This window comes from Pongo abelii, chromosome 5, assembly GCF_028885655.2.
Source record: "Pongo abelii isolate AG06213 chromosome 5, NHGRI_mPonAbe1-v2.0_pri, whole genome shotgun sequence".
Lineage (NCBI taxonomy): Eukaryota > Metazoa > Chordata > Mammalia > Primates > Hominidae > Pongo > Pongo abelii.
The window spans coordinates 50,225,684-50,369,862 of NC_071990.2; the positions used below are offsets into that span (position 1 = coordinate 50,225,684).

At 35.5% G+C, this 144,179-nt stretch overlaps 1 protein-coding gene across 3 annotated transcripts; it reads right to left on the reverse strand.

Moving 5' to 3' along the window:
• Window positions 1-18,453: 18,453 nt before the first annotated feature.
• Window positions 18,454-62,634, reverse strand: CRISP1 (cysteine rich secretory protein 1). Of its 3 annotated transcripts, none has more exons than XM_024248759.3 (8): window positions 62,547-62,634; window positions 43,337-43,404; window positions 37,999-38,127; window positions 34,395-34,485; window positions 32,687-32,835; window positions 27,483-27,580; window positions 22,271-22,359; window positions 18,454-19,630 (listed from the first exon to the last, which is right to left on the reverse strand). In XM_024248759.3, exons 2-8 carry the CDS (start codon window positions 43,400-43,402, stop codon window positions 19,503-19,505), a joined length of 750 nt encoding a protein of 249 aa, XP_024104527.1. In that variant the 5' UTR covers window positions 43,403-43,404; window positions 62,547-62,634; the 3' UTR covers window positions 18,454-19,502. The 3 variants fall into 3 exon arrangements, with proteins under 3 accessions (XP_024104527.1, XP_009240223.1, XP_002817026.1); XM_009241948.4 differs by lacking the exon at window positions 62,547-62,634 and adding an exon at window positions 51,963-52,069; XM_002816980.5 differs by lacking the exons at window positions 22,271-22,359; window positions 62,547-62,634 and adding an exon at window positions 51,963-52,069.
• Window positions 62,635-144,179: the final 81,545 nt, after the last annotated feature.

The window sequence follows — 144,179 nt, forward strand, 5'->3', positions numbered from 1 at the left end:
ATTTTATGAAGCAATGGTCTTCATTTTGAAACTACCCATGAACTACAAAGTTTGTATTGTAAAAAATTTCCATGAAATTTTAGGATTGTTCTTAAAGGTAAAAAAGTGTCAGTGCAATTCTGTTTACTCATTATTCAATGCAGAACAACTTTTTTTTAAATTAAGAGATTCTTATTCTATCACATTGTGGAAAGATAAGTAATGCATACATTTTAACATACCTCTTTATTATTATATTGGTTTCTACATCTATTTAGCTAGTCTTTTCTCTAATATATTACTATTACATAAATATTAAGATAATTTAGTTTTATTGAATTTTCATTTCTCCAGTATGGACATTTGTTGTTTCCTAAGTGAATGCAAAGTGCATTAGATAATCATAGGGACAAAGTAAAATGGCTAAGCCACTCAAATCACAAGGACATATTTTCTGTAGGTACTGTGCATACTGAATACCTCCTTATTTCTGTTATTAGTTATTATTTCAGGTAAGCACAGAATAGGACAAACCCATGATGTGAGGTCCTACATGGAAATTTTAATTTTATTAAATTGAAGTAAATAAGAATCGTTACAAAATAAACAAGGCAAATCATCTCTATCTCAAACTAATCCTAGAAGAGGACTGATATGTTGCTGAGATTCAATTGTGTTTCATATTCTCTTAGAATCCAAATTGTAGCTGCAATTAGCTTGCATAACAAAAAATTATGTTCTAAATTTTTTTGTTTTTCATGAAGTGCTTCAAAAATGATCCTTCAATAGAATTTTAAAATAATGATTAGGAGCTAGAGATTTCAAATTCACAATAACAAAGTTGATTTTCTAATGATGCTTCATTACTAAGATTTTCTTAATTTTAGTCTTAGGGAGATTTTTTTAAATCATTAAATAATGTAATGAATTTGTTAATAAAAACTGGAATACAACTTCTACATGCCTGCATAATTATCTTCTAATACACACATGCAGGAGCCTCATTTTCCTTTATGAATTTTGATCACTGCAGAATTTATACCTTCCAAAAGGAAATAGAAGAATGTGACTAAAACAAATTCGATTTTCATAAAACACACCTTTCTTTATTCATCACAGTTATGCTATATCCTCTAGAGGTCTGTGTAATGTAAAATAGATTTTCTCATTAAATAACTGCACATGATTGAAAAATGTTTAATGTCTTTAAAATGTACCCTCTGTAATACATCATGCGATATCTTTTACTGCCATACAGGATACAGGCCGGGGAGGAGAGACTTGTAGTCTGTATAGGGTCTAGCTCTAGCAAAGAAAAGGAAATACAATATGTGTTTTTAGTTCCAGCATTAAGTAGGGGAACTGAGGAAAGTTAGACAGAACTAAGGAAGATAGAACTGAGGAGAGTTAGATAGAGATTAGATAGAACTGTGTAAAGGGACATGGATCATTGATTCTCATAACCTTAATAGAAATGTCCCTTAAGAATATACACATTCCAGAAAATGGCCAGACATCACTAATTTCCTTATAAGGTGGAAACTTAAGTGAGACATACTAATTTTCTCAACTTCCTCTACCCCTAGAGATGACAGAAATTAGACCTGAATTTTAATACAGGCTTTTTTTCAATTATAAAAATTGATGTGCCTAAGGGTGGTTAATTATTTTGTTTTCTTGAGGGGCACAAATAAATAGCCTCATTAGGAGATGTCCAAAGTTCATGGGGAAAAAATAGGCTGCTGTACAGGATTTTTGTTGAACTATCTATCTTGCACTGATCCCTGTTGAGATCAAGCCAGTGATTGAGATTAGGATGGATGTAACTGGGGTAGCAGTGGCGAGGGGAATGAACTTTGATGAAATAAGTGCTGGCCAGGTCTGGAATTTAGGTCTAAGAAGTCCTAAATTCTTAGGCAATTGTAGAGTAATTTTAGAACACTGCTGGAGGCATGCTGAAGTGGGCAGCCAAAAACTAGAACAACAAATATATTTAAGTCTGGCAGCCTCTATCCCATGACAATTAATATAGATGTAGCAGAGAAGGAAGAAATTATGAGTACAGCAGCAGAGAGGTTACCCTGTGAGAAGCAATTGTCCATTTGTGGGAAAAGAGGATAGGGAGGAAGAGACCATTAACTGCAACATAAAACATCTCAATGTCTTGTGACTTTCTTCAACTCAACCTAAAGCAGAAAAAATAAATAAATAAATAAAGTGAGAAGTCTTGTCTGATGTCTTCAGATATACCCACAAAGCCAACAAATATATTGATTCCAAAATATTTGATCTTATGAGAGGAAGATAACAGTGGAACATCATATACTAAAAGAAACTGAACTACTTAAAAAATCAATACAAATTGTAAAAAGCACAAAAGTTTTCAAAGAAGTAAGCATAATGGAAATCTAAATGGTGATCAAGCTACTATAAAACATAACTGCTTAGCGATATTGGAAATGAAATAAAAAATAGTTAAAATAAAAACTCGATAGGTTGCATAGTTCATCAGTTATATAAATAGGTAAAGAAAGAATGAGTGGTTGAAGCAAGGGGGTGCAATGCTTTCAGAATGCATTGAAAAGGGACAAAGGTAGAGAATGATAACAAAGTCAAGATATGTGAAAACTAAAAGAAATTATCAAGATCCACCAGTGATAGTCATAAAAAGAGAGAAAGTATAAATAAATATGATGAAATATTTGAAAAAATGATTATGTATCATGAAAAATAACATAAGATCTCACATAAAAGGAGGATTATGCCAAGAATGATGGCACACTCCTGTAGTCCCAGCTACTCAGGAGGCTGAGGCAGGAGTTCAAGGCTCTAGTGCACTATGATTGTGCCTGTAAGTAGTCACTACACTCCGGCCTGGGTAACATAGCAAGACCCTCACCTCTGAAAAATAGAGAGGGAGAGAGAGAGAGAAAGAGAGAGAGAGAGAGGATCATGCATTATGCAAAACAGCTAAGATTTAAGACACATACCTAGAAACAGCACAATGAATTTAAACAACACAGCAAGAAGGAAAATTATTTAACTTTTTCAGAAAGGAAAAATAAATCACATATAAGAGAAAAGACCTAGATGGATGTCTAGTTTTCAAAATACTCCTGAGTATTTTAAACAACTTTGTTAAGTAATTGCAGCTATATTTTATATTTTGAACAATTGCAGTCATGACAGGCATGTTATAACGGCTTCTTTGTACATAATATATGTTACTTTTTATATTAGTTTAGCAGCTCTTTTTATCAGGTTTAATAATTTCACTTCCATTCTTAATATATTATGAAATATCAAGAGATTAGTCCAGTTAAAATTTATTAGCCACTATGAATGAAGAACACGTTAAAACTCTATTAAACAGATTTTTTAAAAATCTGGAAAAATAACTGATATACATGTTCATGGGTGAGATTGGCAATGAAAGAAGCGAATTTTTCTCAAACAATCTATAAATAAATACAAAGACAATCATAATCCATAGGATTTTTAGAGGGTGGATAGATGAACATATTGTAAGTTTTAAATGGGAAAATAAGAACTTTTTAATAGGAAAATTTAAGAAAGATAATAATAGAGCCCCTCACCCTATCAGATATTAAGACAAATATGAAGCTTAAATATTGAAATCACAGAGAAAAAGGCATAGAATGATTTAAATAGATCAATAGGATAAAAAAGAAAATTTAGGAATAGACCCTGTACATTCAGACACTAGTTTCAATAGACGATTGGATAAAGAAAATGTGGTACATAAACACAATGGAGTACTACTCAGTCATAAAAGAGAATGAGATTCAGTCATTTGCAAAAACATGGATAGAACTAGAGATTATTATGTTAAGTGAAATAATCCAGGCACAGAAAGACAAACATCACGTGTTCTCACATTTGTGGGATCTAAAAATCATAACAATTGAACTCATGGACATAGAGAATAGAAGGATGGTTACCAGAGGCTGCGTAGGGTAGTGGGGCCTTGGGGAGGAGGTGGGGGTGGTTAATGGGTACAAAATTAGAAAGAATGAATAAGTCCTACTATTTGATAGCACAATAGAGTGACTATAGTCAATAATAATTGTACATTTTAAAATAATTTAAAAGAGCGTAATAGGATTATTTGTAACTCAAAGGATAAATGCTTGAAGAGATGGACACCCCATTCTCCATGATGTGCTTATTTGACATTGCATGTCTGTATCAAAACATCTTATGTACCCCATAAATATAGACACCTACTATGTATACACAAAACATAAAAATCAAATAAATAAATAAATGAAAAGAGAAAATAGTTTATAAGGTAAATAATATTTGATAAATTGTCTTACTGTAAGGGAAAAAGTAGCAAAATAGATCCTCAGCTAACTTAAATTATTTTTAAAAATATTATAATACATGAAATATGTTGTAGGAAAGAATTCAGGAACAAATAAAACTGCAGGTACAGGAGTTTCTAAGAGTACATACTCATGTAAAGGGGTTTATGGAAGAAGAGTTAAGACATTTTTCACAAACGGGTGAAAACTACTAAAGGAGGTGAAAACCTGAAAGATGAATATTAATATACAATTAATAGCAAATGGGTAACTTATGACCATATTTTTAAAAACTCAAATTACTTATATTTGTTCAAAACAAAATGGTGAGTGTGAGCGACACAGAAGATGGGTGATTTCTGCATTTCCATCTGAGGTACCGGGTTCATCTCACTAGGGAGTGCCAGACAGTGGGCGCAGGTCAGTGGGTGCACGCACCATGCGCGAGCTGAAGAAGGGCGAGGCATTGTTTCACTTGGGAAGCGCAAGGGGTCAGGAAATTCCCTTTCCTAGTCAAAGAAAGGGGTGACAGACAGCACCTGGAAAATTGGGTCACTCCCACCCGAATACTGTGCTTTTCCGACGGGCTTAAAAAACGGCGCACCAGAAGATTATATCCCGCACCTGGCTCAGAGGGTCCTACGCCCACGGAGTCTCGCTGATTGCTAGCACAGCAGTCTGAGATCAAACAGCAAGGCAGCAGCGAGGCTGGGGGAGGGGCGCCCGCCATTGCCCAGGCTTGCTTAGGTAAACAAAGCAGCCAGGAAGCTCGAACTGAGTGGAGCCCACCACAGCTCAAGGAAGCCTGCCTGCCTCTGTAGGCTCCACCTCTGGGGGCAGGGCACAGACAAACAAAAAGACAGCAGTAACCTCTGTAGACTTAAATGTCCCTGTCTGACAGCTTTGAAGAGAGCAGTGGTTCTCCCAGCACGCAGCTGGAGATGTGAGAACGGGCAGACTGCCTCCTCAAGTGGGTCCCTGACCCCTGACCCCCGAGCAGCCTAACTGGGAGGCACCCCCCAGCAGGGGCAGACTGACACCTCACACAGCCGGCCAGGTACTCCAACAGACCTGCAGCTGAGGGTCCTGTCTGTTAGAAGGAAAACTAACAAACAGAAAGGACATCCACACCAAAAACCCATCTGTACATCACCATCACTTTTGTACAAAGACCAAAAGTAGATAAAACCACAAAGATGGGGAAAAAACAGAGCAGAAAAACTGGAAACTCTAAAAAGCAGAGCGCCTCTCCTCCTCCAAAGGAACGCAGTTCCTCACCAGCAACGGAACAAAGATGGACGGAGAATGACTTTGACGAGCTGAGAGAAGAAGGCTTCAGACGATCAAATTACTCCGAGCTATGGGAGGAGAGTCAAACCAAAGGCAAAGAAGTTGAAAACTTTGAAAAAAATTTAGAAGAATGTATAACTGGAATAACCAATACAGAGAAGTGCTTAAAGGAGCTGATGGAGCTGAAAACCAAGGCTCGAGAACTACATGAAGAATGCAGAAGCCTCAGGAGCTGATGCGATCAACTGGCAGAAAAGGTATCAGCGATGGAAGATGAAATGAATGAAATGAAGTGATAAGGGAAGTTTAGAGAAAAAAGAATAAAAAGAAACGATGAAAGCCTCCAAGAAATATGGGAATACGTGAAAAGACCAAATCTACGTCTGATTGGTGTACCTGAAAGTGATGGGGAGAATGGAAACAAGTTGGAAAACTGCAGGATATTATCCAGGAGAACTTCTCCAATCTAGCAAGGCAGGCCAACATTCAGATTCAGGAAATACAGAGAACGCCACAAAGATACTCCTTGAGAAGAGCAACTCCAAGACACATAAGTGTCAGATTCACCAAAGTTGAAATGAAGGAAAAAATGTTAAGGGCAATCAGAGAGAAAGGTCGGGTTACCCTCAAAGGGAAGCCCATCAGACTAACAGTGGATCTCTCGGCAGAAACTCTACAAGCCAGAAGAGAGTGGGGGCCAATATTCAACATTCTTAAAGAAAAGAATTTTCAACCCAGAATTTCATATCCAGCCAAACTAAGCTTCATAAGTGAAGGAGAAATAAAATCCTTTACAGATAAGCAAATGCTGAGAGATTTTGTCACCACCAGGCCTGCCCTAAAAGAGCTTCTGAAGGAAGCACTAAACATGGAAAGCAACAACCAGTATCAGCCACTGCAAAAACATGCCAAAATGTAAAAATCATCGAGACTAGGAAGAGACTGCATCAACTAATGAGCAAAATAACCAGCTAACGTCATCATGACAGGATCAAATTTACACATAACAATATTAACTTTAAATGTAAATGGACTAAATGCTCCAATTAAAAGACACAGACTGGCAAATTTGATAAAGAGTCAAGACCCATCAGTGCGCTGTATTCAGGAAACCCATCTCACGTGCAGAGACACACATAGGCGGAAAATAAAAGGATGGAGGAAGATCTACCAAGCAAATGGAAAACAAAAAAAGGCAGGGGTTGCAATCCTAGTCTCTGATAAAACAGACTTTAAACCAACAAAGATCAAAAGAGACAAAGAAGGCCATTACATAATGGTAAAGGGATCAATTCAACAAGAAGAGCTAAGTATCCTAAATATATATGCACCCAATACAGGAGCACCCGTATTCATAAAGCAAGTCCTTAGTGACCTATAAAGAGACTTAGACTCCCACACATTAATAATGGGAGACTTTAACACCCCACTGTCAACATTAGACAGATCAACGAGACAGAAAGTCAACAAGGATACCCAGGAATTGAACTCAGCTCTGCACCAAGCGGACCTAATAGACATCTACAGAACTCTCCACCACAAATCAACAGAATATACATTCTTTTCAGCACCACACCACACCTATTCCAAAACTGACCACATAGTTGGAAGTAAAGCTCTCCTCAGCAAACGTAAAAGAACAGAAACTATAACAAACTATCTCTCAGATCACAGTGCAATCAAGCTAGAACTCTGGATTAAGAATCTCACTCAAAACCGCTCAACTACATGGAAACAGAACAACCTGCTCCTGAATGACTACTGGGTACGTAACGAAATGAAGGCAGAAATAAAGATGTTCTTTGAAGCCAACGAGAACCAAGACACAACATACCAGAATCTCTGGGATGCATTCAAAGCAGTGTGTAGAGGTAAATTTATAGCACTAAATGCCCACAAGAGAAAGCAGGAAAGATCCAAAATTGACACCCTAACATCACAATTAAAAGAACTAGCAAAGCAAGAGCAAACACATTCAAAAGCTAGCAGAAGGCAAGAAATAACTAAAATCAGAGCAGAACTGAAGGAAATAGAGACACAAAAAACCCTTCAAAAAATCAATGAATCCAGGAGCTGGTTTTTTGAAAGGATCAACAAAATTGATAGACCGCTAGCAAGATTAATAAAGAAAAAAAGAGAGAAGAATCAAATAGATGCAATAAAAAATGATAAAGGGGATATCACCACCGATCCCACAGAAATACAAACTACCATCAGAGAATATTACAAACACCTCTATGCAAATAAACTAGAAAATCTAGAAGAAATGGATAAATTCCTCAACACATACACCCTCCCAAGACTAAACCAGGAAGAAGTTAAATCTCTGAATAGACCAATAACAGGATCTGAAATTGTGGCAATAATCAATAGCTTACCAATCAAAAAGAGTCCAGGACCAGATGGATTCACAGCCGAATTCTACCTGAGGTATAAGGAGGAACTGGTACCATTCCTTCTGAAACTATTCCAGTCAATAGAAAAAGAGGGAATCCTCCCCAACTCATTTTATGAGGCCAGCATCATCCTGATACCAAAGCCAGGCAGAGACACAACCAAAAAAGAGAAGTTTAGATCAATATCCTTGATGAACATAGATGCAAAAATTCTCAATAAAATACTGGCAAACCAAATCCAGCAGCACATCAAAAAGCTTATCCACCATGATCAAGTGGGCTTCATCCCTGGGATACAAGGCTGGTTCAATATACGTAAATCAATAAATGTAATCCAGCATATAAACAGAACCAAAGACAAAAACCACATGATTTTCTCAATAGATGCAGAAAAGGCCTTTGACAAAATTCAACAACCCTTCATGCTAAAAACTCTCAATAAATTAGGTATTGATGGACTGTATCTCAAAATAATAAGAGCTATCTATGAGAAACCCACAGCCAATATCATACTGAATGGGCAAAAACTGGAAGCATTCCCTTTGAAAACTGGCACAAGACAGGGGTGCCTTCTCTGACCACTCCTATTCAACATAGTGTTGGAAGTTCTGGCCAGGGCAATTAGGCAGGAGAAGGAAATAATGGGTATTCAATTAGGAAAAGAGGAAATCAAATTGTCCCTGTTTGCAGATGAAATGATTGTATATCTAGAAAACCCCATTTTCTCAGCCCAAAATCTCCTTAAGCTGATAAGCAACTTCAGCAAAGTCTCAGGATACAAAGTCTTAGGTTACAAAATGTATAAAAATCACAAGCATTCTTGTACACCAACAACAGACAAACAGAGAGCCAAATCATGAGTGAACTCCCATTCACAATTGCTTCAAAGAGAATAAAATACCTAGGAATCCAAATTACAAGGGATGCGAAGGACCTCTTCAAGGAGAACTACAAACCACTGCTCAATGAAATAAAAGAGGATACAAACAAATGGAAGAACATTCCATGCTCATGGGTAGGAAGAATCAATATCGTGAAAATGGCCATATTGCTCAAGGTAATTTAATGGCATCCCCAACAAGCTACCAATGACTTTCTTCACAGAATTGGAAAAAACTACTTTAAAGTTCATATGGAACAAAAAAAGAGCCCTTATCGCCAAGTCAATCCTAAGCCAAAAGAACAAAGCTGGAGGCATCACACTACCTGACTTCAAACTATACTACAAGGCTACAGTAACCAAAACAGCATGGTACTGATACCAAAACAGAGATATAGATCAATGGAACAGAACAGAGCCCTCAGAAATAACACCGCATATCTACAACTATTTGATCTTTGACAAACCTGAGAAAAACAAGCAATGGGGAAAGGATTCCCTATTTAATAAATGGTGCTGGGAAAACCGGCTAGCCATATGTAGAAAGCTGAAACTGGATCCCTTCCTTACACCTTATACAAAAATTAATTCAAGATGGTTTAAAGACTTAAATGTTAGACCTAAAACCATAAAAACCCTAGAAGAAAACCTAGGCATTACCATTCAGGACATAGGCATGGGCAAGGGCTTCATGTCTAAAACACCAAAAGCAATGGCAACAAAAGCCAAAATTGACAAATGGGATCTAATTAAACTAAAGAGCTTCTGCACAGCAAAAGAAACTACCATCAGAGTGAACATGCAACCTACAAAATGGGAGAAAATTTTCGCAATCTACTCATCTAACAAAGGGCTAATATCCAGAATCTACAATGAACTCAAACAAATTTACAAGAAAAAAACAAACAACCCCAACAAAAAGTGGGCAAAGGACATGAGCAGACACTTCTCAAAAGAAGACATTTATGCAGCCAAAAAACACATGAAAAAATGCTCATCATCACTGGCCAGCAGAGAAATGCAAATCAAAACCACAATGAGATATCATCTCACACCAGTTAGAATGGCAATCATTAAAAAGTCAGGAAACAACAGGTGCTGGAGAGGATGTGGAGAAATAGGAACACTTTTACATTATTGGTGGGACAGTAAACTAGTTCAACCATTGTGGAAGTCAGTGTGGCGATTCCTCAGGGATCTAGAACTAGAAATACCATTTGACCCAGCCATCCCATTACTGGGTATATACCCAAAGGACTATAAATCATGCTGCTATAAAGACACATGCACACGTATGTTTATTGCAGCACTATTCACAATAGCAAAGACTTGGAACCAACCCAAATGTCCAACAAGGATAGACTGGATTAAGAAAATGTGGCACATATACACCATGGAATACTATGCAGCCATAAAAAATGATGAGTTCATGTCCTTTGTAGGGACATGGATGAAACTGGAAATCATCATTCTCAGTAAACTATCGCAAGGACAGAAAACCAAACACCGCATGTTCTCACTCACAGGTGGGAATTGAACAATGAGAACACTTGGACACAGGAAGGGGAACATCACACTCTGGGGACTGTTGTGGGGTGGGGGGAGGGGGAAGGGATAGCATTGAGAGATATACCTAATGCTAGAGGACGAGTTAGTGGGTGCAGCACACCAGCATGGCACATGTATACATATGTAACTAACCTGCACATTGCGCACATGTACCCTAAAACCTAAAGTGTAATAATAATAAATTTAAAAAAAATGGTTTGTGCATTAAACAGATATTATTAGATATTGCTTGTTGAAAATATTACCATGGTTCAGATTATTCTGGAGAAATCCTTTGTTGTTTCTTTGTGGCATCCTTTTATCTTTTATCTTTTCCAATAGACTGTGTCCATATTTATATTAGTGGTACCATCAATAAATTTGCTACCTTGAGCGTTTTAGAATTTTCTGAAGGCAATTGAAAAGCAGGAGCTTGACTTGCCAATGATCACATACTGTAGGAGCTTCTTCTTCGTATATTTGCAATTTTTATACAGTATCAATGCTGAGCTGTAACATTCCATGTAAGTAGTTTGCAAATGGGCTTGACAGAATAAGAATTTTTTTAAAGAAAATAACAAAGATTCATAATAAATAGAGATAGACAATACTAATAAAAGGATGCCTCAGACATTTATTTCTTTATTGTTCAGTTGAGAGCAACTTCTTGCCAGAATTTTTTGTATCGAGAGAGTTTACACATACCATAATGATTTGTCACTTTACAAATATGTTTCATAGTCCCGAACCACAGTGAAGAAATTTTTACCCAGATTTTAAAGCCCTACCAATTAGAAGAACTGCTTGCTATATGTACAGCAGGTCAGGAAACCTCTGTTTTCTTGCACTGTAGATAATTGACCTGCTACATGGCAAACTTAGGCAAAATCTTAATTCATTCGTGCAAAAAAATGCAGGTTCACTTAGTGGTAGGGCAATGGCCAAGATAGAGGAGCCACATTCTCTCAGGTCCTCCTTCTTAAAACTGAAAAACTTGAGCATACATAACAAACAAGCATAGGAAGACTCTAGAAGTGAAACTAAGAAAGCAGACTGCATAAGGACCTTGGACTTGAGTTTCAGCATGAAAATGACTTGTATGAGTTTCCTTTTTGCTTCCCATGTATACTAGACAGAGCACTGCAGAAGTCTCAACCTCAGAACCACTAACAAGATCAGATAAAAATTAAAACAAACAAACCAAAACAGAACAAGGAAAGCCTGCTCAACTCAGCCAAAGGGTTAAGAAGGGTGAAATAATAAAAAGGAAAAAAAATTTTAGCAATAACTGTCTGACTCCAGACAGACAATGAAAAGACTGTCCACAAAATGCTTGGAATGGCTTCAGTAGAACTCAGCAGAGGGGCCATAACACCTTACAAACTTCTGAAAAATTAAAGCCAATGAAAAAATTTAATAGGCAGAGAGAAAAAATATATACCTATGGAAGAATAACAATTTTAGTGACAGTAGACTTCTCTTCTGAAACCACAGAGTTCAGAAGAGAGTGGCATGCTTTACAAGTGCTTAAAAAAATAATGATTAATCCTGAATCCTATATCTGGTGAAAGTATACTTCAGGAATAAAGGGAAAATAAAGGCATTCTCACATAAAGAAGAGTCAGATAATTTATTTGTAAGCCTACTCTTAAAGAATGGCTAAAGAATGTTCTCTAGAGAAAAATTAAAAGAGATAAGAGAAGTTTTAAAAATTCAGAAAAAGAATATCAGAATGGATAAAAATGAGAATTAAATACAAGAGACTTTTCTCTTCACGATTTTCTTAAAATATTTGTTGGTTGAAGCAAACATTGTTACACCACGCATGGTGATGTTTAGTATATGTAAAGTTAGTACTTAGTATAAATATATTATTAAAGTGGGAGGGAAAGGTACCTAAATAAAAGTGAGGTTTCTACCCTTCCCTCTAAGTGACAAAATATCAATACAAGTAGACAGATATATATATAGTACATACATATATGTAGAGTAACCACTAGAAGAAACTATACAAAGTGATACACACATTAAAATTAAAACACATTTAAAATGTGCAAATAACTCACAGGAAGGCAAGAAAAGAGAAACAGAGGAACAACAAACAGAGAAACAAATGAAAATAAATAATATAAGGCCAACTTGAGCCTAAATATACTAATAATTTTAAAAAGCACAAAGAGAGAAAATGGTGGAGAGTATCAAGATGGATCATGATATAGTTCAGTAAAAAATTGAATTAAAAGCTTGGCCAAATTGAGAATTCTGCTATGACAACATCATTTAATACATTATATTTAGATATGCACATGGATACATTTTCAGTGACAGTCATCACAAGAACATCGGGCACGGGAAATTTCTATGATACTTGAGTCTTCCTGAATACCTCTGCGAGGCATGATGGAGCAGTGGGAATGGTATTAGACCCAGTCCAAAGGAATGCTTAAAATGTGATAAGAACCTCATCGAAGCTTTCACATAGTTTCAGACACAAAGAGAGGTATCGGGGCTAGGACTCCATACTAGGTCTGTTCTCTAAATTGAAACCTGTCTCACTTAGAAGCTCATTCTTTATCATGGTTCTAACATTCTATTTATTATTTGACAGCTCTATGCAATGCTTAGTTTAACAAGTATTTAAAAATCCTGTTCATAAAATGGTTGGAATGGATGAGAAAGAAAAGAACATTTTGAAAAACCTACATTTCATGTGTACACTTTCCACATTAACCTTCTAATAACTTCCTGTTATAGCTCTACATGGTGATATACTATTTTATGGCATCTAAATTTTGGAAGGAGCTATTCTTCGTGTAGGATCTCTCTGTTACTTTCAAGCTATTTAACCATGAAGAAGTCATGTAAAATTTTGGAGCCTTAGTGTCTAAATACGTAAAATTGTAATAATAAATCCCACCACAAAAGGCTATATGTAGTTGAAGTGATACCATATAAATAACATAATGTATTATTAACATTCAGCATAATTCTAAACACCTGAATATAGTTACTATTTGAAAAAATGATTTGACATTTACAACCTCAAGCTAGAAACCTAAATGCAGTTGAGATTTGCAGAAACGAAACAATTATCATGCCTCTTGAGAGATAATTTAGCTTTATTTAAAGAACATATATTTTTGATAAGTCTTTTACTAAATAAAATTCTCAAGTTTTTTGTAATATAATTCATTTATATGCTTAAAGAAGCTCCAATATTCACAAAATTTTACCAACAAATGACACTCTTCCCCCGAAGTTTTTCATACACTACGGGTATTTACATTAATAATTCATCAAAGTATTATAGGGTGTTGTACAAATTAAGTAAAAGACGAGACATGGTATTTATGGTCCTTTTGTGCCCAAATGCTTCATTCCAAAAGGGTTACTAAATGCAGTGTATATTGCTGTGAATGCCATAAATACCACCTCATGGTCTTGTTTTGGAAGTAGTTTTCTGGAAGGTTTTTGCGTTTAAGTGGTAATGAATTCTGAACTTCAAGTTCTGTGAAGCCGGATAAAAACATTTCTATTCCATTTTTACATGAGGCCATTGGTTTCACAGTAGGAAAATTTTTATATTGCTTCATGATTTTTCTTCCCATAAAAACATGCAGTAACTACAGGCTAATATAAGTGTAAGGAGCATACCACATCCCTATTATGATACAATGGTTTGTTGTATATGATTCCAGAACTGTTCTGATATCACCATTCCTTTAGCAGTGTCCTTCCTTGTAAAGGAAAACATAGTATTTACCATGATGTCCCAACTATTTAGGCTTTGAGCACATTTCAAAAGTCCACTATTATCTTGCATGGCAATTATCAGTCTGGACACTTTGAAAGATTTTATTTTCTTTGAAAGATTTTCTTTTTATTTTAGTCTCCATACAAATCTATATAGAATATAGTATATGTTGTAGTGTTCTTATAATGGAGAGTCAAGAATGTGCTTCCTTTGTTTGGGGCCTCATTTAGGCTTTCTTTTCAAGTTACCCAGTAATCTAGATCTATTTTGTGCTGCCCTGCCCTCCACTGCCACCTGACAACCTAATCAGATTTTTGTTCTGAATGGTGACCTTTTCTACCTTTGCTTCACAGATCATCCTGACTTCTTTCATTCCTACATGTAAACACACACACACACACACACACACACACACACACACAAAGAGAGAAAGAGAAACACATATCTGTTTTGGGCTCCTGAGTCTGTGACACTCCTCCCCAGACAGTGACCTTGAAATATACCATGAGTTTTCATACTATGAGTAAGTGTGCTACTCTGTCCATAAACACTGTTGATAAGCTATGGACATGAGGGTGATGTTGAAGACCATTCCGAAAAATTACACCGTTTTTTGCCATACATTTTCTTGGAGATAGCCTATGAAGCTATTCAAGTCACTTAACCAATATTCATCTTTGAAGTAAACATGGTTTCTACTCCCTCCTGCAAGTGATGTGACACATGGTGGAAACCTAGGGAACTTTCTTTTATATCAACTTTCAGGAGAAAAGAATGGATTCTGGGGAAAATAAAACACACTGAAACTAAAAACAAATACCAGGTATCGGGCTTTGTTTGTAGCTACACTATTGGCCATATTTCTTTTTTTTTTTGAGACGGAGTCTCGCTCTGTCGCCCAGGCTGTAGTGCAGTGGCACAATCTGGGCTCACTGCAAGCTCCGCCTCCCGGGTTCACGCCATTCTCCTGCCTCAGCCTCCAGAGTAGCTGGGACTTAAGGTGCCCGCCACCACGCCCAGCTAATTTTTTGTATTTTTAGTAGAGACGGGGTTTCACCGTGTTAGCCAGGATGGTCTCGATCTCCTGAACCTCATGATCCGCCTGCCTCGGCCTCCCAAAGTGCTGGGATTACAGGCATGAGCCACCGCGCCTGGCCCCATATTTCTTTAATGTTCAAATTTACCAATGTTTATGTCCTCATTTGAAACAGGCAAAGATTTGTGCTTCTTGATCACTGAATATATTAATATTTTACAACACTAAGGACTCACTGTTTAATATTTCGTTTTCACTTTCATTCCTCTACTTACTTAAAACGTGTGTCTAAAAAGGTTTATCAGCATTTTTTTCAAATTATGTAATTTAATAAAATGAAATCAAAGAATTAGATATTTCAAATAACTCATAGCGGCATAAAGTGTTTCCAGTTATGATGTTAGAAATGTAAAAAATCAGAAAATGCTTGAGTGAAAGGAGGAATGAGAGCAACAGAGGACGTAGATGGGGGAGGGAAAGACTAGATCATGTCATATGTATTAGATTCTATAATTTTGACTTTTAGAAAACTGCATCTCTCATCAAAAGAATATAAAAACTTTAATCGTTTTTCTAACTACCTGCATAGTATTTCATATCATGGATCATTCCTAATTTACTTAACCATTTATTGCACTTACGTGTATTTTTATAGCGTTTGGTTTTCCTTTATTATAAATAATGCTTAAGTGAAAATCTTTTTATAGAGATACATTTTTGCATGTGAGTATTTCAGTATAATACATTCCTTCATGAGAAACTAACAAACCAAAAACCATGTTATTTTTAATATCACTTGGTATCTTTAAATAGCAGTCTTTCTACAAATTTTAGTTCCCACTAATGATGTATTGAAATGGTTGCCTCTTCCCACTTCTCTGATGGGTAGATTTTAGCATATAATTAATTTATTCTTAGCTGGACAGAAAGATAATCCTAACTATATTTACAATACACTCTTTTGCATTATGAAAGAGGTAACTTTTCTGTTTAATGGCATGTGCATTTCTGTATCTATTTAGTGGTTTTTCTCTCCTTTTTTTCTAATGTAACACTTTTCATTATTATTAATCTATAGATTCATTTTCTATATTTATGTAAACATACATAAGTCACACAGATCAACTATGTATTGACCTTTTAAAATAAAAGATTTAAAAATTAATCTTAACCTTTCACTCGCTCTACTTCTGCCTCTATACATGTTTTTTTTAAAGTTTTCCAGTGAAATTACCATCTTCAAATAAATACTTTCAAGATTTCATGTCATGATTTTGTTCAAATTTCCTGCCCTAGTATTTTAATAGTTTTTCAAAAATTATCTTTCTCATATGTAAATATCTTTATCAAAACACACATCTTTAATTTAATTTTAATTTTGGTGGTCTCTACTGAATAATTATTTTCCAAATGAATTTAGGATAAACATGTAAATTCTATAAAAGCTCTTCTTGATATTTCCATTCTGATTGCATTGAATTACTAAATAATGTGATGAAATCAGATATTTCTACTAAATTGAATGTCTTCTTTAATCAAAGGTAGTTTTATACTATAGATTTCTGTGAAAGCTCCTTTATTGTATTAATAAATTATTCCATACTTGTTATGTTATTTGGGTTGGGGCAGAGACTGTTCATTTATCACCATAACACGTGTTCACTGCTGAGTTCACAAAAGGGAGGAGTCCAGAGCATGCCGCTCAACTATGTCTGAAAGGCAGAGCTCAGGGACTGGAGTTTGAAGAGAATGAATAATAATGCCAGCTAACAGTTATCGAGCACACTTTAAGCACAAGATACCTTTCTAAGGATTTTACATACGAACTCATTCAATCCTTAAAACAAACTTATGAAGTAGGTTCTATCTCTTACTATAACTTATGGATGAGGACAAAGAAAAAAAATCTTTTTCAAAGTCACAGAGCAAGCACATGTTGTGTCCTGAATTCAAACCAGCTGGGTGACACCTCTGCTCATGCTCTTAATCTTTGTATTACACACTTATAACTATTTTTTTTTTTTTTTACTACTGTGAAAGTACAGACTGCCACTGGATATTGTTTCTGCTTCAGAATTACTTGTTATTTATTCTATATTCAATAACATTTGGAAAGAGGTGTAAGACTGTTTCCATTTTTTAGAAAGGTGTTGCATGGTGAATAAGAGTTCTTTCTCTGTCATCTAAAATAGCTTTTTAAATGATTTTCCAAACAATATGTGTGATTCTGAAAACTTTTGAGATAATAGAAGAATGGTGTACATGAGGTCATCCACCGCACCCAACCTTCTTCATTACAGGGTACTTTTCACATAGTCAGTGTGCTCTGAGATATTTTGGGGGGGAATACTTTTTATATTTAACAAACACAATTTATTGTGAAATAAGCCAACATATTATTTAAATTTGGGTAATGTAGACAAATGACGTCAAAGTTTTGTTACTTGCTTATTTGATTTTCCTTAGACATAGACATACCCTTCCTCCTCCTTCCCCAACCCTTAAGAAATATTTGAATATGCTTACTCTTATGCAAAGTGGGAAGAGATGTAATTGGAATGCAAATTTTGAGAAGTATCATGTTAATTTCTAGAAAGAGCATATTGTAGTGTAAGAATATAGTAACACTGCCTGCCAATATGTTACAGTAGACTGCAGGATTAGTTGGTTATCCAGCATGCAAAATTCAGAACTCAGGGCTCTAATTTAATCACTCTAAAATCTAATGCTACCTTGGTGAGGTAAGAGAAATCATAATACCCGGTAATGCAAAAATGAGTAAAGATTTTCTACAGCACACACATTTAATTTTCTTAGGATAAATTATTATTACTTTGATTTTTGTAATGAGTTCCATTTATTAAATATTTCAGCTATAAAGTACCATCCTGCTTACTGTGTCCCAGGATGAGTCACTGTTCTCCTGATGTTAATATGTCCATGATTGTGCTAATGACAGTTACTCAAAAGATAGATACAATCAAGTGGCTAGATCTAACATATGTAGTTGAAGTAAAAAGTGAGAAAGGGTCTGAAGGATTTACATGGGAGAAATGCCCAAGATCTGGATGGAAAGACATGGGTCATGTCAAGAGGGCATCATTCTCAAATTGTCCTCTTTTCTTGCAGCCACACAGAATTTTTGTACCTGTGACGAGAACTTCTGTATGATGCAGAATGGGTTTGAGGCATGGCTTACCTTTTTACTTTTGGAAAGTGGGTGATGTCTTTTTTTTTTTTTCCAAACACTTTATTGAAATGAGTAAAGAAATATACAAGTAGGTAGAACTGGGTATAACTTTGGTATAATGTTAAAATTTGACTAAATATTTCTAGCCTTCCCTTTCCCCATGTCAGGCCCTTCAGTATTCCCTAAGGCTTCAGTGCATTTTACATTAGTTGGCCTTAACTGTGCTCTTCCACTGTGTTGAAATAATCATAACCTTTGCAATCCTGTTTACTCAGAAGATGTTCCTCATTCCACCTTAAGGCTTTCCTGAATCTCCAAACAGAAGCTATTTATACTCATCTGGCAATAATAATATGTGACCCATATGTCTTTAGGGACTTATTAATTTCTCATATTATGCTATTTTATATACCTTTTATACTGCCTTTGCAATGAAATGAAACTATATTCTTTCCATATATATAAACATGCATCTTGTATGCAATCAGTACTGAATACATTTTTTGTTAAATTAATGGCACACGAAGCTTTTTTATTGTTTCTTGCTTCACAAATGTATATATAGATGTGTCAATAAAACAATGAGACATTTAGACTACTTCCAATTAAGTAATATTTACCTTGCAAGATGAGACTGAACTCTGTTTGCTTTGTGGATTCCTTTAATGATTGATTTAAAGTAGAAGTAAAATTTTAAAAGTGAAGAATTATTACTGGATGTTAGTTGTGCAGGGAAGATAATCAGAGTGGCTGAAAATACGGGAAAGGCAGGGGTGGGAGTTCAACCATGTAAGACCTACTTTAGCCCAGGTTACTGTTGAGGGACCCAGTTATACCAAAAGTTGAATTATGCCAACTTAAGAACTATAAATCACATGATTTAAATTTAAGGCAGGTGTTGGACTTGACCTTTTACTCCAGCACTAAGAAAGTTTAAAACAGTGTTACTTCAGGATGTATCAGGACGGGAGTTAAGGTCTCCAGCATGATTAAAATCAAATGAAATTTAGCAGAAGCTACTGAACTATAGCAAAAGACATGAATCCAACAGACATCTCCTCCTCATCATCACAGCACAGAACAGTTGAAAATAACAAAGACCTATTTTATCTCAGTGTCACACAGACAAGTGGCTTTACAGAATAGGATAGTTGTTGAGTGGTTGCATCCAAGATAATGGACTTGTATGTCACAGTCGAAGTATTCATCATAGTAGATGCAGGGGTTAGCTGAAAGAAAATGGTATGGTTTTACAACACAGTCTTTTAAAAATCGCATTTGCTGAAGAAAGAGACCATCTTATTAAAGACAAAAAGAGAAATTTTTATTAACAATAGCTAACTAAATTTAATTAGCACAAGCTAACTAAATCTGAATGTAAAATAGGCGATAAGATCATGTATGAAAAGAAAAAGGTAAAATTTTTGTCTTTGTGTAAAACAGGTTTTTATCACAATTTTTTAAATCCAATATAAACAGATTGGAGAGGAATCATCTTTTTAATTACACTGTCATTTTGAAAGTATTAACTATGCCACTGCAATATAAAATACTCATAATTTTTTGTCTAATCATCTAATGCTGCATTATTTAATGGTTAAAGATTTGCTTTGGATTATTAAAAGTAATGTATAGCCAATGGAAAATGGAGTTAAAAAGCACATATAGGATGACATATATAATCTCTCCATCCACCCAGAGGTTATCTCAATTAACATTCTAGTAATTTTTCTCACCTTCCTCTATCCCATGGATGTGCACACACCTACATCCTGGTACGTACAGAGGCAGAAATGCACACAAAATTCTCCAATCAGTATGAAGATACCCAAAATTTTAAATTTGTGGCAATAGCACCAAAAAGCTTACCAAAATATTTTTTAACCTGAATTCTCTATCACAATTAACAAATGGATCTATTTGTCTCTATATAAAGGCAAGAATAACAATAATTTAATTCCCTCTCTCTTTTAAGATTTTCTGACCTTTATGCAGTCTTGAATTTGAATCTTGATAATGGAAAAATTTAAATTTTTCCATTATATCTCTTCTCCTTCAATTATAAAGTTTGATCATTGCATGAAATTTACAACAATCATAAATTTTAAATTTACATTTATGCCTTACTGTTTATTATTTTAGTGAATATCCTTCTATGCTATATACATTTTCCTCTTCCTAAATTTTTAAACTGATTCACCTTCCAGGAACTTGGAGAATAACTATAGTAGATTTATCAAGGTGCAACAAGGAGATGAAATGTGGATGTCATATTACTGCCTGAGCAATTGTATATTTGATAGTGTATCTCTGCTTAGTTTTCCTACAATCAGTAATTTGCCAAAGTCTTTACTCATTTTTTTTTAAATCAATTACCTATCTTTATCCTACTTTATTCTCTTATGTAGTATTCTGGTGAAATATGATTATCAGTGGATTTTTTTTCTTTACGGTAACAGATTTTTTTCTTTGAATCTGTAAAGTGTTGTAATCCATTGTTTTCTTTTATCTGTTGTTCTTAATTTATATGCTTTCCTAATATTATAAGTAAGAATTATTTTTATAAATTTTATTTGAATTACATTAAATGAATTATATCTGCATATCTGGGTCTTATATTTTTAGCATTGTTTGTGCCCAATATGTTCAATTCTTAAGTTCATATATTTCTTTAATAGCTCTCACTTTCTCAAACACTTACAGGTGAAGAAAGGGCTTATGATATACATCATCTATGTGATAGAGTCAATCTTCTTGAGTAACATTTCTCTTTCCTACTCTTCTTTTACCTCTGTTAAATTGTTATACCACCACAGACATCGCTTTTCTCACCTAGATTCTAAAAATCTACTCAATTGCCATCCCTTCTCCCGCTAAGGCATAGATTTTTTTTTTTTTCCCGGTGGGGAGGAATCTCTCTCCAACTACATTTTTTTCCAGAAACGGGGTGTAAAAAGCGAAGTGGATACAGAGAAAGAGAGAGGGAGACAGATAGAGAAGTAAATAAAAAAAGAGTAAAAGAGAAGAGAAATGAGAGAAAGGTAAAAGGAGGAAGAAGAATCCATTTTCTTTCTTACTTTAAAAGCAAATAAAGTAACCAGGTTAGGTGAAGAAAAATAAGTGGCCTTTCAAGTCAGAGGTCACAGGATATTTTTCTTAGGTTTATTTTTTTCTCCACAGACTTATTACTAGTATAATTTATCTTAATCAAGATTATTCCTAGAAATTAAGAAATTATGTTTGCAGGTAGGCTTCAAAAAGTGAAATTTGGCTATCTAAGGGAATAAACAGAAATGGCACCCATTTGGCTAAAACTTCACCTTAGGTAAGATTTACTCAAGAAATTTAAAAAAAAAAAGAGGCTGTAAGGAATAATGTGAGCATCAGCTAACTTTTTAGATGGTTCACAGGAACCAAAGAAGAATAAGGATCACTCAGTAAAAATTGCATGCCACAATAAGTGGTCAGGCAACCTGGGTAGTCATGGAGGGGCAAGCAATTGGAGAACACCGGTAAACTGAAAGCAACGGGCCTAAATTATGGGCTGCAGTAAGGGGGTCCAAGAACTTTTTAGAGAGCAGAGAAAAATCTACACTTACCTCAATATTTTATCTAGGTTGACCCTAATTAAATATTTTAATCTATTGGGTGGGAACTCAAGACCTAGACTTTCTAATTTCCTTTGTCATAGGTTAAATCAATGGTCTTCAGTCACTCTGGCAATTGGGGATGGGTAAGCAGAAATAATTTGTATATGAATGAGATGAAAGCTGTAGAAAAGTGCAATGTTTTTCAATGCTTAATTTAAAGGATGTATGGTTCCCAGATCAATGGGTTAACTGTAAACAAACAGAATGTATAAAACTTACTGCAAAGTTTGTCTTCACAATTACTTGGGCAGGCTTCACATGGGACGCCCGTCTTATAAGGTTCATTCTTTGTGTCAGGATCATTTCCCCTTGAATAAAAAAAAGTGATTTCATAAAACACATCTTTGAAAAATGCACATAAAATTTTACTCACAGTGTACAACCAATTTTAGAAACAAATTGTGTAAACATTCTTGTAAAGAAGAGTGATAATTTTTAAGATGGGTGTGAGATTTCCAATCTTACAGCTATAATATTTTTTAGCACATAGAACCAATAAATGTGAGTCACATGAAAATATTTTTCAGGCAATGTGCACATCTCATTGGACAGTCAAGTCCTAACAGTACTTGGGAACTTTGGGTAATCCCAAGTACAAGCAAGGGGACTCACAAGCAAGAGGGCTTTAGAGCCAATTACAATAGAACATTCTTCATTAATACCTATAAGGACTTGGTAAACTATCACTTAAAAGGGCATGATTCTTACCAATGTTAAGAAGAAGTGGATAAATTCCTCGACACATACACCCTCCCAAGACTAAACCAGGAAGAAGTTGAATCTCTGAATAGACCAATAACAGGATCTGAAATTGTGGCAATAATAGCTTACCAACCAAAAAGAGTCCAGGACCAGATGGATTCACAGCCGAATTCTACCAGAGGTACAAGGAGGAACTGGTACCATTCCTTCTGAAACTATTCCAATCAATAGAAAAAGAGGGAATCCTCCCTAACTCATTTTATGAGGCCAGCATCATCCTGATACCAAAGCCGGGCAGAGACACAACCAAAAAAGAGAAGTTTAGACCAATATCCTTGATGAACATTGATGCAAAAATCCTCAATAAAATACTGGCAAACCGAATCCAGCAGCACATCTAAAAGCTTATCCACCATGATCAAGTGGGCTTCATCCCTGGGATGCAAGGCTGGTTCAATATACGCAAATCAATAAATGTAATCCAGCATATAAACAGAACCAAAGACAAAAACCACATGATTATCTCAATAGATGCAGAAAAGGCCTTTGACAAAATTCAACAACCTTCATGCTAAAAACTCTCAATAAATTAGGTATTGATGGGACGTATCTCAAAATCATAAGAGCTATCTATGAGAAACCCATAGCCAATATCATACTGAATGGGCAAAAACTGGAAGCATTCCCTTTGAAAACTGGCATAAGACAGGGATGCCTTCTCTGACCACTCCTATTTAACATAGTGTTGGAAGTTCTGGCCAGGGCAATTAGGCAGGAGAAGGAAATAAAGGGTATTCAATTAGGAAAAGAGGAAGTCAAATTGTCCCTGTTTGCAGATGACATGATTGTATATCTAGAAAACCCCATTGTCTCAGCCCAAAATCTCCTTAAGCTGATAAGCAACTTCAGCAAAGTCTCAGGATACAAAACCAATGTACAAAAATCACAAGCATTCTTATACACCAACAACAGACAAACAGAGAGCCAAATCATGAGTGAACTCCCATTCACAATTGCTTCAAAGAGAATAAAATACTTAGGAATCCAACTTACAAGGGACGCAAAGGACCTCTTCAAGGAGAACTACAAACCACTGCTCAAGGAAATAAAAGAGGATACAAACAAATGGAAAAACATTCCATGCTCATGGATAGGAAGAATCAATATCGTGAAAATGGCCATAATGCCAAAGGTAATTTATAGATTCAATGCCATCTCCATCAAGCTACCAATGACTTTCTTCACAGAATTGGAAAAAACTACTTTAAAGTTCATATGGAACGAAAAAAGAGCCCACATCGCCAAGTCAATCCTAAACCAAAAGAACAAAGCTGGAGGCATCACACTACCTGACTTCAAACTATACTACAAGGCTACAGTAACCAAAACAGTATGGTACTGATACCAAAACAGAGATATAGATCAATGGAACAGAACAGAGCCCTCAGACGTAATGCCGCATATCTACAACTATTTGATCTTTGACAAACCTGAGAAAAACAAGCAATGGGGAAAGGATTCCCTATTTAATCAATGGTGCTGGGAAAACTGGCTAGCCATATGGAGAAAGCTGAAACTGGATCCCTTCCTTACACCTTATACAAAAATTAATTCAAGATGGATTAAAGACTTAAACGTTAGACCTAAAACCATAAAAACCCTAGAAGAAAACCTAGGCATTACCATTCAGGACATAGGCATGGGCAAGGGCTTCATGTCTAAAACACCAAAAGCAATGGCAATAAAAGCCAAAATTGACAAATGGGATCTAATTAAACTAAAGAGCTTCTGCACAGCAAAAGAAACTACCATCAGAGTGAACAGGCAACCTACAAAATGGGAGAAAATTTTTGCAACCTACTCATCTGACAAAGGGCTAATATCCAGAATCTACAATGAACTCAAACAAATTTACAACAAAAAAAACAAACAACCCCATCAAAAAATGGGCAAAGGACATGAGCAGACACTTCTCAAAAGAAGACATTTATGCAGCCAAAAGACACATGAAAAAATGCTCATCATCACTGGCCAGCAGAGAAATGCAAATCAAAACCACAATGAGATATCATCTCACACCAGTTAGAATGGCAATCACGAAAATGTCAGGAAACAACAGGTGCTGGAGAGGATGTGGAGAAATAGGAACACTTTTCACTGTTGGTGGGACTGTAAACTAGTTCAACCATTGTGAAAGTCAGTGTGGCGATTCCTCAGGGATCTAGAACTAGAAATACCATTTGACCCAGCCACCCCATTACCGGGTATATACCCAAAGGACTATAAATCATGCTGCTATAAAGACACATGCACAGGTATGTTTATTGCAGCACTATTCACAATAGCAAAGACTTGGAACCAACCCAAATGTCCAACAATGATAGACTGGATTAAGAAAATGTGGCATATATACACAATGGAATACTATGCAGCCATAAAAAATGATGAGTTCATGTCCTTTGTAGGGACATGGATGAAATGGGAAATCATCATTCTCAGTAAACTACTGCAAGGACAAAAAACCGAACACCAGATGTTCTCATTCATAGATGGGAATTGAACAATGAGAACACATGGGCACAGGAAGGGGAACAGCACACTCTGGGGACTGTTGTGGGGTTGGGGGAGGGGGCAGGGATAGCATTAGGAGATACACCTAATGCTAAATGACGAGTTAATGGATGCAGCACACCAGCATGGCACATGTATACATATGTAACTAACCTGTACATTGTGCACATGTACCCTAAAACTTAAAGTACAATAATAAAAAAAAAAGAAGAAAGTCTCAAGTGAAGCAAGTTAGAGAGGTTCTAACTCCATCTTGCACTATGTTATAAGAAACTTTTTACATGTTAATGTCTTTTATTGAAAGAGATGATGTATATAAAAGATGAAAGTACATCAGCATGGATAAAACTAAAGTGCTGGGGTGTGGTAAAGAAAGTAGATGAGAAGTTCTAGTTCTGGACTTATTTGAAACTTTAGAAAAGACAAGCAGGGCTCAATGACTTCTCCCTGTAATCCCAGCACTTTGGGATGGCAAAGTGGAAAGATTGCTTGAGCCCAAAAGTTTGAGAAAAGCCTGGGCAAAAAAAAAACAGCTTCATATCTACCAAAAAAAAAAAAAAAATTAGTTAGGCCTGGTGGCGTATGCCTGTAGTTCCAGATACTTAGAAGGCTGAGGTGGGAGGATAGCTGGAGCCCAGAAGGTCAATACTGCAGTGAGCTATGTTGACACTTCTGCACTCCAGCCTGGGTGACAGAACAAGGCCCTGTCTCAAAAGGAAAAACAAAAAAGAAAAGCCAATTTTTACCTGTGTATGTCTAAAAACATAATGTAGATAATATCTGCTTCTAAATACAACTTAAAAAAGTAAATGTTCTGGTTTTAAAAAGCCTTTTTAAAACGATATTTGTTTATCTGAGCTGCTAAAATTTCACTTTGAAAAGAAGATTATTACTAAATTTAGTAAGAGATTTAATCAGAGACTTGGACTAATCTTCAACCAAGAAAATTCCCCATCATAGATCTCCATGTTTTGAACTTTCCTTTTCTGGATCAGTTGAAGTTCACTGCAGACCACCAACCCTTGAAAATATGTATCACAAATGATGTGTTGTAGCAGCAAAGAGATTTTACTGTCTTCGGCACAATTTATATATAACTCATATAGAGTTATTATATGGTGATATTACACTCTGAATCAATAGTGATAGTGGAGGCGCCACTGAAAATGTGAAGTATGGCAGTGTGTTTTCAAATAAATCATGTTCATTGATTTATACTTAACATCTTGTATTGTGCTACATACATGGGAGGCAGTGATTAAGCACCATGCATTGAGCTCACATTATGTAGGAAAGACTTATGTGTTAACCTAAGAAATACATGTAGCTGAAGGAGATATATAATAGTGTCACTGACTTTTATCAGCAGAAGTGCAGAAGTGATATTGAACTGGCATTTGTAGTCAAATATCAGCAGTTCTATCCAGCTCTGAACAACCTCCCCTTTTCTGATAACCATCACTGGAGCCACACAGATGGGCCCTACAGTCATCCTTGTCTTACTTGATCTTGCTTCATAGTCACAGTTGATAGGAGAAGAAGATGCAGCAGACCCTTACTGAAACAATCAGATTAAATTTTCTAGGAATTGTGACTAGTATCTGTGATAGAATCTGTAACATGTATATTTAATTTTTAAAGAGAAGACATACAACAACTTTTTGACTAGATAGCTAAGTACAGGGAAAGACACTTGGCTCTTTCTATTTGTTTCCTTGTTAAGACTCCACTGCATGTCTGTCCTTTTGGTCTAACAATACTCTTGTTTTGTTGAAGTAAATGTCCTTGTTTCTTTGCTTAACCAAATTTGTTTCTCTTATATAATAATTACCTGAAGAATCAATGACACATAGGAAGACTGCTGGTAAATTGCTCTCAAAATATATTGGAGTTTTTTTTTAATAAGAGAAAATACAGTCAAAGTAATAAAATAATATATAACTAAATATGCGTTTTCACATAACTAGGAAGTAGCCAAGACTCAAACTACAGATTGTGTAAACCGTTCATCTTTGAAGGACATCTGGGTTATTTCCAGCTCTTGTCTATTATGAATAAAGTTGCTATAAACATTTGTGCACACAAAAAAAACAATGTTTGAAAAACTAGATTAGGTTACTTTAGGGGGATTTATATTTTAAAAACTAATAATACATACTCATGACAATAGTGACAAACGTAGAGATATCGAGGTGATCCTTGTTGGCGGCATGATGCAATGGCACAGCCAATCAGGTAAGACGTGGCCCAAACAATCTGCAATGATAAAGAGTTGTTTTATTACAGATTAAATATTTTACTAGATGACTATAATATCCATATGTCATCCATGATTAAAAGTAAACATGTTGCTTTTAGGTTTACTTTGGGCATGGCTTAACAAGAAGTCATAGAAACAAAAGGACTCCCACGTGTCTAGATACCACACATGCACGTACACGCACATAGCTGCACACAATGGAAACCAGGTGGAGAAAATCAGCTGACGGGGAGGATGACTTGATGACTGACGTTGTCTCTATTTTTTGTCAGTTTTTCTTTTTGAAAATAAGTTGGGCTTCTAGATGTAATTTCTAATTTTAAAAAATCCCAATGTTGATTTTCTCTGGGATAGGAGAGATGGGTAGAGAGAGAGCAAAGGTACAAAAGGTAGCATTGATCATTTTGCAATGAACAGGCTGATGTTCAAAGAGGACTTGAGTTTTGCCTTTCTGTACATGGGCCATACATGACTGTACATAGGATTCATTTCTCCGATCATATCCAGTATACTCAGGGATGATCAAAAGTCTGTGTCAACTCTCCATGACTCATTGGAATGAAACATGAGTGGCTGTCATCAACGCTGGCTCATTCTCCCCTTCTCATCAAACTTATGCAGACAAGATAACTTATCAGTTTACATAATGAAGGCTGCTTGGTGGTTATATAAAAACCAAAGCTTGGAAGAAACTTTTCTTATCGGTCAGTGAACAGGCATACTGTAGAGTACTGAGTTGGTTTTTGAGGAAAAGTGAGCCAGGTTTAAATTCCATCATTTACTTCTTGGGTAGGGTGTACTTAGAAGTTTGCTTTATGCCTCTGAGTTTCATTTCCTCAGCTGTAAAATGGGATACAACAACGCTGTCCTCTACATCATAAGTGAATGGTAAGATTAAACATTCAAATATTTAAGTGGTTCAAAAGGAGAAGTTTTCAGTAAGTGTGATTGTTCCCACTCGCCCTCTCTGCCTCATGTGAGCCTGGGTAGCTTTCTCACAGTCCTAGAGAATTTCCTCACATTTCTGTTCATGTTCTTGATTAGAGAATATGTTTGCTATGACTCTTTTAGATAAAATATTGTTTTCTCTTTACAAAGAGAGTCATGCATGGGTGCCAATCTCTCCACACCATATGGCTTTTAATTATCTGCTGCTAACCTAGGCTTTTACTAAAACTATTGCTCTACCTGGGCATAAAAATTTTATAATGTAGATTCTTTGTTTGCAGGTTCTTACTAACATTTTCTACCAATGAGTATTTTCCATAAGAGACCTTGTTGAACTCAGAATCTAATGCAGCACATAACCTGAAACATGATTTTAATAAAAATGCAGTTGAACATCTATTTTGCTATGTTCTGTCTACATGTTAATTGGTAATAAGATTATTGAACTTAATTTATTCATTTATTCTTTTAACTCATAGAAAGAAAAATTGAAAATGAAACTTTTTTCGTTAGGTCTTCAGACACAAATGATTGTAGAAAAAGAGCTTTTATTTTGTAGAATTTTTCTATGAACATACTAATGTATTTATACAAGGCTACAGAAAATGTCGGGAAATGTCTGGAAAAGCCTTGTGGTATATTCCCCCACTGGGCCTGCTGTCATGGGCTTACTCACCTTCACATTAATGTTCTTGCTGTTCAGTTCATTCTGCTTGGAACCCTATATTCTGCTACTTGCCCTTCTTGCGCTCAGCTGCTTCTGATTTTTAGAACATTAGGTGAAATGAAGTTCCCATCTCTCAAGTGCATATGAAAGATTAAGATCTGTGTAAAGACCACTGGACTAGGATTCAGATCTGGGTTCTAGTCCTAGCTCCTCCATTTGCTAGTCATGAAAGGAATCCATAACTGGTGGAATGTAAAATGTTTCTATATTCTACTGTGTTAAATCTTAAGCAAATGAAAGCAAATTTCTCTGATTTCATTGTCTACATTCCTGGAAACAGGAAATGAGAGAAATCATTTGGATAAAACGTGTTCTATTTTGAAAGTGACACCGATTCACTTTGAAGGAGACAAATCAAGATTATCTGAAGGCGATGGAATTCAGTTAATATACCACAGTGATGAGATAATGCTTTTGTGATACAATTAGTGTGTTAGTTGACTTATATAGGAAATAGAAGGTTTGAATCCAGGCCACAAATTTTTTAGATGTTTAGCTTTCTAGATATTCATTGTATTTTTATCCTCTAATCCTTTGATAAGGTAAATGATATGATTAGTTTAATGTTAAGATACTCCTGGATTCCTGCCACATACCTTTGTGTCTAAGTGTATCAATCTTAAAAGAAAATGCTATTTACTAATGTTTTATTTAGGATTTCTGCATTAATTTCTGTGATTGTGCCTCTATTTTTTATATTCTTTATCTTCATTGGCTTTTAACATCAAATTTAAGTAGGCTTTATTTCAAGTGGATTTTATTTTAGATTTTATGTAACTTACCAATGGGCACATGTGAGAACATAGTGAAAGGAAGCAGTCTTTAAGCCAGAAGGAGAATCCTCTCAAGAAACTAACTATGCTGGCACTCTGATCTTGGACTTCCAGCCTTTGTGAATTCAAGAAAATAAATTTCTGTAGTTTAAGTCATTCAGGAATGTGATATTTTGTTATGGTAGACTGAGCACACTAAAACAGATTTTGGTATCAAGAACTGAGATGCTACTTCAACCAATACCTAAAAATGTGGAAGCAGCCTTGGAATTGGATAATGAGTAGAGACTGGAAGTTTTTAAGTGCATGCTATAAAAAGTGTAGATTGCCTTGAAGGGAGTGTTGATAGAAATAAGGGCATTAAAGTCTATCTTGTTGTGGTCTCAGATATAAATGAGGGACATGTTCTTGGAAACTGGAAGAAACATAATCTTTGTTACAAAGTAGCAAACAAAATGGCTGCTGCCTTGTCTTCTAGTGTTTTGTGGAAGGCAGAAGTTGTGAATAACAAACATGGAAATTTAGCTGAGGAGATTTCAGAGCAAAGGGTTGAAGGAGTGGTTTGGTTTCTCCTCACCACTTATAGTAAACTACAAGAGGAGAGAAAGAAATTGAAGAAATCTTTATGCAAGGAAGAACCAGAACTTGAAGATTTACACAATCATTAGCCCATCTATATTGCAGAAAACGAGAAAGTATTTTCAAAAGAGAACCCTAAGGATGTCGCTGAACAACCATTAGATAAAGACACCATGGATATGATTTATGGATTTAATCATACATCTCAGCAGAAATAGAGGTGTGATTATGCAGTGGAGGTACTGCCAGTTTGAACTAAAGTGGACAGAGAAAACAGACCCAAGTGAAGGAAGGCTGTCAGACTTCTTACACTCTTCAGAATGATATGATAGAGATATTTCATTGCAAACATGCTTTATCTTTCAAGAAAAGGGAAGAATGACTCCCCAAATGTTTCAGAGATCATGAGGGCTCCCATGCTCACTACAGGTCCAGGGGGCAAGGCTGCTTCCTGCTTGGCTTCAAACAGTGTTGTCTCTTTAGGTGATCTCTGAAAACAGCCATGTTAGCAGGGCCTCTTCAGAGAGTCATTTGATGAGGCTGCCTCACTGAGCTAAAGGGAAAAGGCTGCCCACAGAGCCATGGGTGATGCTGCCTCCAAGTTGGCCAAGAGTGCAGAGCATCAAACCAAAGAGAATTATTTTCAAGCCTTACTATCACATGAAATTTCTTTTGCTAGGTTTTGGATTTGCCTGGGACCCATTACTGCTTCCTTTTCTATTTCTCTCTTTCGAAATGAGAATGTTTATCCTATGCCTGTCTTTCTGTTGTACTATGGAAGCATATAACTTTTTTTGTTTCATAGGTTCACTCCTGGAGAGAAATTTTACCTCTGGATGAATCACATCTTGAATCTCATGCATTTAGATCATATTTAGATAAGACTTTGGGCCTTAGACTTTAGAGTTGATGCTGGAATAAATTAAGAATTTGAGGGCTCTTGGGATGGAACGAATCTATTTTGCATGTGAGGAGAAAATAAATCTGTTGGGGAGGGGCAGTGGTACAATGTTATGAGCTGAATTGGTCCCCCAAAATTCTTATTCTGTACCCCTAACTTCCATCCAGTGTAGCTGTATTTGAAAATAGAGTTTCTAAGGAAATAATTAAGATTAAATAAAGTCATATGACTTGGGCCCTGTTCCAGTAGGATTTGTGTCCTTTTATGAACAGATGCTAGACAGCTTGCTCTTATGGTCTCTCTTGTCTGTGTCTCTATCCTTGACTCTCTCTGGCTCCTCTTTTGCACTGGGGGAAAAGCCATGTTAGGACATTGTGAGAAGGTGTCACGCAGAAAGATTTCACTAGAAACTATGCTCTATTAAGATCATAGACTTCTAGGATCCAGAATGTGGGAAAATAAATTTCTGTTGTTTAATCCACCCAGCTGTGGTATTTTGTTATGGCATCCATCCTAAGCAGATTAATAGAGCAAAGATGTGAAGAAATTGCAAATTTTGTAAATTGCTGGTGGGAATGTAAAATGTAAAATTCACAGAGACAGAAAGTAGATTGGTAGTTGCCAGAGGCTTGGGGAAATAGGGAGAGGAATGGAAGGTGTTGTTTAATGAGTACAGAGTTTCGGTATGGGAAAATGAAAATATTCTGGCGATGGCGTTGCACAACGATTTGAGTGGACTTATTGCCACTGAACATTCATGCCACATTAATGCTGAACATGAAACCATTTAAAATAGTTAAAATGGTAATTTTTTAAATGTATATTTTACCACAATAAAACTAAAGTTAGAAATCAGGGGTTTCTCTGTATTGTAAGGTGCCATTATTTTCACTTTTACAAATACTACCAATATCAAATGAGATTGAGGTCTTATGATTTTGTGAGTTCCTGAAAAATCTAGTGAGTAAAGAAGGAAACTAAGAGGTTAGGCATCTTCTCTAAGCCATGTTTGGAACGGAACACTTCCTTCTATTTCAAATTATAAGAGGAACTCAGCAAATTGAGTAAAGATTGCCATAAGAAGGTAGAATGATTTTCAGTTGTTTCTTACTTACGTTTCCACACGCATGCTTATCTCTTAAACAATGTGTGTGTTTGCCAGCACACAGGTTACCTGAGTGTAGTGGTCAGTAGTTATGTCATCATCTGTTGTTGTCCATTCTCCATGTTTGAAATTTGTAGACTCACTGTACCAGACTCCAATTACACTTGACCATGATACAGGATAAGATGTCATATGCATATTTTCTCCACAAAAGGTATCTGAAATGACAAAACAGGCTGGGTCATACTCTGAACAAATGGGAAATAGTATACAGGGAGACTTTCCTCATTTTTATTTTATGAATGGTTCACAGATCATCTTGACAACATCTTCTGAGAGGGAGTAAAATCAGTTGTATCCCTGCTGAAAGCCTTCTTTCACATTGATGAATGAGCGTGTGGTACTCAAGTTTGGTGAAAAGTTGATAGTAGGTGATGAACAAGTTTTGAAATCAAATCAATCAACATTTCAGTATCTGCTGCTTCCAAGCTGCTTTATGTAGGTGAAACCAAATCAGAGAAGCCTAAGAGCGTTAACAGGGTCTATGGCTTAAAAGAAGCTACACACAGGTGTTCATAATACAAAGAAGTTGAATAAACGTTTGTTTGTTTAGCCATTCATGTATGGTGTGGGTTTTTGGTTGAACATGGTATTCGGGAGTATCTGCCTTTTCTTAAGGCAGGCAGGAATTTTGCTAATTTGCTAATTTGCCACTTTGCTAATTCACTGCTCAAAAGCATTGGACTAATTCCAAATAATCTGTAGATATAAATGTGAATTAGCATTTTAAAAACATCTTAATTAAAAAAAGATTCTCATGTTAAAATATAAAGTTTATTCCTGAGTGATGGTGATACAGTTTGGATATTCCCTCCAAATCTCATGTTGAGATGTAATCCCAGTGTTGAAAGTGGGGCCTGGCTGGAGACGTTTACCTCACGGTAGTGGATTCCTCAAATAACTCAGTACTATCTTCATAATGGTGAGTGAGTTCTCATGAGATCTGGTTGTTTAAAAGTGTGTAGCACCCCCCAACTCTCTCTCTCTTGCTGCCTCTCTCACCATGTGAGACACTTGCTCCCCCTTCACCTTCTGCCATGATTGTAAGCTTCCTAAGGTCTCACCAAAAGCCAAGTAGATGTGGGTGCCATGCTTCCTGTACAGCCCGCAGAGTCATGACCTAATTAAATCTCTTCTTAATAAATTACCCAGGCTCAGGTATTTCTTATAGCAACACAAAAACAGCGTAACACAAAAGTAATAATTTTTTTTATTATTATTTCCTGGAAACTAGCAGTAAGTTACCTAATTTATATGCTTTAAGATGGGCTCATTTTTGAGCACCTAAAATTGTTTTATGGGCAGCTGAGCAGGTCTGTATATAACTTATTTCTCAACTGCATTATCGTTCCAAAGCTAAACAGATTCCCATGATGCTATTGTTCAGTAGCTAAAATAACTACACAGAATGGAGACCTAGGTCTCTAGCTGCTCACTCCACTCTTCTGCAATACTGAGAGTTTTTATTCATTTCTCCTGATGGTCAGAACTTGGAATCTGGAAACTTCAGAACTTGGAATCTGAAAACTTAAAGATATAAACCTTAAAAATTAATGAGTTAAAACAGTGTAATAGTCCACAATTCACTGCCATGTATGACCCAGTGCAAATGAGGCAATCTAGATGAGTTAATTTACTTTCATCAGGGTACATAACAATCCCTGTTTTACTATTTTTTTTTTCAGTCCAAAGGCGGGTCATATAGATACACACTTACTTGGAAGTCTCCTCTCAAGGGGGTTGCTCTCTGTCATATCGCAATACTTTGAAAAAATTCTGGCATTTTGTGCAGCCTCTTCACTCCAACTCTGTAGTGGAAAGAAAAAAAAAGCACATGTTCCAATTAATATTTTCATAAGATTCTAATTTATTGTTTCTAATAATCCATGAGATATAATATCTTCAATTGTATCAACTAGAAATTTAAATAATGAGATTACTATTAAACGTTCTAGTAGAAAGAGAAAGAAAACAATTTCAATTTATTATGTTGGCCCTTGAATTTACAAATTCAAAACTTAGTAATTACATTCAGAGATAGATTCTCTCTCAGATGTAGTAGAGAATTTAAGTAAATGCTTCCAGGGAAACAGACCAGAGTTACTTAGTAATTTATTTGTAGTTTAAACTCAGACATGTTATTTTATCTCTTTGAATCTCAGTTTATCCATCTGGAAACTGTTACCTGTAATGTATGCCCAAAGGTTTGTTCAAATGTGATAATCCAAGGAATACAACTGTGATGTGACAAATCTTATGTATTGAATAAGCTGTGATTGATTATTCACAATTATGTATTGTATTGTATATGTATTGTATTGTATCAATACATAATTGATACAGTTATGTATTGATGGCTGTGATTAGAAGCAAGTATACAGTCATATTTCCATCTAAAATTATGAATAACAAAAATAAAAGCTAACTCCACATGCCAGAATCTGTCACCAATTCTGTGTGTATCTTCTCTCACTTTAACCTCATAGCAACTCTACAAAAAAAAAATAATATTATATCCATTTGTAAATAAGGGAAATAAGGCACAGAGATGTTAAGTAACTTTTAGGGGTCACACTGTAAATAACTGACAAAATAAGAATTTGAATTCACTTAAGATGGCTTCAGAGTACGTGTTCTTGACTCTCAGTGTGCATCAACTGTGCTGAGTTGAAACATTTGGTCAGGTATGACTAAGTAACAGCTGTTCTCCCAATGCAGAAAGGGAGAAATTCTGTATCTGTAGGTATGACACTCTGTGATAAATGATCTCTCTAACATTCTCCTATCATTGTGGTGTAAATGAAACTGCCCAATTTTTACAAAGAACTGAGCCTATGAACATTTGTCTTATCTGAGTTCCTTTGTCAGGAAACCCACCATCAGGCCCCGCAGATCGTAGCAGGGAACTGAGGCTTTCCTGATCACCACACCTGGTCAAGGAGACACAGCTGCTGCCTGTTGACCAACTCCTCTTCCTTGTCCCTCCTGTTTTCTGTCCCTCCTATATAAACTTTTAACTTTGGTTGGTTAGGAAGAGGGAGGGATTTGACAGTCAGGCTGACATCACCTGCAACAAAGCCTTTCTTCCCAGGAAATGGGCAATACTCATTTCTGTGCTACAAGCAACTAGACCTTGGCTGAACCCCTGGTGTTCAGCAGCATATACATCCATTTAAAAGAATACCCTTATATGTGCATATAACAGATTGCCAACAGAAGTCATAGAGTTTGTTTTTTACTATAAGTTTTTATGTAAATCATTCAGCTACTCTTTAGACTGTTTGGAGGACACTCATTTCCAGTGTCGTCCTGAGCATGTAGTTTCATTATTACATGTATTTGCTGCCATCTTGTGGTCAATGTTTAGAATTACCCTTGGGGTTGATGAATTTACTAAACCGTGAGATGAATTAAATAACTCATTAGCCTAGCACTGGGTAAAACCATGGTTTTGTAGGTTTTGATAGTTTCAAACAAAAAAAAAATTATTTTAGTCATGGCTATGTCTAACTGATGAGCAGAGATGACACAACACATCTTCCAGTGCATAGCCTCTCTGGGCTGGGGGAATACGATGGCATTCACTAGTAAAGAAAACTTACCGGAACTGGAACTTATCTGGTTAAAATATAGCAGGATGTTTGCACTTTGAAGAAGATGTATAGGACATTACCTCTGATTAATATTGGTGAGATACTCCTTTTTGCGACATATTCAAAATTAAAATTAAAGTTTGTATTTATGATCGTACCAAAGCTCTGAATTCCAGCTTTAACAAGTGACTCTACTTAGGTTCTAATATTGTGTTCAGAAACTTTTTTTTTAAAGAAAATCTCTGCCTGGTAATTGTGGTTAACTCTTCAGTCCTATTGTTCCTTAAATTTGCTGTTGCTACTTCTAATCCTATACATGTCCTATGCATTGTTTGTGGAGCAGCTGAACTCTCATATTTCCTTTGAAATATTTCTCAGTTTTACTGGTACACTTACTTTTATCATCTTGTTGATATTTCCTACCTTTTTACCTTAGTACTTGAATATATGTATTCCTGTATTATTTCCAGTGTTTTTTCTGTATTTGCCTTTCATCTCCAATCTCAAATCAGAGGCTATATTTTTTACTTTTCTTTAACTCTGTTTGTACCTCCTAGGTAAACTTATTTGCTCATCTGGCAACCAAGGAATTTGGACTCTTACTTCTCCAGCTCCTTGGATCTGGCCCACTTGCATTTTAATCGGGGCCCCAGTCCTTCAGATTTTGAATAAGCTACTCAATTTTCCTTAGGTTCAGTGTCATAATATGTAAAATGAAGACAATTTTATTGGGAGAATGAAGTGAGTTAATGTAACAAGGTATTAGAAAAATGCCTGTAAATAATAAACACAACATGTATGTTTGCTACAACACCATGCAGGAATGCCTATGAAAGCTATTGATTTTTATTTTTAGTTCAAATACCCCTTTGGATTTTAAAGTGATTAAGAGATGAATCTCAAAATCATTTATCTATTTCCTTGTTTCATCCTCTTCATCATTTGCGAGAGAAAGGTGCTCCTTAGAATCACCCTCCAGAGTCTGCACTATTTCTAACCCTTGTTGCTATAGGCCGGTCCAGGGTTCAAGGAAGCAGGCTGAGGGTGCTCATGAAACTGAGTGATGCTGCTGGATAACAAATGTGAGAGTAATCACCTAAACACCTGAGACTTCCCTAAATTTGTCTTGTAGCAGAGCATAGCAAGTTTATAATGAAAGAATTTCTCTTCCTATTTATGGGATGCAATGAAACTGGGGGATAAATTTACCAATATTTATTTACCTGGCCACATCAACTAACTAGATATCTGGACATTTTAATTCTAGGAAGAGTGTCTTAGCCTCTGGACTACTGCCCAATGAAGACAACTATGAAATGCATGGATAACTTGTTAATATTTGTCGTGTGTACTGGCAGCATCAGCATCAGCTGGAAGCTTGTGGTGGTCTCCAGGTCAGACCTCATGAATCAGGATATCAGAGAGTGAGGCCCAGGTAAGTGTGCTTTACTAAGTTCTTCAGGTGATTCTTGAGTACATTAAAGGTTGAGAAGCACTGTCTTAGGGTATGGAGGAATGAAGCTAGACCGGCTGAGCTCTGTCATTGACTAACCATATAATCATCAGAAAGTTACTTACCTTTTCTGGACCTCTGTTTCTTCTGCTATGTAAAAGATTTGTTGTGAAGATAAAACTTTTAGCACTTTGAAAGTGCATAGAACTTAATAAAAGCTCAGTAAACACCATTATTATTATTGCCATCATGGTTATTGCTATTTTTGATCTTACCATCTTCAGCATGTTGCTGGCTGGTGGAACTACTCTTCTCCTGAGGGCATTGTGTATATTAACGATCTCTTCTTGTACATTTGGCAAGTCAGTGACGAGCTTATTAAATTGATCTCTAGCTGATTTCTTCTGTTACCAGAAAAATATTAATTAGTGTTACTTCTTTTAAGTGGAATTTGTCACATATATTTTACAGACCTATAGGTAATGCAAATTTATAGTTTATATTAAACAGTGATTTATAGCATTTTTGAATTTATAATGTCTCATTATATTGGATTCCATTTCTCCAGTACTAATTTTGAGGATTTCTGAACGTCAGGCTGACATTACATTAGTCTTCAGAATAATGCACTTGTTATCCTGTGATTAGGGTTTTTCCAGGTTCATACTTTGGACCATGTTGAAGCATTTTTATTGGGCAATAAGATCCACAAAGGGAGATATCTTAAAATCACACCTGTTACTTACTTCTCTGGTTTATTCTCCACACCTCCCACCCTGCAAGAACTGTACTCTCTGCTTCCCAAATAAACTACTTCCACTTGAACCCTTGTCTAGTGGTGTGTGTCTGGGAGAACCCAAACTAAGAGATTCATTATTGAGGACAACGTTGCAAGTGTTATTAACACAAATTCTGTGTCTTCTTCCTGTTCATATGAGAAAACATTAATGCTCTCAAGTGTATGTGTTAGAGAGTATAACATAGAATTCAAATTCAGCCTACAATCTTGAATTTGTGACTGTTCTTTTCATTTATTTATTTTTTATTCTGAAACTCACTAAGAAGAAAAATACATGACCAAAGAATTCAGGTTAGCATTAATCGCTATAAAGAGAATCTTTGTGTGTGTGTGTGTGTGTGTGTGTGTGTGATATCACACGTACTTCATACCTTTTTTAAAAAATGTGGCAGAACTAATGTACTATAATGTGAGGGGTGTCTATTGCTTCCTTAACTACCACATGACCGTCAGCACAATTTATGAATGAATACGATCTAGCACCATAACTTACACAATATATAGAAGTATTCACTGTCATTTATATCCAGAGTTTAGGGTATGGGGAGTAAACTTAAATATGGAATTCAGAAGACTCCTCTAGAGACTGTCTCTGTGGACATACTCACATGATGTCACTTTTTTCTCACATTGCAAGTCATGCTGATTTGGACTAGAGGAGAGGCTGAGGACCCAAATGATTCCACATACTATTTCCAGATTACAACTCTCCTTGTTCCTCTGAAAACCTCTGCTGCAGGGAAACTCATGACATTTTTCTCTCACACCTCATTCCTGAATATTCATTCAACATCCTATCATGGATTTTTTTCTTACTTCCTCTCATTTCTGAAAATTGGGTTTCCTGAAATGAATTCATCTTTTCCACCCAGATTTCTGAAGTCAACTCAAAGGACTTCAACATCCACATGGATGAATCCAACCCTTTGATGTCTCAGGCCCTTAAAATCTTCCTCCTCTAGACTTCTCCTTCAATCCTCTTTATCCTCAGTTTAATGGTCACCTACTATATCTCATGATGATCCCAAAACACCATACCTCCCAAATCACCTGGTCAAGCATTTCCCTGCCTGATTGGAATTTCCTGTTCTTCCAAGTTGCCACGATCAGCCATTCTGACTGTTCTTCAATATAATCGAGCCTTCTAACTCATTCTTCATTTTCTCTACTAGCCCTCTCTTGTCTTTCCTTTCATCTCTATCTGTGTTCTCTAATTTCACAACTCTCCTTTTGCAATATTGAATCTTTTGTCTGCACACCATCATCTAGAAATGACTACCTAAAACATCCCAACTTTGGATGAGACTGACAATTCTCCTGCCTGTTCTATCAGCTGAGCATTGCCAGAAAAATGTCTCACAAAACGAAACAACACATGTCTGCATGACCCCAAATCAGTAAGATTGACCTCAAATAGTTCCTTAATTCTGCTAATCAATTCTAATGAATTGTTTGGTTAACTCACTCTGTCACTCTCCACATTATTGTAGAACTTTTGCAATCTCCCCTATTCACAACTACCTTCTCTCAACAGAATGTGAAATATCCTTCTTCCCTCAGTAAAGAGAAGCCATCAGAGGGCAGGTGCTTCAACTGTCTCACCAAGTCTGTCAATCTACCTGTATCTGTCCCCTTTCTTTCCTCCTCTTCTGTGGTACAAGTAAATGGGTCATTCTTTCTAATCTTTCTAAGGCTCAATTCTCCAACAGTGTTATTTAGTCCATTCTCTTCTACCTTTCCCCCAAATCTTACATTATTTACTTTTCATTTTGTTTGCTGTCAGCCACTCTTTCATTTTAGCCCTTCCCAGCGGTGTTTATTTATGATTATGCAGCTTATATCTCTTTCTTTGAGAAGAAGTCTCACTCTGCTTCCAGGCTGGAGTGCAGTAGCACGATCTTGGCTCACTGCAGCCTCTACTTCCCAGGCTCAAGCGATTCTCCTGCCTCAGTCCCCCAGTAGCTAGGATTACAGGTGTGCACCACCATGACTGGCTACATGCTGCTTATTTCTTAAAACAGATAAACAAGCAACCATCTCTTCATTTACGTCACTTTCCCATTCAACTATTGTTCTCTGTCTCTACTCTCTTTCCCTATCAATCTTCTGGAAAATATTGCCAACTCTGGCTGTCTACAGTTGCCCAAGTAATAGAGCCTCGCATTTACCTCCCCCCAGTGTTTTCAATAATATGTTCTCTATCCTAGGTGATCCACCTGCCCTGCTGCTTAGGCATTAGGCAATGTCTGGAGAAATTTGAGGTTGTCATGATGGGCATGATAGGGCGAGAGTGCTCCTGCCATTTTGTGAATAAAGGGCAAGGATGCTGCTGCTAAATTCCTGCAAGGCCCAGGACAGCCCTCACTACAACAAATAATTATCCCATACAAAATGGCAATAAGGTTGAAGTTGGGAAACCCTACATTAAAAATACTCCTATTAAAATCTCTGACAAGCTCAATTTGCATATGCAATACTGTTTTAATGACTCTATTCTACTTGGTTTATTGGCAGCTAACTCCTTTGACTAAACTTTCAGTGTAGAAATACTCTTTCTTTAGGTGTAAGGAACAAAACACTCTCTTTATTTTTCTCTTTCCTTTCAGACTTCTTTGCTTCTTTCACCTGGACTGATCGTGGCTACTGTCTAGCTTTCGACTGGCCTCCCAGAATCCACTAATGCTTTACTATGTCTACAGTCTCTCTCCCACTCCTTGATCCATTCTTTCATAATGCATTCTCCAGTCATCATTCAGAGTAAAAATTTTAAAACACAGACACAATGGAGTCACTTTACTGTTAGAAGTCTTCAACAGTTTACCATTCATAAAAAGAGGAACTAAAATCTTTAACAAGGCCTTTGAATACTCTGTTTATTCTCAGTCTCTATTTAGGATATGTGCCCTTATCTCTCATTTTTTTTTTTTTTTTTTTTTAGTTATCTGAATGTGCCAGTTTCCTTCCTGCCATAGAATATTTGCCCATGCCTGTACCTTTGATAGTACACCTTGTTAGCTTGCAAGACCAACTTCTTCTTCAGATTGCAGGTATACCGTGTGCTCAGATAAGTCTCTAATTAACTCAGAGAAGATTCAGCCTGCCTGTTACCTGATCACAACTCTCTATAGTTTTCCTTAAAAATTTTTTTGTGTAACATCTACCAGATTGTCACGGAAAACTACCTATATAAAAAGTAAAAACAATTTCTGTTAAATTAGGTACTTAATATCCCAACAAACACTGCCACTGGTGGAAGTTTAAAATATGATTCAGGTCTGATGGTTAGTCTATTTGCTTTCTACCTGGAGTCTGAAAAAAGAAAACATAATACTATTTTTGTTGGCAAATTGGAACACATTATTTACTTTAACTTGGACTCATGTTTAAAGCTTATGTAATAAATTTGTGTTGGGGGCTTAATTTATCTTCTTAAATTTAAATTTAAAATTCTTAAGCCTTTATTTTATGACCAAACTATCTATAAAATGTATGAAAATATTCTAATAATTCTCTGTTATAGAGCATAAACATATTGTTTTATCAATGCCTTCTACTTTTTCTTTTGTGTTCTTGGTCAAAAGCGGATTGGGTATGGTTTCCCTTGGATGGGTAGGGTTCTACTTATCTGCTCTTTGCTCTGGACTTTTAACTAGTGATACTAATTTCTTCTTTCACATGACAATCTGGGCCAGCCTGTTTCCCAGAACTTGGCCTAAGTGGTCTAAGCAGCCTAGTACTAGGTCTTGATGGCAAATATAGGTTTCTGACTGTTTGCCCTTTTCCCATTCCTCTGGAATGGTGGCTACACTTCAGGTTAGCTTTTTCCTTATTATGAAGCATGAAGGTCACCCTTCCACACTGGGGAAGTAAAATGGTCAGAGAATCAGAGGGAAGGAAGAAGTCTTATTCAGGACTCTAATTCAGGATGCTATTCCAGCTTGCTAGAGGATTACTGGGCATTAAACAGGAGCTCCACCTAGTCTTTCTTTGGGGAAGAAGAGTGAGTAATAGGAACCAAATACCAAACCAACACCCTAATAGCCTAATGCATATGGATTTTCTTTCCACAGTAAAACTAAGTGCCTTTTATTTCTTACTTCTCTACCTGGCCTATGAAAATATAAAAACCACTTATTTTCTATACCAAAGTTATTTACTTCCATTTGTCACAAAATTTTGGGTAAATTAAAATATATATTATTTTCTTTATATCATTGAAGTTATTTAAAGGTGAATATTATTGACTGATCATAAAATATTATATCATTGAGTGTTCTACTTCTGTTTTGTGACGTTAAAGTTATTGTTTTTAATTATTAGTAAGATTATTGTTTTTAATTATTAGTGAGATTAAGGTAGCCAATGGAATTCAAACTGCTAATCAGCTCCTCACGTTGCTCTTTGTGCTGTTGGCACCTTTCCATTTTATATTTAATTTTGATGCTTTAAATTACTGTTATAGTAAAAAATTATATAGCTAATCTGCATTCTCAGTTTTTTTCCTGTGTTATCCAGAGAGGCCACAATGAAATAGATATGGACCCACAGAGCTAACTGATTAAGTATAATTTCAGGCCCTGCCATGTCCTAGTCCTCAGATATTGGCCATATTACTCAACTTTACTATTCTTTGGTTCTCTCCTTTATAAAACGGTATTAAGATGAGTACTTGCCTAACAGGGCTATTGTGAAAACAAAGTGAGTAATGGGTGTAGTGGCCTCACAACAGTGCCTCTAACGTGGTGAATTCTATTAAAGTGTTAGCTCTTATCTTTATTTAGAAAGTAATTATGAAACATCCAACCCTCACGTACTTTCATGGACAACATAGGCAGTAAGCAAGCAGCAGCAACCAAAAACAAGAGGTGTTTAATTTCCATCCCTGAAAGAAAAATAACACAATTTTAGATTATTCTTAATTCATGAGATAACATCTTGTAATAAACTTTATTTAAACCACTTTTACATGTATTTGCATTTGTTTTTCTAAAAGAAACCTTTAGGATCCAAACAAGGTTTAATGTGTTAGTCATTGGGACCCAAATAGAAATGCAGGACTGTTGTTTGAAGGATTATAGACTTTCAAAAATATAAATTGTTTTCATCCCTGGACCTTTGAATATGTTATATTGTATGACACAAGGGAATCAAGGTAGTGGATGGAATTCAAACTGCTAATCAGCTAACATTAAAGTAAGGAGATTATCCTGGAATACCTAGGTGGACCCAATGTAATCACCAGAGTATTTAATGTTGAAGAGGAAGTCAAAAGGGTCAATGTCAGTGATGAGCATGAGACAGACTTGACCAGTCATGCTGAATTTGAAGACAGAGGAAGATACTCCAAGCTAAGGAATATGGATAGCCTCTGGAAATAGGAAAAGGTAAGGAAACAGATTCTACCCCATAGAGTTTCCCTGTTGACATTCTGATTTTATCCTAGGAAGACCTATTTGAATTTCTGACCTCCAGAACAGTAGGATAATAAACCTGTATTTATTTTAGAACATTCAATTTATGATAACTTGTTATAGTAGCAAGAGGAAACTAATATAAGAACCCAGAAAGATTCGATTAAACTCTCCATCAGCTACAAAGAAGAGGAGTAACTTGCTACTACTAATTTATGTAAGTGACTTAGCGATATTCCATAATATCTGATCACCTTGCTAAGTATGGTTGTCATTATGAGTCAGACAAATCAGAGCTAATGTACCTTCTCCTTTATTTTTAGTTAATATAGCTAGCTAACTCTAGGATATTAATAAGTATAGATTATTGAAGTTGGTTGGCACCTTCTTTTCACCATCTGCCAAGTTTATTTCTGAATTAATCCTGCTGTGTGAGAAGCAAAAAAGGCTAACAGTTTGGTTCTCATTTTACAAAAGCAAGCACTTTTAAAGAGCAAGTTAACAAATTTGTGCAGAATAATACAGGGCAGACAATTACTCGTGCTTTTTCATCCAATGATGTAGTTTACCATTGCTCTCACGCTTCCCCTGCTGACTGCCAGACATGCTCAATATGAGAAGAACTCTCTAAATCAATTCTTTTCAGAGAACATACACATGTAAACAATCTCACCTTTATCACTCTTTTTCATCTATTTCCTTTCCTTTCTTTCTCCCTCCAAATGTTCACATAGCCTCAAGATTTATCGTAATATGGTGACACAGATGATGAAATATCCCTTTCTCTTACTAATGCTCAAAACATCTAGTAAAGCAGATAATATTAACCCTGAGGTAACTGAAACAAAAAAAGGAAAATAAAAGGGAGATTCTGAGGGGAGGGGCTTCAAGAAAGATAGCTGACTATGCATCTGGCACTTGCCTTCTCCACAAAGAAGAACCAAAATAAGGAGTAGATAATTAAACTTCAAATAGACCATCTAGTATTCAACAGATAAGTGACATGAAACACCTAAAGCAAGGAAGGAGAGAAAAACAAGGCAGTCTGCTCAGTTGAGACTGGCTGGGAGCCTGGAAAGGCTCCTTAACGCATGGAAAGGGTAAGTGAGTGACCCCCACTAATGCACATTTTCATCATGGACTTCTGCTTCCTAGCCATTGGGATGCTTCTAGACCCTCACAGATCCCCCAAGGCTACCAAAGAGTTGCCTGGAGACTGCCCAAAGGCACAGTTCCAGAGGAGAGTTCACGGTGTGTCCCACAGGTTTCACATACCCTTGAGTGCTAGGCAGCTACAGAAGGGTCTATTGAGGGCCTATTCCCAACCAGGCTGCATCCTGCACAGGGCCCCAACAGTCCTTGCATATCCACATCTCTGGAGCCACATTGACATTTTCCACCTGAAGTGTCTGCTGCACCTAGCTGCTGCTGCCAGAGATGATATATTTAACAAGCGCTGAAGAAAAAAAAAAAAAAGAAACTTCCACCTATGGATACTATAACCAAGAAAGTTATGCTTCATAAATGAAAGATTAAAAAAAGTTTTTTCCAGACAAGCTAAAGCTAAGGGAATTTACTACCATTAGACTGGCCCTACCAGTAATGCTTAAAGGAGTCCTACACATGGAAGTGAAAAGATATCTACCATCATGAAAACACACAAAACTATTAAACCCACTGGTAGAGCAAACACAAATAAGGAAGAGCGAAAACTCAAATGTTATCCCCACATAAAACTACCTAACCACCATGATAAACAATAAGAGAAAAAGGAAACAAAAAATATACAAAACAGCCAGAAATCAACTAACAAAATGACATATCAATAATAACATTGAATGTAAATGGATTAAATTTTCCACTTAAAAAATATAGAGTGGCTGAATGGATTAAAATATGACCCAACTGTATTCTATCTATAAGAAACTCATCTCACCTGTAAAGACAGATATAGACTGAAAGTAAAGGGATATCAAAAGATATTCCACGCAAATGGAAACCAAAACCAAGCAGGAATAGCTATAGTTACATAAGATAAAACAGACTTTAAGTTCAAAACAGCAAAAGCAGACGAAGAAGGTCATTATGTAATGAAAAAGGGATCAATTCAGCAAGAGACTGTAACAATTCTAAATGTATGCACCCAACAATGGAGCACCTAGATATGTAAAGCAAATATTATTATATCTAAAGGGAGAGATAAACTCCAATACTATAATAGTGGGGACTTCAACACTCCACTCTCAGCATTAGACAGATCATCTAGATAGAAATTAACAAAGAAACATTGGATTTAAATTGTACATTAAACCAAAGGAAACTAACAGACATTTATAGAACATTTTATCCAACAGCTACAAAGTGCACATTCCTCTCATCAGCACATGAAACATTCTCTAGGATGGACCATATGCTACAAAACAAAACAAGTCTCAACAAATTTTTAAAAACTGAAATGATGTCAAGTATCTTCTCTAACTACAATGAAATAAAACTAGAAATCAATAACAAGAGGAACTTTGGAAACTGTAAAAAATGTGGAAATTAAACAACAGACTCCGGAATGACCACTGGGTCAAGGAAGAAATTAAGGAGTAAATCAAACAATTTTTTTAAACAAATAAAAATTGAAACACAGCATACCAAAACCTATGGGGATACAGCAAAAGCAGTGCTAAAAGGCAAGTTTATACTGACAAACAATTACCTCAAACAAAAGAAAGATTTTAAATAAACAATCTAATAATGCACCACAAGAACTAAAAAAAAAAGGACAAATCAAACCCAAAATTGGCAGAAGAAATCACAAAGTTCAGAGCAGAACTAGACAAAATAGAGACTTTAAAAAATATAAAGGATTAAAAAAAGTTGATTTTTTGAAAATATAAACAAGGCTGATAAACCAGTAGGCGGAGTAACCAAGATAAAAAAGAGAAGACCCAAATAAACAAAATCAGAAAACAGAAGATATTACAATTGTCACTAGAGAAATACAGAAGACCACAAGACAATCATGGATAACTATTTACTAACAACTAAAAATTTTAGAGAAAATTAATAAATTACTGGAGACATACAAACTACCAAGATTGAATCAGAAAGAAATAGAAACCAGAGCTGACCAATAATGAATAATGACATTGAATTATAATAAAAACTCTACCAATAAGAAAAGTCCAGGGTCACATGATTTCCCTGTTGAATTCTACCGAATTTTCAAAGATAAACACCTATTCTTCTCAAACTATTCCAAAAAATTTCAAGGAAAGTAAAGTTGCCCTAATTCAGTCTAAGAGGCTGGCATTACTCTGGTACCAAAACCAGACAAGAACGCAACAAAGAAGAAATCTATAGGCCAATATCCCTGATGAACATAGTTGCAAAGTTCCTTAACAAAATACTAACAAACCAAATCCAACAGCACATGTGAAATATAATGCACCATGATTATTATAGCAGCGGGATTTATAGCAGGGATGCAAGGATGGTTCAACATATGCAAATCAATAAATGTGACATATCACGTTAACAAAATAAAGGAAAAGAACAATATGGTAATCTCAATAGACTCCTTAAAAGCATTTGATAAAATTTAACATCTCTTCCTGACAAAAAACTCTCAACAAAGTAAGAACTGAAAGAACCTAACTCTTTAGTTTAATTAGGTCCCATTTGTCAATTTTGGCTTTTGTTGCCATTGCTTTTGGTGTTTTAGACATGAAGCCCTTGCCCATGCCTATGTCCTGAATGGTAATGCCTAGGTTTTCTCCTAGGGTTTTTACAGTTTTAGGTCTAACATTTAAGTCTTTAATCCATCTTGAATTAATTTTTGTATAAGGTGTAAGGAAGGGATCCAGTTTCAGCTTTCTACATATGGCTAGCCAGTTTTCCCAGCACCATTTATTAAATAGGGAATCCTTTCCCCATGGCTTGTTTTTCTCAGGTTTGTCAAAGATCAGATAGTTGTAGATATGCATCATTATTTCTGAGGGCTCTGTTCTGTTCCATTGATCTATATCTCTGTTTTGGTATCAGTACCACGCTGTTTTGGTTACTGTAGCCTTGTAGTATAGTTTGAAGTCAGGTAGCGTGATGCCTCCAGCTTTGTTCTTTTGGCTTGGGATTGACTTGGTGATGCGAACTGGCAACCTACAAAATGGGAGAAAATGTTCGCAACCTACTCATCTGACAAAGGGCTAATATCCAGAATCTACAATGAACTCAAACAAATTTACAAGAAAAAAACAAACAACCCCATCACAAAGTGGGCGAAGGACATGAACAGACACTTCTCAAAAGAAGACAACTATGCTAAGGGAAACTGCTAAGAAAGGACCTTAGATTTTTCAGCCCATGCTTTGGCTTGAGGTCAATGAATAGGTAAAATGTGTATACTCAAAGTTATACCTTCTCAGAGAAAAGAAGCTACAAAACAAAACAAAACAAAACAAACAAAAAAAAAAGTAGAGTCATTTTTGTTTGCTTGAGGTCTAAAACAGTCACTTGGGGTGACTGAGTCAAAATATGAGGGTAAAAGTTAATAATTCAACATCAGAAGTAAATTAAGCATTTTAGAATGAGGATTGAATACAGGAAATTATGAAGGTATCTCTGTTGCCCCAGAATTATAATAGTACAGATTTTGGGCCCTGGAATAATTCCCAGACATATGGGTCAAAATCAGGTAAGGCTGAAGGGATGAAAAACTGCAGGAAATAGAGCATTTGGCAAATAGCAAATCCTGCTGATGTAAGAAAGATGCAGACCTAAAGATTATAATTGTAGAGCATGGCTCAGAGCTGGAACAGAGGTTGTGAGGGTGGAAATATAAATGGGCCCAGGGTAAAAGACCCTGTAGATCCAGACTGAGATACTAAGCCCTAGTCCAACCTCTGGGACTTATCCCAATGTTCCAATGGGATACATTATTCTCTACTGCCTGGAAGATTGCAAATCTAGGAACTAAGTAGGCCATTGCAACCAAGGAATTACACAGCTGCTTGAACTCAGGTAAAGGTAGCTCTTCTGAACAGAAGTATTACAGAAGAAGAAGAAGCATTACTTCATTGGCTTTAGCATCAATTCCTTCTTAACACAATTATTTTATACACAAATGGCAATCTTAAGCCAACACTCTTAAAATATTTTTAGATAATACCAGCAACTTGATACATTATTTAAATGTATTTCTTTACCCTTTCATTTCAGATTGTGTTTCTTGTTGATAAATTTGTAGATCATAAACAACTAAAAGTTAATATTTTATGAGAGGAAAGATCAAAGATGAGGGAAAAGACTGAGGACAACTGGGTACTGCCCTATGGCATGCCCTGGGGAATGCACTCTCATAGATTCAATTGTTAGAATATGACCTTCTCAGAAAGTACTTACATGAAGAACAGTCCCTTCCTTGCCTTAACCAAAGAATTAAGACATGAACTCTACAAGAAATACATCTTCTTTTTAATCTTCCTCACCTCAGTGAATCTGTTATTTGTTTAAAAAAGTTACTGAGGTATAACTTACATATAACACAGCGTGCAAGTCTTAAGTGTATAGTTTGATTTACAACTATGTATATGCTAGTGTAACCACTACCAAAAGCAATATATAGATGATTTCCATCACCCAAGAAGGTCCCTTGCACCCCTTTCAGTCTGAAGCCCCCAAGAGTAAAAACTATCTTGATATAACTAGGATTAGTTTTATCAGTTTTTAAACTTTGAATAAGTGAAATATCTATTTTTAATGTCTAACCTCTGTCACTACTCATTATTATACTTATGAGATTCATCCACGTTGCATGTGAAGAAGTTTGTATTTGTTAGTAACTGCAGAGTATTCCACTGTATACACACAGTATAATTAATTTAATCATTCTATTATTTATAAGAATTTTGATTATTTTCAGTTTGGAACTATTATAAATAAAACTATGAACATTTTCTCTGTACCTCTTTTAGTAAACACTGTTGTTATTCACTGTGTGTGTGTGTGTGTGTGTGTGTGTGTGTGTGTGTGTATGTTTGGATATATACCCCAGAGTGGGATTATTGGGCTGTATGGTATACACATGTTTTCCTTTAGTAGGTATTGTCAAATATTTTTCCAAATGAGTTTTATCAAATCATACTTCCATCAGCTTCATATCCTCACCTATTATTTGTATTCTCAGCTTTTTTCAATTTTATCTCTTATGTTTGTGTAATACTATTTCATTGCAGTTTTTAATTTGTGTTTCTTTAATAACAAGATATTGAGCTTATTTACATGTGTTTATCCGCCACTTTGATCCCATCTTTTGCGTAAACTCTGTTGAATGTTTTTTCTATGGTTGTAATCAGGTTGACTGTCTTTTTCTTATTCACTTGTATGAATTCTCTACATGTTCTTGATAGGGCAATTATCAAATGTTTTACAAACATCTTCCCTTAGTCTGTGGCTTATTATTTGAACTATCTTAGCTGTAGCTTTTGTTAAACAAAAGTTTCTAATTCAAATAAATCTAGCTAATCCTTATTTTCTTATGTTAGTGCTTATGCATGTGTTGGCGTGTGTGTTCTATTTAAGAAATTTTGCTTATCCAAAAGTAATGAGTCATAAAGGCATTTTCTTCTATAAGATAGATTTAACATTGAAAAAATATTGGAGAACAAAGCTGTAGGATTTACAGTACCAAGTATTAAAACTCACTATAATGCTGAAGTCATTAAGACAGAGTACTAGTAACACAAATACAGATAAATGGACCAATGGCATTTTATGTAATACAGAAACAAATTCACATACATAGTCATCTGATTTATGACAAAGTCTCAAATGCAACTGAGTGGGGAAAGGATGATCATTTTTATAAAAGAGATGAGGTCAATGGAGTATCTAATAGAGAAAAGATAAGGATTCTGATCACTACCTTCCACTAAAAACAAAAATTATTTTCCCTTAAGTTATAGATTTAAATGTGAGTACCATCTTATTTTTACAAATCTAAATGTGCAAACTATCATATTTGTAAGACATAAATACCAGCTATTTGATGATTATCTGATATTATTTGAAGTGTGCAGTCATATTTCTTCCAAATTCTCTTGTCTAATGATTTTCTCTCATTATAGTCAATTTGATCCATTGTATTATATGTAAAAGGTCTTTGTGAAAACAAAAGGAAGGTGATTGGTGGTAGCTTTGGTATATATTACTAAAGGTAAGATTTCCATAAGCAGTTTTGGAGAGAATAATTCAGAGAGTACAAAGCATTAATGGGATTGAGATAGAAACTGGAAAGGGAGTGAGGGAGCAGGAAGGGCCCAAAGGCAAGTTGTTGAGGAAGGCTGAGGTGGGGCACAAAAGTTGTGTAATTTACAAGTCCAAGACCTAGCATGAAGACCCTGGAGACTTGAAGCAAGGGTGGAGACTGGCAGATGGAAATATTGCAGAAAGACGTTTGGACAGCTTAAAATCCTGCCCGCTGGGGCCCACCACTGAGTTCTCAATTTCTCCTTCATGCTGTCTTGGTTCTGATAGAGGCTGCCTTACAGTCTTTGTAAAACCAATCTTTTATCGCCATTATCCATTAAATGTCTAGCAACTCCCCAAAACAAAATGTCAAGTTATAAAAGAGACAGAGGACCACTACTTGTTTGAGTATGACCGCTTATTACTGGCTAATTCTTTTGGAAGCATTTTCAATATTTTGTGAGATAAAAGATGCCTACCTTGTCATTTTCAGATCTATAGAACCATATGTTAATTGTCCCTACGTGAAAAAATGTTTCTTCTAAGCCCTCCCCAAGAAGTTCATGAGAATGAACTCAACATGTAATATTACTTTGTATTTGTATAGTATATCTTAGCTTATAAACCCCTTTATTAAAGCATGGAGATAACTAACATTTACTTTTAGATAACAATAGCATTAGAATAAAACTTTACATGTAATCTCATTTAACATTATAACAATGCTTTTGGGTAGTCACTTATGAATCTTATTTTCAAATAAAGAAACTGAGAAAGATATTATATAACTTACCCAAGTCCACACAGCCTTTAAATTTGTGTCCTGATAAGAACCCAGCCTTTCTCTATGTAGTGTACTCGTGCTTTTAAATGACAGTCCACAGGGGAGATTTGTTCAATGAGGCAGTCAGTACAAGGTAAATGCCTATAACAGATCAAGGGATTTACGGTGGACACCAGGCATGAATACATGATAATCAGAACAAATCTAGAGTCTGTGAAGATTACAAATCATGATTGTGGGGACATTTCTAGTTTGTAACCCAGGCAACATCATCAATGGAGCTCACCAATTTTAAACTTTTACCTTGGGAACAAACTGCAAAGATTAGTTGCATGATTCAGCAGAGTCACAATCAGATAACAAAGGTCACTGTAAGGGAAAATGACTTGCTGGTCCAGAAAAGGGTAGAAACCTCTCAACTTTATTAAATTCATTCAGTAATTATTTATTGAGGTCTTAAGATGATTTATGCTCTCTTCTAGATGCTGAGGATACATAGAATCACCAAACATATAAACTATACAATCTTATGGAGTTTGGTAACTGTTCTATAATGTGCCACATACTTGGAGAGGCTCTGGGAATGAAAAGATAAACAGTCCATTTTCCTAAGAACTTCCTAGTTAAAAGGAGAACTGTCTGCAATTTGGGAGAATTCTAATAGAGATTTGTCCAGAAACAATGTGGAAGCCACTAACTACATTGAGAGGTCTAGAAATACTGCACACTAAATTGTAAAACACTAAAACTTCCAGAAGTCATTTGAGTCACATGATTAGAAATATCACAGGACACTTAGAACAAAGAAAGAAATATCACACAGACAGAAATCACAGATGAGAATAGAAAATTTACTCTGAAACTAGGTATAATCATGTTTTTGAATTGTCTTATTATTCTGAAAACTTGGGAAATGTTTGTATATGTGAGTGCATGGCTGCTTATATTGAAGTCATAGCTTGCTGGCATCTTTTCAAAATTATGAATTAAGTCTTTGTTCTTTGTAAGAAAGAAGACATTATTATTTAATAAAAAATATTTTTCTTGTATCTTGCTTAAGAAAGGGCAATTGAATATCTAAAAGGAAAGAGTAAAAATAAGGTAAGAATTGTGTCGTCATAAGTTATTTTGTGTTAGTTCTGGGGTGAGGGTTAGGAAATAAAAATTAAAAGAAAGATCAGAGGCTCTTAAGATAGAACTTTCTGGTCTTGCTAAAGTATATAATGAATGTCCAGAAAACCATCTGCAGGAAAGGAGAACTAAACATCACTAAAAATTGCTCACCTATAGCTAGAAGAATTTTTTTTTTGGTTGAGGGAGATGGTGTTAATCTAAAAACATACAAAAGCTTATCTGTAAACTCTTTCATGGATAAGATGAATTATCTTTAGCTTAACTTTAATTGACTTTAAAGAATTTTACATGATCTTGAAATTAACACAAATTATTGAGCAACTTTCTCCAACAAACTACATTGTAAAAAGAAAGCTGGAAAAGAATGCTATTACTTCAGCAAACCAGCATGGTTTATATATTGGAAATGTATAATTGTCATTTATTTCTTGCTAAACTGCTGTTTATAAAGGAGAGTGTTGATTCAACATCAAGTCAAGTGTTTATGGAAACTTAATTGCTCTGGTTTTATCTGTTGGTCCTGTCAATTCCTGGCATTGCTCTACCCAACACAATGCTGTCTGTATTTATAGCACTGATGTCTTCATATAGAGCTGCTATCCAGCTTCAAATATGGTTTTAAAAGAATTTGGGAAGTGTTGGAAAGCAAAGAATAACTTGATTTGCATGTAAGTCCCAAACATGGGTGCCAGTTGGCTGTTTCTGTTCATAAATTTCCTATTTTCATAGATTGTTCTCTTTCTGTTTAAGCTTTTTAGCATAGTAGGAAATTATCTACAATAACTTTTTTTCCCTAAAATAATAATCTGACACATTTATCTAGCATATCATAACATGATAGAATATTTCTAACTGGATTATCCCAGAAAAATCTTGAGAGATAGATAAAGGCTAATGTGTTTACAATCACATCATGTTTGTCTGAATATATCCATTTTAAAAAGAACCTTTAAATCAATCATTTACTCAGAATTTGGCTAACAAAAATTTTAGAAAGCACAAATATATAATACATATTGAAGGAAGCATTCATGTGTTAAATGTGATTTTAAAATCATATTTGTAAAATAATTTTGCATATATTCTGGCTGTGGCTTTATTCTAATTATCCACTGGACACAGACATCCCCTCCTTTCCCTTCACTTTCTCCATGACTGAACTCTTACCTACAACAATCCCATTTGTGTCTGATTGCTTGTTCATACCACTCAGTAAAATTGTGCTTATGCTTCAAAGTTCTTTATGTTGCAAGGGCTCAATGACTCCAGACTTGCTCAGAAACTCAGGCCAAAAAGTACTCTAGACTTTAACAAATTCAAACTTATGTTGTGCATAAAATAAAGCAAAGTCAGTTTTTGAATTTGAATTTTAAGAACCCTGGGAGATTAATGGCCCTTTGAAATTTTCCCCTCTTCTTCTACAATTTATAGCTTTCATAATCAGAATGAAAGTCAATATACATTTATCCTTCTATTCAACTTTGTTTTAGCTGTCTACTTCTCATAATAAATAATCCCAAGGCTCAATGATTTAAAGCAATAAATGTGGTCTCTTGGTTTCTGGGAATCAGTATTCAATGATGGCTTGACTGTGCACATTTAGTTTATGGTGCCTCATTGATTGCAATCAGTTGTCAGTTGAGGCTGCAGACATTTATGTCTCTGATGGCTTTCCTGCTTCCAAATTGATTTACTTATATGACTTGCAAGTTGGTACTGTTTGTTGGTGGGAAGCCCTAGTTGCTCTCCAGATTGGCCTTTCCACAGGGCTTCTGATTATCCTTATAACTTGACAGTTATCTACTCCTGAGCAAATGATGCAAGAACACAGAAGAGGCTGCAATGCCTTTTATGACGTAGAGTGAGAAGTCACACAGTTTAATATTCTATTGTTCACAGAGTCTAGTTCTAATTCGATTAACAAGAAGACCACACAAGAGCATAACTACCAGGAGGCAAGCATTCTTGCAGCTATCCTGGAAACTGCCATCATACATTCCTACCACTAACCTCTTTTTAACTTTAAATTGAGTTTTTTCTATGGCCCACTTGAGGAAAGCCTTGTGATTCCTTTCAAGTTACCAGAAAGATGTCAGTATAAAGCTGGAAGTACGAAAACAGAGTATCCTTTCTTTCTCAGGAGTAAAAGTGTTTAAAAATCATGCCAAAAATGTAAATGGAAAAGGAAGGTACTATGGTCTAAATGTTGGTGTCCCCTCAAAGTTTATATGTTGGAACCTAATACCTAATGTGATTGTATTAAGAGTTAGGGCCTTTTGGGAAAGACTAAGTCAAAAGGGCTCCATTCCCTTCAATCTCGTTTATAAGGGGACTAATCCCGTGGGTACTAAACCCAAACAAGGTTGGAGGGAGTGCCTGTGCCGTTTTTGCCATGTGAGGATGCAGCTAGAAAGTGCCATCTATAAGGAAGAGGTCCCTTATCAGACTTTAAATCTAACAGCTCTTTGATCTTGGACTTCCCAGCCTACAGAACTGTGAGAAATAAATTTTTGTTTTTTATACATTACCCAGTCTAAGGTATTTTTATTACCACAGGCCAAACAGACTAAGAAAGAAAGCTAGACAAATAAATTGCACTGTCACAAAAACAAACTTCCTAACCAATACCAAGTCTAGCAATCACATGGATCTTTCTCAAAAAGGACTGTAGAGATTTAGATACAGTTAATTTGGAATTTGTGTCAGCTAGGATGCCAACACAAAAAGATGACATACTCAAACTGGGCAATTGAGGGAGAGTTTAATGATGGAAATTTCCAAAGTTGAGGGTAGGGTATAATAATACCAGTATGGACAATAGAGTAACCAGTAGTAGTAAATTTGTCACTCCTAGCCTGAATGGGTGAGAGAAAGCAGGAGTTATTGTAGGTTGGAAAGTGAGGGAGCTGTGTGGAAAGGGCTGCCTTGCAAGAAGCTGTGGCCTCAGGTATTGAAACACAGCTACCCCATAGAACTTCTTCAGGTTGGGAAGTAAGTAAATACATACCTTGGACTTTGGCCAAAACTGACTCGAAGTCAAGGTCAAGAGAGCCTGTTAATACAGACAATTATGCAAGTTTATATGATTTAATTTCTAAACTTCAGTTTCTTGTGAGACTCAGCTAAATTTACTTGAGTCGTTTAACTCTGTATACATAACAACATCCTTGAGTTATGAAGGATATTGTTTTCTGCTCCAAATTAATCCCCAAATTTTGTTAAGGTTGTTTATGTAGACTTTAGTTTGGGTTTCTAATAACAAAATTGGCCAGACGTGGTGGCTTACGCCTGTAATCCCAGCACTTTGGTAGGCCGAGGCGGGCGGATGACCTGAGGTCAGCTGTTGGAGACCAGCCTAGCCAATGTGGTGAAACCCCGTCTCTACTAAAAATACAAAAATTAGCCGGGTGTGGTTGTGTGTGCCTGTAATCCCAGCTACTCAGGAGGCTGAGGCAGGAGAATCGCTTGAACACATGAGGCGGAGGTTGCAGTGAGCTGAGAGATGGCGCCATTGCACTCTAGCCTGGGGGATAACAGAGAAACTCCGCCTCAAAACAAAAACAAAAAAACAAAACAAACAAAAAAAAAAACAAAGAAAGAAAGAAAAAAAGAAAAAAGTATGTATCTGCCTTCCTTCTAACATGCACTCATTATCCAAAAATGTTGATTTAAGTGCCATCTCCATGCCAGGTGAGATATAAGATGATGAACACATAGTTTTGAACAAAATAATTGCCCTACTGGAACAGAGGTTACATTGTAATGATCACATGGCTTCAGGAAATAGACATAGTAATGAGGACAAAGTGATGGGTGTTTCTAAAATGGTCAATCTACAGGGCAGTAATCCATGAATCTACTGAACATAAACTCAGCAAAAGTCAAAGCCGATTTTTTCTAAGTCCAACCCACCACACATTTGAAGTATATGTAGAAATACATTAGAAATCTGTAAACAGGTACACATTAAAAAGGGATAAGCCAAATGCTATCCCTCCCCTCTCCCCCCACCCCACAACAGGCCCCAGTGTGTGATGTTCCCCTTCCTGTGTCCATGTGTTCTCATTGTTCAATTCCCACCTATGAGTGAGAACATGTGGTGTTTGGTTTTTTGTCCTTGCGATAGTTTGCTGAGAATGATGGTTTCCAGCTTCATCCATGTCCTTACAAAGGACATGAACTCATCATTTTTTATGGCTGCATAGTATTCCATAGTGTATATGTGCCACATTTCTTAATCCAGTCTATCATTGTTGGACATTTGGGTTGGTTTCAAGTCTTTGCTATTGTGAATAGTGCCACATTAAACATACGTGTGCATGTGTCTTTATAGCAGCATGATTTATAATCCTTTGGGTATATACCCAGTAATGGGATGGCTGGGTCAAATGGTATTTCTAGTTCTAGATCCCTGAGGAATCGCCACACTGACTTCCACAATGGTTGAACTAGTTTACAGTTCCACCAACAGTGTAAAAGTGTCCCTATTTCTCCACATCCTCTCCAGCACCTGTTGTTTCCTGACTTTTTAATGATTGCCGTTCTAACTGGTGTGAGATGGTATCTCATTGTGGTTTTGATTTGCGTTTCTCTGATGGCCAGTGATGGTGAGCATTTTTTCATGTGTCTTTTGGCTGCATAAATGTCTTCTTTTGAGAAGTGTCTGTTCATATCCTATGCCCACTTTTTGATGGGGTTGTTTGTTTTTTCTTGTAAATTTGTTTGAGTTCATTGTAGATTCTGGATATTAGCCCTTTATCAGATGAGTAGGTTGCAAAAATTTTCTCCCATTCTGTAGGTTGCCTGTTCACTCTGATGGTAGTTTCCTTTGCTGTGCAGAAGCTCTTTAGTTTAATTAGATCCCATTTGTCAATTTTGACTTTTGTTGCCATTGCTTTTGGTGTTTTAGACATGAAGTCCTTGCCCATGCCTATGTCCTGAATGGTATTGCCTAGGTTTTCTTCTAGGGTGTTTATGGTTTTAGGTCTAACGTTTAAGTCTTTAATCCATCTTGAATTAATTTTTGTATAAGGTGTAAGGAAGGGATCCAGTTTCAGCTTTCTACACATGGCTAGCCAGTTTTCCCAGCACCATTTATTAAATAGGGAATCCTTTCCCCATTTCTTGTTTTTGTCAGGTTTGTCAAAGATCAGATTGTTGTAGATATGTGGCATTATTTCTGAGGGCTCTGTTCTGTTCCATTGATCTATATCTCTGTTTTGGTACCAGTACCATGCTGTTTTGGTTACTGTAGCCTTGTAGTATAGTTTGAAGTCAGGTAGCATGATGCCTCCAGCTTTGTTCTTTTGGCTTAGGATTGACTTGGCGTTGTGGGCTCTTTTTTGGTTCCATATGAACTTTAAAGTAGTTTTTTCCAATTCTGTGAAGAAATTCATTGGTAGCTTGATGAGGATGGCATTGAATCTATAAATGGCCTTGGGCAGTATGGCCATTTTCAAGATATTGATTCTTCCTACCCATGAGCATGGAATGATAGCATTTGGAGATATATCTAATGTTAAATGACAAGTTACTGGGTGCAGCACACCAACATGGCACATGTATACATATGTAACTAACCTGCACGTTGTGCACATGTACCCTAAAACTTAAGTATAAAAAATAAAAAAATAAAATAAAATAAAATAAAAAGGGATAAGCCAGAAAAACCTAATTGTTCAAGGATATAACACAACTTTCCTTATTCCTATAAAGAAAATTTTTCCAAAATATGTGTCTGGAAGGAGTTACGCAAAGAAACTCGTAAGTAAAATTGCAGATCTCAGGACACATTGCTTAATTTTTAAAAATAAATGCCATTTAATTTGATTAATGATCAAATATTATGAATCAATATTCAACTTGGTCTTCATAAATTTTTAGTTTACACTTTGGCAGCCAGGCCCTAACATAAAGCAAACACCCTAAAATTTCCTTATGTGTCCTCATGTTAGGCTATTTTTCCTACCTAGAGAATATAACACTTGAAATGGTTTCTCACTATGCACACTCGAACTTAATTTTGATAATTAAGAATGAAGTTTACATTATTCATCAACAAAATGGAGCAAAAGGAACAGAGTTATTTATAGAACTGGTTATATTAAATGTGAAGGAATATTATTTCTTTCAAGATTATGTATTGCTTATATTATTGGTGGTAAAATTTCTATCTTTAGTGAAATTATTAACAATAGTAGATAAAATATTTAAAGTTTTTTTTAAAGTTCAGTACCTATACTTAACAAAAATATGAACTTGACAACCCATTTGACCTCCAGATTTTATTTCTCTAGTTTCATTTCAGTGTATCAGAACCATAAAGCTGAGCTACTAATATATTTTAAGGAGTGTTAAACTGATAGACACAAGCAGATATCTGTGTATGACTGAAAATTCCTAATTAGTCGATTGGTTTAAATACATTCCTCAACCCACAGTTACTTTGATTTTCTTATTTTTAAATATAGAAAATAGGATATATGCTCTCCAAGTATTCTTCCTGAATTAATATACCATGTTGAATTTTAGTTTTCTCTGTCTTTCCAAAGTTAGAAAAAAAATAAACAAATGAGGAGGGAGACATTTTCAGTCAATAATAGAACCTTAGCAAGCCAGAAACCTAATGTAGTTATTACTATCAATGATAGATCTTCCTTCAGTAGCTATTGAATAGTAAATATGGCAATTCTGAATAATATTAAAACTAAAACAGTTATATAGTTTCTTAAGGCAAGTACTGATGCCTAATGCTATAAAACATTTAAAAAATAGACCCAATTGATTTCAGATAACTAAAAACACTCAGAAAAATCATGATTTTTTTCCCTTCATGTTCTTCCAGAGAAGTTCAAATCATAACTGATAATGTGCAAAGAGTAATGACATTTGATTTTGAATGTAAATGTTAGAAATAAATTTCCTCCTGGGGTAGGAAAACCACCATTTTTAAGGGTTGGTTGACTCAGTCCTTCCAGCCTGCCTTCAGGATATTATTTTATGAGGCCAGCATCATCCTGATACCAAAACTTGGTAGAGATACAGCAACGACAACAAAAACTTCAGGCCAATATCCTTGATGAACATTGATTCAAAAATTCTCAATAAAATACTGCCAAACCAAATCCAGTAGTGCATCAAAAAACTTATCCACCACAATCAAGCTGCCTTCATCTCCAGGATGCAAGTTTGGTCCAACATACGCAAATCAATAAATGTGATTCATTACATAAGCAGAATTACAGACAAAAACCACATGACTATTTCAATAGAATGCAGAAAAGGCCTTTGTTAAAGAAAACCACATCCCATTCATGTTAAAAACTCTCAATAAACTAGGTATTGAAGGAATATACCTCAAAATAATAAGAGCCATATGTGACAAACCCACAGCAAACATAATACCAAATGGGCAAAAGCTGGAAGCATTTTCCTTGAAAATTGGCACAAGACTAGGATGCCCTTTCACAACACTCCTCTTCAACAAATTATTGGAAATTATGGCCTAGGCAATCAGGCAAGAGAAGAAAATAAAGCGTATTCAAATAGGAATAGAGGAAGTCAAACTCTGTTTGCAGATGACACGATCCTATATATAGAAAACCCCATTGTCTCAGCCCAGAAGATTCTTAAACTAATAAACAACTTCAATTCAGCAAAGTCTCAGAATACAAAGTCAATGTGCAAAAGTCAATAATATTCCTATATACCAACAAGAGGCAAGCAGAGGGCCAAATCATGAATGAACTCCCATTCACAATTGCTTCCTAGGAATATAGCTAACAGAGGAAGTGAAGGACTACATCAAGGATAACTACAAACTACTGCTCAAACAAATCAAAAGGACACAAACAAATAGAAAAATATTCCATGCTCATGGACAGGAAGAATCAATATCGTGAAAATGGACATACTGCCCAAAGTAATTTATAGATTCAATGCTATTCCCATTAAACTATCATTGGCATTCTTCACAGAATTAGAAAATTTTATTTTAAAATGTATGTAGAACAAAACAAGACCCCAAATAGCCAAGAAAATTCTCAGCATAAAGAACAAAGCTGGAGGCATCACTCTACCCAACTTCAAACTATACTACAAGGCTACAGTAATCAAAACAGCATGGTACTGGCACAAGAACAGATACATAGACCAGTGGAACAGAATAGAGAACTCAGAAATAAGACCATGTACCTACAACCATCTGATCTTCAACAAACCTGACAAAAACAAGCAATGGGTAAGTATTCCTATTGAATAAATGGTGCTGGGAGAACTGGCTAGCCATATGCAGGAAATTGAAACTGGATTCTTTCCTTACACCTTATACAAAAATTAACTCAAGATGGATTAAAGTCTTAAATGTAAAACCTCAAACTACAAAAACCCTAAAAAAAATCTAGGCAATACCATTCTAGACATAGGCATGGGCAAAGATGTCATGATGAAAATGCCAAAAGCAATTTCAACAAAGCAAAAATCGACAAATGGGATCTAATTAAACTAAAGAGTTTCTGCACAGCAAAAGAAACTATCATCAGAGTGAACAGACAGTCTACAGAATGGAAGAAAATTTTTGCAGTCTATTCATCTGACAAAGGTCTAATATCCAGAGAGTACAAGGAACTTAAACAAATTTGCAAGAAAAAAACAAACACCACCATTAAAAGATGGGCAAAGGACATGAACAGATACTTCTCAAAAGAAGACATTCGTGCAGGCAACAACATATGAAAAGAAGCTGAACATCACTGATCATTAGAGAAATGCAAATCAAAACCACAATGAAATACCATCTCACTCCAGTCAGAATGACTACTATTAAAAGTCAAAAAACAACAGATGCTGATAAGGTTGCAGAGAAAAAGGAATGCTTTTACACTGTTGGTGGGAGTGTAAATTAGTTCAACAATTGTGGAAGACTATGAAAATTCCTCAAAGACCTGGAGGCAGAAATACCATTTGACCCAGTAATTTCATTACTGGGTATATACTCAAACGAATATAAATATTCTATTATAAGGATACATGCACATGTGTGTTCACAGCAGCACTATTATTAAGAACAAAGACATAAAATCAACTTAAATGCCCATCAATTTTAGGCTGGGTAAAGAAAATGTGATACATATATACCATGGAACACTATGCAGCCATAAAGAGGAACACGATTATCTCCTTTGCAGGGACATGGAAGGACTTGGAAACCATTATCCTTAACAAACTAACACAGGAACAGAAAACCAAACACTACATATTCTCACTTGTAAGTGGTTGTTGAATGATGAGAATTCATGGACACATGAGGGGGAACGACACACACTAGGGCCTGTCAGAAGGGAAGATAGGGGGAGGGAGAGCATCAGGAAGAATAGCTAATGGTTGCTGGGCTTAATACCTAGGTTATGGAATGATCTGTGCAGCAAACCACCATGGCACACATTTACCTATGTAACTAACCTGCACATGTACCATTGAACTTAAAATAAAAGTTGAAGAAAAAAAGAATTACCTCACCAAGCTCTGTCCTGGTAGCTGCAAAGAAACTGGACTATGAATGCATGAAGCTCACACACACACACACACACACACACGAAATAACTTTCCAACTTTTTTTTTGTACTTTCAGAAAATTTGAGCCCTTTAAAGCTTAGATCTTGCCTTTAGGCTTTTGCAGATTTATTTAAGATAAAGTCAATATAGGCCTACTCTCATGGTATGAACCTGATGGCCTACTACAGGCGATATGTTCAATGATTCTTTCTGGTCCAGAAATTCCAAGCAGGTCAGAAGGGGAGAGAGCAAATGGGTAGGAGTGAATCATGACATTGGATTTATATAGTCCCACAAATTACTCTCTCTCACAAAGTACTCCTTCTATTAGAATGGAATGTTTATTGACAATATAGATGAAAAGTCGTGGCCTTATATAAATTTGGGAGCCAATTTTTTAATTCAGACCACCAGCGGAAAGACAATGTTCCATGTGATGTTACTTTAAAATCACTTGCATCAACATGACCTGGAGAAAAACCTCAACAGTCAAACTAATAGTCAAAAATCTCTGATCTAGTAATCACATTGCACAAATAAATAAAATGATATATACAACTATCTACCAGAGTATGCTGTATATTATCCAAATATTTTTCAACAGCAAGCAAAAACAAGGATGCTACCTCAGCCTCTCACAAAGGCATATGTTTAATTGTACCTGTTCCAGGTTCTGCTCCTTTACCTCTCACCTTGTCTGCTAAGGGGACATTTTTCTCCACTAATATAAGAAGAGGAAGAATTTTCTTAATCCATTTACAATTCTTCCTTAATGCAGTTAAGAAAATGACAATATCCGTGTGTAATAGAAGATATTATCATTTCTGTCTTATATACGAATGGAGTATGGTTCTGAGAAGCAACTTAAAATCTCAGAACTATAGGAATCCAGGCCCCATAGCTTCTGAGTCTAGATTTTTAAATAATATTGTCTTCTGCTTCACATCATTTTAAAACAGATAAGGTAAATGAAACAAAATTAAAAATGCCCTTTCTCTCTTGCATAGTTTTAGTGAGGGTGATATTTCTGATAATTCATAAATTGGTCACCAAGAACAAACAATGGGGTCAATCTTCAGCAAACTAGGAAGACATTTTGCAGAGAAATAATTTTGTGGTGAAAACTCAGATGAAAAAATCCGAACACAATTCAGAGTTCAATGTGTTTGATGTGGCTATATTAATGAAATATAGGTTGAGTATCCCTTATCCAAAATGTTTGGGACAAGAAACGTTTGGGATTTCAATTTTTTTATTTTAAAATATTTGCATATACATAATGAGATATCCTGGGGATAGGACCCAAGTCTAAACATAAACTTATTCACATTTCATATATACTTTACACATAGCCTGAAGATAATTTTATACAATATTTTAAAATAATTTTGTGCGTGAACCAAGGTTTGTGTACATTGAACCATCAGAAAGCAAAGGTGTTACTATCTCAGCCACCTACTTGGACAATCTGTGGTTGCTTGGCATTGCCATTATTTCTGACTCTAAATATATATGCAATCTATAACCAATAATTTTCTTACAGTTATTCACACATAAATACTTAACAGAAAACAATTATGATATACCATTAATATAGTGAAAAATAATGTGTTTAGGCTAACTAAGCAATAGAGTAGCATCACCAGAATACCTGTATCTGCTGTTAAACAGCAACAACAAACAACAGCAAGTTTTTAGTGTCCACTTATAATGTGTTTTGATTAAAAGCTTACTACACACTGTATTTTTTTAACTTCTGCTGTGTTTTCTTCCTCCCATGTTTTTTGTCCTTTACTTTTATTTTTATTTTTTTGATACAGAGTGAGTGTATATATTTATGGGGTACATGAGATATTTTGATACAGGCATACAGTGCATAATAATCACATCAGGGCAAATGAAGTACCCATTACCCCAATTATTTATCCTTTCTTTGTGTTAAAAATCTAATTCTATTATTTTAGTAATTTTTAAATGTGTGATAAAATATTGTTGACTATAGTCACCTGTTGTGCTATCAAATACTAGATCTTATTTATTCTATCTAAGTATATTTTCTCTAACCCTTAACCATCCCCACTTCCCAACCTGCCCCACCCAACAAACTTTTCCAGCCTTTGGTAACCATCATTCTACTCTCTATCTCCATGAGTTCATTTATTCTAATTTTGAGATCCCACAAATGAATGAGAACATGCAAAATTTGTCTTTCTGTGCCTGGCTTATTTCACTTAACATAATGTCCTCCAGTTCCATCCATGTTGTTGCAAATGACAGTATCTCATTCTTTTTTATGACTGCATAGGACTCCATTGTATATATATGGAGTATATATCACAGTTTCTTTATTTATTTGTCTATTGATAGTCACTTAGGTTGCTTCCAAATCATGGCTACTGTGAATAGTGCTGCAATAAACATGAGAGTGGAGGTATTTCTTTGATATACTGATTTCCTTTCTTTTGGCTATATACCTAGGAATGGAATTGCTAGGATCATATAATAGTTCTATTTTTAGTTTTTTGAGAAACCTCCAAACTGTTCTTCATAGTGGTTGTACTAATTTATATTCCCACTAACAGTGTACGAGCGTTCCCTTTTCTTCACATCCTCACCAGCATTTATTATTGCCTGTCTTTTGCATAAAAGTCATTTTAACTGGGCTAAGATAATATGTCATTGTAGTTTTCATTTGCACTTCTCTGGTCAATGGTGTTGAGCATCTTTTGGTATACTTACTTGCCATTTGTTTGTCTTCTATTGAGAAATGTGTATTCAGATTTTTGCCTATTTTTAAATCAGATTATTAGAATTTTTTCTTTAGAGTTGTTTCACCTACTTACATATTCTGGTTATTAAACCTCTGTCAGATAGTTTGTAAATCTTTTCTCCCATTCTTTGGTTTATGTTGTCATTTCATTGATTGTTTCCTTTATGGTGCAGAAGATTTTAACTTGATGTGATCCTAGTTGTCAATTTTTGCTTTAGTTTCCTGTGCTTGTGGGATACTATTCAAAAAATCTTTGCCCAGCCCAATGTCCTGGAGAATTTCCTCAATGTTTTCTGGCAGTAGTTTCATAGTTTGAGGTCTTTGATTTAAGTCTTCAATCCATTTTGATTTGATTTTTGTATATGGCAAGAGACAGGGTCTAGTTTCATTCTTCTGAATATAGATATCCAGTTTTCCCAGGATCAGTTATTGAAGAGAATGTCCTTTCCCCAATGTATGTTGTTGACACTTTTGTTGAAAATGAGTTCACTGTAGATGTATCAATTTGTTTCTAGGTTCTCCATCCTGTTCCATTGGTCTATGGGTCTGTTTTTATGCCAATACCAAGCAGTTTCGGTTACTATAGCTCTGTAGTATAATTTGAAGTCAGGTAATGTGATTCCTCCAGTTTTATTCTTTTTGCTCAGAATAGTTTTCGCTATTCTAGGTATTTTGTGGTTTCATATAAATTTTAGGATTATCTTTTCTGGTTCTGTGAAGAATGTCATTGGTATTTTGATGGGGATTGCATTAAATCTGTAGATTGCTTTGGGTAGTAAGGATGTTTTAATCCTATTAATTATTCCAATCCATGAACCATGGAATATTTTTCCATTTTTTTTTTTTTGGTGTTCTCTTCAATTTCCTTCCTCAGTGTTTTATGGTTTTCATTATAAAAATCTTTCACTTGTTTTGGTTAAGTTAAATTCTAGATATTTAATTTTATGTGTGGCTATTGTAAATGGGATTACTTTTTAAATTTCTTTTTTCACATTGTTCACTGTTGGCATATAGAAATGCTACTAATTTTGTATATTGATTTTGTATCCTGTAACTTTACTGATTTTTTTTATCAGTTCTAGTAGTTTTGTGTGTGTGTATTTGGAGTCTTTAGGTTTTTCCAAATATAAGATCATATTATCTGCAAACAAGGATAATTTGACTATTCCTTTCCAATTTGGATATCTTTTATTTTTTCTCTTGCCTGATTTCTCTATCTAGAACTGCCAGTATTATGTTAAATAGCAGTCGTAAAAGTTGGCATCGTTGTCATTATCCAGATCTCAGAGGAAAGGCTTTCAGTTATTCCCCATTCAGTATGATATTAGCTGTGTGTGTGTTATATATGGCTTTTATTGTACTGAGGTATGTTTCTTCTATTCCTAGTTTTTTGAGGGCTTTTATTATGGAGAGATGTTGAATTTTATTGAATTTTTTTCAGCATCAATTGAAATGATCATATAGTTTTGTCTTTCATTCTGTTACTACAATGTATTACATTGATTTGCTTAGGTTGAGCCATCCTTACATGCTGCAATAAATCCCACTTGGGCATGATGAATAGTATTTTTAATATTTTGTTGGATTCACTTTGCTAATACTTTGTTGGATTCACTTTGCTAATACTTTGTTGAGGATTTTTGCATTAATGTTTATCAAGGATATTGGTCTGTAGTTTTCTTTTTTTGATGTGTCTTTTTCTGGTTTTGATACCAGGTTAATTCTGGCCTCGAGGAATGAGTTTGGAAGTATTCATTCTTCCTCTATTTTTTGCAATAGTTTGAATAGTATTAGTTCTTTAAATGTTTGGTAAAATTCTGCAGTGGCCATTGGGTCCTGGGCTTTTCTTTGCTATGAGACTATTACAGCTTCAATCTCATTACCTGTAACTGGTCAGGTTTTGAATTTTTTTATGGTTCAATCCTGGTAGGTTGTATGTGTCTAGGAATTTATTCATTTCTTCTAGGTTTTCCAATTTATTGGCATATAGTTGCTCAGAGTAACCACCAATGATCCTTTGAATTTCTGTGGTATTGGCTGTAATATCTTTTTCATCTCTGAGTTTATTTATTTGAGTATTCTCTTTTTTATAGTCAGGCTAAATGTTTGCCAATTTTGTTTACCTTTTCTAAAAACAAACTTTTGATTTCATTCATCCTTTATATTGTTTTCTTGGTTTTAATTTCATTTATTTCTTCTCTGATCATATTTCTTTTCTTCTACTAATTTTGGGTTTGGTTTGCTTTTTCTTTTCTAATTCTTTAAGATGCATTATTAGGATGCTTGTTTGAAGTTTTTCTACTTTTGTGATGTAGGCACTTATGGCTATAAATTTTCCTTTTAGTACTGTTTTCATTGTATCCCATACATTTTGGTATATTGTGTTTCACTTTCTTTTGTTTCTAAAAATTTCTAAATTTTTTTCTTAATTTCTTCATTGACCCACTGGCCATTCAAGAGCATATTGCTTAATTTCTATGTGTTTGTAAAGTTTCCAAAATTCCTTTGGTTATTGATTTCTTTATTTTTTAACTTTTACTTTAAGTCCGGGGCACATGTGCAATTTTGTTATATGGGTAAGCTTGTGTTACAGGGGTTTGTTGAACTGATTATTTCATCACTCAGGTACTAAGCCCAGTACCCAACAGTCATTTTTACTGATCCTCTTCCTCCTCCCAACTTCCACCATCCAGGTGGCCTCGGTATCTGTTGTTCCCCTCTATGTGTCCATACATTCTCATCATTTAGCTCCTACTTATAAGTGAGAACATGCAATATTTGTTTTTTGTTCCTGTGTTAGTTCGCTAAGGACAGTGGCCTTTAGCTCCATCCATGTCCTTGTAGAGAACATGATATTCTTCTTTTTTATGGCTGCATGGTATTCCATGGTGTATATGTACCACATTTTCTTTCTAGTTTTATTCCTTTGTGGTCAGATTAGATACTTGATATTATTTCAGGTTTTGTTAAACTTTTGGCTTATTTTGTGAGTTAATGTATAGTTTATGCTTGAGAACGACCCATTTTCTGAGGAGAAGAATGCATATTCTGTAGCCATATGATGAAATGTTCTCTTAACATCTATTAAGTCCATTTGGTCTATAGTGCAGATTAAGGTCAATGTTTCTTTCTTGATTTTCTGTTTCGATGATATGTTCTATGCTGAAAGTGGAGTGTTGAAGTCTCCAGCTATTATTATATTTGTGCCTATTCTCTCTTTAGCTCTAATAATATTTGCTTTATATATCTGTGTCTTCCAGTGTTGAGTGCATATATATTTACAATTGTATCCTCTTACTCTATTTACCCTTTGTCATTATATAAGAACCTCTTGTCTCTCTTTACAGTTTTTGTGTTGAAATCTATTTCATTTCATATAAGTATAGCTACTCCAGCTCTTTTTGGGTTTCCATTTCCATTACATATACTTTTCCACCCCTTCATTTTTAGTCTGTGTGTCTTTATGGGTGAGGTATGTTTCTTGTAGGCAACAAATAATTGGATCTTTTTTCTTTTTATTTTTTGTCTATTCAGCCACTATACATCTTTTGATTGGAGAGTTTAATTTATATTGTTACTACTAATAAGTAAGAACTTACTCCTGCCATATTGTTATTTGTTTTTTGGTTGTTTTGTTGTCTTCTCTTTCCTCTTTCCCTCCCTCCGGTCTTCCTTTTGTTGAAGGTGACTTTTGCTGGTGATAAGTTTTACTTTTTTGCTTTTTCTTTGTATCTGTTATAGATTGTTTAATTTGAGGTTACTATAAGGCTTGCGAATAATACCTTACAATCTATTATTTTAAACTGATGACAACTTAGCACTGATTGCAGAAATAAACACACAAAGAGAAAACTAATAAAAACTATACACTTTAACTTCATTCCCCCATTTTTAGCTTCTTATTGTTTCTAATTATATCTTATTATATAACATATAATAGGATGTCTATGTCTTGAAAAGTTGTTATAGTTTTTATTTTTGATGTTTATCTTTTAGTCTTTCTACCCAAGTTATGAGTAGTTTACATACCACAATTACAGCTTTATAATATTCTGTATTTTTCTGTATGCTAACTATTATAAATCAGGTTTGTACCTTCAGATAATGTATATTTACCATTAACTTCCTTTTATTCCAGGTTGAAGAACTCCCCTTAGCATTTCTTTTTTTTCTTTTTTCTTTTCTGTTTTTTTTTTTTTTTGAGACAGAGTCTTGCTCTGTCGCCCAGGCTTGAGTGCAGTGGCATGATCTTGGCTCACTGCAAGCTCTGCCTCCCAGGTTCACACCATTCTCCTGCCTCAGCCTCCCGAGTAGCTGGGACTACAGGCACACACCACCACGCCCAGCTAATTTTTTTGTATTTTTAGTAGAGACGGGGTTTCACCATGTTAGCCAGGATGGTCTCAATCTCCTGACCTCATGATCTGCCCACCTTGGCCTCCCAAAGTCCCCTTAGCATTTCTTGTATGACAAGTCTCGTGTTGATGAAATACTTCACCTTTTTTTGTCTGAAAAGTCTTTATTTCTTCTTTATGTTTAAAGGATGTTTTCCCTTGATATGCTATTCTAAGATAAGAGTTGTTTCTCTTCAGTACTTTAAACATATCATTCAATTTTCTCCTGGCCTGTAAGGAGAGGAGAAGTCTCCTCTGAGGTTTCCACTGTGAAGGCTAATGCCACATGTATTGAAGTTCCTTTGTATATTATTTGTTTGTTTTCCCTTGCTGCTTTTAGGATTCTTTCTTTATCTTTGACCTTTGGGAATTTGATTGTTAAATGCCTTGATGTAGGTGTATTTGGATTAAATCTGCTTGGTGTTCTATAATCTTCTTGTTCTTGAATACTGATATCTTTTTCTAGGTTTGGGAAGTTCTCTGTTATTATCCCTTTGAATAGATTTTCTTACCCCAATCTCTCTTTGTACCTCCTCTTTAAGGCCGATAAATCTTAGATTTGCCCTTTTGAGGCTATTCTCTAGATCTCATAGGCATGCTTCATTTTTTTATTTTTATTTTTATTTTTGGTCTCCTCTGCCTGTGTATTTTCAAATAGCCTGACTTTAAGCTCACTAATTCTTTCTTCTACTTGATTAATTCTGCTGTTAAGAGACTCTAATGCATTCTGCAGTATATCAACTGCATTTTTCAGCTCCAGAGTTTCTGCTTGATTCTTTTTTAATTATTTCAATCTCTTTGTTTGATTTATCTGGCAGAATTCTTAATTTCTCCCCTGTGTTATATTTTATTGAGCATCCTCAAAATAGCTATTTTGAATTATCTGTCTGAAAAGTCACATGTCTCTGTCTCTCCAGGATGGGTCACTGGGGCCTTATTTCATTTATTTCATTTGTTTGGTGAGGTCATGTTTTTCTGGATGATCTTGATGCTCATGGATGTTCATCATTGTCTGGGCAATGAAAAATTAGATATTTATTGTAATCTTCACAGTCTGGGCTTATTTGTATCCATTCTTCTTCGGAAGGTTTCCAGATTTTCAAAGAGACATGGGTATCGTGATCTAAGTCTTTGGTGTTGTGGAGGCCTTCAGTTAGATCTGGGAGAATTCCCTGAATTACAAAGCAGAGACTCTTGTTCTCTTCCTTTACTTTTCCCCAAACAAACAGTCTGTCTCTGGGCTGAGCTCCCGGGAGCTGGGGAGGGATGACACAATTATACTTGTGCCCACTACCACTGGGACTGTACTGGGTAAGACCTGTTATTATCGGCACAGCACAACATTGGGTCACACCCAAGGCCCTCAATGACCACTGCCTAGCTACCACCTATGTTCACTCAAGGCCCAAGGGGCTCTACAATCAGCAGATGACAATCCAGCTAGGCTTGCTTTCTTCTCTTAAGGGTGATGATTTCTCTTAGCCCTGAAAGATACTGTCTGGCAGCCAGGGCCTAGAGTAGGGAACCTTAAGAATCTACCTGGTGCTCCATTCTATTGTGGCTAGGCTGGCACCCAAGCTGCAAGACAAAGTCTTCCCCATGCTTTCTTCCCCTTACCTCAAGCAGAGGAGTTTCTGTCTGTGTCCACTAGTGCCCCAGGCCCACAGCAAGTGCTGCCTGGCTACTGCCGATTTTCATTCAGAGCCCATGGGCTCTTCAGTCAGCTTGTGGTGAATGCTTCTAGGCTGGGGTCTCTTCCTTCAGGGCAAGTGGCTCCATTCTGGCCCAGAACCAGGAGCCAAGGCCTGGAATCAGGAATACCAGGAGCCTGCTTGTTGCTCTACCCAACTGTGGCCCAAGATGCAAGAGAAAGTCCCCGTTACTCTTTCCTCTCCTTTCCTCCCTTGGCTACCCTGGCTGGTGTCTTGCTGGGTCACATGTACACCAAGTCCACCAGCTCCAAGTTCAGCACAGCACCACAGCTTGCCTAGGATTTGCAGTACTTGTGGCCTAGACTTATTTTCAAGTTTATTTAGAACCCCAGAGTCCTTTAGCCCATGGTGGCAGGGCTTCCCAGAACTTTCCTCTGTAGGCACTGACTGAGTTCATCCTGGTTTTCGTTCTGTTGTGCCAGGGCAGCATTGAGTTCTAATTCAAAGTCCTGTGATCAATGCCCTCTCTCTTCTGCAAGCACACAGATTATATCTGCACCAACAGTCAATGCTGGGGGATGGGAAGGGATTGTGTCAGCAATTCAGGATTTCATTTTCTGCCCTTTTCAGTGCCTCTTTTAGTGATATGAAATTAAAACCAGGTACTATGATTGTTCACCTGATTTTTGCAGCTTATAAAAAAAGGTGCTTTTTTTGTATGGATAGTTGTTGAATTTGCTGTTTCCACAGGATGGACAATTACTGGAGACTTCTATTTGACCATCTTGCTCTGCTTCTTCTATCTGTACTATGTGTGTGTGTGTGTGTGTGTGTGTGTGTGTGTGTATGTAATATATATAATATTATATATAGTATATGTATATATACTATATATACATAGTATATATAGTATATATAGTATATGTATAGTACAGATTTTATATTATGCATGTGTATATGTGTGTGTGTGTGTGTGTATATATATATATATATATATACACACACATATATATACAACATTAGAAGCAGTTGGAGGGACAAAGAATTTGGTCCTCCAGGGATAAGAAGAAACTTTGTGTGATGGTCTTTTAAAATGTCTTCTCTGGAGTCATTTGCCTCATTAACAATGGTTTTCCTCTTAGCAGTCTCTCTTTGATTTTATGAACTGAAAATGATTTCTTCTGTTATAAATGCATGGTTCTCTAGTACTTTAATAAAACAATCACACATTTTCATTATGTTGTCTATGTAAACTTTTTCTGCAGTGTTAACAATGTCATCTTCATCATCACTATTATGATCTCTTGTATTCAGAACAATTTTGGCTATTTTATCATTGGTCAATGAATGAACAACTGGTGCTTCGTTATCAATGTTAAAACCTTCCTTGATATTCACTTTTTCCAATTGACTGACATAGTCTCAAGGCATATTTTTTGTATATGTAACCAGGTCAGACATTGTTTTTATTCTCGTTTCACATACAGAATCCTTCAAAGTCACCATCTTGTTCATCATGATCAGTGAACATAGTTGTAGGTCAGAGATTGTGCCAAGCATGCACAACTATGTCTGTAGTCACTGTGTTCCATGCATTGGCAACAGCATATACAACATCCTTCATGCCAAACTCCTTTTGAAAACCTCCCATACCCATGCTTCTATTCAGAAAGTGTTCTTTTATTTACTCTTCATTGATCTAAGGATGCCCTGGTCACATGATTAATAAAATCACATTTGGGGAAAGCACATGGCATAAACATCACTTTTGATAAGAGTTTCTGCTGGAGGATGAGCAAAACAATTGTCAATGAATGACAAAATCTTGTAGTTTTCATCTAGTCCAAATTCCCTCCAGTAAGTATGAGTCACTCATACAAAATGTCTTTGAAACTAATCAGAAAAGATATTCCTAATGATTCATGCTTTTTTGTTAGCATAAAAAAATGGACTGGTAAAAAACTCACTCTTTGAAAATAGTGAGGAGGCAATCCTTTGCTTATTATGGCGAGTTTACATTTATGTGTACCTGTTGCATTAGCACATCCCAGCAAAGTTATTCTGTCTTTGGCATCCTTAATTCCTGTAGGGTCTTCCTCATCAGCTGTAGTGAATGTCTTTCTTGGGCAACAACACCAAAACAGTGATGTTTCATCGGCATTCTAGACTTGTTCTTGCATCAGATTTTCATCAGCAATGACCTTGGAAAATTCATCAAATAATTTCTCCAGTGCTTTAAGATCAACAGATGCTTAATTACCACAAGTCATTAAAAATGTAATGTCTTATCTTTTAAAAAATTTCTGACACCTGCTTGTTAAATATTCACAGTTCTCTTCACTGTTTAGTTCACAATAACATATTTTTTTCTTGTTTCATGATCAGCATGCCATTAGTGGTGTGTGTTCATTGTGATGCTGATGAATCTAGTCTTTCAATACATGATCAAGATCTTCACTTTAAGCTTCATGCAGTGTTTTTCTATTTTCTGTTAACTTATCTTCATCACTTTCAGCATAAAACTCCAATAGTTTATCCTTCTGTTTCTTCAGGTTGTACATGGTAGTCATTTCAACACCACAGTCTTCTGTAAGACACTTCACACTTACATCACTGTTCAGTTTACCCAACATCTTCACTTTTTGTGCTGCAGATAAACAGAAATGCCTTCACTTTTTCTTATTACTGTTATCTCTAGGGTAACCTGAAGACCTTTTGACATTTTCAACAACATCTGTACACCACACAGAGCAGAAAATAAGAAAAAAAAATACTATAGTAAGTAATACACATGGGTCTTAGCCCCATTTAAGGCACTGTATGAAACCTATTGTTAGCGCATCCAACCTGCATGCATGTCATTTTATTACCCTTTGTGTGTGTACTGGTGTGGATGAATCTGGACATGTGAAGAAAAAAATATGGGAGCTGAAGAGGCCGGGTGAGTCTTTTTCCCTTGGGGATGCAGAATAAACTGTGTTTTGTGCAACCAGTCACATGAAATCAGGTGTGGAATTTTCCACTTTTGGTGTCATGGCACTCAAAAAGTCATATTTTGGAGCATTTCAGATTTCAGATCTTCAGATTAGGGATGCTCAACCTGAATACAACAAAATGAGATATAAAGATGTTTAGTACATTTTATGGTCAGAAAAACATAATGAGCAACTTACATTTGGTGATGCACACTTGGATTAGGTTAATGATTAAGGCCCTTTGCTTCTGGAAGTCTCCCTGTCTGTCTAGTTCTTGACTGAATATCTGTTTATATGTTCTCATAATTGTGCTAATATTTAACACAAAACAAGGCATTTCAGTGTAGCCTTTCCAGTGCAGGTGTTTTGAATTGCATGTGTTTGGGGAAGGGGGTTGATGAAGCTATTTAAAGCTAGGTACATTAAAATGCCCTTGTCTGGGCTGGGTGTGGTGGCTCACACCTGTAATCCTAGCAGTTTGGGAGGCTGAAGTGGGTGGATCACCTGAGATTAGGAATTCAAGACCAGCCTGGCCAACATGGTGAAACCCTGTCTCTACTAAAAATACAAAAATTATCTGGGCATGGTGGCAGGCATCTGTAATCCCAGCTACTCAGGAGACTGGTGCAGGAGAATTGCTTGAATCCAGGACAGGAGGTGGAGGTTGCAGTGGGCCGAGATCATGCCATTGCACCCCAGCCTGGGAGACAACAGCTAAACTCCATCTCAAAAAAAAAAAAAATGCCCTTGTCTAAATGTAAAAATGTTTTCAAAAGTGTCATGTATTGCTGGGTCCATCCTGCAGATTCTGGCTGAGCGATGGGTGAAAGAAGTATACAGACACAGGTATTTTGCCTGAAAGCATGGCTAGGGGATTACATGGCTTAGCACCACGAACAAGAGTGCAGCCCTGATAAGCCAGAGAGGTTTGTATTTATTCAGTACAGATTTAATGACAAAGGCCTGGAGCAAACACAATTTGGGGGTAATTAACATTGTCGACCCCCCAAGTAGAAAGCAGTCCTACACATGAATGATCAAAGGTTGATTTCCAGAGATGAAAGTAAATGAATTCATCTACATAAATTATTTTACATTCCCTTGTTATCTACCATTTGCACTCTGCTTCATGGTGAGAGAATTAGCTGCCTTCAGCTTTTATTCTCTCCCAAAACTTTGCAAAACCTCTTGGCCTTCCAAGAAGGTTTGCGTCTTTCTCTATAATTTTCCCCACCACCCTGACCTATCTCCTACAATGTATTATTATTATTATGTCCACAATTCTTATTTTGATTTGTATGGAAATTTTTGTTTTTGTTGTTGATTTCTGCAGTGCTAATTTTTGTGAGCCTGTTTTATTTAAAATATTTCCATTAGAAGGAGGATTTGCATCATGGTGGATGGGAGGCAGGACTAGCTTGCAGCTCCAGACAGAGAAGTGTGCAGAGACTCACATGGTGAATTTTAGCTCCAGATTGACTGCAAGAACAAACCAGAAATCCTGAAAGGACCCACATACCCTCTGAAGAAAGCAGACTACTCCTGCAGGACCTGGGAGACACCCCAAAAACTGTGAGTGTCCCAACTGTGGAAGTGGGAAAGGGAAACCCTTCTCTCCTGAACATATACCACCATTGGAGAAGCTGAAGTTCTGCTTATGGGAGAAATTTCTGATCTTATCTGGAGCTGAGTCAATTTGGAGAGCAGAGCAAAATACAGAGGTAAAGGAGGCAGCAGAAAGGCCCTGGGAGCTCGCCGGGTCCCCTAGAAGGCCATTTTTGCCTGGCACCACAGAGATCATCCAGACGGTGGCCAGAGGAACTTTGTAACAATTCAAAGGGGGTTTGAAACCTGGCTAGATCTTGGGGGAGGGTGCAAATTCAGTGTGCAGACCCCACAGGCAGGGGTAGAACCATGCCCTTTTCATTTGCAGCTGGGAGGTGGGTAGCCTGAGGCAGATTTTCAAGCCCGTCTCCCACTCCACCAGGAAATGGACTCAAAGTTGTTGAGGGAGCATGGTGGGAGTGAGACCAGCCCTTTGGTTTGCATGGGAGCTGGGTGAGGCCTGTGACTGCCAGGTTTCTCCCACCTCCCTGGCAACCTGCACGACTCAGCAAAGGTGGCTATAATCCTCGTAGGTACATGACTCCAGTGACCTGGGATTCTCACCCCCATCCCTGACAGCAGTGGTAGCAACACCGGCCCAAGTAGATTATGAGCTCAGACACGCCTAGCCCTGCCCCCACATAGATAGTCTTTCCCTACCCACCCTGGGAGCTAAAGACAAAGGCACATACAAGATCCCTGCCCACCCCGGTTCCTCCTCATACTAACACAGCTGATGCTCTCTGGAAAGCACCAACTCCTGGCAGAAGGCCAACCAGCACAAAAATAGAGCATTAAATCACCAAGGCTAAGAACCCTGAGGGAGTCCATTGCACTCCCCTGCCTGCCACCTCCACTAGAACAGGCACTGGTATCCATGGCTGAGAGACCGATAGACAGTTCACGTCACAGGACTCTGTGCAGACAACCCCCAGTACCAGCCCGGAGCCTGGTAGGCTCACTGGGTGGCTAGACCCAGAAGACAGATAACAATCACCACAGTTTGGTGCACAGGAAGCCACATCCATAGGAAAAAGGGGCGAGTACTACATCAAGGGAACAACCTGTGGGACAAAAGAATCTGAACAACAGCCTTCAGCCCTAGACCTTCCCTCTGACAGAGCCTACCCATGTGAGAAGGAACCAGAAAACCTATCCTGGTAATATGACAAAACAAGGCTCTTCAACACCCATCCCACAAAATCACACTAGTTCACCAGCAGTGGACCCAAACCGAGAAGAAATCCCTGATTTACCTGAAAAATAGTTCAGGAGGTTAGTTATTAAGGTAATGAGGGAGGGACCAGAGAAAGGCAAAGTCCAATGCAAGGAAATCCAAAAAATGATACAAGAGGTGAAGGGAGAAATATTCAAGGAAATAGACAGCTTAAAGAAAAAACAAAAATTAAAGAAACTTTAGACACACTTTTAAAAATGTGAAATGCTCTGGAAAGTCTCAGCAATAGAAATTAAGAAGTAGAAAAAGGAAATTCAGAGCTCTAAGGCAAGGTCTTCGAATTAACCCAATTCAACAAAGACAAAGAATAAGAAAATATGAACAAAGTCTCCAAGAAGTCTGGGATTATGTTAAATGACCAAACCTAAGAATAATTGGTGTTCCTGAAGAAGAAGAGAATTCTAAAAGCTTGGAAAACATGTTGAGGGAATAATTAAGGAAAACTTCTGTGGCGTTGCTAGAGAAAGGAAATTCATCACAAAAAGATCTTCACCAAGGCACATTTTCATCAGGTTATCTAAAGTTAAGACAAAGCAAAGAATCTTTAGAGATATGAGACTGAAGCATCAGGTAACCTATAAAGAAAAACCTGTCAGATTAACCACAGATTTCTTAGCAGAAACCCCACAGGCTGGAAGGGATTGGGGCCCTATCTTCAGCCTCCTCAAACAAAATAATTATCAGCCAAGAATTTTGTATTTAGTAAAACTAAGCATCACATATGAAGCAAAGACAGTCTTTTTCAGACAAATGCTGAGAGAATTTGCCATTACCGAGCCACCACTACAGGATCTGCTAAAAGGAGCTCTAAATCTTGAAACAAATCCCCAAAACACAACAAAACAGAACCTCTTTAAAGCATAAATCACACAGGACCTATAAAACAAAAATACAAGTTAAAAAGCAAAAACAAAAAACAAAAAGTCAAGGTATACAGGCAACAAAGAGCGTGATGAATGTAATGATGTCTCACATTTCAATACCAACATTGAATGTAAATGGCCTACATGCTCCTCTTCAAAGATACAGAACTCCAGAATGGAAAAGAACTCACCAACCAACTATCTGCTGTCTTCAGGAGACTCACCAACATGTAAGGACTCACATAAACTTAAAGTAAAGGGGTGGAAAAAGGTATTTCATGCAAATAGACACTAAAAGCAAGCAGTGGAAGCTATTCTTATAGCAGACAAAACAAACTTTAAAGCAACAGGAGTTAAAAGAGACAAAGAGGGACATTATATAACGGTAAAAGATCTCGTCCAACAGGAAAATATCACAATCCTAAATACATATGCACCTAACACTGGAGCTCCCAAATTTATAAAATAATTACTAATAGACCTATGAAATGAGATAGATAGGAACACAATAATAGTGGGGAACTTCAATACTCCACTGACAGCACTAGGCAGGTCATTAAGTCATAGAGTCAACAAAGACACAATGTATTTAAACTATACCTTGTTACAAATGGACTTAACAGACATATACAGAAGATTTAATCCAACATTCCCAGAATACACATTCTATTCAACAGCACACGGAACTGTCTCCAAGACAGGCCATATGATAGGCCATAAAATGAGCCTCAATAAATTAAAAAAATTGAAATTATATTAAGCACTCTCTCAGACCACAGTGGAGTAAAACTGGAAATCAACTCCAAAAGGAACTTTCAAGACCATGCAAATACATGGAAATTAAATAACCTGCTCCTGAATGAGCACTGGGTCAAAAACGAAATCAAGATGTAAATGAAAAAATTTTTCTAACCGAAGAACAATAATGATACAACCTAACGAAACCTCTGGGATACAGCAAAGGTGGTGCCAAGAGGAAAGTTGATAGCCATAAACGCCTACATGAAAAAGACTGAGAGAGTACAAGCTGACATTCTAAGGTCACACCTCAAGGAAGTAGAGAAACAAGAACAAACCAAATTCAAACCCATCAGAAGAAAGGAAATAACCAAGATCACAGCAGAACTAAATGAAATTGAAACAAACAAACAACATACAAAAGATAAATGAAACAAAAAGCTGGTTCTTTGAAAAGATAAATAAAATAGACAGACCATTAGCAAGATTAACCATTAGCAAGAGAGAAAATCCAAATAATCTCACTGAGAAATGACACAGGAGACATTACAACTGACACCACTGAAATAAAAAAGTGAATTCAAGGCTATGAACACCTTTACTCACATAAACTATAAAACCTAGAAGAGATGGATAAACCCCTGGAAAAATACAACCCTCTTAGCATAAATCAGGAAGAATTAGAAACCCCAAACAGACCAATAACAAGCAGAAAGAATGAAAAGAATAAAATGAAAAGAATGAATAAAAACTACCAACAAAAAAAATTCCAGGACCAGATGGATTCACAGCAGGCTTCTGCCAGAAATTCAAAGAAGAACTGATATCAATCCTTTTGACGCTATTCCACAAGATATGGAAAGAAGGAACCCTCTCTAATTCATTGTATGAAGCCAGCCTCACCCTAATACCAAAACGAGGAAAAGACATAACCAAAAAAGAAAACTGAAGGCTGATATCCTTGATGAGCACAGATGCTGAAATCCTTAACAAAATACTAGCTAACCAAATCCAACAATATATCAAGAGGATAATCCACCATGATCAAATGGGTTTCATACCTGGGATGCAGGGATGGTTTAACATCAAGTCAACAAATGTGATACACCACATGAACAGAATTAAAAACAACAATCAGGTGATTATCTCAATAGATGCAGAAAAAGCATTTGACAAAATCCATATCCCTTTATGATTAAAACTCTCAGCAAAATTGGCATACAAGGTACATACCTTAAAGTAATAAAAGCCATCTATGACGAACCCACAGCCAACATAATACTGAATGGGGAAAAGTTGAAAGCATTCTCTCTGTTAACTGGAACAAGTCAAGGATGCCCACTCTCACCACTCCTCTTCAACATAGTACTGGAAGCCCTAGCCAGAGCAATCAGAAGAGAGAAAGAAATAAATGGCATCCGAATCAGTAAAGAGGAAGTCAAACTGTCACTGTTTGCTGATGATATGATTGTTTACCTTGAAAACCCTGAGGACTCCTCCAGAAAGCTCCTAGAACTGATAAAAAAAAAATTCAGCAGAGTTTGCAGATACAAGATCAATGTACACAAAGAGCTACAAATCAGTAGCTCTTCTATACACCAACAGTGACCAACCAGAGAATCAATCAAGAACTCAAACCCTTTTAGAATGGCTGCAAAAGTAAATAAAATAAAATACTTAGGAATATACCTAACCAGAGTCAAAAGACCTCTACAAGGAAAACTACAAAACACTGCTGAAAGAAATCGTAGGTGACATGAACAAATAGAAACACATCCTATGCTCATACGTGGGTAGAATCAATATTGTGAAAATGACCATACTGCCAAAAGCATTCTACAAATTCAATGCAATTCCCATCAAAATACCACCATCATTCTTCACAGAATCTGAAAAAAAATTCTAAAATTCATATAGAACCAAAAAAGAGTCCACATATACAAAGTAAGACTAAGCAAAAAGAACAAATCTGGAGGCATCACACTACCTGATTTCAAAATATACTATAAGGCCATAGTCACCAAAACAGCATGGTGCTGATATAAAAATAGACACATAGACCTGTGGAAACCACGGAATAGAGAACCCAGAAATAAACCCAAATACAGACAACCGATCTTCAATAAAGCAAACAAAAACATAAAGTGGGGAAAGGACACCCAACAAATAGTGCTGGGATAATTGGGTAGCCACATGTAGGAGAATGAAACTGTATCTTCATCTCTCACCTTATACAAAAATCAACTCAAGATGGATTAAGGACTCAAACCTAAGATCTGAAGCTATAAAAATCATAGAAGACAACATTGGAAAAACCCTTCTAGACATTGGCTTAGGCAAGAATTTCATAACCAAGAACCCAAAAGCAAATGCAATGAAAACAAAGATAAACAGCTGGGACCTAATTAAACTAAAGAGCTTTTGCACGGCAAAAGGAACAGTTGGCAGAGTAAACAGACAACCCACAGAGTGGGAGAAAATTCTTCACAATCTATACATCTGACAAAGCACTAACATCCAGAATCTACAATGAACTCAAACAAACCAGTAAGAATAAAACAAACAATTCCATCAAAAAGTGGGCTAAGGACGTGAAGAGATAATTCTCAAAAGAAGATATACAAACGGCCAACAAACATATGAAAAAATGCTCAACATCACTAATTATCAGGGGAATGCAGACCAAAATCACAGTGCGATACCACCTTACTCCAGCAAGAATGACCATAATCAAAAATTCAAAAAACAGTAGATGTTGGCATGGATGTAGTGAAAAGGAAACACTTCTACACCAATGGTGGGAATGTAAACTAGTACAGCCACTATGGAAAGCAGTGTGGAGATTCCTCGAAGAACTAAAAGTAGAACTACTATTTGATCCAGCAGTCCCACTACTGGGTATCTACCCAGAGGAAAAGAAGTCATACGAAAAACATACTTGTACATGCATGTTTATAGCAGCACAATTCACAATTGCAAAATCGTGGAACCAACCCAAGTACTCATCAATCAACAAGTGGATAAATAAATGTGAATATATATTTATATTTATGTATTATATATTTATATATAAATATGTTTATATTTATATATATTTATATACATATATCTATATATCGTATATATTTATATACATATATTTATATTTGTATATATTTTTATATATTTATATATAAATGTATATTTATATATTTATATATAAATGTATATTTATATATTTATATATAAATGTATATTTATATATTTATATATAAATGTATATTTATATATTTATATATAAATGTATATTTATATATATTTATATATAAATGTATATTTATATATAAATGTATATTTATATATATTTATATATAAATGTATATTTATATATAAATGTATATTTATATATATTTATATATAAATGTATATTTATACATATATTTATATAAAAATGTATATTTATATATATAAAAATGTATATTTATACATATATTTATATAAAAATGTATATTTATACATATATTTATATAAAAATGTATATTTATACATATATTTATATAAAAATGTATATTTATACATATATTTATATAAAAATGTATATTTATACATATATTTATATAAAAATGTATATTTATACATATATTTATATAAAAATGTATATTTATACATATATTTATATAAAAATGTATATTTATACATATATTTATATAAAATGTATATTTATACATATATTTATATATAAATGTATATTTATACATATATTTATATATAAATGTATATTTATACATATATTTATATATAAATGTATATTGATATATATAAATGTATATTATATATTTATATATAAATGTATATTACATATATTTATATATAAATGTATATTGATATATATAAATGCATATTATATATATTTATATATAAATGTATATTTATATATATAAATGCATATTTATATAAATGTATATTTATATATATTTATATATAAATGTATATTTATATATATTTATATATACATGCGTGCATATATATTTATATATAAATGTATATTTATATATAAATGTATATTTATATATTTATATATAAATGTATATTTATATATATAAATGTATATTTATATATATAAATGTATATTTATATATATAAATGTATATTTATATATTTATATATAAATGTATATTTATACATAAATGTATATTTATATATATTTATACATAAATGTATATTTATATATATTTATACATAAATGTATATTTATATATATTTATACATAAATGTATATTTATATATATTTATATATAAATGTATATTTATATATATTTATATATAAATGTATATTTATATATATTTATATATAAATGTATATTTATATATATTTATATATAAGTGTATATTTATATATATTTATATATAAGTGTATATTTATATATTTATATATAAGTGTATATTTATATATATTTATATATAAGTGTATATTTATATATTTATATATAAATGTATATTTATATATAAGTGTATATTTATATATTTATATATAAATGTATATTTATATATATTTATATATAAATGTATATTTATATATCAATGTTTATATATATTTATATATAAATGTATGTTTATATATATTTATATATAAATGTATATTTATATATAAATGTATATATATATTTATATATAAATGTATATTTATATATAAATGTATATGTATATTTTTATATAAATGTATATTTATATATATTTTTATATAAATGTATATATATTTTTATATAAATGTATATTTATATAAATGTATATTTATATATATTTATATATAAATGTATATTCATATATATTTATATATAAATGTATATTCATATATTTTATATATAAATGTATATTCATATATATTTATATATAAATGTATATTTATATATATTATATATAAATGTATATTTATATATTTTATATATAAATGTATATTTATATATTTTATATATAAATGTATATTTATATATTTTATATATAAATGTATATTTATATATTTTGTATATAAATGTATATTTATATATGTATATAAATGTATATTTATATATATATTTGTATATAAATGTATATTTATATATATTTGTATATAAATGTATATTTATATATATGTATATAAATGTATATTTATATATATATTTGTATATAAATGTATATTTATATATATATTTGTATATAAATGTATATTTATATATATATTTGTATATAAATGTATATTTATATGTATATTTGTATATAAATGTATATTTATATGTATATTTGTATATAAATGTATATATGTATATATATGATGGAATACTTTGCAGCCATGAAAAGGAATGAATTAACAGCATTTGCAGTGACCTGGATGAGATTGGAGACTATTATTCTAAGTGAAGTAATTCTAAGTGAAGTAATTCAGGGATGGAAAACCAAAGATCGTATGTTCTCACTCATATGTGGGATCTAAGCTATGAGGTTGCAAAGGCATAAGAATGATGCAATGGACTTTGGGGACTTGGGGGCAAGAGCGGGAGGGGAGTGAGGGATAAAAGACTACAAATATGGTAATGTGTATATGGCTTAGGTGAAGGGTGCAGCAAAATCTCAGAAATCACCACTAAAGAACTTATTCATGTAACCAAATATCACCTGTACCCCAATAACTTATGGAAAAAAATAAATAAAAATTTTAAAAAGTTAATGTCAAAAAATAAAAAAACTCTATTAAACACAATGTGTATATATATGTTTTATATTAAAAATCTGCTTTTGGATTTATTGTATAGTCTGGCTAAAAAATTTAGAGTCATGAGGAAACCAATATTCTCTCCTCATTACAATCTCCAATATACGCCAAATCAAACAAGATTTGCATAATTAACTGGAAAACTTATAAAAGAGGCATTAATCATTTAAACATTTTTTAAGAAGTAGAATCCATAAGGAGGAAAGTACTCAATCACAAGTACACAGTTCAACGACTATTTACAAAATGAACAGGCTCACATGTAGTGGCTTGAGTGGTGGCTTCAAAAAGAAAAGCCCATATCCTAATACCCAGAAACTATGTATGTGACCTTATTTGGAAAAGGGTTTTTGCAAATGTAATTAAGCAAAAGATTTTGAGACGTTATCATCCTGTATATCTGGGTGGTGGGCCTTAAATTCATAGCAACTTATAAAGGACAGAAAAGGGTAAGACAGAGACACAGAGACTATCTTGGAATTGTGCAACCACAAGCCAAGAAACAACAGAAACCAGGTGGAAGAGGCAAAAAAGGGTTTTTCCCCAGAGCCTTCACAGGGAGCACAGCCCCGTTGATACCTTGACTTCAGACTTCTGGCCTGCAGACCTGTGAAGAAAAAAAACAAAATGGTTGTCCTAATCAATCTAGTTTGGGATGATTTGTTACAGCAGTCTTAAGATATCAATATAACACATAGCCACCAAGGTCAAGAAGTAGACTGTTAATAACACTTAAGTATCCCCTCTTGTTCCAACCACATTCTTCTTCCTAAAACCACAGATAATTTGTGAATGCTTTTGAATTATATATGAATGAAGTCATGCAGTATTTTTTATGACTAGTTTCTTTTGCTCAATATTACATTTGTGAAATTTAGTAGTGTCACTGATGCCATTTGTATTTTCATTTTTGAATAATAATTTCATTTTACAAATGTATCACACTTTATTTGACTAACTGGCAATGGACTTTTTTTATTAGCTTTTGGTAGTTTTGTGTAATTCTATAATTTTTAGTAATTGTATTACAAATTCTTGGATACTTCTTCGGGATACATGTGCATATTTTTCTACTGAGTATAGAAATTATATTGCTGGGTCACATTCAAATTTAGTTTAGTTCCTGCTTCTATAATTCTCCCTAGAGCCAATTGTCCTATATATACCAATGTGGTTCCTCCCTTCCCACTTTCTACCTACCTACCATCGGAAAATCTGCTTGGACTAAAAGGAAAAATCTTCAGTATAGATTGTTACAGTACGGTGTTTTTCCTTTATTGTGAAGAGACGTATTTATTTGGTATGACTGCCTGAAGTGATCTAATTATACTATTGACAAATAAAACTTTGCAGTGCCCACTGCTTGCTTAACCTGCTACAACACCATTCTCAGAGATATTCCATAGGATCTAAATCTCATTTTTCACATTTGCCCCATGGTCTGCTTTCATCTCCAATCCCTCAAGATCCAGTCTCGAAGGTGAACTATTCCATGACTCCCTCCTGCCCTATCCAAGTTAGATGTTGTTTTAGCAGGTTTTTTGGATTGTTGTTTTTAAGTTTTTATTTAGCTTTTTATTATGTAGTGAGACCGGCCCTCAATATGGAGTCAACATGGTTGGAGTTGGCGGGGCCTGGTGGCTCCCGCCTGTAATCCCAGCACTTTGGGAGGCCGAGGCGGGCGGATCACGAGGTCAGGAGATTAAGACCATGCTGGCTAACATGGTGAAACCCCATCTCTACTAAAAAATACAAAAAACTAGCCGGGTGCCGTGGTGGGCGCCTGTAGTCCCAGCTACTAGGGAGGCTGAGGCAGGAGAATGGCTTGAGCCCGGGAGGTGGAGGTTGCAGTGAGCCGAGATCGCGCCACTGCACTCCAGCCTGGGCCACAGGCGAGACTCCCTCTCAAAAAAAAAAAAAAAAAACCAAACATGGTTGGAGTTAAAAATTATCATGCTTGTGAAAGCAACTAAATGGCAGAATAATACGAATAATATCTAATTATTATGTTTGTGTTTGTTATTCCTTTATTAAATGGAATTTTAATAATCTAGGAAGGACTCTACTGTTCCTGACAGATCAGATATCTAAAAATATCAAATAACCTGATTAGTTTATTGTGAATAACAGAAAACAAAACAAAAAACTCTAATAGCTTGTCATTTTTTTTGTTTGTTTTTCAAGTAATAAACCCTAAATATAAGGGCTCCCAATTAAAACAAAGTAATGGAGGTCCTAGCATTAATTTAAAAAATGAGTTACTAATGAAGGGTTATTACAGTTGACCCTTGAAGAACATAGATTTGAACTCTGTGGGTTCACTTACATGTGAATTTTCTTCTGCCTCTGCCATTCTTGAGACAGAAAGACTAGTATATCCTGTTATTCCTCCTTCTCAGCCCATTCAAAGTGAAGACAACCAGGATGAAAGCTTTTAGGATGATCCACTACCACTTAATGAATAGCAAATACATTTTCTTTCTTATGATTTTTAAAAATAAAATTTTCTTTCCCCCAGCTTACTTTAGTGTAAGAATACAATAAAAAATACATGTAATATAAAACATTTAATTGACTGTTTTGTTATTGGTATGACTTTCAGTCAATTATAGGTTATAAGAAGTTCAGTTTTGGGGGAGCTAAACTTATGGATGGATTTTTGATTGTACAAGGGGTTGGTGCCTCCAATTCCCATTGTTGTTCAAGGGCCCACTATATTTTGCTCATCCTAGAAAGCAGCTTTTATGCACAAGAATTGGTACCCCCTTTCTTTGACTTTCTTACAATTTTTTAGTAAAATAAATATGATTATGTGGGAGAAATTATTGCTAGTTTCTCCAATAACCCTATTTCTGCCCATGGATGTACCATTCTGGATCAATTTTTCATCTGAATATTATTTAGCAAAAATTTATCCTGGCATTTGATAGATCTGACCAAAAATCTTAATTTCTACTGCTTAATTCCCACTGCTATTGAAAGTTTGCATTCCTTTTTAATGTGCATGTACTTCGTGGTTCTCAAAGTATTTAACAAACAGAAGTTGTACAGTAAAGATTTGTTAAAGAAAGGAAAAAGGAAATGAAAAGTGAGGATGAAAAAATGGAGACCTCTTCTTTTATTATTACAACACATTTGGGCACAGGATTTTAAGTGTTCATTTCTTAGAATGCTATTGACTATCTTAATATTTCTGTCAGTTTGCCTGAACTTCAGACTGGATTCTTTCTGACTATAGGCTTCTGACCTACCTTTTCTTAGAGCATTTACTTGGGAAACTGGCAATTGTAAATTTTTTCTCTGGCTCTTTGAGATGTAAACCTTATATAACCCAGGAACATCTTTCTCAAGAACTTTGGAACTATTGCTTTGAATCGTAATCATATAGAACCTAGAGACTGTCTTTTAAACTCTGTGGGAGAGTAGAAGCTTAACTTCACACAACAATCAGTAAACACGAATAACCTAATCACATGGACCAAGCACCCTCAATGTCCTCCAGTACTTTTCAATTAGCTGGCTCCAGTGTTTTAAAATCCTCCAGCCTTTTGTTTCAATGGAGTTGAGTTCAATCTGTCTTTCCTATTGCAATATAATCTTAACCCTTATTACGATAGTATTGAATAAAGTTTTCCTTGTCATTTTTAACAAGTATTGTGTTATTATGTATTATGTGCAAGTTTTCTTTTATACTACCTCCCTTACTGTCTCCTTACCTTTTCAGTTCCTCATTATCTTTTATGCTTTAGGTCAGATGTTATGACACATCTATTTCCAAGAGACAAAAGAATAATGAGACTAAAGTGAACTCAAGAATGTAACTCTCCCCACACAACACTGGGCTCATTTAAATTTTAAAATGTCACCATTTTCTATGGAAGCCAAGTTCAGTCCTCCTCCCTTCAGAGACAGCAACATTTTGGGTAAAGAAAGTCATCCTTTATATTTGACAAACAGAGGAGGCTTGAACAAAATAAACAAGAAGGACAAGGGGTCCAGAATCTATTTTCAAGGAGTAATGGATAACAAATGGAGAAAACATTTAAAGGAAAGATGACAAGAGGAAGACACAGGTCACTTAGAGAATCAGAAAAAAATAACGACAACAAAGAGATAAATTTGAAAGTGCTAACTTAAAAATGTGAAAATAAACAAAATTATTTAAGCCTCTGCCAAGTAATCCATGAACTTTGTACATTCCTATTGCACAAATCAGGTGGATGAACCGATAACTTCTGAACAGTCAGGGGGAAAATGATTCTTTTCCTGTAGATGTACAGTCAGATAGGGTAACCCACCAGACTGGAGCTACCATAGGCATATTCTTTTCCACTTCCCCAACTGCTTCTCTTTCATCATCCTTAATCAACCTTAGAAAAAAAAATATCTCATATGGATTACATAGTACTAGAATCAGTAATTTAGACCTTGAAATTCTAGGATGTAGTATAATGAACTTTAACTTCTAAAAAAGAAGGAACTAGAAGTAAATCATATGTAGCTTATTTTAAGCATTTTGTTTTTTAAAAAGTTAGGATGAACATTAGAAAATCCTCAAGTAAATCTACGATGTGTTATGTTTCAGCAATGCCAATATTTTTGAAAGCACTTTATACATTATTTTCTCCTGCATAGAATCCTCCAGTAGTTCTTCATAGTTTTTATGATATATTTTATATTATTGGTTAGAAGATAATTTTCCTCAGAATATGGTTCTGCCTAGCTTTTTTGTACTCATTTGCCTTCTTTACCTCTTAAACCTTATTTGGAACATCAATATTTGTGTTTGTTGAGTAAATCATGTAATAGCTATTTCTGACAGGAGTGATAATATAATGAGCATATTTATCTAACAACATGTAGTCATTTTTCTCTTTTAAAATGATGTAAACTGAACTACCTCTGCTTATTGTACAATACTTCTACCTGTTTGCTGACTTTGGTACCTTTCATTTTGATGCTAAAATATTTGCTGATCCTCAGCTATCAGCTTATTTTTAAGAGTGAGGCACTATAGACACTCATTGGAAGCACATGAGGGCAGGTGTTATAAACTGGTAAAGTTCACCATAGATTAATTAAACATCAATGTGGTTTATATTTTGTATAAGCTGTATATCAATACAGTTTACCTGGCTCTAACAGGCAAAGCATATTGATAAAGAAGGGTATCTAACATGATGCTAAAGCTCAGGGATGTCTGTTTTTGGCTCCCAATGAGAGTTCCAAGTGACAATAGAACCTTAGCTTCACTGACTCTCTTTTATTCTAAAATTTTTCATCTTCTTTTTTGATTTTGTGTTTTTGTTTTTGTTCATTAACAACCACTAAATTATTCTCCATTAGTAGCAGTAACTAGGGAGTTTGTCTTTATCATCCGATCATTTCATGACTATGGCTGATGGATGACAGAAATGTGTTCTATCACCCATGAGAGATGATGAAGAATTCATTTTGTTAATATTTTTTCATATATTTTTCTATTTTCGAGCTCAAATATATGAATAATTTCATGCCCCATGGGAAGAAATGTGTGAGTTTTTTGTGTGTGTTTATTTGTAATCTGTAGTTGAAGTTGTAGAGCTAGAGCTGAAGCTATAATAGAAGCTCTCTATGTGCTTATTTGTCTGTGAGTTTATAAACAAGAAAGTTTTGACATTTACCTATGACTATAAAATGTTTTCTTACCTCCAGAATTTATTAATACATTATTATAAAAGAATGTGCATGCCTGTAGAAAGTTGTGCTATTTAAAAGACAAAGTGCACTGGACAATTCGGGAGATGATCTTATTTACTTTATTGTAATAGGGAGAACGTTAATTAATGAGAAACATCCCAGAAGAAAAAGAAGAAGCTGGGGTTTAATAGAAGCTGGCAAACAAAGGAGTAATCCACAAGTGTATGAATGTCATGAACCAAGAGGCAGAAGTATTTTACTTCAAAATATGTGAGAGTATGACAGTTCTTTGCCATGAAACACATGATCACAAGGGTGGGGAACTTCTTTGTTGTTGCTGGTTTCTAGGAACATAGGGCTCAGATAAAATTCAACATTGACAGTTACACGCACTTGGTTAATATTTTAAAACGTTTGTATGAATCAATTCTCATTTATCTACCTGCCATTTTTTATATACTATGTAAGATCATTCTCGTTAAAAGTTAATAGTTCATATTGCTAGTGGAGTTGATATGATGAGTAATAGTGACAGAAATATGTGTATGTGTGTGCGCTTTCTTCCCAAAGAGATATAGGAAAATTTTATCTCAAAATATCAGCTTCTTCTGGAATATGAAAGCAAATATAGCAGTGAACATATAAAGAAAGACAATTGTATCTTAGCTGAGTCTGAATAGAAGCCATAACACATATTAAAATTTTTACAAAGTTTGCTCATTTCTGATGGGCTTATGCCTTTGTTTTATTGGCTAATTTCTTCCCCTTCAATAGGAAATATTATTCTTTACTTTCTATGAAATTTGCCTACATTGAAAAAATTCCCTGTCTTATCAGAATTGTTTTTAATTATTTCACAGGAGATGGTAACCCTATCTTCCAGTTTCTGTGAAAGCGTTGGAACCTAACTCTGGTAGGTATCTTGCTCCAAGTTGTAAAACTGTCTTCTGTCATAAAGATATGAGAAATTTATTTTTCCTTTGGATAAAGCCAATTAGCAAACACAGATGCCCTGTGACTGCACTCTAACATTTTTAAATATTTTTCCACTAGCTCACCCCAGTCTTTAAAAACCTGCAGCCTCCTGCTCCTGCATAATTTAGTTCAGACTTAGTTCTGGTCTCTCTCTCTCTCTTATTGCAAGAGCTCCTTTCCCTCCTATGCAATACGCCTTTCAAATAAATGTCTATACTAAACCTGGATTTGTTTTTCATTGGACACGTTTGACAAATTCATGTTATATTTGTATAAACATCATGGTTTTCTAGGTTTTTTTTGAAAAAATTATTTGAGCACTTCAAATGTCAAGATTTGGAGCCCCTCCCCGCTGACCAGGAAAAATTTCTTTAATTTAAATTAGCAAAGAGTTAAAGACCTGGCTGCTGGTATTATAGTAGCAGAGTGGAAGGTTAGAACTGAAAATTCTGAATCAGCATGTAGTAAGCTATCATTTTTTCCTTGCAATTTTTCATTGCCCTCTGCTTCATTTTTGGCTTCTAATTTCAAAGCTCTTCTGGTTTAGTTTCTTCAATTTATAACTGTCCTAAGTTCTTCAGAGGAGTCATCTGCCTGTATAAATAAAGGAAGTCACTGAAGAAGGGTGGTGGGGAGAAGGTTTAACTCGTCTAAATAAAGACTTTTAATCAGTCATTCTAGGTCTTATATTTCCATCACTCACATTCATTTCCATTTCCCAAGCTGGGTTATAAATTTATGTCTTTCAAACGTTATATTTTTCATTGATAGTATGAATATTTTCCTTATACTTGTTTGTTGATCAAATATGTGACAAACTTATAGTCACCAGATTGGTTTATACATGTAAATTGCTAAAATCTCTAAAAGTTTGTTCTATATTTAGATATGTATTAAAAAAATTTTAAAGGAGATATGTTATCAAAACACCAAGTTATCATTATAATTGCATTTATGAAGCTCTGTAGTTCTGTTATGTCAATCAAGACAAGAGTTCCCCATAGATTAAAAAAATCATTAATAGTGTGAAATTTTTAATTATGAGAGAAAAGAGATTTTTTTAAGTGAGTTCTATAGATTTTCCACAAAGGGCTTCCCTAAATCTAGAAGGAGAAATGACTCAGGAATTCCTCTGTTTAGGAATAGAGGGTGAAATGTGTTGTAATTTTAGCAGTGCCAATGACTAGTACAGATGGGATGAAGAGATAGCCAAGCAGATGGTGCCAAAGCAAGAATAGCAGCTGCTGGTGAGTGAGAGCTGAGCAGATGGTGCAATGGCACAGGCCACAGCAGCCATCAGCAGTGAGAAGTATTATAAGTTCATGTTAGAAGATTCTGGAACAGCTGTCCTGAACCTAGTACAATATGAGGCCCTTAATTTCAATGATCATTTGTTAGTATGCACCGGTACTGAGTGTTGAGGAAAGACACCAGTGATTATTGAGCAGGCTGATGCTTCTATAAGAATACAGTCATTGATTTTATCTTTTCAGTAATCTCACTAGGCAAAGAAAATGTTATTTATTGTGTGTATACTTGCAGGTATAAGAAGTAGCCCTAATATTTGCATAAGGCCTTATTGTTGATGTTTTTTAAGCACTACCAAAACATAACATTTCTTAATCCTTCAAGCTGGTTTTTCTTATGGCACTAAAGCCTTCAGGTGCATAAGAGACAAAAGGGTATTGGCTGAAAAATAACAATTCCTGAGTTCTTTCACAAAACTGTTAAATCAGAAATTCTATGAATAAAGCCATAAATCTATCGTTAACAAGCCTCTCCAGGGAATTTTATGCACACTAAATTTAGTTTCCACCTTAAGGATATTTAGGGAAATGTTGACAAAAATGTAAAATCTGTTTGAATAAGTATAGCTGCAATGAAAAGAACTTAAAATAAGTTATATCTTTTTAACTTATGTGTATAGGAAGTCATATGAGATGATTTTGACTTCATATGTGACTAGATGCAGATGCTCAAATGTTATTGCTCTTTCTCATTCTCAGTCTCTCAGATCTGCTTGTCTCTGCTGGGCCTCTTTCGACAGAGTAGGAAGGTTCATCTTCCAAACAATTCCTCTCCTTGTCCCTGAAAATGACTGTTCTTAATTGGATTGTATTCCTATCTTGGGAAACAATAATTCCCAGGTCTGCAATGGGGAATTTTTATCATAGGCCAGCAAGTGTAATGACCAGAGAAAAAGCGAATATGCATAGTCTGGGAAACTGAATATAGTTTAACAGAACTCAAACTAGAACAGGATACGGGTGGGCCTAAAAATAGAGAGTAAATCAAAATATTCATATGCTAAAAAATCTGAACCTTATTTTTCAGGAGATTTTTAAAACGGCATTGAAAGATTTACTCAGGCAATTGGCAGTTTTAGATAATCATTTTTGAAAGATTATCTTTATCATTCCTTTAATTCTTAGGGACAAACACTGTTCAAAGACACCTCGAAATTTAAAGAATCTTAACAACGGAACTTCTCTCACACCTCCATCTCCCTGCCTTAAAATGTGTTCAGCTTAAAACTGACAAGTGGATGGAAACTAAACATTTTCTGAATAATTTACTATGAAACCCAGAACTTCTTGTTCTGTGATGCTTTAATTTTAGTATAAGAGTGGTAATGTGTATTGGCCACATTTTAAAAAATGAACCATAGAGGAAAGAATGCTATTCACGTAAGAACCTAGTATCTTTACAGCATACTGACAAATTTGTTTGCACCTGCTTCTCTGTAATGTGAAAATGTCCCATCTTAAAACTGATCTTCCATATCTCCTGACCTAATCATTAAAAAATGTTAAAGATTAAGAGTTTATGATGATAGAATAAAAACAGCTTTCCAGTACAGAGTATTTAAAATATGCAAAGAGCTCAACATGTGTTTTTATCACTTAATTCTCACTATAATTCTACTAGGAAGTACTATAACACTTCTCATTTTTCTGTTGAAGGGTTTGAGACTTTAGGAAATTAAATAACCAGGCCGAGATCACATAAGAATAAATGGTAGAGATAAGATTTGAATGGTTTTCTCTCTGATCTCAGGATATATATATATTCTTAACCACTATGTCCATCATGCCTGTGACTTAACCAACTTTATCCTTAGTTTTCTATTTGATAAAATACATATTATAACACTACCTCACAGGATATCTGTGAGTGTTACATGGAACATATGCATATAAAGTGACTAAGGCCATAATTTAGGTTCATCATTTGGAATATGTGGGCTGTTGAATCACTATGGCTTTGGGAGAAAACTGCTATATTGTTGCTTACCAGTTCATTTTTATTTGTAGGCCCAGAAGTAACTCAAATCACATTTGCTCACAGTTTAATGGTTGGAGATGTTCAGTGGTTCCATTAATGGCAGAGAAGTGGGTTGCAAGGTATAGGAATGCAGATGGAATATTTGGTGAGCTCCACTGGCACTCAACAATACATAGCCACAAAATTATGATGTTTGATTTCCAAAAAGAATTGCCATAATGTAAATCCTAATTTTGCCTCAAATCAAAGCATAATTATTGAAATTTTAAGCTGAGGAGGGACATTCCACCTAACTTTTCAGATACTTTAGCTATGTAATTCAAACCTTCAAAGTCTACTTAAGTTTTTACAAAAATTTTTGCTTTCTAAATGGTCCACAAATCGCAGATTTTTGTAAAAAAGGAATTCTCGAATTTAAATGTTTTAATTTTTATAGCTTACTGTAAATTACTCTGTTTTTCACATAATAGAATGAAATATTATATTTCTGATTTAAAAATTTGAACAACTGAACTGGCTGAATTAAAGTTAGAAGTTTCTGCCTCCTTTTCTCTTAAGATCTAAGTTTTGGGCACATGACAATTCATGATCAGCAAAATGCCAACAGATTTTACTTCTTTATACAAGGTCTAAATAAAGGATATCAAAGCAGTCACTTTTTGTTAACATTAATTATAATCTTTCTATATAACACACTGTTATACAAGAACTTTTTTTCTGTTACCTCTTATTTAGGTTGTAATTCTTCTGATTGTTTCTTGTCTAATAGTACACTATGAAGTCATGATTAACATTTTACAAATATTCCATCAGTAAGAGCTTATTTTGCCTGGAATTTTTCTGCTTCATTACCTTCTGTCAGTACATAACAACCATAAGTAAGGAAATAGTTAATTTCCATTCTAAGAATTCCTATAGGAACAACTGATATTTTCCTGGCAGTGTTCATGAATACTTGAAGATATGCCAAAAATAAATCATGAGAAAGTGCTATTTGTCAGGATACTTAGCCCCAAAATGGGTTATTGTCAGCATCTAGCAGATGTGAGGTGATGACACGGTGGCAGATCATATTCCCCACTAGATTTGGCAGTCCTTAGAGTAATAGAAGCCAAGGCATATTAACCTTGACTCTGGCTAGAATACCCTCCTGAAAACCCTTTCTTCTCTCTAACACATATGCAGCCAAAGCTTCTGTTCTCTTCTTAGGCTAATGAGCATATCTAATGTTAAAGGTAAATGCCCAAAGGACTAGACTATATTTAACACCTGTGTTATGTGTAAACTGCCTCTTCAGAGGATTTATAGTCAAAGAGGAGCTATAGGACTTAGAGAAGGTGAAGTTTATTCTAGACAGAAGGATATTAAACTTGTGATTCGTCATGGTTCTTTTATGCCTGTGGGGATCTATGCTATTATCATGACCATTTAACCCAGAATTTGTTTCTAATTGTTTTCTTTTTTTTTTTTTTTTGAGGAATCACTGCAGTAATTTTAATTTATTTGATTTTATTTTTCTTTTATTATTATTACACTTTAAGTTTTAGGGTACATGTGCACAATGTGCAGGTTAGTTACATATGTATACATGTGCCATGGATAGACATATAAGTAGGGTTTGTTATAGGAAGCCTACTTATTTTAGGGGACCTAATTCTAAAATACTTTTCCTTAAATGTGATTGTTTATGTAAGCAAAATGAATTTAATTTACCATTTTCAAACATCAATTTTTTGCTCTTTATAGATAGTGGCTTCAAAATTGTAAAAGGGTTGAAACTTATCTACTCCTATTTAATAAGGAGACAGTCCTCTAATGACATTGCATATATATTTTTAATAAAGCTGTAACAAAAAAATTATGTGACTTTTCATTTTTCACTTAATCAACTAAGCTTTTCTCTGTATGTTCAGAGAGATTTTCCTAGTTACTAACTTTCTAACATTCATTTTACCTTTATTATAGGTAATTCAAAAAATATGTGTATCATTTCTGAACTTAGGTGGTAAAGTGGAGACTCACTAGTTTACATTTAGTGGTAAAGATTGCCTTTATAAATATTCCTACAGTTTAAAGGCTTTGCTCTCTGGTCTTGAATATGTAACAGCTTTACAAAATGTTTTGTGAGCAAAGTATGTATCAGAATATTTCAGTATCTGAGTTTTGATTAAAGGAATAGAGAAATGGCATACACTATTGAAATAATTTGTATGGCAATAATAAGAAATATGATATAATCTATCATTGTGTATCTTTTGGTACAAAATACCCAACTAGTAACTTTACCTTTACTCTCACAACAACTCTGCAGTGAGTTCATTTTACAAGGAAAAAAAGTTTAAATACTTACCCAGACCACATAGTTATGACATTCTTGAGGATTTAAACCCAGTGGTTGTTTTTTTTTTTTTTTTTAATTCTCTGCTCACTATCTTTCTACTGCATAACACTAATCTTATCTTACGGACTTTTATTTCTCAATACTAAACATTTTTCAGTCTAGACACCAATATTTTGATAGACATCAAATTAGTTATTTCAGTTAATAAGTAAGGGACTGACTAAAATACATAAATTAAAATACATAAAATTGGAGAAGCATGGTGTGTTATTCTGTTTTGCGTTGCTATAAAGGAATACCTGAGACTGGGTAATTTAATAAATTATTTGGTTCTGCAGGCTGTACAAGCATGGTGCCAATCTGCTCAGCTTCTGGTGAGGCCTCAGGAAACTTTTATTCATGGTGGAAGGTGAAGGGAGAACAGGCAAGTCACATGTGGAGAGAGCGAGCAAGAGAGAGAAGGAGGTACCAGGCTTCTTTAAGCAACCAGCTCAGGAGAACAAATAGAGCTGCAACTCACTCATTACCATGGGGAGGCCACCAAGCCATTCATGAGGGACCTACCTCCATGATTCAAACACCACCCACTAGACCTCACTTTCAACACTGGGGCTCACATTTCAACATAAGATTTGAAGTATACATATGTAACTTACCTGCACGTTGCACACATGTACCATAGAGCCTAAAGTATAATAATAATAATAATAATAATAATAATAATAATAAAAAGAAAAAAAAAGATTTGGAAGGGACACACATCAAAAATATATCACAAGGTTAATTGTGTTTACTGCAAGCATGTTAAATTTGTTCCACCTAACAAAATTTACCCTTTTGTTATAAACTGTTTTGTTATGTAGTTTATAAAACCCTTTAATATTTAATCTCTCAATGGGTTTTAAGAGTGTCCACACTGACTACATGAACACTGTAATTTTACATCATTTTGTGCATTTCATTTTACAGAAAGCTCTTATTGTTCTTTGACTCAGGTTTTTACTATTAGTGTATTCATCAAGTCACATTATTTTCCAACAGAGTATTTGAAATTTGGTTACTGTAGTGATACATTTGCATGCAATTTTAACTTATTTCTTTCAGCATGGCAACTAAAAGGGAGAGAAATGGCAGGATAATGAATTAGTAAGGATTTGGGGACAGAAAATATTTATTACAAGGGCTGCTTGAGAAAGATCAATAATTATAAGAACATATAATCTTGTAATGCAATTGGAAGTAAATTTAATTCAACTTTTGGTTCTCTTATTTCTCCTTTGAGACATCTACTCAAAGTAGAGTAGCCTTCAATAGCTTACAAAATGCTACTGTTGTCAACTCAAAGATCTCTTTTATTCTTAGCACCCCAACTTTACCCTTCAACCTGGGGCAGGAACCAGTGTCACTGATACATAAAAGTTTAGGATAGTTAAAGCAAGGAGATTAAACTGAATGTGGATATGTTAATCTTGGTATTTTAAATAAGAAGAAAGGGCTTTTAAGAAAGATATAGCTGGAAAACTTGACACAACTCCCCTTTATAAAAATGTGTTTTAATGTTAAATAAGCAGACAAAGAAAACTGAGAGTGAATAGGAAATTGGATAGAATTGGGAGCAATAGTAGCATTTTCTTGGCAATTGAAGACTACTCTGCTTTGAGAAAATGTCTCAAAGGAGAAAAAGGAGATCTTAAAAAGGACTAGATGAAATATTGACACATAAAATCTCTTTGACATTTTCTGTCAGAGTCAATCTTGGCAGGACAGTACGTTATACATGTAGAATGAAGGTAGATGTCATATGAGCAAACAGAAAACCTAAGTCCATATCTTTAAGTTACTCACACATTTCCAAAGTGTTATTAAGAGTAGCACACAAAAATTTAAGGAGAGAGAGAAGAGGGAGAGGTGAAGGCCTGGTGGCTGAGAGTACTAGAAGAGAATGCTGAGAGTCTGGCCACAAGGATATTTAGGCTTATATAATATCACTAGCATTAATAAGATTAATATGTAAATAATTAAAAGAAATGGATTATTTCCAATTGAGGAAAAAATATTCTACCTATTACTGAATATCATGTCTATTTCCTCATTTGGCTCTTAGAATTTTAAGCTGAATAAACCAGCAAGTAATATGGTTCATGCTATTGCTTATTCTGAATATTAATGTTACTAATTTAAGCTTTTTTTATATTTGAGCAATAAAGTATTTTAATGAAATGTTATATTTTTTAAAATTTAACTTTTGTGTCAAATATTAATTGATATTGCATTAAAATATTTTTACAGAGCAAGTGATTTTATGGAGTAATAGATTTTGTAGAGTAAGATATTTTACAGGATGAGGTTAATTGTACTCAATTGATAGCAGTCTGAGCATGATTTTTGTTGATAAATTATACCCCCATGAATTACATATTCAAGTCTCAGAGTCCCTTAAACTGTGAGCATGCTCTTTTTCTTTTTCTCTCAATTCTAAAATATTGTTACCGATCTTAAAAAAAATTGACTTCATATTCTCTTCACATTTGGAAGTAGAAACCTGATGCTTAGATAAATATCTTGTGTGTGTGTGTGTGTGTGTGTGTTGTGAGCTAATATAGTCTGTATTTCTTCTTTTGTTTGGACTTTGTATAAGACATAGCTTATTCTGAAGCTGTTCAAGATTACATAAACATAGATTTTTAAAAATGCTTTTAAGAGGTAAGTATGTTAAAATTAGTTCACACTGTATCCCCATACTCAAACGACACAGCATGACAGACAAAACATTATTAGTACATACTTATACAAACATGCTCATGCCCAGAAACAGGTTAAATTTATCTGGGAAGAAGAAATGGAATGAAAACAAAGTAGCCGCTTGAAGAGGCAAGTCTATAGGGCTTCACTCCTGGAAATGACTCCTGGAAATGTCATCTCTAAGTTCCACTCCCAGGGGAAGCAGTTCTAACAGTGCCCCACCCACTGTCAGGGAGCAGAGCACCCGTTTGCAAATGGAAAGTGGAAACCACTTTGACTCTGACTAGGATCTGTTGCCTGTAGTGAGCAATATCCCAGGAGTGTCAGGGAAGGGCCGTGACAACCCCTCAACCAGAGCCTGGGGCAAGCTACACACTGACTCTGAAAATGTATTGGTTGTATTTTCTTAGCACAATACAGAACCAGATATATAAGAACTGGTTCTCACCTGATAAACCTGGGGGGTCCTAGAAAAGCAAGCACAGACCAAACAAAGATGGAGAAATGAGCATGAAGAGAAAACAATCAGCTGGCCAAGAAATTTCTTCCAAAAAAATATGGTTGCAGTAAGAAACATTAATTTCATGGAACCATCCCAACAAGAGATCACTCTTGAGATAACATAAATAAGAGAATATGCTAAAAGGGAATTAAAATAAGACTGAATAAAGTTCTCAAAAATATAGCTAGCATTCCAAAATAAACAGAAGGCTATGAAACAGAATCAGTTGGATATGTATCAATAACTGTTAGATACAGAGAAGCAGCACATTATTGATCTTGGAACAAAATATATATAGTCACCCAAGAGCATTACCCCTCACTTGAAGAAGGAGTCATTAGCTCCTTCAAGATTCAATGGATGATGGTGATTGCATTGTGTTAGGAGCCTGAGATTTTACAATGTTATTTATCCACTAAACAACTCGGTATTTGAATCTCCCTCAATAAAGCCCTGAATCTTCCTGGCAGAAAAAGCAAAGCATTAAGATTATGTGTCCAGGCTTACTGAGTTAAACGACCTTTTCTCTGACCTAGACTAATAGCCCTTAACCTATCAACGCTTTTAAGGGCGTTCATTGTTATAAGCTGCCTTGTGAAGCTGAGAGGAAAAACAGTAGCCTGTTTCTCAAGCATTCATTTCAAAGTCAAATAAATTTTCCACGTACCTATGTGTCTAATAACTAAGAACTTAATACCCATGTGCTTGAAATAGACATGAATTTTAATATAAGACATGATCTGCCTAAATGTGATCACTTAAAGTTACCTGCAGAATTTGCCATATTTACTGCACCACTGCTCCTCCATCTAGGCAGCATTTCTAGGGAAAAACTTATCTGTCAGATGACTGTCGAAATGTTATTTTTATATCAGAGTATATTTATTGTAGTAGCTTAAATGGTTATAGAGCATTTGTTAAATTATTTTATGCACACATAACTTAATGCTAAATCAGAAGAAAAACGTAGGTGCAGCCCATTTAGGCCCTCAGGGTCTGGACTGTGTGGTGAGTGTTGAAAATGTTCAGTGAGCCAAGAAGCTGTCAGCACCAGGATTGCTGGTGCCAAGAGGGGCCTGAGCAGACTGCTCCCTGCTGGCACCCTTCTTTCCCTGACAGGGATACTGACGGTGAGAAGGACACCACTGCTGCTGCTCTGGTTCTTGTCAGAACAAGAAATCACAAGTAGATCTACAAATAGCCATTTTGTTATCTTCTAGGAACCAAATACAAAGCATTCCCAGTTTGTGTAAGATAGAGGGAGATCAGAGGCAGGCCGAAGCCTACAGCTATGAATGGCAGATTAAATGCTTTCTTTCTACAGCTATATTTATGTCTAATAATAATTATGGTTAATGAGAAGTTGAGAACAGATTCACCCTTCTATCTAATTCCACAGATTATATTTTCAATTCTACCACTAAATTTTTTCCAGAGCTACCCAAAGAAAATATAAAGCCAGATAACTTTGGAATTTATATAAGTACTCAGTTTTTACAGTAAATTAAAAACAAACAAACAAACATGTAAGAATTAGTAAGGCAAGAACCAAATGGGCACAATCTGTTTTGCTAACATGCATAATATTCCGTCAAGGCAGGTATTTCAGCAACAAGAACATCGTAAATAATTAATCAGTAATCAATCAATTACAACATTATCACCAATTATAACTGACATCCTTAATCTTTGTATGATATCTTTTGTATGGCACTGCATGGATATATTTTGCAATTTGGCTTTCTTATGAAGTTTGTAGTTTAGATAATATTTGCTACTGTTTGCTTGCGTGTTCACAACAACATATTTTAGAAGGCAAACAAATCATGACATTAAATAAGGTTCTGAAAATTTTTTTTTTTTAAACATCAAAGCAATTTTAATGCTATTGCAATACCTGTGAGACCCCCTAACATGACCCCGGCAGATTTTTTTTTTTTAATCTGGGAAAAATGACAGGTCTACATGCTGTGAAAGTATAAATTCATGCACATACCAGCCTTCTGGGTTACTGAGGGTACTATTTGGCATACTGAGGGGAATAATCGGCAATGTGGCACACCCACAGTTCAGCACACCCTCCACCATTTGAAAATGTTGTGGTTTTTTTTTTTTTGCGTTTTTTTAAACTTTAAGAAATATTAAAGCTGTTGAATTTTATTAAAAAAGGATTTTCTGGATAAAATATTTTTAATCCTTACCCTTCTGATGGGTTTAATCATATATTAATAATAATTTCCTAAAAACTTACTGTGTTCTGGAGGCATTTTGAAGAACATAAAGCAAATATCCCCATTACTGGGAATTTTACAATCCAGCTTGATCAACAGATTTTTCATGGAAACACCCAAGGTGCCAATAATTTTATTATTTAACTCTTGGAATTCATGATTTTTTTACATCCTCACCCTTACCTACCTACATATTTTCTTTTCTAGTGACTACCCATCCATGGGTCAACTCAATTTCTCTCTGACATAAGGAATCAAAATAAAATTGTTGATGCTTTCTTCTGAGAACTCTTTTAGGCCTTTCCAAATATCAACTCACTTGGCCCATAGACTACTTCCTCTTGCATTATTTATGTATATTCTTACTTCGTATTTCTGTGCCCCATTAAGTCTTAATGTTCCTATGTTTGTTTAGTCAGCTTGATTTTTAATAATATAGATTTTCACCTTTTCTGGAAATCTAAGTATTTATCTCATGGTATATATATAATTTTTCATTTGAGACAGCCAAAGGATTTTGAATTAAATGTAAACACTTGGGTTCAAGTCCTTGGTTTGCCATTTGCCCATCTATGTAATTTTGTTTGTTTCACCTTTCTCTGAATCTCCTTTTTCCATTTACAAAATGAAGTTACTGTGATTGACGATCAAACTGCTGCCTTGTCCCAATGCCCATGATTCCGTAATCCTGACTCTCCAAGTTCTATTGTACCAACTAGGTTTCTTTCTACATTCAACAGGTAATAGTGTCTGTTTAAATATTTGAGTGAGTTTTTGGCATAATCTTACTCTGAAGAAATTCACAGGTCATAGGGATAAGTTTATTCTACAATTTTTAGTACCCACTATTTGTGAGGTGTTGCGGGAGTGTTGACAGAGTTTAAGCTTCTATGGTAAGAATCTTTAGAAAGAGGTGAAGAAACACAGAGAAACTATGAAAATTTGGTTATAATATAAAAGTAGCTAATTCTCTTGAAGTAAGAGTAAATCTAGGTTACTTCATAAAGAGTGATTGGGGATGGTGGAAAATCAGAATCTACTTCATAGTATAGGTTTCAAGGAGTAGGAGAATTTTAACAAGTGGAAAATGTGGGGAGATGATATTTGTAGCACAGTGAAGTATTAACAGCATGACACAGTTTGTAAAATGCAGGGCATTTCAGAGAGAAAGTTCAGTTTTCCTGGAATGTACACTTTGTGTAGAGTGTGTCTTGAATGTTGAGATACGAAGAGAAAACTTTTTTCTTTTTTTGAAAAGGTTACCATTTAAAAGCTTTTAGTTATTATTATTATTATTTTCAAGGGTACAGGTTGTTAATAGAGAAAGACCAAACATAGAGTGGGTCGTAATGTTTGTATGTTTATTCTTTATTTATTTTTATTTTTTTAGATGGAGTCTCACTCTGTCACCAGGCTGGAGTGCAGTGGCGCGATCTTGGCTCACTGCAACCTCTGCCTCCCGGGTTCAAGCGATTCTCCTGCCTCAGCCTCCTGAATATCTGGGACTATAGGCGCCCGCCACCACTCCCAGCTAATTTTTGTATTTTTAGTAGAGACGGGGTTTCACCATGTTGGCCAGGATGGTATCGATTTCTTGACCTCGTGATCTGCTCTCCTCGGCCTCCCAAAGTGCTGGGATTACAGGCATGAGCCACTGCCCCCAGCCTATTTGTGTGTTATTACGTGGCTCAAATTGTTAATTTTCATACAAAATAATGGATGAGGTGATTGTCTATGTGCAACATTTTTTGTTAGAGTTTCTGTATGATGTTCCTTCTCTGATGGAACCTTTCTTTCTCTCTCTATCCCTTACCTTCCCTTTCTCTTTCCTTTCCCCTTCTCTTTATCTTCCTTTCCTTTTCCCTTCCCCCCCCCCGTCCTCTCCTCTCCTCTCCTCTTCTTTCCCTTCTTTTCCTTTCCTGTTGATATTGATACAAACTATGTCACTGAATTCATCTTCTGAGGAATCCCCATATTGCCTCTTTAGGGATTTAATAATTTATCACCTTTGCATCATTACACAAATTAACCACACACTAACTCTCTCAGGGTTACCTTTGCAATTGTAAATGGTATAATTGCGTTAGTGGCTTTCACAAGCCATTAGTCAGGGACATTTTAATTGAATGTAAAGTGATAATTTCCTTTCATAAGCAAATTTACTGTGTGGGTCTTAAGAGACTGACAGATAGGAGTGTAGGTTTTGCTTACCTTGTTGGATTTTGGTAGTACTGAAGTCTTAAGCGATTGCTCAGATCTTCAGAGGAGTTAGAAAGAGCAGAGAAAGATAGTACATGTTGTAGTACAGTTTTTGTTTTTTTGTTTTTAAACACGTACCTAAACAACATTGTTAGAAAAGGACATGCTTCCCCTCTTAACACAAGCCTCATGCTGCTGAAAGGTGACAAATTGACAAGTTCAGGGAACACAGTATCCCATCCAAAGACTGGGTACCAGAATGACAGTGACACGGCTAAATCCTCCCATCACACTTCCACCAGCTCATCCCAGGCAAGATCAGAAGGGAACTGGCAGCCTCTGAAATGCCTGCTCAGGATTCACAATTCTGTGACTTGTTTGGCTCCTGGAGTCTTAGCAGAGACCACCAGCAGGGGGAGCTAATTACTGCCAGTCTGTAATGCGGACCCCCCTCCCCCCAGGATTAACTGAATGGAGGTCATTTCTTTTATAGCTATCCTATGTCCAGCTGTGAAGAGCTATTACCCAGGGAGAACCTGTTCCCAGTAATGATCAGATGGGGCTTTGCATTGGAGACCTAGAAATAAAGGCTCCATAATGAATCCCTGGAGTCATCCATGTCCTCACTAGTCTTGCTACAGTTCTAAAATGAGATTCAAAAAAATAAATCCCTGCACTTTTATTCCTCCCTCTACTAGCTGTATATTTTTGCTCTCTGTCTGGTCTTCATTTCTCTCTGCATAAGCAGTTTTAAGCTTTATTTAAGTGTTGCTTTTCCAAGTGTTCATGACTTTGTGCAGGGCTCACCACACATCACTCATTCCTTATTTTACAGGGTGAGTGGGTAATTAGCATCTTTCACAATTAGCCAGGATTTGCTCTGCTAATTTCATTCCCTGATGAAGGTGCTAACTTGGCGTGAAACTGTAATATGTTGGGTGATTTATTAAGTCGCCACCGATGGGTAGAAATCACATGCCTGCCTTTACTGTTGAAAAAGTTAACAGCATCCATTTGTAAGAGATGGTATTTGAAAAGTGATGTTGGTGTGATTGAATGTGTGAATGCATAATGAAGTCAACCCAGATAGCCCCTTTCTGATTAAATTGTATTAAAATTATGTGGCAGTTCCTTGAAACAAGACTCTCAAGAAAGAAATATGTGCTCATCTTTTAAAAGTAGCTGTCAGTCACAGTGTAATTCACTGGGGGACTCTAGAGGAAAATGTCATACCTGTTTTTTAAGCAACACATAGAAGATGCCATAGAGATATGAGGTTCTTTGTCTAAACAAGTTGTATAGATAACTTTTAACAACACAGGGGACAAAATTCTTTTAAAAATCTCCAAATTAATCAATTTGGCACATTCACTACTAGATTTACTATCATGTGTTTTCCTCATCTTATTTCCACACTAATTTTTTTTAATATTCAGTATGAAATTCATAATTGAGAAAAATTGATTATACTGAAACCTAGGCTTCTGACAGCACTGAGTAATACCTGTTGCTTTTTTTCATTTATCCTGTGTTTACAAAGGTGTATTTATTAGAAAAGAAAGGATGAAAGGAAGGAAGAAAGGAAGGAAGGAGAGAGAGAGAAAGAAAGAGAGGAAAAAAGAAAGAAAGAAATAAAGGAGAAAAGAAAGAAAGAGAGAGAGAGAGAAAGCAAAGCAAAGCTCCTGTACACAGGAGAAATCTGAAGGGTCCAATAAGAGAGTAAACTGACATTATGTGCTTCTTGATGAGAAGCAATGCGTGATCTTGTGATACATCATTTTTGGGGGAAATTGTTATAAAGTATATTATTGAAACGATTGGTAAAATCTGAATATGAATTTCGTATTAGATAACTATTGCATCACTTTTAAATTTCTTTAATTTTATACGTATACTATGACTATGTAACATGTCTGTTCTACGGAGATATATGCTGAAATATTTACAGGTGAAGGGTCAGAAAGTCTGCAATGCACTCTCAAAAGGTTCAGTCAAAAACTAAATACATACCTACATAACATATGTGTATATTTTGTATGTATACATTGTACCTTTATTAAGAGAAAGTGAAAGAAAAAGCATATACAGCAAAGTTAACAATTAGTGAACACAAGAGGGGTATTTAGAAATTCTTGTATTTTTTTTGAAATAAAAAGGAAAAGGAAATATGTGATGTCACATCAGAAAACACTACAGATAATTATTCATTCTGAATGCCATCTTTGTTATTCATTTCCATTTTTTTAAAACATTCAAAGCTCAAATACACTTTATTATTATTATTATTATTATTATTATTATTATTATTATTTGAGATGTAGTCTTACTCTGTCACCCAGGCTGGGGTGCAATGCCACGATCTCGACTCATTGCAACCTCTACCTCCTGGGCTCAAGAGATTCTTGTGTCTCAGCCTCCTGAGTAGCTGAAATCACAGGCGTGTGCCACCACACCTAGCTAATTTTTTTTGTTTGTTTGTTTTGGTAGAGACGGGGTTTCACCATGTTGGCAAGGCTGGTTTCGAACTCCTGATCTCAGGAGATCCCTCTGCCTCTGCCTCCCAAAATGCTGGGATTACAGGTGTGAGCCACCGTACCTGGCCTCAAATAGGCTTAATTTTTAATAACGAACAATCATATCCTAAATAATTATCTAATTCAGTATTTTTGTATACTAAAACTCTTAGGCCGTTTGGCTTATATACACATCACAGACCATTTAAAATTTGCAAAGACATTGGAAAGAATGAAAAAAAAACTGGAGGAAGATATTTCGTAAACTACGACATAACATTTTTTTGAGAGAATAACAAGAAATAAAAGTTATGGATGGTGAAATTATGTTTAGAGTGCTATATCCTCCTCAAGTTAATAACATTAAAAATTAAATTGTAAAGTAGCAGTTTAAATATATTATTGATAAATATAAAATTAAATAATGGAATAAATAGCAAAGACTAAGTAATGGAATTGGGAAGTGAAGAATGGTGAAATAAGGGTTGCTATTTTTCATTAAAAATCTAAAGTACTCTTTGATCTTTTAGAACCAGTATATATATTACTTGGACAATAATCAAGATAAAAACTAAGTCCAATAATCACAAAAATTTAAAGACAAAGAAATATTAAAAGCAACTGAGGATTTACCATGTACAGAGTCTAGTATAAGTAGATTTGCATACATAGCATCATTAAAAACTCAAAACAATCTATGAGTATTTATTATCTTTTTGTATTCTTCACATCGTACTTATGAGAAAAGAGAATAATGAGGGTTCAAAAACTTGCCAAGATCACACAATAGGACTGAAATAAGAATACAAAATCATGTTTGTTAAATTTCCAAACCAGTTCTTTTATTTATTTATTTATTTATTTATTATTATTATTATTTTACTTTAGGTTTTATGGTACATGTGCGCAATGTGCAGGTTAGTTACATATGTATACATGTGCCATGCTGGTGCGCTGCACCCACTAACTCATCAGTTCTTTTAACAAGTACAAAATGCTACTTAACCCACCTCATTTGTTTGACATATATTTACTTGATATACATTTATATATTTACTTGACATATATTTATTCATTTATTTGGCATATATTTACTTGACCATTTACTATGTTCTAGGCATGGAGTTAAGCACAGTACACACACACACACATACATGTCATATATACATAAAAGAGTACTTTGATACACATATATATCAAAGAGTGCTTTAGAAGTATATACATATATACATATATGTGTGTGTGTAGATATATGTGTGTGTGTGTGTGTGTGCATGCTCAATCTCAATTAATGGGAAAGTCAAATGAATTATTGCATTGTTCATATAACTATGATATGTACTAAAAATGAAAGAATCACATCTCCAAACCTCGATATCTTTTCTGGTTGAACCCTTTGCCTCCTAGCACAGACAATTCCCTGAAAAGAGGCATGACATACCATAGGACTCTCTCTTCTTGAAGCACCAGAATGTTTTACCAGAGATGTGGGAACATGATTGCATTGTGACAGAACATGTGAGATGGGAGCTAATGAATCAGTTCATTCCTCTTTTATTTGAAGCACAGTCTTCAGTCACAGTTCGTATGACTGCTTATGGTTGGTCCTATGAAATGGAGAACTATATCTCTCAAGTATCTACCATAAGGAGTTTAGAAATAATAAATTTTTAGTAATGTGGAGAGGAAGAAAAGTCAGTAAAGGGGTCAACAAAGTCACATTCAGTGTCAGGAAGAGATCCAGGAGACAGTAGCATCAAGAAAGGAAGTAAATGAAAGTTAAAGAAGTGGATAATTCATCTGGCTAAAAATTTTAAAATGCTGTATTATTTTCAGAAAGACAGATATGATGAGGATTAGATGAAGACACAGAGTAAAGGGATAGTTTTTAGAAAACTGTAATAACTTAAATGGTTTCATAGGATGAGGGCAAAATTTCAAAGGAGAGAGAAGAGAAATAATTGCTGAAGTGTCAGAAGAGAATATGGGCTTTGCTAAAGGTGGTAGGTTAGCCTTAGGGAGAAATCTCACTGTCTGAGACAGCCAAGAAAGGCAGTATCAAGAGCGCAAAGATAGAATGCAGCAGCCCTGAAGTATAGTTAGAGTAGCTCACGGTTAGTAGACTTTTATATTTTCTTGCAAAGTGGTGGAAGAACAGTGGTGGGAGTAGGAGGGCTTTGAGATTCTGAGAAGTATAGTGAAGATATGGGGGTCCCGTTTTGGGTAATGAGAAGAGAAAATGAGAAGAGAAGTTGAACAGAGAACATTTGAGTAATAGCTGTGAGGTGATCAGGGTCCAAGCATCTTCTGCAGCAGCGTGCAGCAAGGCGTAGAAGACAGGAAGTTGAATCATCTCAAGGTTACAGATTTTCAGAGTTGGTTGGACAAGGGTATTGAAAATACTGGTAAGAAAGTAGTTGAAATTTATAACCAGTGGTTATAGGGCTGCGTTGAAAATGAATTGTGTATTTGTGCTATATCTTCTCCTCGACAGAAGAGGCAATCTATGTGTATTATAAATGCAGATATAATCAACATCGTTTGACATGATGCCTAAAAGTTAGATGTAATCATGGAATACAGATGATACTATGAAAGTCAAAACTAAACCAAACAAGTATTGGACATTGCCCCTTTCCTAAAATATGAACCACTTTTTGAAACAAGATATAATATGAATCATAGAGAATTTTCTTTACTATTTAAAAATATATTTTTATACAATTTTACGTATGTAAATGTGTAAAATTTTTTGCAGTTTTTTGATTACGGTGAGAGAAAATGTGTGCACGTGTGTGCATATGCTTGTGTGCATACACATCCATGTTCAGACACCATAATTATGATCTGAAGATCTGTTATAACCTATGCATAGGTCATAGGTTCTAGCCTGCTGGACTGGGGAATGATGAGTGTTGCTGCTGCGAGCCTTTCCTGTGACACAAGACGGAGCTCTGGTTACATTTCTGCCAGACCTACTGTAACAGAAGCAAAAGCAGTTTCTCATTCACCATGGTTCACAGCTGGAATCTCGTTTCTAGTGTCAGCCTGCTTCTCTGGACTCGAATTTCTTGAGATTGGACTAGAAGGCCGTCTGTTCTGTTTTATAGTCTGTTTAATCAGTTGCTGTTTTGAACATAAGAACAATCTTCTGCTTTGGAAAGAATGATTTGTCCTTTGGTAATTTGTTTTGAATTCAATTTTCTTTCAATTTAAAAATAAAAATAAAAAAGAAGTATTATAAATAATTTGTATTATATGTATTACAGAAAAAATTGTTCATTTTAATCTTTTTTAAATAACAAAAATAATTTCATTAGAATATCTTTATCTAAAACTCATGTTATTAAGAAACAGGAGAAAATTACAGGGTTGAAATGTATCATTTTTTTAAAATATGGAGATTATAAAAACCTGTTGTTGCCTGTTTTTCTAACCAATAGCTTCCTTTTAGTAAAACAACTTAGGTGTTAAGAGATTATATTTTAAGAACAATAGTAAAAATAACATTCACAACTTAGTCACAAAATAAATCCAAATATTACTTTTTATAATTTATTCCTATATATTTCATCTTCCAAATAATTTCTGCTTTGCATTTAATACATCAAGGGTATTAAAAAAGTGATTTGTTATACACACACACATACATGCACATATATACATATGAAATTTCTATCATAGTCTTAGATATCAGAAAAATTTTTTAATGCGCTGTATGACTTGATTTTTTTTCAGAAACATGAAATCATACCAAAGTGAGAATTTTTGACGTCGTTTCAGCTCTGGTTTCTAGTTTCAAGTCTTCTACCAGCTATATGACTTGAAGATACTATTTGATATGTTCAGTTACTTCATCTGAAGAATTGACATGCCATTTTAACCTGAAATACAGGAGCTCAATATTTTTCTACAAAAAGGACAATTGCTGTCTATAAATTCAACATTCTTTTCTTGGTTATCATATTAATGGTACTTTAAAAATGTGATACATGGCCGGGCACGGTGGCTCACACCTATAATCCCAGCACTTTGGGAAGCCGAGGTGCGAGGTTGGCGGATCATGAGGTCGAGATTGAGGCCATCTTGGCCAACATGCTGAAACCCCATCTGTACTAAAAATACAAAAATCAGCTGGGTGTGGTGGCATGTGCCTGTAGTACTAGCTACTCGGGAAGCTGAGGCAGGAGAATCACTTGAACCTAGGAAGTGGAGGTTGCAGTGAGCCGAGATTGCGCATTGAGCCACTGTACTCCAGCCTGGTGACAGAGTGAGACTCTCAAAAAAAAAAAAAAAAAGAAAAGAAAAGAAAAAAAGTCATACGTTTAATCTTTCCTGAAATTCTCTTCCATAGCTGCTGGCTGTATAAACAGTTCCTCTTTGCAAATGAACTTCATTAGAACCCATAACTGTGCTCCTCTTGTCCACTTTCCCTTTACTTTCCCTTTTACTAACTCCTTTCCCTTGCACTGCTTCTGAGTGTCTCCATGACATTACCCTTGTCACAACTGGATTCACCATGTCATCTTCTTCTATATCTTCATTACCTCTTAATGGGTAACTTTCAAATTTTATTTCCATCTATAGCCTCTTGCCTGATATACATTTCCTGGTACAATACTATTCAAAGACTTTCTAATGTGAAAGTATATAAAATTGAATAATTTATCCAAAGATGATATCATCTTCTTCCCTCCAAAGGAGGCTCTTCTTTAGATCCTCAACAGTTCTGTACTTGGTCTCATCACTTATCCAAGCTCTTTCCAGAGCTGAAAAACCTGAAGTTAACTTTTCCGTTTCTTTCCACTTCTTTCTTTAGCTTTACTCTAAATCATGATGTTTTCGTTTCAGGAACAGGATCTCACTGTGTCACCCATACTGGAGTGCAGTGATTTGATCATAGCTCACTGTAACCTCAAACTCCTGTGGATTTAAGCAATCCTCCTGCCTCAGCCTCCCAAGTAGCTAGGACTGCAGGCACATGTCACCACACCCAGCTAATTTTTTTTTCTTTAATTTATAGAGACATGGCATCATTAAGTTGCCCAGGCTAGTCTTAAACACTTGGCCTCAGAGGATTCTCCTGCCTTGGCCTCCCAAAGTGTTGGGATTACAGGCATGAGCCACCATGCCTGACAGTTTTATTTACAATACCCCAGGAAGTTGGCAAAGTAGATTTGGAACTTGAGAAAAATGACTAATGATCCACGACTGGGGAAGAGAGCAAAGAGAAAGAACTGAGTGCTGAACACATGGCACTCTAAAGCTCACAAACATCCTTGGAAGAGGTCAAGTGGCCATGGGACATAATAAAGAAAAATAAAAAGGAAACATAAATAATTGGGGTCATGCAATGTCATGGTAGTTCAGAGAAAAGAAACAGAGCAATATTGGGGATTTTCAGATCAATCTACCAAGATTATATAGGAAGACTGCAGAAGGGTGTAGCTGCAGTGATCAAGTGTGTAGATAGGAAGAGAATGAAGGGAATGATTATACTTTGTTTTGTTGATGTAAATTACAATAATACATTTTCTAATGTTATATCATCTTTACATTTCTAGTTTTACTGGATAGGTGTTGCTTTTTTAACTACCTAGTGTCTGAAACTCTTTATAATATTTGACTCTCTTACTCTTTTCTGCAAGTTTGTATAAAATGGTATTTGCTTGACATTTTCATAGAACTTAACTGCATTTTACATTGCCAGAGGTGGAGGTAGGCTGAATAATTTACTGAGATTTGTTGGGGCTTCTTGAAACAAAATAGACAAATATCTTTGCTCAAGGAGCTTGCATACTAGGGGAAGGAGCCAGCAAATAAATGATAAATAGAATAAACAATAAATGATACAGTATGCTTGAAGACTGAGGGACATTGGTGGTACTGTGGGTAGCAGATTACCACATTAAATAAGCTCGTCAGTGTAGGCCCAATTGAGAAGCAGAAATTTGAGGAATGACCTGAGGAAATGAGGGTGTTAGCCAAACATCTGTCTGAAAGATGAGATGTCCAGCCAGAATGAACAGCTAGGAAAAAAATACACCAATACAAATTGTGTTGGAGTGGTTCAAGGATTAGCAGGAAGCCTGCATGGTTGGAAAAGGTAGCAAAGAGGAGAGCAGTGGGAGATTGTGTGGTGGGAGGCTGTATTGTGGAAGGCCTTGTAGGCCATTAAAGAACTAGGCTTTTATTTGTAATGTGATATAGAGCTTCAAAGAAGGTTTTAGACAAAGAACCGGTAAAGGAATCTTGTTTAGAAAAAAGTTTTTCCAAGTATAACATGTACACAGAAATATGCACAGTCAAGGGTTTACCTCAATGAACTATCATGAATTGAACATACCGACATTGGATCATGTCCCATGACACCAACGTAAGGAACTAGATGTTAACAACCAATCTACGAGATGCCTTATACCCTTTTCCAATTATTACTTGCCTTATATTTTCTGTCAGACAACTGAGTCTTGCTATAACTGAAGCTGTTAGGTAGGATGCATGAGTTCCGTATTTCATGGAATTCCTTAATTACTATATAATCACATCTAGTTCAAGCCATGAGGAGCAACAAAACCACTTGTTTTTCTATCCAAAGATTTCCTACACAGTCTTACCCAGTAGTGTTGATTTATGGCAAACTCTAAGCCCTACAACTTATATTATTCATATGATACTATTCTATTATTTAGGCAATATTAACTTATTTTCTACACACAGAATTGACTTTCTAAATTATATTTAGGGCAATTCACTCTGTTTCAATTATTCCCAAATGCTGGGCTACTTTTTCATTCTCATGGCATACTTGCATTTCCACCTGTCTAAATTTCATGCTGTATCCCTAATAAGCTTGGAAAATTGAGTTACATCCTCTCCTTAGTTTCTAGATATTAGACTTGAGACATATAACTCCAAATAATAATATTGTAGAAAATGTGGGTGTTATAGCAGACATGACTTGCTGCCATTCTTCTAGGTCCTTTGGATACTTTTTTGAAAATGTAACTTTTTGCTATAATCAGTTTCTCAATTTTTAAAAATCAATAATTCTCCTTTGTGAACTTCTCAGGGGAAAACACTCTATGTGTTATTTTATCTTTATTTTACCTTATTACTTTGAAATTGGTAGATAGCTCATTATTAGTTCACTAGTCTTGAAGGAATTAATGTCTAAAGTAGAAAATTCAGATACGTGTATAAATTTGATCTCGGTTGCAGTATCAGATGTAGAAAATTACTTTTTTCTACTTTGGCTTTTAGTAAAGAGGTCTTGGATTTTAGAATGATAAATCTTTATAAGATTAAATATAGAAGTCTTTTAGGAGTGCCTACTATAGGGAAGGTACTTGGCACATAATAAGGTGAATAATAATAAGGTGAATAATAGAGTCCATGGTCTCAAGTAATTTAGAGACTACCTCACTGGGGCAAAACAATTTTAACTTTAAAAATGTGTGAATAAAATCTCTTAGTGATTATTTTGAAAAGCCTTCGATTATTTGGAGGACTGAATAGTTCATTTACCAAAAAATAAAACCTACTCATTTTTACATGCATACACAATACCCCTGCTTGCAATAATACATGTAAATCCCCAGACATTCATAAAAACACACATCTCAAAATCTTCAGATTAAAATGCATTTGTCAGGGTCGTTCTGGAACTGTGTTTTGGAGCGGAATTCTTATAATTATTTATTTTAGAATTGAAAGAACTATTCATGTCACTTGATTTAACTCTTTGTTTCCCACATGGTAAAACAGAGCCAAAGGGTTAAATGACTTGCCACTTGCATATGGTTACCCATATGGTTTGAGAGAGAATTCCTTAAAGATCTGGTTCTGATTTAATCAAGATATTCCCTACTCTTTCTATTCTGCTTAATTTCCCTCTGTAGCAATGTGGAAAACACACAAAAATTACCTTGGAAGAACTTTAAAGCTTCTGCCATTCTTTCTTTTGCAAATACACGAGATTATACAATTAACATTTGAACTTTTCTACTTTCCTTGTTTTTTCCTTCTGTGACTCCTTGCACTAGTTGAGTTTTATTTTTTCTGAGATTATACTTCAATATGATTCAGTTTCAGTGTGACCTTGAAGCTAAGACTAGTTTGCTTCTTCAGAGAGCTAAGGAAATACGACTCTGGTAGGCATGAGAATAATACACAAGGAAAAGGACAAAGATAACTTCTCTAGAGGTTGAGTCTTAAATTATCCTGATACAGAAATTCAAAAACATGTTAAGACTACTTTACGGTTACTGAAAAATTTATGGTCTTATGTGTACTGGAGTACAATGTAGTGTATAAACACAGTTTAACTCTATTCAAACACAGTTAAGCCTTTGATATAGATTGGGGATGACTCCCCAAAACACACTCATTCCAGTTCTTTACCAGGTTCAGCCCATGGGAGTTAAGTTTCCCTGCAGCCTTCCCTGAAGTAAGTGAGTTACATATACAAAGCCCATCTGATACACAGCAGCCATCACTTCCTTCTGTACTGAGCAATATTGATCGCTATCAAAAATTCCAGCAAACCAGAAAGGAAGAGATAAAGTAGAAAGTGATAAAGGAAGAAAACTAAAATTGGATAGAAGAAAGATACTTGAGTAATATGACCTGGGTTAACAAATCATTAGCATTAAATAAATCACATCAGTGGAGAGGAAAAACACTTTGAACCTCTTAGAGTGATTTAATTTCCAGGTAGTCATAGGTGGCAAGAACCTGAGTTAAGCTTTACAGAACATCCAGAATAATAGGACAATATGAAACATGCAAAGTTCCCAAATATGCCAGACTGTGACACTGCAATACTTGCATATATATATGCATATATTTAATTTCAAGAATATCGTTCACAGAATATGGATGAGCAGAATTTATGTCTGAAACAGATGTTTTAAGAAAAGATACTATTAGTTTGCTTTAGCTCTGTGCTTTGTAGTGTATAGAAGCAAAATGAGAAAATGTTAGTTTTGTTAATCTGGTGAAATTAAGATAGTTAGTTGTCCCTAGAAAGAGACATGCTTTTGATTTTGATAATTAGGTTAGACTGCATGAGTGAACAAAAATAATTCTAAACAAGAGGGATGTTTTGTTACTAGTCAAATACCACCTGGAATCTTGCATTTGGCTCTAGGAAAGAAAATGAAACACTCAAAATCCTGGAGAAATTTCTGTATGGCAGTGCTAGCATGGAATGAGAATGTAAAACCATATCATGTGGGAAAGAAAATGGGAATGTTTAGCAAAAGGAACATAAAATATAATGAGAGAATAGAGAGATGTCTTCAGAAATTTGAAGGTTGGATGTGGGAAATGGAATTAAACTAGTTAAATATAACCTCAAAGTGTAGAACCAGGATATGAAAGTAACAGGGAAAGTGATTGCTGCTGAACATGAAGAAGATGATCTACAAATCAGCTATGTAAAACTGGAATTAGTTGCTCTGGGAAGTTGTAAATTTACTTTTACTGTGATTATTCAAGAGCAAGTTGGATAACTACTTGGTGGGAATATGTTAGAAGGAATTCAAGCAGCAAATGGGGATAAGGACTAAAAAAGAAGTACAATATCTTTTCATCTTAAATGCTATTTCGAAAATGCATGAGCATGAGAGCAGGACCATTAACTCCCTACAAAGAATTGTCTGTTCCTGATAAGTCTATTTATATGCCACAGTCCAAAGGATATAAAAGATGCATTTTGTACAGCCATTGAAGTATGCATAGAGGAACACCTGAATCTTTCAAATAAATTATGTGGTTGCTTTTAGAGTCATTAATTATGAAGAAACTTAAATATTGTTTGGCTCTTCTTTCTAAACTTGTGTGTGTGTGTGTGTGTGTGTTCGAAACAGCTGATCTACATCGATTTCTTGAGTGCTTAATCAACAGCACATTTTACTGTGTATTATGTGTTTTCAAAGGTTTATAGACATAGTTTCTTCACCCAGTGGGTTTATGGTACTCTTTAGCCCTTTTTATCTTGTCATTTCTCTTTCCTCTCTCTATTGCTTTACTCCAAACATCTAGGCACAGATTTCAGTACAAGTTTTGCCACTTATTAGTTGGAGGATCTTGGTCAAATTACTAATCTCATCAAGATTTAGTTTCCACATTTGATAGTTAATAATAGAAACAACTGCATAGTGAGGACTAAGTGAGATTATGGACATAGTTATTGGCATATAGTAAGTATTCATCCAATATTATTTATTTTATTAGTTCTTGAACTCACTCTCATTTCTACACTTACAGTCTCTGATTAAATCCTTCTTACTGTAGGTTCATTGAAATCCCTGACAAATCACTACTCTCTACCACATTGCCATTATCCATCTTGTTCTGCAGTTGTCCTACTTTTATTGAGAAAAGATAGGCTTTCCACTTCAGTTTGAACTTCTACATCCTTGCCCTCACTGTCACTTCTTACTCTTACAGAGGGAGATGGAAGAATTTGATCTATAATGTTGTAGAGTTTTAGGTCTGGTAAACACTTGGGTCTGGTAAAGACTTTTTCCAAGCAACCTACACGTTTTGAGATAAGGAGCCTGGGATACAGAGACAGGGTTTGACCTCTTTACTGTGATATAACAATTACTTCATAGGAGCAAGATAATAGCATAATAGAGTGCTCTTTCTGCTATATAGCATCACATACCTCTGGCTCAAACAGTTACCCGCGAGATAGAGAGTATGTAGAGAAAAATGAAAACAGCCAGAATTTGGCCTGTAGTCCTCAGTGGAGTATAGGACAATGGCTTGGGTTAAAAAAAAATCAAGGAAGAAGCCAATATGTTTTGGGTGCCTCTTATGTTCCAAACACTGAGAGAGTTTCTTTATATATATATACCAGGCTATTTAATCTTCAATAACAAAACAAAAATGTACAAAAACTATTATCCTTATTTTTCCAATTGAGGAAATTGAGACTCAAAGAGATTTTACTATTTTGTAAAAGTTAAATATGCAGCTAATACATAGTAGTGGTACAATTTTAATTCATGTTTCTATGACTGTGAATCTCTACTGTTTTACTGTTTTTATGTTGATACTCACCCTTTCCAATCTTGGTCACTGTATAATTCTAGTTTTCTCAAGCATCTAAGACCACTTCTTCTAGAAATGTTCAAAATGTTTAAAATCTCATTGCTACTGGGAGAAGAGCTGGTTATAGAAATTGCCTATATAGACTACTGCTTGTAGTCATTCCTGAATGTTGGGATGTCTAATTTCAACAACTCATCATCAATATGCTTATTCCTGAGATTATTTCACAAGAAATTGGATCTTACTTGGAGAGATGGTGGTAGAATCTCAAAATCCCAAGAATATAGAGAAGCAATCAAAATCAGAGTGTGAGAGAGTGAGGGAACTTTTTCTATAAATATCAATAATTGTTCGGATATCAGACTTTTCATTAGAAAGTTTGAAAAATAAGAGACACTGGTGCAATATATTCAAGCTATATGTTACTTATGCTTAGTGCAGTATTGTTTTGTAATAGAAAAATTTATAAATCATTAACTTGCTCTCAGAGAAAAAAAAATCTGGTTTGTAGCAGTCTTTAATTTCTGTGGTGTAAATACTCCTAACACGGCTAATTTCAAGCTATCAACATGAATTTGCTGACCACAAAGTTGAAAGAGATATGAACATATGTTTTTCTGTGAGTCAAGTGCAGGTTATCTATGCATACGCATATAGGTATACACATAAAAAGAACACCTGGAAGAATATGCATAAAACTATTTATAGTGGTTTGCTGTAGAGACAAGAGTGGGTTTAAGATATGCCTAATGAAAAAGAACTTTTCCATTTTATTCTGCATATTTTTATATCTTAAAAAACTTTTTTGAAGTATGATATATACATGAAAAAGTACATATATAATAAAAGAATAGTTCTGTTTTTACAAACTGCACATGCCTAAATAACTACCCACATCTAGAAATACAGCATTATCATACCCACTCTTATCTCTATCAGTCATTATTCCTCAACACCCCAGAAACAACTGTTATTCTGATTTCTAAAAGCACACATCACCTTTACTTGATTTTTGTAATTTACAAAAATGGTACATCATATATATTATGGTAACTACCTCACCCGAATATTCAATGATAATATTAATTTTAATTAATAATGATTAAATTATTCATTTTGATAATGATACAATGAACCTTTTTATATATCACTCATTCCATTGTGTCAGACTTCTTTTATGCAATATTTTTGTGAGATTTGTTATTAAATATATCAATAAATACAACATATATTGTATAGACAATATAAACAGTAAACAATGTTGTTGGGTAGTTGAAGATTTTATTCTCATTGCTGTATAGAATTTCATTGTATGCCTATAACTCGATTTATTATTATTCCACTGTTGGTGCTCAAAATATTCCATAAATGCAGACTAACTAGTAGTGAGAGGTGACAGCGTGCTGGCAGCCCTCCCAGCCCTCGCTCACTCTGGGTGCCTCCTCAGCCTGGGCGCCCATTCTGGCGGCGCTTGAGGAGCCCTTCAGCCCGCCGCTGCACCATGGGAGTCCTTCTCTGGGCTGGCCAAGGCCAGAGCCGGCTCCCTCGGCTTGTGGGGAGGTGTGGAGAGAGAGGCACTGCTGGGAACCAGGGCTGCGTGCAGCGCTTGCAGGCCAGCTAGAGTTCCGGGTGGGCGCGGGCTTGGCGGCCCCGCATTCAGAGGGGCCGGCCGGCCGGCCCTGCTGGCCCCGGGCAGTGAGGGGCTTAGCACCCAGGCCAGCAGCTGCAGAGGGTGCGCCCGGTCCCCGCACTCACGGTGAGGGTCTGCAGCTTCACTCCTGACCAGCGAGACCACGAACCCACTGGGAGGAACAAACAACTCCAGACGAGCCGCCTTAAGAGCTGTAACACTTACTGTGAAGGTCTGCAGTTTCACTCCTGAGCCAGCGAGACCACGAACCCACCAGAAGGAAGAAACTCCGAACACATCCCAACATGAGAAGGAACAAACTCCGGACACGCCGCCTTTACGAACTGTAACACTCACCGTCAGGGTTCGCGGCTTCCTTCTTGAAGTCAGTGAGACTAAGAACCCACCAATTCCGGACACAGTAGTACTTATTGCAATAAATCTTCTCCCTTTTCCCCACCACTGCACTAACCTGCATACATCCACATAGATCCTGGGATCCTCAGAGTCTCTGGAATAATTCTATTTATCTCACATCCTCTGGCAAGAACTGTGTGTTAGCTCCTCAGAGACATCATATAAGAGATTTTAAACCCTGGGTGCAGAGAATTGATAGAATTCAAGGAATGCCAGTACTTGAATGGAAGGAAAATGCAATCTTATCTTAGAAAATATAGATGCCACGTATTTTCTAAGAAATATTAAATATTAAATATTATTGTTTTTATTATTTTTATTATTATTATACCTTAAGTTTTAGGGTACATGTGCACAATGTGCAGGTTAGTTACATATGTATACATGTGCCATGCTGGTGTGCTGCACCCATTAACTCGTCATTTAGCATTAGCATATCTCCTAATGCTATCCCTCCCCCTTCCCCCCACCCCACAACAGTCCCCAGAGTGTGATGTTCCCCTTCCTGTGTCCATGTGTTCTCATTGTTCAATTCCCATCTATGAGTGAGAACATGCGGTGTTTGTTTTTTTGTCCTTGTGATAGTTTACTGAGAATGATGATTTCCAATTTCATCCATGTCCCTACAAAGGACATGAACTCATCATTTTTTATGGCTGCATAGTATTCCATGGTGTATATATGCCACATTTTCTTAATCCACTCTATCATTGTTGGACATTTGGGTTGGTTCCAAGTCTTTGCTATTGTGAATAGTGCCGCAGTAAACATTCGGGTGCATGTGTCTTTATAGCGGCGTTATTTCTGAGGGCTCTGTTCTGTTCCATTGATCTATATCTCTGTTTTGGTACCAGTACCATGCTGTTTTGGTTACTGTAGCCTTGTAGTAGAGTTTGAAGTTAGGTAGCGTGATGCCTCCAGCTTTGTTCTTTTGGCTTAGGATTGACTTAGTGATGTGGGCTCTTTTTGGTTCCACATGAACTTTAAAGTAGTTTTTTCCAATTCTGTGAAGAAAGTCATTGGTAGCTTGTTGGGGATGGCATTGAATCCATAAATGACCTTGGGCAGTATGGCCATTTTCATGATATTGATTCTTCCTACCCATGAGCATGGAATGTTCTTCCATTTCTTTGTATCCTCTTTTATTTCATTGAGCAGTGGTTTGTTGTTCTCCTTGAAGAGGTTCTTCACATCCCTCGTAAGTTGGATTCCTATGTATTTTATTCTCTTTGAAGCAATTGTGAATGGGAGTTCACTCATGATTTGGCTCTCTGTTTGTCTGTTATTGGTGTATAAGAATGCTTGTGATTTTTGTACATTGATTTTGTATCCTGAGACTTTGCTGAAGTTGTTTATCAGCTTAAGGAGATTTTGGGCTGAGACAATGGGGTTTTCTAGATATACAATCATGTCATCTGCAAACAGGGACAATTTGACTTCCTCTTTTCCTAATTGCATTCCCTTTATTTCCTTCTCCTGCCTAATTGCCCTGGCCAGAACTTCCAACACTATGTTGAATAGGAGTGGTGAGAGAAGGCATCCCTGTCTTGTGCCAGTTTTCAAAGGGAATGCTTCCAGTTTTTGCCCATTCAGTATGATATTGGCTGTGGGTTTGTCATAGATAGCTCTTATGATTTTGAGATATGTCCCATCAATTCCTAATTTATTGACAGTTTTTAGCATGAAGGGTTGTTGAATTTTGTCAAAGGCCTTTTCTGCATCTATTGAGAAAATCATGTGGTTTTTGTCTTTGGTTCTGTTTATATGCTGGATTACATTTATTGATTTGCGTATATTGAACCAGCCTTGCATCCCAGGGATGAAGCCCACTTGATCATGGTGGATAAGCTTTTTGATGTGCTGCTGGATTCGGTTTGCCAGTATTTTATTGAGGATTTTTGCATCGATGTTCATCCAGGATATTGGTCTAAAATTCTCTTTTTTGGTTGTGTCTCTGCCAGGCTTTGGTATCAGGATGATGCTGGCCTCTTAAAATGAGTTAGGGAGGATTCCCTCTTTTTCTATTGATTGGAATAGTTTCAGAAGGAATGGTACCAGTTCCTCCTTGTACCTCTGGTAGAATTCGGCTGTGAATCCATCTGGTCCTGGACTCTTTTTGTTTGTTAAACTATTGATTATTGCCACAATTTCAGATCCTGTTATTGGTGTATTCAGAGATTCAACTTCTTCCTGGTTTAGTCTTGGGAGAGTGTATGTGTCGAGGAATTTATCCATTTCTTCCAGATGTTCTAGTTTATTTGCATAGAGGTGTTTGTAGTATTCTCTTTTGGTAGTTTGTATTTCTGTGGGATCGGTGGTGATATCCCCTTTATGATTTTATTGTGTCTATTTGATTCTTCTCTGTTTTTTTTCTTTATTAGTCTTGCTAGCAGTCTTTCAATTTTGTTGATCCTTTCAAAAATCCAGCTCCTGGATTCATTAATTTTTTGAAGGGTTTTTTTGTGTCTCTGTTTCCTTCAGTTCTGCTCTGATTTTAGTTATTTCTTGCCTTCTGCTAGCTTTTGAATGTGTTTGCTCTTGCTTTTCTAGTTCTTTTAATTGTGATGTGAGGGTGTCAATTTTGGATCTTTCCTGCTTTCTCTTGTGGGCATTTAGTGCTATAAATTTACCTCTACACGCTGCATTGAATGTGTCCCAGAGATTCTGGTATGTTGTGTCTTTGTTCTCGTTGGTTTCAAAGAACATGTTTATTTCTGCCTTCATTTCATTATGTACCCAGTAGTCATTCAGGAGCAGGTTGTTCAGTTTCCATGTAGTTGAGCAGTTTTGAATGAGTTTCTTAATCCTGAGTTCTAGCTTGATTGCACTGTGGTCTGAGAGACAGTTTGTTATAATGTCTGTCCTTTTACATTTGCTGAGGAGAGCTTTACTTCCGACTATGTGGTCAATTTTGGAGTAGGTGTGGTGTGGTGCTGAAAAAAATGTATATTCTGTTGATTTGGGGTGGAGAGTTCTGTAGATGTCTATTAGGTCCACTTGGTGCAGAGCTGAGTTCAATTCCTGGGTATCCTTGTTAACTTTGTGTCCTGTTGATCTGTCTAATATTGACAGTGGAGTGTTAAAGTCTCCCATTATTATTGTGTGGGAGTCTAAGTCTCTTTGTAGGTCACTCAGGACTTGCTTTATGAATCTGAGTGCTCCTGCATTGGGTGCATATATATTAAGATAGTTATCTCTTCTTGTTTAATTGATGCCTTTACCATTATGTAATGGCCTTCTTTGTCTCTTTTGATCTTTGTTGGTTTAAAGTCTGTTTTATCGGAGACTAGGATTGCAACCCCTGCCTTTTTTTGTTTTCCATTTGCTTGGTAGATCTTCCTACATCCTTTTATTTTGAGCCTATGTAAGTCTCTGCACGTGAAATGGGTTTCCTGAATACAGCACACGGATGGGTCTTGAGTCTTAATCCAATTTGCCAGTCTGTATCTTTTAATTGGAGCATTTAGTCCATTTACATTTAAAGTTAATATTGTTATGTGTGAATTTGATCCTGTCATTATGATGTTAGCTGGTTATTTTGCTCGTTAGTTGATGCAGTTTCTTCCTAGCCTCGATGGTCTTTACAATTTGGCATGATTTTGCAGCGGCTGGTACCAGTTGTTCCTTTCCATGTTTAGTGCTTCCTTCAGGAGCTCTTGTAGGGCAGGACTGGTGGTTACAAAATCTCTCAGCATTTGCTTGTCTGTAAAGTATTTTATTTCTCCTTCACTTATGAAGCTTAGTTTGGCTGGATATGAAATTCTGGGTTGAAAATTCTTTTCTTTAAGAGTGTGGAATATTGGCCCCCACTCTCTTCTGGCTTGTAGAGTTTCTGCCGAGAGATCCGCTGTTAGTCTGATGGGCTTCCCTTTGTGGGTAACCCGACCTTTCTCTCTGGCTGCCTTTAATATTTAGGCAGGCCAACATTCGATTCAAGAAATACAGAGAACACCACAAAGATACTCCTCGAGAAGAGCAACTCCAGGACTCATAATTGTCAGATTCACCAAAGTTGAAATATTAAATATTATTATAGAATAAGTAGATGAAGATGCAATTTTGACTTTGGGCAATTGAAGGACTAGTAAACTGTAATTCTTGTGTTTATACATTTTTAGATAAGTTTTATACATAGGAGCTTTATATTTAGGCTTCAGTAAGAATTCAGCCATGACATCAGCGAGGAACGGCTTGATGATTTCAATTGGCCAGTCAGCCTAATGGACTGATTATTTTTAAGACTTTAATGAAAAGAGAGTTCAAGTAGCTGTGGAAATGTATTGATTATAGACTAATGTTCACCTATGTTACCTAGAGCCTGAATTAGCACTGCTTAAAGCCAACACAAAAGAAAGGGTTTAGGTGAGTGTGAGAGCAAGAGAACACAATATTTAAATTAATTCCCTCCAGGAAAGATGACAGCTTCAGTTCCTTGAGGGCTCAAGAAAGCCTCTAGCAGGAGATGGCTATGCCTGGTGGCCAGCATTCTTAGAAAGCATAAGCAGCAAAGATGTGAATAGAAAGAGTGACAATCTTCCTTGTAAGAAAGATAAGAGAACACTGGTTCCCTGCGTAAATCTGTCACTTCCAAAATCCCCACATATCTCCGGGGAGTCTTAGACGTGGCCATTGAGGTACTACTCTAAAGCAAATGAGGTACCTGAGCCTGTGGCATTTAGCAATGGTAATACTAATGTTAATATGCTCACAAATATACCCATAATCTGGTGTAGTTCTAACTATTTTTATTGGATCTTCACCTCACATTTAATGAAAAGTAAATGCATGAAAGAGGAAATTCTAAAGAGGAAGTGTTGCAATTCCTGGAATACTAATAAGAATGCACGGGATGGGACAGGATGGGTGCAGTGGCTCATGCCTGTAATCCTAGCACCTTGGGAGACTGAGGCGGGAGAATCATCTGAAGTCAGGAGTTCGAGACCAACCTGGTCAACATGATGAAACCCTGCCTCTACTAAAAATACAAAAATTAGCCAGGCATTGTGGCACATACCTGTAATCCTAGCTACTCAGGAGACTGAGGCAGGAGAATCTATTGAATCTGGGAGGCAGAGATTGCAGTGAGCCAAGATCATGTCACTGCACTCCAGCCTGTGCAACAGAGGAAGATTCTGTCTTAAAAAGAAAAAAAAAAAAAAAGAATGCACATGACATTTGTATCATCAGCATTTTTCTCAATTTTTGTCAGGAGAGGAAATTCCAATGGCTCTCTGTGGACTTAGCCACAATCAAAGAGTGATAGTGGGTATAAGAAAACTGGCAAATATAATTTATTTCTATTTGATCCATACTGGTAAGATTAAGAACCTAGAGCAGAGTCATATAATTTCCTTAAAAGATATTCTGAAGTGATAGTCTAAAAATGTTATATTTTCTGTCAAAAGAGATGAAACTTATTGGCTGAGAAAGGAGTATGTTCCGGAGATGTCATTTTTTCCTCTATAACCCTCCTACTCAATCTAAATATGGGAAGGGTGATATCTCTCAAATATGTCCATAGTAGACTTTGCAGAGGTAATTTTTCAAAATTTGATCTAAATATATAGCTTGATATACTTATTAGGAGTATTACAACCAAAGAGTCATTATAAAATGAATGTATATAGGTGAATATGTAATGCATCTTTTATTTGGATTACAGTCTTATGATGAATATTGTAGTGGTTCTATTAATTTATTCAATAACTACTTACTAGCCAAATATGGAAAGACAGTGAAATTACTCAAACACAATTTCTATCTTTCTATTTTAAATTTTAATCTTGTGCCAGAGAAAAACTCATAAGGAGACAGCTTAGAAAAGGTGCACGCATGTATGTGTGTGAAAATGTCTGTCCATGTGGCTGGGGAGCACATAGAAAGCAGTATATTTCAAAGTTAATATATAAGTACATACATTTACTAAGGTTTTGTATAATAAAATTCCAGTTAATCAGATTACCTTCAGGATTCCATAAATATCCGCTTTTTAACCACTAAGTATTTTGTTTTAATATTTCTCTTATCACTGTACTATTTTGGATGTCTAAATTCGAAATTTTAATTTCAGTGTGTAAAACAGAATGAGGAGTAAGTTTTTATGTTATAACTACAAAGAGTGTAACACAACCATTGCTGCATCCTGAAAATATTTTTAAGTGGTTTATAAGTATCATGATATATTATGGAAATTATTTAACCCAAAGATAAAAAGGTAGGAAAGGCTTTATAGAGGACAACAGTCATGCGTTTTGAAGAATGAGGAATTTTATAGACCAAAACTAAAGAAAATTATTAAAATATAACTCAGTAAGCAACGTCTTGGAGTTATGAGTGTCACTGGATGTGGAAAGCTGACAAGAGGATTAGGAAGAATAGGTCATGGTGACACTGGCAGAGTCAGTGTTCTATAAGCATGAGGAGTCATCAGCATGTTTAAAAATTAGGGTGATTTTACAAATTTTCTTTTCTAAATGTTATTCTGGTGAAGGTGTGAAATTACAATACACAGTAATTTACTGGAGTAAGAAGTGAATAACAGGCTATGACAACAGACTATTACAACTAATCCCTGGCAGCCAATCAGGGAGGACAAATGTCATGTATTCAGAAGCGCTAGCCATGTGGCACTGGAAGGAATGAGGAGTCCAGACAATTCACCTCCCCATTGGGAACATGTGGATCTCCGTGGTCCAAATATCATGACAAGGAAATATGATATATCCAGATTTCATCTGGATTTTAAAATCAGAGACCAAGGTTGGCATGAAGGAAAGAAATATTTGTTGGAAAATTCCAGGTCATGAAACTACAACTCAGCAGTAATTTTAGGAAATAGGTGCGGACTGTTAGTTAATAGTCAAGATAATTTAAAAATAGCAAAAAGGAAGCTTAAGGCTGAAATACAGCCATGGCAGAAATTATGGGATGAAAATAGAATGAGGCTATAATAAGGGAGCCTCCCATGTTGACTTTCTTTTTTCCCCCTTCAGGATAAATTCCCCATATACTTAGCATGATCATTCATGACCTTGGCTCACCTAAACTTCCATCTTTAGCTTCTTTCTGTACCACCTTTGCTTTCCTTTCCAACCATACTAAACTTTCTCTGTTGTATATAATACGCCTTTGCTCTTTTCTGCCTTAGGACTTTTACATATTTACTTGCTCCATTTACCGGAAACATCTCAAAATTACCCCCCATCCCCAACCTTCCCTACTCCCCTACTACATACACATGTTCTACCTATCTTTCCTCATTTCTCACATCCTAATTTAAACGCCATTTTCTCAATACAGTTTTCCGTGAACACTTTACCTCAAGGAAAGGTTAGAACCTGGATTTATGTGATTTTAGCACTGATCATACTAATAAATACATGTTCAATGGTTACAGACTTCTTGAAACCTATAGTCTCTTCCATTCAGCATTGGAGTGCCACTTAGTGCATAGCACAGACACTGATACGTGGTGATGGATTTGGTTCTTATTGACATTTTCCAAAACTTGGGTAGGGACTTGCCTGAAAGGCAGACATTATTCTAAGCATTTTTCATGAATATGGAGCAGGCAGAGGGAACAGTGGGAGCTTGATCAATGCAGTGTCAGCAAAAATGGAAAGAGCATTTTTCAAGAACTATTTAGGAACTGGAATAAATGTACTTATAGAAGAGTATGAGAGAGCATTCCTTGTCCTTTAGGTGGAATGTGATGCCTGCAATGCTCATAGGCAATATAGGAGAAGTCATTTATGAGAGGTGAGAAGAGAGAAAAGAATTATTCTGGTAGTGTTCAGTTTAAAGAATCTACAGAATTTTCATAACAGATATCCAACAACCATAATTGCATCTTGTGTTGAAAAAGAAAATGAAGGTTAGAGCTACAGATTTTGGATTCATTTGATTTAATTAGTGGTAGTAGATATAATTACTTAAGAAAATATTTGGAAAAAGTCAATCAACCGTGTACTCCTGGGGAACAGTAGATGTGTTTATGATTCTATTATGACACACCAGACCTACACAGTTAATTATGTTTGGAAATAAAATGGGTAGGAAATAAGCAGTAATTTGTTTTTGAAACTATTTATTTATATTTTTATTTGACAAATAATAATTATATATATTCATAGGGTACATAGTAGTGTTTCAATACATATAATGTAGTGATCAGATCAAAGTAATTAGCATATCCATCCTCTCAAACGTTTATTATTTCTTTGTGTTGGGAATGTACTTCTAGCTATTTGAAACTACATAATACATTATTGTTAACTATAGTCATCCTACAGTGGTATAGAACACTAAAGATTTTTTCTCCTGCCTGTAATGATTTTTATCATTATCACTGCATTTGCCAAAAGATTTAACCTTGTAGAAGCATTTTAAATTTAAATATTTGTTTATATAAACACAGTTAATGTAGTAATTTATTATTTTGGCTTGCTGTTTTTTCTTCCTTCTCCAAGAAGAAGCAGATAGATTATGACTTGTGAACCACCTTGTATATTATAGTTAAAGTTGTGTGGCCTTGATTTTTACAACTAAGTTATCCTGGCCTTCTTATACAATCCATAAACTTTTTATTACTATGTCAAATTTTCTAATGCTTCCAGGTCATCTGAGCAAATTGTACTAGTACTAGCTTACCTCCTTACTCAGAGCATAGACAAGAAACAAAGTAGAAACTAAAAGGTTGAATTTATCCCAGGATGATTTTTTTGCCCTAGGAAATCTTCCGTGAGATTTTTCAATCCTATCCATATTTGAAGATTTTACTCATTTTCATGTTTCTACAGATGATTTGATTTCTTACTACTAGGTGACCTCTGCACACATATACACTATGCAGATTTGAAACATTAAACACTTATAGTATTATTGATATAATTATGATAATGATTATTATTTTAACATTATTAGCACACTAGACACTGCATATAAATTGTACTTGGATTATTTCATTTGACCTTCATATTAAACATGTCAAACATGCAGTAAGTGCTATTTCTGTTTTATAGATGAGGACACTGAGGTTTGGAGAGCTTGTGATTTTGTTCAAATTCCATAGCTAAGAATATAGTGAAGCTAGGATTCAAACCCGGGCAATCAAATTTTAAAGCATGAAGACAATATCTATGAATCTTTTCTCGCCTTTTTGACTTATCTACTCCTACAGAAATCTCTTATCCCAGAGAAACTTCTAGCTTCTTAGTCACTACTTTCTACTACTTTTAGAAACACAATGAAAGTACTGGTTCCTCAATCAATGCCTAAGTCATCAACACATATGTACGGGGCAGTGCACGTTCACTGGTAGTGTTATTTTGTTCATTGAAATACTGAGTATGTACATGAGCCAGAATCAGAAAAATGCTAAACTTTTTCTTCTGCCTTTCACAGTAAGCTTGTTCACTTCCAGGTGTGTTTGCAGTATGTAGGTAGAAAAAAGATATGCCAGGAGACAGGACAGTAATATTCATGTTTTGATTATGATGAAGGTGAACCCCAAAATTGGGGCTTACCCCAGAGGGGTTCTTGACTTTGCTCAGAAAAAAAATTTAAGAGCGAGCAGACAGTGAAAGAAAACAAGTTTATTAGAACAACAGTGTACAGCAAAATGGCTGCTCCATAGACAGAGCAGGGCTTTCCCACAGGCAGAGTGGCACAGAGTAACACTTGTGGATTGCTGGCTAGCTATATTTATACCTATTCTTAATTATTTGCTAAGTAAGTGGTGGGTTATTCATGAACTTCCTGGAAAAGAGGTGAGGCATTCTTGGAACCATATAAAGTAACTTCTAGATTGTTGCCATGGCAACATTTGTAAACTGTCATGGCACTGATGGTAGTATCTGATAGCGTGCAAATGAAAATAAACAGTGAGAGTAATTAGAGGCCACTTTTGTTGCCATTTTGGTTCTAGCTTGTTTTGGCCAGTTTCTTTGCTGCATCCTATTTTGATCAGCCAGGTTGTAACTGGTCTGAAAAGCAAGTCCTGTTAATCTCCTATCTCAATTAGACACCAAAGTCTGTTTATATCCTTGCTAAGGAAGCAACTGTATTCTTTGCAGATAGAAATAGGCTGCACAAGACAGTTGAATCATTGTTAGTAACTTTGGGCCTGGATATTGATCTGGTTTTTGAGTTTGGTGTAAATGTTACATTTATATTTTCTTCCATTCTTCTTCCCTCTCACAGTATGTCCATCTCTCTCTTTTATTCATTTATTTATTCCACATTTTTTTTTTTTTTTTGTGAAGGAGTCTTGCTCTGTCGCCCAGGCTGGAGTGCAGTGGCGTGATCTCGGCTCACTGCAAGGTCCGCCTCCCGGGTTCACGCCATTCTCCTGCCTCAGCCTACCGAGTAGCTGAGACTACCGGCACCCGCCACCATGCCCGGCTAATTTTTTTGTATTTTTTTAGTAGAGACGGGGTTTCTCTGCGTTAGCCAAGATGGTCTTTTATCTCCTGACCTCGTGATCCACCTGCCTTGACCTCCCAAAGTGCTGGGATTACAGGCATGAGCCACCGTGCCCGGCCTATTCCATAAATTTTTACTGACAAATTATTTCAGAAGAGACACTGGATATTGAGAATACCATAATAAATAAGAAGTTGAGTTTTCACCTTTATGAAGCCTATAGCCTAATGTGTCACACAAATATAAAATACTTAAATAGACAACTACAGTTCTGAGCTATAGTGATGTTATAGAATAATTAGGTGGATCACTTGGAGTGGGGAGAAAGATACATAATGTTTTCTCATAGGTGATGGTTTCTGAGATATGACTTGAAAGACAAGTTAGCCAGTTGAGGAAAGATGAAGGATGCTCTAGGAAAAGAGAGTTTCATGTGTAAAAGATTGGAGGGAAGTGAAAGTTGTAGCTATAAAACAAATTGGCTATAACTGAACTATCACGTGTAAGGTGAGGAGTAGATTTTTAAGACTGGTTAAAAGGCCTGGATTACATCCTGAAGACAATGGAAAACTTGTGAAAGGTTTCAGGAAAGATTTTAGAGCTTCTTTTACATCCTGTTAATTCTAAAATTGGCCAAGTCCTCATAAAAATCAAATACTTGGTGGTTTCACCCTTATCCTTGGAAACTCGAAAGTAGTGATAAAGTTAATTAGAAGAATAAGCTCTTTTCTCTTTCATTCTATAAAGAGGGGCATCTACTTATTTATACACTTCCAAGTTAAAACTGAAAAGTGGAAACATAACAGTGTGAATTTCTCTTAGAGTTGTACTAGTGTTTGTGTTACTCAATATCTAGAGTATGATTTGAGAATAAAACACTTGCTAAAATGTCTCAAATCTGGCCTTCTGATTCTCTTAAATCAGGTACTTATCCCTGTACCCTGGATCATTGCAATAGCCTTCCAGCAGCTTCTCCCTATGTCCACATCTGCCAAGCATTCTCCATCCCATGTTGTGGCCCCTGACTGATTTATGTGCCTATATGCTGGTTTTCTTCATTACCCTGTGGACAATAGGAAGCCAATTAAATCTATTTTCTCCAGCTTTTGCATTAGATAAGAGGCTTATATATTCACTATTTAATATAAATTATTTTCAGACTAAAGAACAGCTAACATTGAGCTGCTGGAGTTAATTTAATCCCCGAAATTACCTAGAAGGATGACCCAGTTGTATTTGTTCTTCAAGTTCCAGCTCTGAGAGCTGAAGTCCACCTTTCTTCAAAAGTCTTTAATTCTTGCCAAGATTTCCCTCCTACTTCTTTTCTGCCTCTCTCGTACCAAATATCAAAGAAGAAAACATCCAGAATAAGATTCTTTATGACTCAAGGTGTTGTCAGATAGAAAATACCCCCCTGGCAGGGGACACCAAAACACCTAGGTGGAAATGAAAGTCAAACCTCCTTCTTTGTTCTCAGAGCCTATGAATTGAGGCTCTGGTCATATATATTTCTGAACCTTGAAAAAGTCTCTGATTCATCACTGCCCCAGTTCTCAAATGGAGAATTTTGCAAGATGCTCTTAATTTCTATGGTAGTTGCCAGCATTTCAATTTCTCACTTTTATAAAATTGCATGTAAGTTTAGGATTATAAAAATTTAAAGCTTATTTTTAAATTTAGAAAATAGAAGCTATCCAGCTATTTTTTTTTTCTTTTTAACTTGGCTAGCAGAAAGTTGAATATTACATTGTGAGGCTCCATTGCACTTTTACATCTTTAAATGAAAGTTGAAATGTAATTAAATGGAAACTGAGAGACATAAAAATTGAAGATAATTTGAATTTATATGCTTACTTTCCATAACTAGTTAAAAATAAAGAATCATTTAATTGGTATTTGTGTTAAAGAAGGACTTAGTCAACTTCTGGCTCCCCCTGTCTCTAAATATGGCAAATATTTCACGTTTATTTTGGTCTTCTCATCTGCTAAAAACAGTAGTTTTTGATCTATAAGGTTTCTGTTTTCTCAGCTTGTGGCTTGTCAGCCTGGTCATTTGATAATTTAATAAACTGGCAAATTGGCAAGGCCAATGTATCTTACCCTATTTCATTTATCTTATGACCATGCTGGTGGCCTATTTAATGAGTTTTTTCTGGGTGATATAAGGACAATTTTATTATTTTTTCTCTTTTATTTTTTTCTTTAGAATAATTGACATTGAATGCTGACCAACACAGTACAGCCAAAGACAGCAAAAGGATCCTTGTGACTTTCTGAGAGAGAAGCGACTAAATTCTAATACCTTCTAATTTGAGACTCAAATTTATTGAAACATGTTGAAGTTTCTACTAGCAACAGACAAAACAAGATACCCAGAAAATAAAATTTCAATTGAGATAGAGAGAAATGGGATCATTTGACTTAAGTGGAAGATCACTACCACTTATATAACTTTTCTCACAATTGGCATTGATAATATTCTTTAGTAGCTGTCACTGGGTTATGTAGATAATCTATTAATCAGATATCAGTAATAAACACTTCACAGTAAAGTGGCCAGTTTCTCAGTTAAGTGATGGCTTTTTTCAGCCTCATGGTAATGTGCTTCAGTTCCGACTTCAGAACTAGAATAGAGCCAGCATGGCTGACTACTTGAATAAGACTGATAGTGCTGATAAACTTTCGTGAAAATGACTTATTTTATAATACAGATTAAGAAAACAACATTTTATATTCTCATGTGCCCCAATGACTCTTATTGAGAGATACTGAGTTTATGGACATTTTCTAAAACTATCTATGCCAATGGCACCCAATTTGTTTGCTAAGATCCAGCAGGAAGCTGATTGGAAGTGATTGGTGAGTGTAAATGCACAAAAACATTATCTGTAGAGTAAATGAATAAAAACTTGTGATATCTATCTACCTACTTACATACCTGGCATATCTATATGCACACGTGTGTGTATTTGTGTTCACATGTAGATTATTTTCTGGTCATTCTGTAGTTCCTTAAACTTTTTAGATCCTACAACTGCAATTACTCTCCTACGGAAGACCCATGACATTTTGTGTAAAGTGATCTTTTTTTTTTTCTTGTCTTTAACTTGTATTTTAAGTTCCAGAGTACATGTGCAGGAGGTGCACTTTTATTACATAGGTAAACATGTGCCATGGTGGTTTGCTGCACAAATCAACCCATCACCCAGGTATTAAGCCCGGCATCCATTAGCTATGCTTCCTGATATGGTCCCTCCCTCCACCCTCCAAGAGGCCTCAGTGTGTGTTATTCCCCCACATGTGTCCATGTGTTCTTATCATTCAGTTCCCACTTATAAGGGAGAACATGAAGTGTTGGGTTTTCTGTTTCTGTATTAGTTTGCTGAGGATAAACCTTCCATCTCCATTCATGTCACCACAAAGAACATGATCTCATTCTTTTTTATAGCTGCATAATATTCCATGGTGTGTATGTACCACATTTTCTTTATCCAGTCTATCATTGATGGTCATTTGGGTTGATTCCATGTATTTGCTATTGTAAATAGTGCTGCAATGAATATACATGTGCATGTATCTTTATAACAGAATGACATATTCTTTTGGGTATACACCCTGTAATGAGACTGCTGGGTCAAATGGTATTTCTTTTTCTAGATCTTTGAGGAATCGGCACACTGTCTTCCACAATGATTGAACTCACTTACACTCCCACCAACAGTGTAAAAGTGTTCCTTTTTCTCTGCACTCTCACCAGCATCTGTTGTTTCTTGACTGTAAAAGTGGTCTTTATTCAAAAAGATTTAGGAATTAATGCCATAGGCTACCGAGTGAGTTTTTGCTTCTGTGGATTATAAACTCAGTTAAAAAATTGGTTTGAAAGCTAATTTTACAAGCTTGAGGAGTTACATCCTTTCTATTTTCTTATAAAATTCTCAGTTGCTGTAATTAATCTGGAAAGTTTTGTGTGTAAGAAAAAGTGATTAAAGAGAAAAGGAATGAAACTTTAAGCATCTATTACTTGACCGTCAGATCAATCTAATTAGAAGTTTATCTCAGTAGCTTATTAACCTGTGTTAGTTGTCAAATGTGGACATTTAGGCAATCAAACCACCCCTGGTTGCTTATTTCCCATTTCTTATGTCTGTTCTTTAGTTTCAGATGCGGCCTCCGTTTTCAACTCAGTATTTACACTTTTCCTCAAGCTCCGTGTGATGATTTCGAAGTAAGGGAGTGTTCAGACTTGTGTTCAGTGTTAAGACAGAGCTTAAGTTATCAATCTGTATAATTTGTTATTCAGACTTGTGTTCATTGTAAGATAGAGCTTAAGTTATCATTCTGTATGATTTATTAAATAGCTGTATGACCTCACAAACTTTCTAAATATTATTTAACAAATCAGGTTAATCTAATAAACATTTACACAGTGTTTGCTCTCAAAACTAGAACTCTGGGAATTTGGTTCCAGGACCTGTGTCCTGAAGTTATCTTACACGTTTCATGGATATTGTATTACCTCACAGACATTCTGTGATCATCAAAAAAATTTCTATATCTCAAAGTGTTTTGAAGCTTTACGTTAGTATTAGCTATAAAGATGATATTACTATCAGTAAAGTTCCTAATGATTTTTGTGATTTAATTATTTTTGTACTAATCACACAGAAATTCTGCATTTCCTATTCAGTGGCTACTAGTTATGAGACATCTCCATTTTTCATCAGACCACTACAGTTTCCAGTTTCAGTTGCAATACACCTATACCTTACTTTCATTTATGGCCTATGTTTTAAAATTTCTTGTTCAAGAAAACAAGTACAAAAAAACATGAAGGACTGAACTGATGCGATGGCTTCCTGCTTGCAGTGAATCAGATCTCTTGATCCATGACATGATGAAAGTACTATTTGTTCCTTCTCTTTGATCTCTCTAAACTCCTATTAGTTTGGATACCTTTGATTTGAGGACTCCTGATAATAATTATGTGTGTCATTTAGCCTTCTTTGTGTCATTTAGCTTTCTTCTGCTAATTAGTAGAAAATTGATATTCAAAATGCTGAAATGTTTCCACAGAGCTGCTTTATATACTGAACGTCTCCTACTACTCTCTGACCCTTAGGAGAAAACGTAGCTCCTCAAATGATGCTATATAACCAAGAGAACGTCACAGACTGGACAGTAGTTGGTAACAGTTTCTTTTATTACTAATCCTTGTACTCACTGTGCTTTACTTTTGAGGGATGCTGATTTTTATTTCAAACTTCTACATATAACAGTTGGCATTTAGTTTTGTGCAGAAACCAATTGGTTTTTCAAAATCATGACACTCATGTCTACATTTGCCTCTCATGATAAAGCAACTATAGTTGTCTTTCATGGGGCATTTCACTGTTAGAAGGGGGAAAAAAAAGCACATAAACCATTGAGTCATTATAAGTGTCTTAAGGTCCCACCTTGGGATAAATCAGTTGTCGATGTGAAAATAAGTATAGCCCTTGCATTCTGGGGTAGGGATTTGGGAAGTCATTTGTTTTGTATTTTTCTGGTGATGATTGTTTTGTGATACTTTTTGTTTCATTCTCAGTTTCTTCTCCAACTTCTGGCTTGATCCACTAGTTATTAAAGCTTAGTTTTCCCTGAGAATTTCTAAATAAAAATTGTTAGGTTCCAAGTAGTTCTGAAATGAACACCATGTATTTCTATGGCTACGTACCTACTACCCACCTAACATGTTTTTTTTAAAAAAACAACTTTATTGAGGTATAGTTGCTATAAAAAGAACTGCACATATTTAATGTGTACAAATGATGAATTTGGGCATATACAAATATCTATGATCCTATCACCTCCCAAAGGCTTTTTTCTCCAATTTTGAAAAAAAAATTAAACATTTAAACATTTTTGGTTTTGGGATTTAAAATGGGAAGATTCATTAATGTTGCTTCAATTGCTATCTTGCTTGAATATTTTTTATAAATCTCTTTTATTAGAAGAGTAAAAAAAACCCTAGCAGATACTGGGATAAGAGAGGTTCTTTGAATATTCACTAAGATTTGAGCCTAGGCAGGAGCCTGGTTTGCTGGGGCGATGAGTGTTGTAATGAATGACAAACCTCAAGTTCAAAGAGAAAGAGGTAATATCTCTCAGCATCTCCTTATGTTTCCTTGTTTCAGAGTCTTCTCCTTTATAAAGTTCTCAGTATTGCATCATCAGAGCATATACCAACTGATGAACTCATCTACATCTGGCCATAAGACTTAATGTTTCATCTCTTCACAAAATGTTTAAATTTTTAGAAAGGTCACATAAGGAGGAAGATGCCCAAAGTTAAAGCATTAAATGTAATGGTAAATTATCAAATATCAGTGACAAAGGTGTGTGAACAGTGCTCTTTCTCTAGGTGCTCAACATATAGGATCCAACTGAGATGGAGTCAAAGGTACTGATAACCCAATTCATGCCATCTGCTTTCAGTGAAGTTATGTTAGCATACAGTCTAATTTTACTTGGAGTAACTAGACATTTTAGGAAAAAATTGAACATATTATTTTGAATTTTTTGCCAAATATTGTAGGCAATGAGATATGCTTTTTCACTGTATAAATTAATGATAGATATCTCCTTATTTGTATTATCTAGAGAGATGCTATTTATTGCCTTTGATGTCAGAGGGAAAAAGCATTATCTTGCCAGCTTAAAAATGCATCCTCAGATTACACTGTCCTACATGAGGGGTGTGAAGCATGTATGTTGACTTAATTGGAATTTACAAATAATAGAAGATGACAGCTGTCAAGCACTAGTATTAAAAAAAGAATAGCATTATTTAAGTGGGAATTGTAAATTAGCATTTTTCCACTAGTAACAAAAACAACAAACAGCTTCTCTCTAGATAACAGCTATGTATAACATAAAAATATATATTTATGCACAAGAAGGAATCATAAATTTTTCAATTTTTAGATGAATCTATGCACATACATTCACAATGTCTCTTGGGTTTATAATGAAACTGAAAAATGTCGTGAAAATTTTCACCTTTTTTCCCAAAGCAAGTGACATGAGGCACACATGTAAATCATGATAACATAACTGGAGCTAATTTTATTATCCAAATGTGGTTACACTAAATAAGTCTTCTTTATTTTAAGATCACCCCTGTATGGTTTTAGTAAAAACAAACCCTGATTGTAATTCCATTAGTCTTGAGTTTAGAATGATGTAATAAAATAACAATCCTTATAATTATCATCTGACATATTTTACTTGAATTATAAAACAATTAAAATGATTTGAGTCTTTTATCCAAAATACTTAGATGTTTAAGTTTACTCACAGCCAGACTTATTGTTAGAGCTAGACTTCCTTGGTCTCATTTGTGCTGCTAAGGAATGAAGTTGGACTTCAAAGAGGACACTCTTGCAGTTCTAGACCACTCCTAAATCAGAACGCCCTAGAGTTATTATTTTTTTGTTTGTTTTATTTTCTTAAGGTGAGTGGAATTATTTTCTTGGGTGTGTGTAAAATGATTGTTTACAGGGTCTTTACATACATAAGAAAAATACTTTTCCTTTCGCAAGTACCCTGAAATGTGTTAAAACAGTTCTTTTGATGATCTCCATCAAGATACTTCCTTTGGCTATTGATCTAATCTAATAGTAGTGTGTACAATGAAAGTTTACAAATAAGGGTACACAGTTTAAGTATGTGAAATCCAACATGGTAAATATTACCTCCCCTGTTTCCTGCAATAGTTGTCAAGAAAGAGTTTCTCGATGAGATTTCTAGAAGTTATTTGCTTTTTAAGGTGTTTTAATACAATGTAAAAGTAATTATAATACTATTTAAGATGAATCTGATATGTATTATACTTTATGTTGGGCATTTTGTATATTTAAATATCATTAATCATCATAATACTACAAGGTAGACTTAATTACTGTATTTAATTCACAAACGAGGAAATTGATGCTGAATGAGTTTAAATAACCTGATAGATTTATATAGCCAATACATGGCAAAAGCCAAATCTGAACCCAGGTATCAATAATTCAAAAGTTTATACTCATTTAATTATCTGGTTAGTATTAATTGCTATGTAATTGGACCTGAGGTAATACAGCCACTGAAGTTCTCAATTCTTAATCAATTGAAAACACCATTTTGTGTTTTTCTCAAAGTAAACCTTGTGACATAATATAACCAAACCTATCATGAAGTTACTGAAAAACCAACTGTTACTCTACTACACAGTGCCCATCATGTATCAAGGATCCAGATGGTTATACTTTAATATTCTATCCAAGTAGTCAGTCTGGACAACCAGCCTGTAATCATTTAATCAAGGCCTTTAAATTGTCTCATACAATAATATGACTCACCAGGAGCCTTACTTTTTAGTAAGACCACAGTCCTTTATTTGTGATTTACTCTTCGGAGCATAACCAACCACTCTCTTAACAATCTGGTCACTCTTTTGTCTCCAGTTGATATCGACCAAGATGCAACTCTCCAGAAAGATATTTTACCCTCTCAGTTAATATTTACATTTTACCTGGTGGCAATGGGGACCAGAAAGAAAAATAAAACAAAGACAAAAACATGAATATTCATGACTGAAGACAGTCAGCCGAATTAGCAGCTCTGCAGTGTTTGAATAAGAGAAAGGTGGAGAGCACATCTTTTTATACTTCTCTCCATGCAGTTGTACGAATTTAGACACTGGGGTTTATCAAAAGTTAACACTCCTGTTTAGCAGTGCCTGGGGCAAAAATGCAGGACATTACTTTTCTTTTATGTTGGGATATAAAGGGTTATGATATCCACAGCATATAATTATCTTTTTAATAACTGGTTGTCTAGGAAGTGCATGCCACTGAGAATCTCCTATTGAAGATCTGAAAAGTAGAAGCATGAGAATTTAATCTTTGCTTTTGCTTTAGTTTTTCTCTCTCTCTCTCTTTTTTTTTTTTTTTTTTTTTTGAGACGGAGTCTCGTTCTGTCATCCAGGCTGCAGTTCAGTAGTGCGATCACAGCTCACTACAAGCTCCGCCTCCCGGGTTCATGCCGTTCTCCTGCCTCAGCCTCCAGAGTAGCTGGTACTACAGGCACCCACCACCAGGCCGGCTAATTTTTTGTATTTTTAGTAGAGACGGAGTTTCACCGTGTTAGCCAGGACAGTTTTTCTCTTTTTTAAATAGCTATACATAATGAATAAACTAGTGAATTTAAAAAGCAATATACTCACGTCTGTAATTCCAGCATTTTGGGAGGCCAAGGCTGGCGGATCACTAAGTCAGGAGATCAAGGCCATCCTGGCTAACATGGTGAAACCCCAACTCTACTAAAAATACAAAAAAAATTAGGAGGGGGAAGCCAAGATGGCCGAATAGGAAGAGCTCTGCTCTACAGCTCCCAGTGTGAGAGATGCAGAAGACAGGTGATTTCTGCATTTCCATCTGAGGTACTGGGTTCATCTCACTAGGGAGTGCCAGACAGTGGGCGCAGGACAGTGGCTGCAGCACACCCTCTGCCAGCTGAAGCAGGGTGAGGCATTGCCTCACTCGGGAAGCACAAGGGGTGAGGGAGTTCCCTTTCCTAGTCAAAGAAAGGGGTGACAGACAGCACCTGGAAAATCGGGTCACTCCCACCCTAATACTGCGCTTTTCTGATGGGCTTAAAAGACAGCGCACCAGGAGATTATATCCCACACCTGGCTGGGAGGGTCCTATGCCTGCAGAGTCTTGCTGATTGCTAGCACAGCAGTCTGAGATCAAACTGCAAGGCGGCAGTGAGGCTGGGGGAGGGGCACCTGCCATTGCCTAGGCTTGCTTAGGTAAACAAAGCAGCCTGGGAGCTCGAACTGGGTGGAGCCCACCACAGCTCAAGGAGGCCTGCCTGCCTCTGTAGGCTCCACCTCTGGGGGCAGGGCACAGACAAACAAAAAGACAGCATAACCTCTGCAGACTTAAATGTCCCTGTCTGACAGCTTTGAAGAGAGCAGTGGTTCTCCCAGCACGCAGCTGGAGATCTGAGAACAGGCAGACTGCCTCCTCAAGTGGGTCCTTGACCCCCGGGCAGCATAACAGGGAGGCACCCCCCAGTAGGGGCAGACTGAAACCTCACATGGGCGAGTACTCATCTGAGACAAAAATTCCAGAGGAACAATCAGACAGCAGCATTCGTGGTTCACGAAAATCCGCTGTTCTGCAGCCACCGCTGCTGAGACCCAGGCAAACAGGGTCTGGAGTGGACCTCTAGCAAACTCCAAAAGACCTGCAGCTGTGGGTCCTGTATGTTAGAAGGAAAACTAACAAACAGAAAGGACATCCACACCAAAAACCCATCTATACATCACCATCATCAAGGAACAACAGTAGATAAAACCACAAAGATGAGGAAAAAACAGAGCATAAAAACTGGAAACTCCAAAAAGCAGAGGGCTTCTCCTCCTCCAAAGGAACACAGTTCCTCACCAGCAACAGAACAAAGCTGGCTGGAGAATGACTTTGATGAGTTGAGAGAAGAAGGCTTCAGACGATCAAATTACTACGAGCTACAGGAGGAAATTCAAAACAAAGGCAAAGAAGTTAAAAACTTTGAAAAAAATTTAGATGAATATATAACTAGAATAACCAATACAGAGAAGTGCTTAAAGGAGCTGATGGAGCTGAAAGCCAAGCCTCGAGAACTACATGAAGAATGCAGAAGCCTCAGGAGCCGATGCCATCAACTGGAAGAAAGAGTATCAGTGATGGAAGATCAAATGAATGAAATGAAATGAGAAGGGAAGTTTAGAGAATCAAGAATAAAAAGAAACGAACAAAGCCTCCAAGAAATGTGGGACTATGGAAAAGACCAAATCTACGTCTGGTTGGTGTACTTGAAAGTGACGGGGAGAATGGAACCAAGTTGGAAATCACTCTGCAGGATATTATCCAGGAGAACTTCCCCAATCTAGCAAGGCAGGCCAACATTCAGATTCAGGAAATACAGAGAACGCCGCAAAGATACTCCTCGAGAAGAGCAACTCCAAGACACATAATTGTCAGATTCACCAAAGCTCAAATGAAGGAAAAAATGTTAAGGGCAGCCAGAGAGAAAGGTCGGGTTACCCACAAAGGGAAGCCCATCAGACTAACAGCAGATCTGCCGGCAGAAACTCTACCAGCCAGAAGAGAGTGAGGGCCAATATTCAACATTCTTAAAGAAAAGAATTTTCAACTCAGAATTTCATATCCAGCCAAACTAAGCTTCATAAGTGAAGGAGGAATAAAATACAGACAAGCAAATGCTGAGAGATTTTATCACCACCAGGCCTGCCGTAAAAGAGCTCCTGAAGGAAGCACTAAACATGGAAAGGAACAACCGGTACCAGTCGCTGCAAAATCATGCCAAATTGTAAAGACCATCGAGGTTAGGAAGAAACTGCATCAACTAATGAGCAAAATAACCAGCTAACATCATAATGACAGGATCAAATTCACACATAACAATATTAACTTTAAATGTAAATGGACTAAATGCTCCAATTAAAAGACACGGACTGGCAAATTGGATTAAGACTCAAGACCCATCAGTGTGCTGTATTCAGGAAACCTGTCTCACATGCAGAGACACACATAGGCTCAAAATAAAAGGATGGAGGAAGATCTACCAAGTAGATGGAAAACAAAAAAAGACAGGGGTTGCAATCCTAGTCTCTGTTTTAAATCCTAGTTTAAAACAGACTTTAAACCAACAAACATAAAAACAGACAAAGAAGGCCATTACATAATGGTAAAGGCATCAATTCAACAAGAAGAGATAAATATCCTAAATATATATGCACCCAATGCAGGACCATGCAGATTCATAAAGCAAGTCCTGAGTGACCTACAAAGAGACTTAGACTCCCACACAATAATAATGGCAGACTTTAACACCCCACTGTCAACATTAGACAGATCAACGAGACAGAAAGTTAACAAGGATACCCAGGAATTGAACTCAGCTCTGCACCAAGTGGACCTAATAGACATCTACAGAACTCTCCACCCCAAATCAACAGAATATACATTTTTTTCAGCACCACACCACACCTATTCCAAAATTGAACACATAGTTGGAAGTAAAGCACTCCTCAGCAAAAGTAAAAGAACAGAAATTATAACAAACTGTCTCTCAGACCACAGTGCAATCAAACTAGAACTCAGGATTAAGACACTCACTCAAAACTGCTCAACTACATGGAAACTGAACAACCTGCTCCTGAATGACTACTGGGTACATAACGAAATGAAGGCAGAAATAAAGATGTTCGTTGAAACCAACGAGAACAAATACACAACATACTAGAATTTCTGGGACACATTCAAAGCAGTGTGTAGAGGTAAATTTATAGCACTAAATGCCCACAAGAGAAAGCAGGAAAGATCCAAAATTGACACCCTAACATCACAATTAAAAGAACTAGAAAAGCAAGGGCAAACACATTCAAAAGCTAGCAGAAGGCAAGAAATAACTAAAATCAGAGCAGAACTGAAGGAAATAGAGACACAAAAAACCCTTCAAAAATTAATGAATCCAGGAGCTGGATTTTTGAAAGGATCAACAAAATTGATAGACCACTAGCAAGACAAATAAAGAAGAAAAGAGAGAAGAATCAAATAGACACAATAAAAAATGATAAAGGGGTATCACCAGTGATCCCACAGAAATACAAACTACCATCACAGAATACTACAAACACCTCTATGCAAATAAACTAGGAAATCTAGAAGAAATGGATAAATTCCTCGATACATACACTCTCCCAAGACTAAACCAAGAAGAAGTTGAATCTCTGAATAGACCAATAACGGGATCTGAAATTGTGGCAATAATCAATAGCTTACCAACAAAAAGGAGTCCAGGACCAGATGGATTCACAGCCGAATTCTACCAGAGATACAAGGAGGAACTGGTACCATTCCTTCTGAAACTATTCCAATCAATAGAAAAAGAGGGAATCCTTCTAACTCATTTTATGAGGCCAGCATCATCCTGATACCAAAGCTGGACAGAGACACAACCAAAAAAGAGAATTTTAGACCAATATCCTGGATGAACATTGATGCAAAAATCCTCAATAAAATACTGGCAAACCAAATCCAGCAGCACATCAAAAAGCTTATCCACCATGATCAAGTGGGCTTCATCCCTGGGATGCAAGGCTGGTTCAATATACGCAAATCAATAAATGTAATCCAGCATATAAACAGAACCAAAGACAAAAACCACATGATTTTCTCAATAGATGCAGAAAAGGCCTTTGACAAAATTCAACAACGCTTCATGCTATAAACTCTCAATAAATTAGGTGTTGATGGGACATATCTCAAAATAATAAGAGCTATCTATGACAAACCCACAGTCAATATCATACTGAATGGGCAAAAACTGGAAGCCTTCCCTTTGAAAACTGGTACAAGACAGGGATGCCCTCTCTCACCACTCCTATTCAACATAGTGTTGGAAGTTCTGGCCAGGGCAATTAGGCAGGAGAAGGAAATAAAGGGAATGCAATTAGAAAAAGAGGAAGTCAAATTGTCCCTGTTTGCA

Bases quoted from the DNA above. Each gene is read 5' to 3' on its own strand.
- CRISP1 (XM_024248759.3), bottom strand. From the start codon at position 43,402: ATGGAAATTAAACACCTCTTGTTTTTGGTTGCTGCTGCTTGCTTACTG. The intron at 22,360-27,482 runs GTATGTATTATT...TTTTTATTCAAG, and splicing joins GTTTGTCACTATTGTCATGA to GGGAAATGATCCTGACACAA. The intron at 19,631-22,270 runs GTAAGTTTTATA...ATTTTCTTTCAG, and splicing joins TTGTGAAGACAAACTTTGCA to CTAACCCCTGCATCTACTAT.